General features: G+C 39.3%; 5 protein-coding genes across 9 annotated transcripts; 3 read left to right on the forward strand and 2 right to left on the reverse strand.

The window, feature by feature from the left end:
* The first annotated feature begins 24,838 nt into the window (after positions 1-24,838).
* aqp4 (aquaporin 4) lies at positions 24,839-32,942 on the forward strand. 3 transcript variants are annotated; one of them, XM_017687744.2, is made up of 5 exons: positions 24,839-25,084; positions 27,020-27,461; positions 29,826-29,990; positions 30,560-30,640; positions 32,235-32,942. In XM_017687744.2, the coding sequence occupies exons 1-5, from the start codon at positions 25,038-25,040 to the stop codon at positions 32,505-32,507; spliced, it is 1,008 nt and encodes a 335-aa protein (XP_017543233.1). In that variant the 5' UTR covers positions 24,839-25,037; the 3' UTR covers positions 32,508-32,942. The 3 variants fall into 3 exon arrangements, with proteins under 3 accessions (XP_017543233.1, XP_037393543.1, XP_017543242.1); XM_037537646.1 differs by having other exon boundaries at positions 27,041-27,461; XM_017687753.2 differs by having other exon boundaries at positions 27,038-27,461; positions 32,235-32,941.
* Positions 32,943-41,955: 9,013 nt separating this feature from the next.
* kctd1 (potassium channel tetramerization domain containing 1) lies at positions 41,956-69,760 on the forward strand. Of its 3 annotated transcripts, XM_037537378.1 has the most exons (6): positions 41,956-42,335; positions 57,665-57,709; positions 60,776-60,966; positions 64,835-64,979; positions 65,512-65,817; positions 68,753-69,760. In XM_037537378.1, exons 3-6 carry the CDS (start codon positions 60,800-60,802, stop codon positions 68,915-68,917), a joined length of 783 nt encoding a protein of 260 aa, XP_037393275.1. In that variant the 5' UTR covers positions 41,956-42,335; positions 57,665-57,709; positions 60,776-60,799; the 3' UTR covers positions 68,918-69,760. The 3 variants fall into 3 exon arrangements, with proteins under 3 accessions (XP_037393275.1, XP_037393274.1, XP_017542969.1); XM_037537377.1 differs by lacking the exon at positions 57,665-57,709; XM_017687480.2 differs by lacking the exons at positions 41,956-42,335; positions 57,665-57,709 and adding an exon at positions 55,291-56,798.
* Positions 69,761-72,377: 2,617 nt separating this feature from the next.
* Positions 72,378-85,905, forward strand: taf4b (TAF4B RNA polymerase II, TATA box binding protein (TBP)-associated factor). Its single transcript, XM_017687763.2, has 15 exons — positions 72,378-73,182; positions 73,308-73,438; positions 73,759-74,097; positions 74,193-74,330; positions 74,426-74,548; positions 74,775-74,864; positions 74,964-75,146; positions 76,373-76,490; positions 76,649-76,757; positions 77,788-77,957; positions 81,083-81,213; positions 81,869-81,994; positions 82,077-82,133; positions 83,643-83,759; positions 85,524-85,905. The coding sequence occupies exons 1-15, from the start codon at positions 72,528-72,530 to the stop codon at positions 85,656-85,658; spliced, it is 2,622 nt and encodes an 873-aa protein (XP_017543252.1). The 5' UTR covers positions 72,378-72,527; the 3' UTR covers positions 85,659-85,905.
* A 10,397-nt stretch (positions 85,906-96,302) lies between these two features.
* On the reverse strand, positions 96,303-105,456 carry psma8 (proteasome 20S subunit alpha 8). Its single transcript, XM_017689299.2, has 7 exons — positions 105,255-105,456; positions 104,390-104,516; positions 104,042-104,166; positions 99,510-99,632; positions 99,268-99,387; positions 99,086-99,148; positions 96,303-96,817 (listed from the first exon to the last, which is right to left on the reverse strand). Exons 1-7 carry the CDS (start codon positions 105,354-105,356, stop codon positions 96,722-96,724), a joined length of 756 nt encoding a protein of 251 aa, XP_017544788.1. The 5' UTR covers positions 105,357-105,456; the 3' UTR covers positions 96,303-96,721.
* A 2,274-nt stretch (positions 105,457-107,730) lies between these two features.
* On the reverse strand, positions 107,731-114,887 carry LOC108414863 (vacuolar protein 8-like). The gene is made up of 13 exons (XM_017687774.1): positions 114,521-114,887; positions 113,271-113,390; positions 112,951-113,070; positions 112,448-112,570; positions 112,218-112,300; positions 111,554-111,679; positions 111,401-111,446; positions 110,786-110,919; positions 110,419-110,550; positions 108,675-108,789; positions 108,283-108,417; positions 108,073-108,189; positions 107,731-107,898 (listed from the first exon to the last, which is right to left on the reverse strand). The coding sequence occupies exons 1-13, from the start codon at positions 114,732-114,734 to the stop codon at positions 107,765-107,767; spliced, it is 1,599 nt and encodes a 532-aa protein (XP_017543263.1). The 5' UTR covers positions 114,735-114,887; the 3' UTR covers positions 107,731-107,764.
* Between the last annotated feature and the right edge of the window lie 5,130 nt (positions 114,888-120,017).

Below are 120,017 nucleotides of genomic sequence, written 5' to 3' on the forward strand. Positions count from 1 at the left end.
ATTCACTAATAACTGTATAAAACATTTCTAATATTGAAATAATTAGCAACAACAGCCACTTACCCAGAGCTGATTTCTGTACTGTTATCTATTCCTCTGATAATCATAGTAATTACTTCATACATAGTGAGACATTTATTTAATTAGTTTGACAGTTAAACAGTTGTATAGCCTCTCACAAAGTTAATGACATGTGCAAACACAAAGGAGAGAAAGAACTGACGGAATAACAATCTGAATATTATGGCACAACACCTTCTTTTTAAGTGATGCTCTGATGTCTCTGATGGCTCTTTATTCAATGTGAGGTGAGGTGACGTGTGTGACAGCAGAGTTTAATTCTCCATCTGCAGTCTGATCAGATCACTGCTTGGGCCATTGAGGTTAAAAAATGAAAGTGTGAAAGAATTACTGTTCAATAGGAAGCTGATCGGATTTCCCAGGTCATGGCCGTTTAGGACTGTTTACCTCAAGAAGTGCGACAAAACTAGCTATACTTTAAAAGAGTAAACTACATGGGTTGACCATCAATTTAAGGGGTTGACTGAACTTTTTATTCTTGGTTTATGAGCTGAAACACTCATAATTTATTTTATTCGGTAACATTAAAAATATAAAATTAGGACAGTAATGGGACTAAATGTAATTTGTTACTTTACATCTCTGATCTTAGACAATGTAATGATAAAGAAATAATTCATAATTTTTTAAGGAAAACCTGGCAGCCACAGAGCAGCTGCTTATGTTGCTTATTAGTTAGAGCCAGTACTGAATATGTGAAAGTGGTGCCTGATTTGCTAAAATAGGATCCAACATGACATGATCCAGATTCACATCTGACTTGTTACGGCACAAATGAATTCCTGGCTTCTCCTTACTTTTCTCCTGTCACAGCGTGGCCATCCTTCAAGTTTTTCTATGTGGTAATTGATTTGTTCAGTGTGCGCTGCAGAAGCTATATCGCATCCTATATATCATGTAATGTACTGCAATCAGTCAGAATGATTGTGCATGTATGAACATTACAAAAAATTAAAGAAAGCTTTTTTTAAGTAAATTGTGTTAAAAAGTTAATACACTTTTATCACCTGTCCTTCAGGATTTTGGATTTGGATTGTTTTGAACTGTTAGCTGTATGTGTTGTGTGCATGTGTGTGTGTTTTCCTATTTCAGACTGAAATTGGAAGGTACTGGAGGCAAACAACTAACAGTCATGGTGTGAATGAAGGAATGTCACAGGGCAACCCTAACCTTCCCCTCAGTCTGGAAGACTCCTTGCTTCTTCTAATTTAATCATATTTAATGATGCCATTACTCAGGAAGCGTGCTGGGAAATGGTCCCCTTTTGTTAAGGCTTATGTAAGACCCCACACTGGTCCCACTGAGATTAGTTAGACTCACTGCTTCTTGTTACGTCTCTTAATGTCTCACTAAATCTCAGTCTGTCTCATTACGCGTCACATATGTTTCATTTATGTTTCTGAAGCGAGCTGGGGGTTCACACCCTTCGCACACCCACTCCCTCCTTCGCTTTTATCTTCATTCCTCTCACTTTTCCTCTCCCTTTAACTTAAGCTTACTATAGTTCTGTCAAATCTCTCTCTCTCTCTCTCGCTCTCCCCCTCTGTTTCCTTCCCTCCCTCTGTCTCTCGTTATCTCTGGATCCCTAGGCCTCCTACAGACTTCCTCTTCCTCTCTTATTAGTGTCGCTCTGTAGCCTAGCAACGGACAGGCTAACTAATCAGCAAACAGATTGAGCGATGATGGGGCAGGGATAGCAGGGCATCAGCTTCACTCACAGTCACCCTCCCAGCCTCATGGTAAAGCAGCGAGTTCTGACAGTGCTGGATCTTTTTGATTATGACTTGTGTCAAACTGCACAGGTCCAGCTAGAGACTGAGGGGGGTAAGCAGGCAGCAGGCATCAGAAAGTTGGACAGGAAACAGAAGTTGGTAAGCAAACTTAAACAAAGTTTATGATTTAGTGAGACAATTTGCTGCTTTGGTAGGAGGGCGAGGTTTGATGAATGCGTTTGGCGTGAATGTTGAACGCATATATCAAAACACTTTCCTGTAAAGCAGAAAATCAATTAGGGAGTGGTTAGAGAGGTCCTCCTTCATGACTACACAGACAAACAAGCTCACATGCTTGTAGGGCTACTTCTCCATAGTGAAAGCCTGTAAATTTCTGATCTTCCACCAAAATAATCCTCTGCACATATTTCCTTCAATTATTCCCTTTCCTTCAATTAGTCCCCCCCCCCCCCGCCCTCTCTCTCTCTCTCTCTCTCTCTCTCTCTATCTCTCTCTGTGGGAGGACTGAAGAGAAGAGGGCATAAGTGGTTATCATTTAATTGAGGTTACATGGTATTTCTTTATTTTTCCTCTGCTCTCACCACGTCTATCATCCTCACCAAGCCCTCTGCGCTTCACTGCACAAATCTAGGCCAAGGAAACATCAGGCTGTACATTCTCTCTCTCTCTTTCTCTCTCTCTCTCTCTCTCTCTCTCTCTCTCTGTCTGCTTTTTCCAGCCCAGCCTGTTGTGTGATTGGGATTTGCTTAAGCTGTTCTTCATTTGAAGCAGTCCTTGATTCAAGTGATGTATTACAGTAGAATGAGACTTGTGAGATGACTGCAAATTATTAAAATATTGTAAATATTCTCGTGTAAGTATAAGGTACTAATGTGTAAATATTCACTATAATTACACTGTACAAATGAACCAATCAGTGCAACTATACTTGCAAGTCTTAAGCATAAGCATTTTCTCCTTTAGTATCAAGCATAAATAATACTCAGTAAATATCACATTTAAGTATTTCCCCAAGTATTCCTCCATAACATTTAAGCTTAAGTAATTCCTTGTAAGTATTAAGCTTAAAAATTCCTCTGTACCTTCTTGTATTTCACTGTAAATATTAAGCTTAAGTATTAAGCTTAAGTATTCCACTGTATGTATTAAGCTAAAGTATTCCACTGTATGTATTAAGCTAAAGTATTCCACTGTAAATATTAAGCGTAAGTATTCCTCTGTAAGTATTAAGCTTAAGTATTCCACTGTAAATATTAAGCGTAAGTATTCCTCTGTAAGTATTAAGCTTAAGTATTCCACTGTAAATATTAAGCGTAAGTATTCCTCTGTAAGTATTAAGCTTAAGTATTCCACTGTAAGTATTAAGCTTAAGTATTACTCTGTAAGTATTAAGCTTAAGTATTCCTCTGTAAATATTAAGCATAAGTATTCCTCTGTAAGTATTAAGCTAAAGTATTCCTCTGTAAGTATTAAGCTAAAGTATTCCACTGTAAATATTAAGCATAAGTATTCCTCTGTAAGTATTAAGCTAAAGTATTCCACTGTAAATATTAAGCTAAAGTATTCCTCTGTAAGTATTAAGCTTAAGTATTCCTCTGTAAGTATTAAGCTAAAGTATTCCACTGTAAGTATTAAGCGTAAGTATTCCACCATAAGTATTAAGCATAAGTATTCCTCCGTAAGTATTAAGCTAAAGTATTCCACCGTAAGTATTAAGCTAAAGTATTCCACTGTAAATATTAAGCGTAAGTATTCCACCGTAAGTATTAAGCTAAAGTATTCCACCGTAAGTATTAAGCTAAAGTATTCCACTGTAAATATTAAGCGTAAGTATTCCACTGTAAGTATTAAGCTAAAGTATTCCACTGTAAGTATTAAGCGTAAGTATTCCTCTGTAAGTATTAAGCGAAAGTATTCCACCGTAAGTATTAAGCTAAAGTATTCCACTGTAAATATTAAGCGTAAGTATTCCACTGTAAGTATTAAGCTAAAGTATTCCACTGTAAGTATTAAGCGTAAGTATTCCTCTGTAAGTATTAAGCTAAAGTATTCCACTGTAAGTCTTAAGCTAAAGTATTCCACTGTAAATATTAAGCATAAGTATTCCTCTGTAAGTATTAAGCTAAAGTGTTCCACTGTAAGTATTAAGCGTAAGTATTCCACCGTAAGTATTAAGCTAAAGTATTCCACTGTATGTATTAAGCTAAAGTATTCCTCTGTAAGTTATAAATGCAAGTATTCCACTCTAAGTATTAAGCTTAAGTATTCCACTGTAAATATTAAGCGTAAGTATTCCTCTGTAAGTATTAAGCTTAAGTATTACTCTGTAAGTATTAAGCTTAAGTATTCCTCTGTAAATATTAAGCTAAAGTATTCCTCTGTAAGTATTAAGCTAAAGTATTCCACTGTAAATATTAAGCATAAGTATTCCTCTGTAAGTATTAAGCTAAAGTATTCCACTGTAAATATTAAGCTAAAGTATTCCTCTGTAAGTATTAAGCTAAAGTATTCCACTGTATGTATTAAGCTAAAGTATTCCTCTGTAAGTTATAAATGCAAGTATTCCACTCTAAGTATTAAGCTTAAGTATTCCACTGTAAATATTAAGCGTAAGTATTCCTCTGTAAGTATTAAGCTTAAGTATTACTCTGTAAGTATTAAGCTTAAGTATTCCTCTGTAAGTATTAAGCTAAAGTATTCCACTGTAAGTTTTAAACTAAAGTATTCCACTGTAAAAATTAAGCATAAGTATTCCTCTGTAAGTATTAAGCTAAAGTATTCCACTGTAAGTATTAAGCGTAATTATTCCACCGTAAGTATTAAGCTAAAGTATTCCACTGTAAGTATTAAGCTAAAGTATTCCACTCTAAATATTAAGCATAAGTATTCCTCTGTAAGTATTAAGATAAAGTATTCCACTGTAAGTATTAAGCGTAAGTATTCCACCGTAAGTATTAAGCTAAAGTATTCCACTGTAAGTCTTAAGCTAAAGTATTCCACTGTAAATATTAAGCATAAGTATTTCTCTGTAAGTATTAAGCTAAAGTGTTCCACTGTAAGTATTAAGCGTAAGTATTCCACCGTAAGTATTAAGCTAAAGTATTCCACTGTATGTATTAAGCTAAAGTATTCCTCTGTAAGTTATAAATGCAAGTATTCCACTCTAAGTATTAAGCTTAAGTATTCCACTGTAAATATTAAGCGTAAGTATTCCTCTGTAAATATTAAGCTAAAGTATTCCTCTGTAAGTATTAAGCTAAAGTATTCCACTGTAAATATTAAGCATAAGTATTCCTCTGTAAGTATTAAGCTAAAGTATTCCACTGTAAATATTAAGCTAAAGTATTCCTCTGTAAGTATTAAGCTTAAGTATTCCTCTGTAAGTATTAAGCTAAAGTATTCCACTGTAAGTTTTAAACTAAAGTATTCCACTGTAAAAATTAAGCATAAGTATTCCTCTGTAAGTATTAAGCTAAAGTATTCCACTGTAAGTATTAAGCTAAAGTATTCCACTGTAAGTCTTAAGCTAAAGTATTCCACTGTAAATATTAAGCATAAGTATTCCTCTGTAAGTATTAAGCTAAAGTGTTCCACTGTAAGTATTAAGCGTAAGTATTCCACCGTAAGTATTAAGCTAAAGTATTCCACTGTAAATATTAAGCGTAAGTATTCCACCGTAAGTATTAACCTAAAGTATTCCACCGTAAGTATTAAGCTAAAGTATTCCACTGTAAATATTAAGCGTAAGTATTCCACTGTAAGTATTAAGCTAAAGTATTCCACTGTAAGTATTAAGCATAAGTATTCCTCTGTAAGTATTAAGCGAAAGTATTCCACCGTAAGTATTAAGCTAAAGTATTCCACTGTAAATATTAAGCGTAAGTATTCCACTGTAAGTATTAAGCTAAAGTATTCCACTGTAAGTATTAAGCGTAAGTATTCCTCTGTAAGTATTAAGCTAAAGTATTCCACTGTAAGTATTAAGCGTAAGTATTCCTCTGTAAGTATTAAGCGAAAGTATTCCACCGTAAATATTAAGCTAAAGTATTCCACTGTAAGTATTAAACATAAGTATTCCACCGTAAGTATTAAGCTAAAGTATTCCACTGTAAATATTAAGCGTAAGTATTCCACTGTAAGTATTAAGCATAAGTATTCATCTGTAAGTATTAAGCTAAAGTATTCCACTGTAAATATTAAGCTAAAGTATTCCACTGTAAATATTAAGCTAAAGTATTCCTCTGTAAGTATTAAGCTTAAGTATTCCTCTGTAAGTATTAAGCTAAAGTATTCCACTGTAAGTTTTAAACTAAAGTATTCCACTGTAAATATTAAGCATAAGTATTCCTCTGTAAGTATTAAGATAAAGTATTCCACTGTAAGTATTAAGCGTAAGTATTCCACCGTAAGTATTAAGCTAAAGTATTCCACTGTAAGTCTTAAGCTAAAGTATTCCACTGTAAATATTAAGCATAAGTATTCCTCTGTAAGTATTAAGCTAAAGTGTTCCACTGTAAGTATTAAGCGTAAGTATTCCACCGTAAGTATTAAGCTAAAGTATTCCACTGTATGTATTAAGCTAAAGTATTCCTCTGTAAGTTATAAATGCAAGTATTCCACTCTAAGTATTAAGCTTAAGTATTCCACTGTAAATATTAAGCGTAAGTATTCCTCTGTAAGTATTAAGCTTAAGTATTACTCTGTAAGTATTAAGCTAAAGTATTCCACTGTAAGTATTAAGCGTAATTATTCCACCGTAAGTATTAAGCTAAAGTATTCCACTGTAAGTATTAAGCTAAAGTATTCCACTCTAAATATTAAGCATAAGTATTCCTCTGTAAGTATTAAGCTAAAGTGTTCCACTGTAAGTATTAAGCGTAAGTATTCCTCTGTAAGTATTAAGCTAAAGTATTCCACTGTAAATATTAAGCTAAAGTATTCCTCTGTAAGTATTAAGCTAAAGTATTCCACTGTAAATATTAAGCTAAAGTATTCCTCTGTAAGTATTAAGCTTAAGTATTCCTCTGTAAGTATTAAGCTAAAGTATTCCACTGTAAGTATTAAGCGTAAGTATTCCACCGTAAGTATTAAGCTAAAGTATTCCACTGTAAGTATTAAGCTAAAGTATTCCACTGTAAATATTAAGCATAAGTATTCCTCTGAAAGTATTAAGCTAAAGTATTCCACTGTAAGTATTAAGCTAAAGTATTCCACTGTAAATATTAAGCTAAAGTATTCCACCGTAAGTATTAAGCTAAAGTATTCCACTGTAAGTATTAAGCTAAAGTATTCCACTGTAAATATTAAGCATAAGTATTCCTCTGTAAGTATTAAGCTAAAGTATTCCTCTGTAAGTATTAAGCTAAAGTATTCCACTGTAAATATTAAGCATAAGTATTCCACCGTAAGTATTAAGCTAAAGTATTCCACTGTAAATATTAAGCATACGTATTCCTGTGTAAGTATTAAGTGAAAGTATTCCTCTGTAAGTATTAAGCTAAAGTATTCCACTGTAAGTATTAAGCGTAAGTATTCCACCATAAGTATTAAGTGAAAGTATTCCACCATAAGTATTAAGCTAAAGTATTCCACTGTAAGTATTAAGCATAAGTATTCCACCGTAAGTATTAAGCGTAAGTATTCCTCTGTAAGTATTAAGCGTAAGTGTTCCACTGTAAGTATTAAGTGTAAGTATTCCACCGTAAGTATTAAGCGTAAGTATTCCACCGTAAGTATTAAGCGTAAGTATTCCACCGTAAGTATTAAGCATAAGTATTCCTCTGTAAGTATTAAGCGTAAGTATTCCTCTGTAAGTATTAAGCATAAGTATTCCACCGTAAGTATTAAGCATAAGTATTCCACCGTAAGTATTAAGTGTAAGTATTCCTCTGTAAGTATTAAGCGTAAGTATTCCACCGTAAGTATTAAGCGTAAGTATTCCACCATAAGTATTAAGTGTAAGTATTCCACCGTAAGTATTAAGTATAAGTATTCCTCTGTAAGTATTAAGCGTAAGTATTCCACCATAAGTATTAAGTGTAAGTATTCCACCGTAAGTATTAAGCATAAGTATTCCACCGTAAGTATTAAGTGTAAGTATTCCTCTGTAAGTATTAAGCGTAAGTATTCCTCTGTAAGTATTAAGCGTAAGTATTCCACCATAAGTATTAAGTGTAAGTATTCCACCGTAAGTATTAAGTGTAAGTATTCCTCTGTAAGTATTAAGTGTAAGTATTCCACTGTAAGTATTAAGCGTAAGTATTCCACCATAAGTATTAAGTGAAAGTATTCCACCATAAGTATTAAGCTAAAGTATTCCACTGTAAGTATTAAGCATAAGTATTCCACCGTAAGTATTAAGCGTAAGTATTCCACTGTAAGTATTAAGCGTAAGTGTTCCACTGTAAGTATTAAGCGTAAGTATTCCACCGTAAGTATTAAGCGTAAGTATTCCACCGTAAGTATTAAGCATAAGTATTCCTCTGTAAGTATTAAGCGTAAGTATTCCTCTGTAAGTATTAAGCATAAGTATTCCACCGTAAGTATTAAGCATAAGTATTCCACCGTAAGTATTAAGTGTAAGTATTCCTCTGTAAGTATTAAGCGTAAGTATTCCACCGTAAGTATTAAGCGTAAGTATTCCACCATAAGTATTAAGCGTAAGTATTCCTCTGTAAGTATTAAGCGTAAGTATTCCACCATAAGTATTAAGTGTAAGTATTCCACCGTAAGTATTAAGTATAAGTATTCCTCTGTAAGTATTAAGTGTAAGTATTCCTCTGTAAGTATTAAGGTAAAGTATTCCACCGTAAGTATTAAGCGTAAGTATTCCACTGTAAGTATTAAGCGTAAGTATTCCTAAAGTATTCCTCTGTAAGCATTTCTTTGCAAGAACAAAGCATCAGTATTTCAATTCATATACTAAGCATAAGTATTCTTCTGTACATATTAAATGTACATTTTTTCTGCATAAGTATCCAGATTAAGTGCTCCTTTGTAAGCATTACATTTTCCTTTGTCAGGGTTAAATAATTATGTCCTCACATCACCACTTAGAAAAACTATGGAGCACCTACTTCAGAAAACCTTTTATTTCAGGTAAGTGAGTATGGGGATCCCATGCTGTTTGCTTATTGAGTTAATCATGGGGTTGACGATGCCATGCTCCGTCTTTTGGACAAAGTTGACAAATATTTCGACAAAGCAAATTGACACGTTCAGATTGTTTTTATGGATTTTTCCAGAGCTTTTAGCACTTCTTTTAAGGCACCAGCATAACTTGAATGTCAGCAGTAATTTGGTCTATTGGATCAGAGAGTTCTTGAGTGAATGGCACCAGCGAGTCGTCAGTAATAATATATTTTCTGACTGCCTCGTCCTGAAAACTGAGCATCAGAGCTGTGTTTTGTCCCCTCTGTTGTTGATCTCTAAGAATGGTTTATTTGGCCCTTATTCCCTGTCAATAGGATGTAGATGTTCCTCTTTATTTTCAGTACATCAACCATCATTGAATTAAGCATATTCTTTCATCTTACAGAAAAAAGTATTTACAGCGATCCAACTCTTGAAGGCTGAAAGTAGCAGGAAAAATGTTTATAAAGTATTTGGTATTACTTTCCTGTAGGTCATGTTCATAAGGCTACATGACATAAACCTATGTGTACATTTATTCCAATAAGCAACACTTAAATAAATAAAGGCTATTTTTGTCAATCTTAATGTCAATCAATGTTTTTCTTAACATTAGGTTGTGTCATAAAATTTCCTTGAGTGAAGTGAAATAGCATATCTTAACAGTTGATATTTTAGTGGCACTGTTTCAGTTTGTATCCTGTTCCTACTGGTGTCCATTTCGTATGAAATTCTTAAAATACTACACTGAGAATACTTCCAACCCAGTCATTCCCAAACACAACATAGAATGGCCTATGCTACATAAAGATAGTCAATATTGTGCATGGGAAAGCAATTTCTTATACACCACCAACAACAGAAAAAACTAAAGGAAAAGGACAGATGTGACTTCATAAAGCAGGCATTTTAAATGCCAGAACATTCAGCAAAAAAAAGACTGTATAAACAATTTTTTTTACTCAAGTAAAGTAAAATATCTAAAATGCAATGATTTGGCATTAACATTGAGATTCATTACATAAATAGCTAAATAAAACTCACTTAATTTAAAGGTCAGCAAAAATATTAATGACTTGAAGTACAGTTTCATAACATCACCATGGTTCTTTATTAAGATCTTATATGCAGAAATATGATACCAGCTTTACTTAAGGGGCGGAGATAATTTACATATCTCTGACATAACAGAGGTGGCACAGAGGAGGGCCTGGGTTCGATTCCCTGGCTGTGTCCCTGTGTGGGGACTTAGAAGGTGTGTGTGTGATAACAATGTATTGATATCAAAACCTTCCAATAATTATAATACAGTAGATTTTCAGTTCAGTTGTACCACACTTTGTATCTTTGTTAGCATCTTTTTACCTTTGTTTGGTCAAATGATGTAACACAACTGCCATTATATGTTTTGCATACCATATAGTGGGGTCTAAAAGTTTGGGACCACATTGAAAAACTGGGATTTTATTTTATTTAATCCCAGAAATAACCAATAAAAGTTTAAGAAATAAAATGAAAAATACATTTAGAAAATTCTGCATTATTTCTAGATCACAGTACAAATTGAAGCAAACCTGTGATATTGACTATGTTGAGACCTTTGTACAAAAAGGGCAGATTTTTTTTAGCCTTATACCTTTCCATTGAAACCCATGTTTAGGAAACTCTCAGGTGGATTTTATCCAATCTTCAGAGGCTTTTGCACAAATTTATGGAGTTGCCAGCTCGATGCACATGATCATTAAAGCACAAGGAGGGCGTGCATTCATGGAAATATTTATCAGATTCTGTTTCTGTTTACTGACAATATAATCTCTAATGACAATAACTGTATTAAAGTTAAAAAATGCAAAATAGAAGCATTTTTTGCATTTTTTCATTTGTGGTCTTAGACTTTTGGACCTCACTGTACAAAGTCAGTTGTCATAAGGTGCCATAACACCTCTGACAGTATTATGACCTAATGTAAGCAAACACCTGTCATCACATAGGTGTTATGTTACTCTGACACTGAAGAGAACAAAAGTAACCATTACAACTATCAATGGTCAATCAGTGCTCAATCATAAATCACATATACCTTTAATGTGTTCTGTGTGTATAGTGTCTTATATGCCAGTGTTAAAGAAAAATTCCATAGACAATAAATTCTATTCTATTCTATTCTATTCTATTCTATTCTATTCTATACTATGCTGAAGGTGCACACAAGTCTACTCATATTTTCATTTGATTAGTTGTTATACAAAAAATCCTACATTCTTGCAGTATAGCGGTATAAAGTAATAATTTGAATATACTCCTCCTGATCTTTCATTAATAGTTTATATAAATGTGGTCTTTTCAGACTAAATGTGTGTTTCGTCTACCCAGAGGAAATATCTCTGATTTGTATTCTTTTAGCTAACTGTGCTGATCTCCCACTCAGATATGTTCTATAATTTATGATGGCATTTTTTAATTATTCAAAGTTTGGGCTTCCTTCCATGATCATTCAAGAAGTGTTTTAGCCTCTCCCAGGAAAGGTCCCTCTAGTTCTAAAGGTCAACTGGAGAACATTACCTGTGTGTTGAGAATGTTCTCTCTCTCTCTCTCTCTCTCTCTCTCTCTCTCTCTCTGTCTCTCTCTCTCTCTCTCTGTCTCTCTCTCTCTCTCTCTCTCTCTCTCTCTCTCTCTCTCTCTCTCTCTCTCTGTCTCTCTCTCTCTGTCTCTCTGTCTCTCTGTCTCTCTCTCTCCTCTAGTTAAAGTGTGCTGCTTCCCCCTGCAGGTGTGTCTGTATAACTGCACTGTAAGACAGTAAGACAGAATTATAACATTTACTCTCTGCAGTCTGCAGGTTTCTCACTGCAGGACTCTTCTTTACATCACTAATGTGTTAAAATCATCAGAAACTTTCTGCCAATATGCCACCAATGTCCTTGAAGCATACGCAGCTTATAGAGATTGATATGAATAAAAGACATTCAGTCACTGTGTGACTGTCACTGCTAGATTTAGAAACAGATTGTGTCATTAAAACAGACATTGTCATTACAAATGCTTTTAGTCTAGAACTGAAGTAGGCTTGATCTGTGTTTGCAAAACAAGCCCAAGGTTTTCACTTACAAATGGTTTTTGATGGCTTTATTTTTCAAAATTACCACTAGAGGCCACTGTAGAAATCTTAATGTACATTTAATGAACTTCATCATTTATGAATAAGAGTAATAGTTAACAGCTTAACTGCCTTACTATGAGTGAACTGATCATGTAAAATTCATTCTTTGCAATAGGCCTCTGAGATTGTGTGTATTGTAGTTGGTGACATGCTGAAATAAATTCATACTAAATGAATGTTTTTAAAAAATCAACTACACACAAATGCCACCCTGTCATTAAGTAGTTATTAAGAGGTTACTAAGTATTTATTAAGAGGTCATTAAGTTGTCAAACTATGACTAGAATAGAAAAATATAGAATAGAATAGAATAGAATAGAATAGAATAGAATAGAATAGAATAGAATAGAATAGAATAGAATAGAACTTTATTGTCCCACCAAAGCAGGAAAATTACGGTGTAAAAAAATTGCTCATCCGATCTATTTAAAAGATCTTATTTCATGTGGTAATAATTGAACTATTTTTATTCAACTTAAAATACTACATTGATTGAAAGAATCTTTCATTCAAAGCATTCATTTAGGTTGAATAAAACTAGTTAATTTATTTGTTACTACATGAAGTAATTGTTTTTAAGTAGGCCACTTTTTACAGTGTATCATTACCAGTTTAAACATACACTATATACAACACATGACTGCATACAATAACAGAAAACACTCACCACTAATATGTACATTATTGTGAATTAATGTACACACACACACACACTCACACACACACACACACACACACATTTTCTAAGCCACTTATCCTTCTGGATCACGGGGGAGCTGGAGCCTATCCCAGCAGTCATTGGGTGGAGGGCATTAATTAATACAGTTCGATGACAGATTAAATTGATGTCACTCAGTTATGTGAAAGTAAGGCAAACACTTTTATGTAACACCACCAACTATTCATATTAGTGGCTACTACTGCCAAAGCCACTTACCTACCATAATTGACAAACCTTGGTGGTTTACTCAAGGTATTTTATAAAGGTTGCCAGTATTTTGATGCTAATTAAATGCACCTGTAAATATTAGTTTGTATCTGCATGTGTCATGTACACAGAACTAGAGTTACTACTAGAGTAGTAACTCATTGCATTTACACAGACACATGTTCTTAAGTAAAATATTGATGGATTTGTACTTAACTGAGCATTCCTAAATCATAACACTTTTACTTCTACTCAAGTATACAAGTAAAAGTAAATCTACTTGTTACCCAGTTACATTTAAACCATTCATATTTATTTACTAATTTGTTTTTTGAGATTTATATCATTCCGTTTTGTTGGGGACAATGTCTGTACTGCTTTGAGACTGGTCGCATCTCTGACTTTGGAGCTTAACTTTTTATTTTAGACCAAAAGAATCCCAAAAGAGAACAATAAAGCCATTTAAATGGCAGTTTCTTTGATGTTTAAGATTTACTAAAAAGTTTCACTGCAGTTCTATAAGTTACTCAGAACTGATACTTTTGTATTAAGTTTTTGGGGTGGTAATTTTTTAATTTTTAAACCAAAGCATAATTTTACTCAAGTTGTAATACTTTTACTTGAGATGGGCTAATATACTCTATCCACCTGTGTATAAAATATGTATTGATATTCCTATTTTAAGTACAACTTTGTAATTGACACAGAAACATTTGGGGGAAAATGTACCCAGGACAAAGTGCACAGGCTTTGGAATGCATTGATTACATTTAATCTTTCCCGCAGTCTCCTATGGATAAAGAATAAATTACTGTCGCCATGTTGACTGATTGGTCTCCCACTTTTTGGACAGCATTTTAAACATTATCATCATATTTCAAAGTGTTACCTTCAATAACACTGACACACAGACACACACTTAGTGAAGATGAAACCTGATGAGCTAGCGGTCAACACTATATTTGTCTCTGGATGACAGATGGGCATAGTTTTTCATGATAAATGGTGACTCTGCAGCCTCCCATTGACCTCCTCAAACAGCTCTGAAGTGTCTGAATGGGTTTGAGTGATATTAGAGCTGTGTATTCACCTCCTCTATTTATTGCACCTTTGGAGGAAGGTTCAGCAGAACCTGTATTGTAGAAAGTTTAGATTAATATACTAATCCAACACTAAATAATCCTTAATTTGACGATGCCTACTAGACACAGACAATGAAATTCAGTTTTACATACACTCTGTCTTGAATTTGCTATATATTCTGTCTGTAGTTTTTGAGTAGTCTTGATGCTGCGTATGAGTTATTCTCACAAGCATGACAAGTAGTAAAACCTATTTTCCAAGGTTTCTTGGATACACAGTTATGTCTGCCTAAATAACTTCAAATTTGAATGACTGAATTGATTTTAAATACAGGGAGAGTCAAAAGTCACAGGACACTGTTCTGTTTTATTTTTTATTTTATTATCAACTTTTATCTCTGGGATCATCTCAAACAAATTGTGTATGCTGAGAAAATCTGCAACAAACACCACCTTCAGCACCGCATCATGGAGGCATGATTCCCCAGAGATTCCTTTGCGGGTTCATAACAATTGGATCCTGCGCCTTCAGCTCTGTGTTCAGCACCAGGGACAGCACATTGAATAAGTTTTGAACCACAAAAGATATTGCAAGTCTGATTGTGGCAATCGATTTCTGAGACACTTCTGGTCTTCTTTGATCTGCTACATGACCACCTTCCCATTGGAAAAACTTGCCGTTGATCCAACATCGTGGCTTTTAAGATGGCAGCCATGTTCTGGACATAGCCTAAAAGATAGGCCCCCTCACCCATTACTTGCTGGGGTATTCAGATATGGCAATTTCCCTTTCGTTTCTGAAATAAAACGGTGTCCTTTGACTTTTGACTCACCCTGTAGATTTCTTGTAACATTTTCTTTTTTAGTGACCAAATTTTCATAAACACAGTAAGATTTGCAGCTGCATGAGCAAATTATATTTTCTCTTCATAATCTTTATACTGTAAGTATTTTATGGCTACTAATTAAAACACATTTTACAAAACATAGTATTTGCAAGTATATCCTATTACCACAACACATTGACAGCCACTCAGATTTTTCTATTCATTTAATGTTAAATAACATTTTGTTCTTCAGGTTTTCAATGAAAACAAATGGGACTCAACAATTAAAAGATAACACATTCTCTTTCATGTAATTAATAAAAGCATAAAAGCAATATATAGGTATGTGGGCACATGCTAATAAGAATTCATGAGAATTAAAGCGCTTTTTGTCGCACACAGACCTCCAACTGATGTCCTAAATCATATGAACATTGTTTATCTGCGTGATGATTATGACACTCAAATATTTATGAACATGGTGCAAGGCTTTTTTGTGAGAATGAGTCATATAAATATGTAATGCAATTTTCCCCAATCCCAGCCTCGAAGCAGCCCTGCACTAGCACATCCATTTTAACCTCATGACTGACCACCTATAGAGAGCTTTTTGCACTTAAAAGCTGTTTAACTTTTAACACTTAAGTCTTTCATGGCATTCATAAACCATAAGCCACAATCCACCTCAAATGCAATAATCTCCATGACGCTTGAATTTCATGCTTAGTTTACACTCAGTCTCCTCCATTAAGGCACTGTATTTCATATAGTCATAATTATGCGACAGCACAGAGGACACCGAGGACGGCTTAAGCCAAACATGTCTTTCACGCTCCGAGAACAAAGTGTTGTAAAGTCATTTATTCACAAGGGCACATTCATTCTGGAACCTGCACCAGGCTGTGGAATCCTCCCATCTCGTTTTCGAGCCACTGGAGGAGACAAGTAACTAAAATCTCATTGTTATTTTAACATCAACCAAAAAAAAAAACCCTTAAATTACTTACGCAGGCCTGTACTGTGCTCCCTCAATCACTATAAATATGGACTTGTTCAAGGCTGTGTCTTCATTATAGTTGTACCATAAGCTATAATCAATGTAGAGCCAGGTTGTATCTCCTGATTAGAATGACAGTCTCAGTGCTGGAGACTGATTGGTTGAAGATAAAGTTTAATTGGTAAGAAGTGTCCTAATTCTATCCTTGGCTTTTTTCTTTTTCCTTTTCTTTGTGTAGTGTAGATGTATTTTTCCATGCTGTGACTGAGGGGAGGTATTGTTCTGCTTCCATTTTATATTCTTTATCAGATGACGTTCCATAGAAGCAGGCTTCAAACGTCAGAGATAAGAGCACAGTGCTGACACGGTTTGTGTTCTCTGAATATAAGAACATATTAACATGCACCAAAGTGTCTTAACCAATATGGTGCTTTTGGTTCAAGTCTGTCAAACATTTCAAATGTACCTACTGCAATACTACTTGCTTAAGTCCTCCCTATGTGTAACCACACACACACACACACACACACACACACACACACACACTCTCACGTTCTATTCTCAAAGGAGAGCAGTAGATCTGGTACCAGAACACTGTGTTATCCAGACTATTCTTCAGTGGCATGTCGGAGTCCAGGGGTAACCAGAGATTTGCAACAGTGTACTAAAAAGTTCATAACAGCTTCGACAGGCACCAAAATGAGTCATTTTGCCTCCAGCAGCAGCAAATGCATTGCTTCTACAGTGCAGAAATGAGCTGGTGCTTTTAGCTCTGGGACCCAAGTTCAAGTCCCAGTGGTGTCATACGCTGTCTTGGGCCAGGGGTCTATGACAGTAGAATTGACTCTGCACAGTACAGAAATCTCCTGCATTTTTATATACCAACTGTTAAAGAAAATCAACTCAGTAGCCAGTAATTTATTGTAACTTATGAAAAAAAGACTTTAAAACATGAAACACTGACATCTGGCAGTAGTAGTGAACAATATTTTTTAACACCTCAGTCTTGCAGCATTTAAACAATGACAAAAAAAACTCCAGTGTTTTCCACTGACTGAAAGCTTTAAAACACCAAAACCTGTTCAAAAATACAAATGTTTGTCCTTTTAACTCTCTATGCCATCATTTCCCACAATGCTCAACTCAGTGTCGACCTCATAGTAATTTGCTGTGTTATTACAGAAAATATCTTAAAAGGAGTCGTTTCACAGTAAAATGCCAATTATAAAACAGACAGTCCTGGCCTTAAAATCTGAAGCCGTTGCAAAATCCACAGTATATGCACATCTATGACTGCCTTACAACAACTGAATTGTATATTACTGTGCCACAGCATGATAAAAGCCCTTATGCTAATAATGCATGAATGTTTGACACTCATGCTGCTTACATGGACCTCAGAGTGCAATGATAAAGTAAGAGCTCATTTTTTGCTTAAATTGATGGGCTGGCGACTTATTTTCTTAACTAAATCTAGGCTAGTTAGCTAACTAAGAGGCTAAACTACTCCATCACTAGAATCACAGGCTTGAATTAAAGTACCTACGATATGATTAACTGTAAAATAGCAGCATGAAAATGTCACTTAAATTGATTATATGCTTCAAATGTCCAAGTTTCTGTCAGAAGTAGCATCTGCTTCACGTTGTGCCTAAGAACACCTTTAAGTGTTAAGGCAAAGCCTCTCGTGGCTTATTGCTTTAATACAGACTGTGGAAAAATTAGTGTTAAATGTTGGCAATAATTAACAGTGTACTAGTGCTGATGCTAATAATAATAATGAAAAGAAGAAGAAGAAGAAAATGAAACTTAAAAATCTTTACAATGGCTGGAGGCATTGAAGAAATCTGGAACTAAACCTGTGATCAACTAACTAGCTCATTTGTTTATCTTTTTGATAAACAAAATTTTCTTTTTACTTTTTATTAATTTTATTAATTTGTTTGCATTCATTCTAATGCTACACAGTTACTGCCCAGATATAGTGCAGTTCACACTACTGCACAGCCATATGTGCTCATATATAACAAATGATATACAAACATGACAGTCTGCCTCTTTTCATGTGTCTCTCCCTCATCAATACTGATGGACTGTCACTGCCTTTGAGGACATGAAGTTTTATATAATGATTACATAACACTCCTGCCTTCCAGGAGAGGACACTGTGTGGTGGGGGGCTGGGGGTGGTTGGTTTTAATTTATGGAGTTGAACAGTGGTGTCAGAAGATAGTTGGTGTTTATCTTTTTTTTTTTTATTTCAGAGGGAGAGAGAAAGAGGGGGATGGGTGTTAGAACACTGTCAGCATTGTTGGTTAAGGAGTTCATCATTAGGACAGAACAAATATTCAGATTGACTAAGCCTGCATGAAGATTTGGATTTGTCTGCACACACAGGACACACAAAGACAGATTTGTTCGTGAGCCTCCTGCTAATGAGAACATCAAAGCATAGGGCTGCTGAAAACATGCTGATACATCCACATCCACACACACACACACACACACACGCACACACACACACACACACACACACACACACACACACAGTGAATGGACTGTGCATGACAGCAGGGATGCTGGTAGACTGTCACAAAAATGTGTAAATTCAAAATGCCCAACCTCCACATTCCTCCTCTTCCCTATCTGTGACTAACACCCCAGCACACACACCCACACACACATCAGCCATGCGGCCTGTGCTCGTCCAAACCGGTTAGCATTTAAGTTTTTGCTGTGCCTGTGATTGATGGACCAAATAGCACCAGCTGAAGCAACACCACAGTCTGCACATATAAGATTAGACAGCAGGCATTACACGGGGACGCCTCAGACCGGAGCATGTTAGGGGAGTGAATAAAACTTTTAAAATATAGTCCGCCGCACACAAACACACTTCACAGTCACATTATGTTATGTGCCTCTGTGGAGTTTCTCAGAAGGGTTTTTATCTGAGCTCTCCCTTCTGTGTCTAAGAACAGCCTGCAATCACATTCAAAGATCTGAGCAGAGTTTAGAGCTGCCAAGCAGAAACTCTGGCTTTATATTCCACCCGTCTTTGTGGTGAACGCGGCCTGATTTGTCAAGTTATGTCTCTCTGTCTCTTATGGAGAGAACTTTGCATCGCCTATCTCCCCTATCTGCTTTGCTACTGAATGTTTGTGTATGGTTGAACTCTAGCTCTACCCATTAAAGTTAGACTTTTTATTCGCCACAAGATGTTTTTGGAATTCACATCTATGAGGTTAGAGGCAGAGCTGTCACGTCCTATGGTTTTTTTGTGAAAAAGTTTTGTGCCTATGCTATGGTCTGACAGCTGTGAATGTAAATCTCACTCTGTCACACCCTCAAAACAAGCAACTAATTCTGTTGGAGAGTTTTTCAACTGATAGAAAAACAACTATTTCATGGGACATTTCAAGCCCAATTACCAAAATCTGCTTTTAAATGTCAGTTTGTCAGGAACTTTTAGGGGGCCCATTGTTTTTTAAGATGCATTTTGATTCTGAAGCTCCAAAAATGTATTTAGTTTGTAGCTTATAATCACTTGTAACACTAATAATAATATAAATAACAATAAAGATAATAGACACATTTTAACTGTAAAATTGCAGCAAATTACTGGCTACTGGTTTCATTACTTTCACAGTAATTTACTATACCATATTAACAGTAATTAACAATAGCAACTGTACACAGTGACTTTGCAGTTAGCTGAAGCAAAAGATTACTGTAATGTAGCTGCATTCCCCTGTACAGTAATAAGCTGTAATCAAAACACAGTAATCTCCTGTATTTTTACATATGAACTGTAAATGTAATGCAATTCAGAATGCAATATTTTACTGTAACGTACAAAAACATGACCTCAAACTGACAGCTAGCCAATACAGAAAAACATTTTTTTTTCATATTTCAGCATTTAAACATTCCCCTTCTATAAGGTTAGAGGCTGAGTCATCAATATGTATAGTTCATGTGTGAAATTCACAGTTTTGTACATTTGCAATGGTCTGACAGCTGTAAATGTAAATCTCACACTTTCACACTCTCAAAATAAACAAAAGTTTGTTTTACAACATGTTGGCATGCAGCAGAGTTTCATCACAGCCAACAGCCAACAGCTTGGTCTTGTATTAGAATTCTACCACACAGCGTTATGGGCCGAACTACCCCTCAAATTAAAGCTTAAAGTGTTTTAACATGTAGATGTTTGAACTGGAAACCAACATTGATGCTAATCAAAATCCACCAGCATCTACTCTGCCTACAAATCGTAGGTGTTGCACACAAAAAAAGTCTTGTAACTCCATTTTCGTCATCTTTTAATTTTTGACATGATTTGAAAGCTACCCTTTGCATTGTGTTAGAATTTCTTGATTAATGGATCAACACAAATGGTACAAATTTGCTTGGGAAGAAAAATCAAAAACAAGATGAAGTTAAGGTATTTTTTTTCGTTACCTTTGAGTGGAATTATCATGTAGACGTTTAAACTGACTCCAATGTTGATGCTAAGCATCACATATAAAACATTTGTGTTTAGTTTGATTGCATTAAGAAGTCAAAAGGGGACATTTTGGAACATGTGTAGGTGCGATATAAAGATTGCAAAATTTGTGTTTCTTCATAATCTTTAGCCAGAATGTAATGATTTTTGCTCACCTCTAAAACATTGTCTGATTTTTGATTATGTGGAAAAAATCATTTTAAACAATAACTAATTTTTAACACATCTATCATCAATCAAAAATGCTCAGCTTGGAAATACGGAATATGACATACAGAATATGGAAACATGTCATGGTACAGAGGGAGAACGCATTATGATTTTCTAGTCACATTGACTTTCAGCATTGAAAGATGCTGTATTCGAGACACACACTCATACACAGAGATTAGTACTGAGATTAGTATTTGTGGCTTTATATCAATGTCTGCCCAACAGAAGCCCTGTTTTCTAAGGAAAAGAGGTCGAGTATTTTGTTACTTTGCTCAGACCAAAATAGAGGAGGAGGTAAGGGGCCAGAGGACTGGCCTCAAAGGGCTTATGCACTGCCTATCTGTGGGCGTTAACATGTACTGACAAATATAATGAGAAATCAAATTTTATGAAATAATACAATTCATGATACACAATTATACCTTGATGAACAGTGAACATTAAACAAATACAATGCACGCAATCCAGGTTTCTAAATGTCAGCTATGACAAAAACGCATAGCCTTGAACTTCAACCCAGTGCCAACATTAGCTAGACAGCAGTCTATATATATTTCAGTAATGTCGTCTGTCATGGCATTTACATCTTGTGTGTCACTGTGTGATGATCTGTAATGATAATGTTCTTAGGGTTTATGAAGTTTTGTAGGTTAGCTGATGTCTCAACATGTCCTAATTCCTGAGAGATTTGAAGGAACCCACTGTTTGCTTTGGAAGAAGAACAGACAGAATAAAACCTGCCTGTTGCTGTATTAAAGATGAGTGGCACAGGGAGCTGCATTGACTGAGGTGAGCTGAAAGGGGAATATCAGGTTAAGACATACTGTGAGGTGTTTCATTGTCTGCTGAATGATGAGCTGGCTGAATGTTTTCTGTAGATCAGAAACCCTGATATTTACAATATTAGTGACCTTTAAAGTCTTTACTAATTTTATTCAGGATAAAATTAGTTAGAAAGAGGTTTTAATAGACTTAACTGGGATAATGACAAGCTTTTATGTCTTTAGTGTACAATTTTGTAAAATCTTTTGATATTAGGCTATACTAATATTTCTCTGTCAACAATATATGAGATAAATATACAGTCTATAGTCAGAATTCTTGCTTGTGAGCTACCATTTCTTAGCTATGAGGATGACTGGTAAATCCAATTACCTGAACTCTTTACAGATCCTTACAAACAGGCAGAAATGTATGAATAATTGTATATTTAATAGAATGATGTAAGCAGAGGCTTTTTGATGGTACATTTTATATGTATGTGGGCTACAATAGGCCTAATGACAAAGTAAAGAATATCTAATACAACAATTAATATCTTGGTCTTCTTGGTAGTTTGCCTTTTTGTAAACTCTATGTGTGCAGCATGTGTCTTAATAAATTGTTTATGAAACTAATACTATACCTATACTTAGAATAACTTTATCTTGGATATTTGAGTGCACAATGTAAGTTTTTTTTACCTGAGAGCTTTACCAGAGTCCAATGAAGCTTCCTCCTTCACTGGACCCACTGCAATTTGCATATCGCCCCATCCGCTCAATCTCCACCACACAATACCTGGCTGTCACCCACCTGGACAGTGAAGATACCTATGTCAGAATGCTGTTCATAGACTTCAGTTCAGCATTCAACGCCATCATCCCTCAGCAGCTGACTGGTAAACTGAGCCTGCTGGGCCTGAACACCTCCCTCTGTAACTGGGTCCTGGATATCCTTTCTGAGAGACCTGTTAGTCAGGATAAGTAATAACATGGCCAGCACCACCATATGAGCACCAGTGCCCCTCAGGGCTTACTCTGCTGACTCATGACTGTATTGCAAAGTACAGCTCAAACCGCATCATCAAGTTTGCTGATGACACGACTGTGGTGGGTCTGATCAGCAAGAATGATGAGTGAGCATGCAGAGAGGAGGTGCAGCGGCTAATGGACTGGTGCAGAACCAACAACCTGTCTCTGAATGTGAACAAAACTAAAGAGATGGTTGTTGACTTCCGAAGAGTGTGAGGTGACCCCTCCCCCCCAACTTAATTGACCCTTATTAGTCCCACAACGAGGAAATTTCACCTCCACATTTAACCCAAAGCACAAACACTAGGGGCAGTGAGCACACTTGCCCGGAGTGGTGGGCAGCCCTATCCGCAGCGCCCGGGGCTAAGTGCCTTGCTCAAGAACACCTCAGTCATGCACTGTCAGCTCTGAGGATCGAACCAGCAAGATTCCAATCACAGGGCCGGTTCTATAACCTCCAGCCCATGACTGCCCTATCACTGGCTCTGCTGTGGAAATCGTCAGGAGCACCAAGTTCCTTGGTGTCCACATCACAGAGAACCTCACCTGGTCCCTCAACACCAACTCCATAGCCAAGAGAGCCCAGCAGTGCCTCTACTTCCTGCGGAGACTGGAAAAGGCTCATCTCCCCCCATGTTCTACAGGGGGACTGTGGAGAGCATCCTGAGCAGCTGCGTCATCGGCTGGTTTGGGAATTGCACCGCCTCCGAGCGCAAGACCCTACAGCATATAGTGAGGACAGCTGAGAAGATCACTAGGGTCTCTCTCCCCTCCATCATGGACATCTACACCACACGCTGCATCCGCAAAGCCACCAGCATTGTAGACAACCCCATCCATCTCTCACACAGACTTTTTTCACTGCTGCCGTCTGGCAGAAGGTATCAGAGCATCCATGCCATCACTGTCAGACTCTGCAGCAGCTTTTTTCCTCAAGCAATCTGGTTTTTAAACTCACAAGGACTGATCTGAAAGCCCCCTTCACACACGTAGTCTACACTCACTCTCTCTCTCACACACACACACACACACACACACACACACACACACACACACACACCTCTTTTGATGCTCTACGAGCACTATCTGGAACATTGCTGCTAACTCTGTGTTCACACTATTTACTCAAGTTCTGCTACCTCAGCAACTGCTGTGTTTATGTATGTTATCTGACTGCATAAACTCACTGATCACAGCATGTTTAAAATCTTTGCACCTTATTCTCACTACCTCATGTCCAGAAATGTGTGTTGTGTCAGTGCTGCATTGTACTGTCTGTTTACTGTGTCTAATGTCTGTTTAATTTATCATATTTATTGTATTGTTTCTAACTTATATTTTTGTTTGCACACTATGTCTGCACATTCGCACTTTGTACTTTTTGTTCCTTGTTGTACCGTGTTGTTTCTGGAGGAACGTAATTTTACTCCACTGTGTACATAGATGGAATGACAATAAAAGCCTCTTGACTTGACTTGACTTGAAATGAGGAGACCTGTCACTGGTTAAAACATAAGGATAGCTCTTAACACTCAACATGGGATCTGTTCACAGAACGCCCCACCCTTCAGTAAAAAGTTTGCTGGTTCCGGCACTGGATCAACAACATTGTGCTATGAGCAAGGGATCTTTCACTAAACACACCAGCAGACAGGGCACATACAGAGCACTGAAACTGTGGGGGAGGTCACCACTAGCCACTAGCCTGACAGTAACTGACCCTCACACACAAAACTGTCACATAACTTAAACTAACAGCAATATTAACAACAACAGCAAGTCTCATTTACCATGAGCCTTTGTCCATGATAATCTGCATAGCCACACCTCCTTGTGTCCTGGAGCCAGTGCCTGCCAATAGTGGAATTGCTACAACTTATTACTTCCTAGGAAGCAAATGAAATTGAAAAAAATCTTTACTTTTATTTTACTCTGTGCCAAATTATCTCACTTTTGGAAGATGGTTTAGCTTTTTCAAGCTTATTGCGTAAAACAGGCAAAAGTTCCCTGCTAATATAGTGAGATAATGTCACTTAATAAATGTCTGTTTTTTGCATTGTAGGCCTGGAGGCCCAGAATCACTAAATCCGCCTGGGGTAAGGAGCAGGTGCGCATGCACATTCGCGTGCCTGGAAATACGAAATAAATAGTTGTTTAGAGAATTAGGAAGTTAAGATGCTTTTCAGCGGCATTTAAAAGCGGCATTATCCTTTAGTCTACTTTGGGGGCCACGGGGGGGCGTTAATGCTGTCCGCCATCACCCCCGCCTGGCACACCGTATTCCGGAAAATCCCGCCTCCTGTACTGGGATTGGCTGTTAGTATCACGACTCCTGAGCGAGTATTGACTAGTAGTTCGTTCACACACACACACACACACAAGCAGTGGTCAACAAGCAGGCAGTGCTTGTCGGAAAACAGGTGGAAAGAAATAACGCTGCTGGAAGGCGCGAGAACCGCTGCCAAACTTCCCTCACGACTGAGCGCATCGCTGCAGGAGCCACTGAATCCCAGACTTCTGCTCTGTGATCGGAGTAAACAAGTTTTACTTTCACATGTTGTTAGTGAGACGATGCTCACAAAGTGATGAGAGAAGAGTTTTCTGGTCGAAATAAATTTTGTGGTTGTCTTCGGTAAGTTTATACGACGACTTTCTGAGAAAAAAACAATATTATAATGAACTGAATTATTATAGTGATCTGTATTATTCTAGTGATCTGTATTACTATAGTGAACTATATTATTATAGTGATCTGTATTATTATAGTGATCTGCCTTACTATAGTGAACTATATTATTATAGTGATCTGCATTACTGTATTGAAATATATTATTATAGTGATCTGCATTACTGTACTGAAATATATTATTATAGTGATCTGCATTACTATAGTGAACTATATTATTATAGTGATCTGTATTATTATAGTGATCTGCATTACTATAGTGAACTATATTATTATAGTGATCTGTATTACTGTACTGAAATATATTATTATAGTGATTTGCCTTACTATAGTGAACTGTATTATTATAGTGATCTGTATTATTATAGTGATCTGCATTACTACAGTGAACTATATTATTATAGTGATCTGTATTATTATAGTGATATGCATTACTATAGTGAACTATATTATTATAGTGATTTGTATTACTGTACTGAAATATATTATTATAGTGATCTACATTACTACAGTGAACTATATTATTATAGTGATCTGTATTATTATAGTGATCTGCATTACTATAGTGAACTATATTATTACAGTGATATGCATTACTGTACTGAACTATATTATTATATTGATCTGCATTACTATAGAGAACTATATTATTATAGTGATCTGTATTATTATAGTGATCTGCATTACTATAGTGAACTATATTATTATAGTGATCTGCATTACTGTACTGCACTATATTATTATAGTGATCTGCCTTACTATAGTGAACTGTATTATTATAGTGATCTGCCTTACTATAGTGAATTGCATTACTATAGTGAACTATATTATTATAGTGATCTGCCTTACTATAGTGAACTGTATTATTATAGTGATCTGCATTACTGTACTGAACTATATTATTATAGTGATTTGCCTTACTATAGTGAACTGTATTATTATAGTGATCTGCCTTACTATAGTGAACTGTATTATTATAGTGATCTGCCTTACTATAGTGAACTGTATTATTGTAGTGATCTGCATTACTATAGTGAACTGTATTATTATAGTGATCTGCATTACTATAGTGATCTGTATTATTATAGTGATCTGTATTATTATAGTGATCTGCATTATTATAGTGAACTGTATTATTATAGTGATCTATATTATAGTGATCTGCATTACTATAGTTCACAGTAGCTGCATTATTGTAGTTCAGTATCTGCATGGTTATCAGATGTTGGCTGCACCTGTTATTTATGATTGCTCAGAAAATGTAGTGCTATTTCCTTTCATAACATGTCAGTGTAGACAATGTAGCAGCATCTAAAAATATTATCCTTCATAAACAGCCACGTTTAGTCCGCACAGTAAAGGCGTATTCTGTGTCTAAGCCATCCAACAGTGCGGAAATGTTTACTAGCGTAAAATGATTAAATAGGATTTATGAATGCGATGATGGAAACACAGTTTGTTCGAGTATTTCAGTAATTATTTATTTTACTCAATGCTTTATCAGTTTACAACAGTTTGTTTACAACCTTTTTTTCTGGACTGGCAGCATGCATGCGCACGTATGAGCGCTCTCTTTATTGAGGAGATGAATGTTGGTTATTTGTTTTGTTAAAACCTCTTAAAAATGCTGATTTCTGACCAACTTTATGCAAAACTTGATGCAACATATTTTAAAGCTCTAATTGGTTGTGCTTCTAAACAAAAGATGCAATATTCTCATATTCTCATAGTGTAACAAAGGACTAAGAAAGTTATTTCAGACATCAGAAACACATTTGGTTCCATTATAAATGTCCTTCATAAAACTAATTTAAAATATCCAGTTTTAAAATGAATCTTTTGACTTTGCTTAAATGTGTTATGAGCAGTTCATTTTGTTAGGACAATCTTCCCCCTCAGGAGGTGTCTTCCTTCATGCTCCTGCCATTGTGAGTGTGCCATGGCTGCCTTTAAGGGTGTGTGGACGCAGGATTTCTGGCGCGCAGTTTGCGGAGAGTTCCTGGCCATGTTGATCTTCGTGCTCCTCGGCCTGGGCTCTACCATCAACTGGTCGGCGGCGCAGGAAAGCCCCCCTCCCCCCGACCTCGTCCTCATCTCTCTCTGCTTTGGGCTGTCTATAGCCACGCTGGTCCAGTGCTTCGGCCACATCAGTGGGGCCCACATCAACCCGGCCGTCACTGTGGCGATGGTGGCCACGCGAAAGCTGAGCCTGGCGAAGGGCGTGTTCTACCTGGGGGCGCAGTGCCTGGGGGCAGTGGCAGGGGCTGCCATTTTGTATGGTGTGACCCCACCTGCTGTGAGAGGGAGCCTGGGGGTCACCTCGGTCAGTTGGATAGCAATATGGTACCTAAGGCTGCGTTCACATCACAAACCTTATCGCTTAGTTCAGATTTTTGCTCATGTCCAGTCTTTCTACCTTCAACTTTCACAACTGTGTTAGTAAGTGAGCCATTTTTGTCATCAGTGTTAACAATCCACAATTGATTTCAAAATCAATTACATCACTGGGATGACCTACATGCATCATGCACATCAACACAAAAACAACTGTGCTGTACCCAACTCAGTATAATTAGGTTTCGCAGATGCCTCACTGCCACTGCTGATACACTCCTGACACTAGACGATAAAGATGGTTCTTTAAAGATAGTGGTTCTACGTGCAAACATTGAAAAATCTAAAAACATTTACACACTTAAAGTGTTCTTTGCGAGATAAAATAGTTATTTAGATTGATGAAAATTGTGTTGTGTAGGGTTCTATAAAAAACTTTTTAAAAGGTTTCTATATTTTACGCCGAAAATGGTTCTTCTGTTGTTACAAGCCTGACATTTTAACAGTAGAGGAAACCTTTTTGAGCTACGTACATGTCTGAAAAAGCTTCTATATAGAATCATATACAACACCTTCTCCACCAATGTGAACAACCATTTCACCACACAAAGAACCTTTTAAACCCTTAAAATCTTATTATATACTAGGGCTTATTATTTTGTAACTACAGGGTCTTCTATGCAAACTGATTGATTCATTCTTGATCTATAGCGGTGTCTAATAAAACTTTGGGCCTGCACATAGGCCTTGGCCATTTACAGGATTAAGTATCAAAATTGTTCTTTGAATTTTCATGGTTCTATATAGAACCACACTTTAATCAAAGTTCTTTAAGTACAGGCGACATCCATATGCTCAGAAAAGCATGACATTGTGACCACTTATTGTCATATTGCCCACTCTTTCTATAGGATGCACCGATTGCTTTCACAAACATTCAACTGCCCACACATAGCTTGAATAATCTCCATAGAAAAGCATAGCCAATATAATGTGATGCTGTGAGCTAAGGCAGGGATGAGGAACTCTGATCCTGGAGTTTCTTACACAGTTTGGTAATTTTCCTACACAAGCACACCTATTTCAACTCACCAGTTTTGGTTGGTGTGCAAGAGCAGAATAATCAGCAAAATGTGTTGGACTCTTGCTCTCAGTTCCCCACCCCTGGTCTAATGTCACAATGTCCAAAGCCAAGCTTTAGCTAGAGGGGTATAAAGCCCACTAGAACTGGACTGTGAAACAGTGGAACTGCATTCTCTGGAGTGATGGAGCACTATTCAATAACTTTGGAATTTAGTTGGAGGGTCTTTGTAATCATTCAACATCAGTACCTGACCTCACTAATGCTGCTCTGGCTGAATGCAATCAAATCCTCACAACAATTTTCCAACATCTAATGTAAAGCCTTCTCAGAAAAAGCTGTTACTGCAACAAAGGAGGACAAACTCCCTATTATTACCCCTGATTTCAGAAGAAATGTAGGATGAGCAGGTGTCTACAAACTGTTCAGCATATAGTGAAAAAGCCTGACTTTTGATCAGACCATTCCCACTATGATGTGAGGCCATTTATAAGTATGTATATTATGGTAGGTCCACATACGAAAGGATATGTTCACATTACAAGGCTGAATTGGCACAAATCAGATTTTTTTTGTCTTATATAGCATATCTGATGTTTTCAGATCTTTTCAAATCAGACCTGGGCCACTTTCATGTGGTGCCAGTGAACACTGCAAAAGCAATGCTCACTCTTGTTCCCTTCATCTTGCTCTAATAATGAATTAAGAGCTGTTCAGAACTGATTATCTTTTGCAATGAAGCCTTGTTCTGCAGGTCAGTTTGTTTGTTGCTCATGGTGCATGTGGTTCATTCACATGACATGTGGGATTAGGATGTGTGCATGCAGGTCATTTCAGCACACAAGTTCATTCACATTAATGAAAGATTTGAGTCACATACCTACACAAATGTGAACCATTCAAGTTAGAAAGTTCAGATATGCGCAAAAAAAAAATAATAATAACTGAGCAGTGAGGTTTATAATGTGAGTGTAGCCAAAGTAGGTCAAATCTGATTTTAAAAAATCTGGTTTGTGCTCACACTGCTCAGATCTCTGACAAAGTTTTATGCCAAAAAATAAGTTCTGCCCCTGTGATGTGATTGTGACTTAATCTGTTGCATAATTTGTTGACTGAGTAGTGTTTATACAGCCTTCTACTATATACACTTTGCAGGTAATGTCTTTGTTAAGCCAGAAAAGATAAGCACTTAATATTCTCTCAACTATTCAGTGTTTTCTCATTGCAGTATAACTCTTGGTTCCGTTCCAATCTCTCTACTGCCCCCTGCAGGTCAACGCTGGTATCTCCACTGGCCATGCCCTGGTGATTGAACTCCTTATTACCTTTGAGCTGGTCTTCACTGTCTGTGCCACCTGTGACCCTAAGCGCAGTGACCTGAAGGGTTCAGCAGCGCTGGCTATTGGCTTGTCTGTGTGCATCGGTCACCTTTTCGCAGTGAGTCGCTTTCCCAGTTAACAGGATCAGCAAACACAGAGAGAATTACAATTAATAATCTAATGAATTACAGTCCCAGCAACTCCAGACATAGCCAACACTGCAGAACATGGCTGGATTCTTGAGTCTAATCACTTTAGAAAGATTTGTTATGTAAAACTTTTGTGTGAACGAATGGTTTGATTAAAGCATGGCAGGTGGATTAGCTGCCATATCACTTCATCCAATTACATTAAGACATTCCAGACACAGGGGAATGAGCCTCAGCAGGTGTGATATTCAGGTCTTGGAGAATGGTGACCTAGCTATGGTGCCAAGTGATGATGTCAGGTTTATGCCAGCAGTATGCAGGGTGTTTTTGGAGCTGCTCTCCTGTTGCTAAGGAAGTAATGTGTCCTCATTTTGTCCTTCATGCTGTTTAGACAGCATTAGAGCATTCACAAAAGACTATTCTCTTCTCTTCACATTCCATCACATTTTGCTTATGCATGTGTCCTCGAGCTTTAAAGAAGCTCTATGTTAATGAAAAATTTTAACATTTAGCTTTTGGTATGTGTGTCACCTAACAGATCCCATACACTGGAGCCAGCATGAATCCTGCTCGCTCGTTTGGGCCTGCGGTCATCATGGGACATTGGGAAAACCACTGGGTCTGTCAAATATTTGCATTTCTTATTCCTGTCAGCATGAGACCATTCACAACATCAGGAAGTAATCAGAAAAGAATGACTTGAGTTCATTTTGAGCACAAATGTTTATAGCCATTTGTGCTTGGACGTTTTTATGTATGATTATAGTGGCAGAATGGAAGCTTTGTGGAAGTGGAAATGAAGCTTTGAGTGTTTAAAGAACAACCATTTGACCACTATTATGTAAGGATGTCTACAGCAGCAGTAGCCTTTCATGACCACTCTTTTGATGCTGAAGATCAGTAATACAAAAAAATTCATGACTCACTTCCCCAAACCGATTAATGCTTTGTAAATGCTCTAGAACATGGATAGTCCTGGATAGTCCTGCAGAATTTGATTTCTCTGCTTTAACTTACTTAAACCTTAAGTTGCAGGCAAATACGTCTGCTCACACACCTAGTTTGTTGGCTAAAGACCACACTGGAGTTTGATTTTTTGCTGACATTGGGCCTAAAATTTTTGTCCCGCGCCAAGCTTGAGAAGTTTCAGTCCTGAAATGTCCGAAAATATAAAGTGAGAGGCAGTTCATAGTTTTTTTTCTTACATACACGAACATTCCTTTTCCTGTGTTAGATCTCTTATCAGCACACTTGTTCAGAATATTTCATAGTGAGTGATATACGGTCACATGAAGAAAAATGTTTCATTTTAAATATTTGTTTTTTACATATGGATGTTGATATATAAGTATTTCAAATTTCCCCACAGCATTTCAATGGAATTCAGACCTGGGCTTTGACTTGCCCATTCCATTCCATAACCCTCCCTTTCTTCCTTTTGAGCCATTTCTTGGTGGATTTCTTTGTGTGTTTGGGATCATCATCCTTGTGGAAAGGTTCATATCTTCAGCTTCAGCTTTTTTACAGATGGTCCCAAATTCACCTCAGTACCTTATAGCTCTTTGGAATACAGGGAATTTATAGTCAATTCTATAGTTACAAGTTGGCCAGGCCCTGAGGCAGCAATGCAGCCCCAGGAGATTCTTCTGATTAAATGCAGTCTCTTGGTTTTCGCTCTAATGGTAGATACATGCATCCATCATTGGAACTTGATCAGGTGCACCTGTTTTCAATTTGACATAGTTTGAAGTAGTGAGCTAAATATATATATATATATATATATATATATATATATATATATAGGGGTGTACTTACTTTTTCCACATAAAAAATATTGAATGGCTGTTTATTTCAATTAAATGATGACAAAGTTGTTAATGTTACTTGTTAAATTACATCACCTTTATCTATCAACACTGTTTAGATTGTTAACTACACATAGGACGTAATGCTAGTATGGCCACAACCCGTGTGTGACTTTTTATAACAGAATGTGTGTGTGTGTGTGTGTGTGTGTGTGTGTGTGTGTGTGTGTGTGTGTGTGTGTGTGTGTGTGTGTGTGTGTGTGAAGGTGGGTGTGGGACAAATTTTACCGCAAAAAATGTCAGGATCAGTTTGTGAGCACAAGTTACCTTTTCAGTGCATCACTTAACACTCGAAACTCTACACTCTCAATAAAAAAGTCTCTCTCTCTCTCTCTCTCTCTCTCTCAGGTGTACTGGGTGGGTCCTCTAATAGGCGCTGTTATAGCTGCAGCTCTGTATGAGTACCTGTTCTGTCCCGACATTGAGCTGAAGAGACGCTACACCAGCGTTCTATCCAAAAGCTCCTTCCCCCGAGGCCAGTACGAAGGCATGGAGCCGGCCGCTTTCCCCAGTGAACAAGCTCAGCTGGTGGTCAAGCAGCCGGCCTTTACTGTGCTGGATGTGGAGCGGGCAGAGAGGAAGGAGAGGGAGGCGGCTGGTGAGGTGCTGTCCTCTGTATGACTAGTGAGGAGCACTGAGGAGGAAGAACAAAGAGCTGGACACTACACCAGAGCCCAGCTTAAAGAGACTGACCTGATCTAGAGGTGTGGTTTGGGTGTTTGTGTGTCTGTAAGGGCTCCATGTGTGATTTCGGTATCACCTGTCTAGGACATAAACTGACTTTACATTCAGACAAATCTAGAAGGTTGTAGGTTGCAGACTGGGACAATGCTTTAACCTTTAGAAGTTGAGAGTTGTTACTATCGTTTTTCAATATTATTAAAAAAAAGAACTAACTACATACTTCACTACACACTTGCATGTTGTAAAGGGTGTATTCACAATAATAACTTTTCATCTAAATATCAGAATTTTCTATTTGCTTATGAGAACAAATATGGTGTTGATTGAAAGGTCTGAACTCACACAGAATTTCCACATGATTTTTTCACTTGTTTTCACTAGTGAGTAATATATTACAAGAAGTAATAATATATATTACATAATCATAATAAATTAATATAACTTAATTATATTTACAGCATTTGGCAGACACTCTTATCCAGAGTGACTTACAATTTTATATTTCACACACTGAGGCGAAGGTAGTGTTAGGAGTCTTGCCCAAGGACTCTTATTGATATAGTGTAGGGTGCTTGCCCAGGTGGTGAATTGAACCCCAGTCTACACTGTAGAAGGCAGAGGTGTTAACCACTACACTACACCAACCACTACCTAATAATAATACAACACAATAATAATATATTACAATATTACAACAAGCTGACACTCTTTACCTACAGCTAAACAGAACTTCTCAAATGACATCATAACAGACATACAAAACCAACAACAAATTTCACTGTCTGCAGATATATAGGATTTGCTCATCAAGGTTATAAAACCCCATTTCCAAAAAATTTGGGATGCTGTAAAGAATGTAAATAATAATAATAATAGAATGCAATCATGTAAACCATATTTTTAATGGAAAATAGTACAAAGATGACAAATCAATGTTGAAATTGAGAAATATTCTTGTTGTTTTTTTTTTTAATATATGCCCATTTTGAATTTGATGCCTACAACACATTCCAAAAAAGCTGGGACATGGGCATGTTTACCACTGTTTTTCATCATCTCCTCTTATTAACAAAACATATGGGAACTGAGGAGACACTGCTGTAGTTTTGAAACTGAAATGTTTTCCTTTTCTTCTTTAATATAGGATTTCAGCTGCTCAACAGTTCAGGGACTTATTTGTCTTATTTTTCAGTAGGTCGTTTAGCACCCAGACTTTTTGGATATGCAGCACTGCTATTGTAATACATGCAGAATGTGATTTGATATTGTCTTGCTAAAATAAGCAAGAATTTCCGTGAAAAAGACGTTGTCTGAATGGTAGCATATGTTGCCAAATCATGTATATATCATTCAGTATTAAAGGTGCCTTCACAGATATACATATAGATCTTTACAGAGTGGTGAACCCCTCACCATCTTTACTTCTGAAAGACTCTAGGATGTTCTTTTAGTTCCAAATCATGTTGTTGACCTGTTGCCAAGTAACCACCATCATTGTTGGGGTTTTTTTCCAGCATTATACAACTTTTTTTTTTTTTTTGGCTTTTGTTGCCCCATCCCAACTTTTTTGAAATGTGTTGTTGGCCTCAAATTCAAAATATGCATATATTTTTCAATCAGATTTCTCAGTTTCAACATTTGATATGTTGTCTTTGTACTATTGTCAATTAAATATAAGGTTTAAATGATCTTCTGTTTTCATTTACATTTTGCACAGCATCCCAACTTGGATGGGATCTCCCAAATCTCCCAAAATGGAGGTGCAAGGTTTTCGATATGTATATATATATATATATATATTTATATATATATATATATATATATATATATATATATATATATATATATATATACGTATATATACATATCGAAAACCTTGCACCTCCATTTTTGTAACCTCATATCTACAAAATGAATGGAATGGAGGTTAATGTAACATGATTTCTTTACAAGCAATTCTGAACCATTTCTATTGGTCCATTCACCCATTCATCATATAAAAGCCTACACAAACGAAGACACATAGTTTTGCGCTGACAGTGACGATATGTACTATGCTCCCTTTCCACTCAGATTTAGATTCACCTTAGAGTCAGTGCTAGGAAAGGCAGACTGATGTTGACTTATAAGCTGGGACAGACTTGCAGAGTAGACAACCAGAAATCACACACATACCCACACACACACACACATACAGACCAAACACTCTGTAGAATAACAGATCTTTATACCAGTATCTGACCATTGAGAGCACATGTTAAACAGCTCCTGTGCTCTTTTTTATACAGTATTACACTGTACTGTAACATTCCACCACTGAGCAACTGTGTAAAAGACAGTTTTTTAATTTGAGGAATTAAATTTACAGGAATTTAATTAGATTTTCCAATGGACTACTCCTTTTTGGTGAACATGAAATAATCATTAGAGTTACATCAAGTAAGAGAAAATAATGTGCCATGTATGTTTTAAAAACATTCGTGTTACAGGAAAGTGTTTAAAACCTAAATATTTGGATTTCCATTTTTGGACAAATCTGTTCAGTCTCTCACTGGTGAATACATATGATCGTGGGGTCAAAAGGTCACACGGATATTACTGGTAGTGAATTCACGCTTATAACTTGATTTTCTTCCTCAGTGCACCATCTCTGAAACACCTCCTACCTCTCTTTCCCTCTTTACCTCTTTATCTCTTTCTGACTCCCCCACCTCTCTGTGGTAGAGATTTTAAGTTGTTGATGTTAACACTGTGTGTAGCTTTGTTTGAGAAGTTTACAGAAACTCCAGATCGTTGTCTCTGCTGGTTTGTGATGGCTGGTAACTGAAAGCAGGTGAAGGTCAGGAGAGCTGTGTTAGTGAAGAGCTGGCACATGTATACATCACAGCTGTGTAACTGTACATCAACAGCTCCATTTGGACCAAAATGTCAAGTGTACGGAAGATAACATTATAACCTTGAAATCTTTAAAGTACACATAAACAATGATTCATTGTACTATTTATTAGTGTAATGCTTAAATCTATATTTAATATGTATACAAATGAAATAACTTGCATAAGCTTACATTGTTTTTACTGTTCACATGCTCCCAGTTCATAGATATTATCTTTAATTTGTTTTTTTTATTTCTTTCTTTTAAGATATTATCTTTTAATTCTTGTTTTCGTTTCCTATTTTTCTTTTCTTTCTTTTTTGAACATAAGCTATTGATATCAATGTGGTTAGTACCTCACAACCTAATATATTTCTCAGTTAAAATGAATAAACCTATGAAACCTTGTCTTTAACTCCTTGTCAGATACCTTCATTTTTGTCATATCTGGATAATTCCAAATGTGTGTGTGTGTGTGTGTGTGTGTGTGTGTGTGTGTGTGTGTGTGTGTGTGTGTGCACGTGTGTGTGTGTGTGTGTGTGTGTGTGTGTGTGTGTGTGTGTGTGTGTGTGTGTATGTGTGTGTGTGTGTGTGTGTGTGTGTGCGTGTGTGTGTGTGTGTGCATGCGTGCTGGTCTTGCTATCTTGCTATCCATAATAATAGGATGTTGTATTCCCCATAAATATATTTTTAAAGAGCACAAAAATAGCTTTTTGGATACTGAGGTTAAGGTTAGGGTTAGTTTTAGGTGTAGGTGTAAGTGTAGTATTACAGTAATACAAAAATCAATAGAAATCAATGAAGGTCCTCACTTATACTATAAAATAAACTTGAATGTGTGTGTGTGTGTGTGTGTGTGTGTGTGTGAGAGAGAGAGAGAGAGAGCTGGTTCTTTTCCCTGCATTGCTGTTGCAATTTACCATGTTTACCAGCAGATGGCAGACATTACTAACCCATGCATTATCATGGTGCCATATTTCCTCCCCCACAAAAAATACATGCGAAATGCAGCCTAATCACATTTATCTTTTTTTCTTTCCTTTATTAACAAATCTTTTTTTTCTACATGTCATTTTCACCTTTCAGGCCTGACTGCCTGTTTGTGTATGTGTGTGTTTGTGTGTGTTTAGTCCCAAGGCCCTCCTCAGCCATGGTGGTGGCCTCCACTCTTCATTCTCTCCCTCAGCTACTTATTAAAATTTAAATCTTAATTGCTCCATTTAAATTAATTGGAAAGAAAAAAACTCAGCAGTTAGTCTGCTGAAATATTAATTTTCCCTCTTGACTACAGAAGAAATTCTTCACTGCACTGCACAAAGGAAGCTGTCCAGCTGTCCAAGAGAAGCTGTTCAAACTACAGACAGAATATCTGTGTGTGAGTGTATACAGATAGTGACACACACACACACACACACACACACACACACACACACACACACACACATATATATATATATATATATATATATATATATATATATATATAGAGAGAGAGAGAGAGAGAGAGAGAGAGAGAGAGAGACGGAGAGAGTTATAGTGATAGTTGGAGGCACAGCCTGAAGCAAAGCCTCTGAGCAAAGCCACTATGAACAATCGTATTCAGGTGAAATGAATATTCATACAAGCTCATACTGTGGTTTTATTTAATATTAAGCAGCTCAATGAATATTCACTGAGACAAATCAAAGTGAGCGTGTGGGAGAAAGGCTTGCATATGCCTATTCACAATACAGTTCTCAAGGACTCTTGAAAATTGCAGTTATTTCAAGTTCCAGCACACCTGACCAAGCTAATCACCTTTTGAGTCAGTAGAGACAATAAATAACTAATTGAGAAAAGCATTGCAAGGCCTGGAATCTTTGTTCTGTGGTGATGAGTCACTTAGCATACAAAGTGAAAAAAAATTCTGTTTTCTTAAATTAAATTATGTGCTATGAATGTGTGTTTTGCTTTGAATGCTGGATGCCAATATATTCTATATTCTCTCCATCAATCAACCTTTATTTACAGCACATTGTATCCATCAATCAACCTTTATTTACAGTACATTGTATCCATCAATCAACCTTTATTTACAGTACATTGTACACTGCATTGTAAGTAATATTTATATTCAAGGGTCTCCCATTTGCAATGCAGTCAAGCACTACAATACAAAGCAATGGAAAAATTGCTGTTGAACAACAAATGAAACAAACTAATGCACACTTTTCTAAAATGTCTAAAATGTAAAAGTAAAATGGGAAAACTATAGACTTTGTTTTAAATTCTACAACATTAACACAAATATGCAACATTTAACGAAAAGATTTAATGTACAAGTAAATGCATTAGGCATAACAGAAATGTGTGATAGTAACCCAGAAGTAGGATTGTATGGTTTTAATGGTCAATACATTACACAGAGCCTGATTCAGTGAGTCTAGCAGGTTGCTGTTGTGAGATGTGCCAGTATTTTAGGATCTTTGAAGTGTTCATAGTACAGTGTAACCCTACAAGTCAGGGTTAGTGATGCACAGGCCAAAGTAGTTCTTCCTCCAATGAGTATATGTGACCTGTAGCTGTGTACACTGACTTCAGTGATTACTATAATATGTTGTATTTACAGTCATGTATACAGTTTACTACAGCTTCACACTTTCTGTATTGTCTAGCTATCAAAAAGATACACAGGAGCACAGGTCTGACACTAAAAACTTTGTCTTAAGCCTGACATTGTGGCATGTGGCATGTTAATTCATCAGTAGCATTGCAATTATGTCCAATACTAGACTTGACTGTGAAATACGTTGTAATCTGTCATTTGTGACAGACAGCCCAACATACCATATAAATGTTACTTTTTTAAGATCAACTTCTTATTTGAGGTGAAAGCACATTAAAAGCTCAGCTATTCAGAGGAGCATGTCCCATACTAACTGGCAGAAAAGAAGCTGGGAGGCTATTATTTTTAGGAAAGTTCTTGTGCCACTGGGCTACATGTACTGCATACTTTATGTACACAACTGTTTCATTGTATCACATCTGAAGTGTTCAACCCCTTACCAAGCCATAGGCCCCAAAGTTTTATCACACACTTCTATAACCTATGAATAGCTCCATTAGTTTGCACTGATGTCCATGTAGTTACTAAATAATAAACCTTTGTATAAAACAAACTTGGAGTATTAATAGAAATAGAAAACTGGTACATGAAATGGCTATGACAGCGCATGGCTATATTGTTGTTGATAAGGTTTTAAGATAAGATTTAGCTTAGAACATTAAGTTTTACAGTTCCATTCACCACAGAGACACAGACAGGGCATATGATCAAAAAAAGGTTATTTTTAACCATTATTTTACAGTATCACCATTATATACAAAGAACCGAGTAGGCTGACTGAAAATAAATATATATGTGTGTGTGTGTGTGTGTGTGTGTGTGTGTGTGTGCACATATATATATATATATATATATATATATTTATTTATTTATTTTATTTATTTATTTTTTTTTTTCTACATAAATCTGAACACAGCAACCTTACATTACCTTACATTACAGATTAAGAATGTTTTGGCTTTCTCATGTAAAGTTACTCTTCTGGAGACACATGTTTCAGCAATGACATATTATTTTTAACTGGCAATACTGATACCATTAATACTCAATGTTTTTCCTCAGTTTTTGGTAGGTAAGGCATTTGGTTTTGAATGATCACAGAGTGAACCACTATGCTGGCGGTGTACTGAGAGCAGTCAGTGTCTCATCAACACTTGTGATTTCTCTAACATAAATTATTTTGACCTCATGATTCTAAAATTTCTCACTTGATAGCCTCCAAGCAATTAGCTTATACCACGGTTTTCAATAAGAACATTCAAGTATTACAGACTTGAGTATTACAGAGCTAGAATAGATATGGACTAGTTTAGAGTCTGTTAGGATTGAATTGAAATGTCTACCAAGAAATGTGTTACATCAATGCTGATTAGTCTTTCAGTACACTTTCTGTTGGCAATGATGGTGTCAATGTAAAATATTTCACTATTGTGGGAATCATTTTAAATGTGACATGTAAATCAAGTCAGTCCAATGGAATACTTGTTCTTATCAGTGCACACATATATTCATACATATACATATATAGGGAATTGTGTATATCTAAAGAGGAACGTGAGCATTTAATACTATTACCCCTCCAATAATTTATACAATAAACAGGAGCCTAAGTCACTTCCTTAATAATTTAGATGTAAGCTAATGTTGATTTATTCAGGAGGGCTATGGCCGGTGGGCAGCCCCACGGAGCTGAAATGTGTATTAAAGTAGGACAGAGGCAGCCGGCGCCGTAATAACATTTGGATAATTTTATTATGGCTCACGGCTCAGTTCATTTCCTCCTCCACTCGCTGCATGAAATTGTTTGATTCTCAGAGTGCCTTGAGTGAGCCGAGAAGGTGACACAAACACACGTGCACACAAACTTGCAGCAGACACACACTATGCATGTTCACATACAAGCATGCAAATTCACCCTCTCCTCACACTTTCTGTCTGTTACACGTGCCAACACACATATACAGTAAGATGTCAGTTTAAAACATGCACAAACACTCAAAGCAACACTCAACGCATCGCACACAGGAGGAGGTGATGCATCTCATTATTGATGAATGTTTTAAATATGACACTCAGAATGGAGCCTGACTGTGATTAATGCCCTCAATCATTCCTTCTAATGTCTGACCAACAGAGGGAGAGAGAGGGAGAGGGAGAGAGAGAGAGAGAGAGAGAGAGAGAGAGAGAGAGAGAGAGAGAGAGAGAGAGAGAGAGAGAGAGAGATGTAAGACTGAAAAGTTTTTTGGCTTGTTTAAATGCGAGTAAAATGACAATGGTGGATCATTCTATCACCACCGTGGCAAATGGTGTCCAATTACAATAATATTAAATTAATGTAATGTTTGGTGGAGGAGGAATAATAGTCTGTGATCATTTTTCATGGTTTGGACTAGATGTTTAGTTCCAATGGAGGGAAATCTTGACACTTTAGCGTACTGTTACATTTTAGAGAACTGTGTGTAAGCTCCATAAAGAAATGCGTTGCTGAGATTGGTGGGGAAGAACTTGACTTAACTGCACAGAGCTCTGACCATCAACCCCATAAGACACATTTGAGATGAAGGCCTCAGTAATGCTCTTGTGGCTGAACATAAACGAATCCCTGCAGCCATGTTGTATATCCTTCATATTTCAGAGGCTGTTTTAATTCTTAGCATTACATACAGTCACTGATTATAACTGTATGTCTATGCTGACGAGGTAAGTCAAGCATATTGACTAAAAGGGGGACTTTTATTCTCGTGCGTTCTTCACGTTGCAGCAGTAGCCTGTACAGCAGTTAGAGATTAAGTGAGTTTATATCTTGTATTTAAGCTATTAATGCGGGAGGTAAAGTTAAACATTCAAGGCAGAGCCAGTCCTGACCTCCTGTGGGCCCTAAGCAAAATTCTGCAAAGAGGCCCTCCTACCTGACCCATGAGCCATGGAAACTATTTGCAATTCACAAAGTCACACCTGACACCTCAGTGCTCCCATTAGATAATCACTGTCTTGCTTTAAAATTATGTATTTTAAAATGATGGACACTGAAGAGTTTGCCATCACAGCCATATATTGTCTGGACTGGGCTGGTCTCCACAGAATTTGCTGGTGCAAAGTGTGAGTTTCATTCCTTGTACGCACATTTGGACATGTTTATGCTTGACATGGACAGAGCAGAGAGAGAGAGATGCACTGTTCAGATAGCACATCAAGTTTTATTTATGAAACATTATTATTCTTTGCTCGCTCTCACAGTGTTTTTTTTTTTCTTTTCATGAGCAGATGGATTGTTCTAATTTATCATTATATCATTTGCAGGGCCCTACGAAATGTGCCGAATGAACATATAGAGCCGACCAGCTTTGCTTTGAGGCTGCAGTTAATGGAGACAGTTAAATGGCATGAGTGTCTTTTTGAGGGTTCTTTTGAATGGAAACATTTTTGCACACGTTGGGCAGTGAGCTAATCTACTAAGTGTAATAATAAGGTTTAGCTGACTAGTTTCTAGTCCTGCAGCAGCCATTAGTACCATTGGTCAAACCAAAACAAGTCAAAATCTACCAAAAAGCCTTTAGAGAAGAGAGTGGAGGCTGTTCTAGCAGCAAAGAGGGCCCAAGTCCAAGGCTGATACCCATGGTAGAATGAGATGTTTGACAAGCATATACATGTGATGTCCACATACTTTTGGCCAAGTCAATTGAAAGGAATACAAACTCGACTATGTGTGTGTGTGTTTGTGTGTGTGTACTGTAATATCTTAGTGAATCATACACAATCAACCATCTCTGTTTATTCATTTATTTTATTCGCTAATAATGTACATAAATCACACCAAACTCCCGGCACAGCGACATGCGGAGTGTGTGCGTGTGAGGAATAAAAGCCTCCCTCTCTATGCCTCCCTTTCGCTGTGCGCGCTCCCTCCCGCGCGCCCCCGGTCCATCCATTTGCAGGAAGCGCCCGGGGCAGCGCTCCATTCGCGCGCTAAAATCACAGCGATCATCAGCGGCTCCACAGCAGCTCAGAGCCAGCGGAGCCTCACCGGAGCCTCAACGGAGCCTCAGCGGAAAGAGAGCGCGCTCAGGCTGGCCGCACGAGCAGGCAGCTGCAGCTTCGCCGCTCTCATCGCTTCGTTCCGCGGCGCGTGTGCTGACAGCCGAGCGCGACGGAGGCGGCAGGGCGCGCGGATACCCGGCGGCCCACACACACATACACACAAACCCCGGAGCTGAAGCACTAAGCGCTGGAGCGGAGCGAGGAGAAGAAGAAAGAGGAGAGAGGAGAGAGGGGGCGCGCGGTCCAGGTGAGGGGTGCGAGATTTGGGAGCGCGCGTTTGTGTGCGTGTCTGTGTGTATGTGTTTACTCCTATCACCCCCCCCCCCCTCCCCCAAACAAGCAGGCAGTGACTTGGACAGCTGCGTTTGCGCATGTTCCTGAAAACGGGTGGGTTTTTATGGAACAAACATCGATTCGGTCCGTGCTGGTGTGTGTTTAAGGGCAGGACACAACTAGGAGAGAGAGAGAGAGAGAGAGAGAGAGAGAGAGAGAGAGAGATTGTCCTCTATCCATAAATAATACTATGTCACTGTAGCCCGGTCAGCCATCTCTTCCAAAAGTAATGGCACTCCAGCACTCGACCTCGAGACTGAAGAGCAGAACAGAAACGCGGTCAATGAACTGGACGCTTGAGCGGGCTGCTCTGCTGGAATTGCTGTGATAGACTAGCTCCTGAGCTGCCGCTAGGGCTTTTTATACCCGAGATAGAATAACATTTCTTTATGTCGTTCAGCGTTTTCCTCGTGGTTACGCTGTATTGTTTGAGCTTGGAGTCCGGTTAATGCGCTTTATTGACTGGACCTCTATCTCTCAGCACTCTGTGCTATCTATCTATCTCTCAAAGATATCTTTTTTATTGTATTATTTGTTTTATGTTAATTAACATATTATTTTTTAGGAGTGTTATGTGCACCTATTGATCTGGTAAATATAATTTAAATCAACATGAGCCAAAATTCATTTGCAAAGCCCCACACTGGCCAAGGTCAGCACCTGGAATCTAAACCAGAACGATGGATTTGTGGTTTCTGCTGCAGAACAATTCATACTGAAAAACAAAGATGTGCTAATGGTTGTGGTTTTTTTTAGTTGGATGTGTTGTTCTTGTCACCAACCCTTAATCCTCAGTCTTGTGATTCAAAGGGTGCACATTTTTGTAGGGTGTAATGGTGCCACACTAGTGTGAGTGGGTCACACATGTGTTGTAGTCTTCTGGCATCTCTGACCAAGGCCCTGGTCACCATGCCAGCTGGCTGAGTGCGAGCCACTGTAGTGAAGCAGAGTGCTCACCAGAGGCTGCTTTTCCAGCTCTGTGAATAGCACTCATGTTGTAGCATATTGTTCTCTGGCGTGGTGCTCAGCCTGATGGGCGCTGTTATCTGGCCTGAACATCAAGCTCAGATGTGTTTAGCAGCTTTACACTCTTACAAATAAACATGCCACAAACGCTTCTTTGGAGTGATGCCATGGAAGAACCCATTTTGGTTATTTTGGTTAAAGAGCCTTTCAAAGAATGGTTCTTTAAAGAGACTTTTTTTACCTTAATGGTTCTATTTCAGTTGAAATGAAGGTTTCTGAAGAACCATTACATTGCCTGGTCACATCTGATTTACAGAAACCGCTCTTTAAGTACCAGAGGTTATTTTAGAGAACCAATGGTTGTTATTATATCACTCCAAAAATATAAGGGTGATAAGAAACCTCCTACTCTTAAATAAATCAGGTGTTTAATAATTAATTTTACATGTGCTCAATATGAACCTCCTCCAACTGTATGGACAACATCAACACAATGTTGATCCCATACTCAACTGAGCATGTCAGGCATCACTGTACTCAGATATCTTTCAGTGCGAGTTTGGAGATCATCCAGTTTCATGGAACCAGCAAAGAATGCTCTGAGCCTTTGCACTGGAGAACGCAAAACGTTTTCTGCTCAGAGGTTGCCATCTCCTCACAGACTGAAGGGAGCCATCCTCCAGGGACAGTCAGAAACTCTATGACCCCCTCTTACAATTGGTATGTGATTGGTTCCTAGGCACCTCACAGTTGTAAAAATGTGGTGCTTTGAATTTGGATGAATCTTTTTGAATCACACTGTACATGGTCATGAAATGTTAAGAAGAAGCATCATAGTCCTACAAATAGGATGATTTTTATTCAACTAAACTAACATTTTCAGGTGGTAAAATTTAGACCACTGGTTTAGTGGTTCCCAAACAGGTCCTGGAGACCCACTGCCTTGCACATCTAAGAGCTTTTTTACTTCTCTAACTGAGTGCATTGTGGGAGGAGCTTGTTAATAAGTAGATCAGTTGAATTAGGTGTATGGAGGTATGGCTTCTGCAGGACCAGGGTTAGAAAACACTGCATCAGTTCATTATTTAATGTGCTCATCACGCTGTCCTTTGTAAAACTTCCATTGCAGTAAAAATGTTAGTCACAGTTCTTACCAGAGCAGCCAGTGGGGCAGTGACCTGGCTAAGCTGACATGCACGGGTTAGTGGCTGTGTGGGATAGGATGAAGGAGAAAAAGCTAAAGCTCACCCACCGTCTCCTCTTGAGGCCAGTGCATAACAACACTGCACGGTCTTGTTAGGTAGGTGTTCACGATAATGTATGTTCATTTGGATACAAAGTTTGAAAATCCTTGGTCAAAATGTTTTGTTGATTTTACAAGAGCAAATAAGTTAACACATCCTTTAAATGAAATATGCAATTTCTCAGCAAATGTTGAAAACATACAATGTAAATTGTGCCATAACTTTTAATGTTTCACAGTATATTACATTTAACAAATAAACAGTAATTGTGTGTTAAAATGTGCAGACATGTGCTTTCTGTAGAGGATATGTTAAATTAATTCACTTAGAAAATCAACAAAAAGTGTAATTTGACCACAAACTTTTACATTAAACTGTGTGTGTGTGTGTGTGTGTGTGTGTGTGTGTGTGTGTGTGTGTGTGTGTGTGTGTGTGTGTGGTTGTGTTCATGACTGCAGCCTGTGGCTGATGATCCATTTGTTTGATGTGTTATCAATATTGTATCATACACTCACTAAGGAAAGCATGACAGGCTGTTCCTTACCTGAGGAAACAAACTTCTATTGAGATGGGCATCAATCTGTATCCTGTTTTAAAGTGAGTGAGTGAGTGAGTGAGTGAGTGAGTGAGTGAGTGAGTGTGTGTGTGTGTGTGTGTGTGTGTGTGTGTGTGTGTGTGTGTGTGGTAGGGGACGATGCGACAGAGTATCAACTCAGTTTTCTTTTTCTATTAGGAGGTATAAAATTCTCTTTACTAAACTATAAAGGAAAACTCCAGCATTTTCAACCACATCTCTATCTGCTGCATCTGCAGTGCAGTCGATTACCACAGAGGATAATCGCCCATTTACAAAATTCTTACACGCCGCGTCTCCCTTAGTTATTGTTGCTACGTCCATCAAACATCCAGCTTAGGTTGCCTTGATTTGCAGCAATCAGGAATGTCAATAGCTGATTGCAATTTCTTTACAGCCAGTTTCTTTACACTGTTTGACGTAAATGAGCACATGAAAAACACCAGTGCTTTTTATTCGCCAAACTTTCAATATAAACATTAGTTGCTCTATAATGTGCCAAATTGAATCAAATGAAGCCACTTAGCATTAAAGTGGTAAGTGCTCATGTTTAATAAGGAGAGGTTTGAGTGAAGCAAGCTACCTATTCAGTTAAGCTAAGACTAATGCTGGAGATTTTTGTCAGCAGCTAAAGAAAGAAAACATAACTTAGCTAGCTAACTAGCTTCACATTGTTCTGTAACATCATTTGATATGATAAAATTATGGTTAGCAACCTACAGTAACCTAGATATATTATATATATGTATATATATATATATATATATATATATATATATATATATATATATATATATACACATACACACACACACACACACACACACACACATATACACACTAACATGTCACCACCATGTCAGTGTCACTGTGGTGCTGAGAATGATACCTGCTCTGGGGGTCCTGACTATTAAAGAACAGGGTAAAAGGGGGCAGAGAAACAGATGGACTACAGTCTGTAATTGTAGAACTACAGAGTGCATCTATATGGTAAGTGGAGCTGATAAAATGGACAAAGAGTGTAGAAACAAGGAGGTTTACTTAATGAAGTGGCCAGGCAGTGTATAGTTTGATCCAAAACTTTTCACCTTCAATAATGTATTAAAACATTACAACCATGCAGATGATCAGGATAGTATCTGTCTGAAAGATACACTATCATTTTTTTAAAAAGAATTATGAAAAAGCTTAATAATTCTGACTTATTTGCTGGCACCGCTGTTCTTACTGCAGGTTTGTTCCTTTTAATTTTTTCCTTCGCTTGAAAGAAGAAGTAGTGCTTAATGACAGATGTGACTGTTCGAGAGGCATGTCAAACATTATTTTGCAAACAGTCAACTTTGATGTGCTTCTCTCTACTATAAAATAACAGAAAGAGTATTCATTCAAGACTATTAAAGTGCCACTGAGACATTGGGTTCTATCCTTTTCTGCTGTGTATCGATGTCATTGCCTATGGTAGTCGACCATGTACTACAGATGTGCTAAATGCTGAAGAATTCCTTTAACTGAAATAGAATTCTCTTAGCTGAACTGTAAATCTGCTTTAAATCTTCTTGCAGAGCGCATACGCTTACCTGCTCAATTAAAACCAACCACCCACACACACACACACACACACGTTTTCTAGAGTCAGCTCCTCATCCTCCGTACACACTGTTTTAAGTATCGTTCAGTGAGGAGTAGTTGTTGAAGTGCTGCCCACAGTCTGGGCTTTAGTTGCTGAGTTTTCTGACTCACGCATCTAGAATATTCAACGTGTTGATATGAGCTTGGAAACATCTCAGACCCAGGTTACTAATCTCTCTCTCTCTCTCTCTCTCTCTCTCTCTCTCTCTCACTCTCTCTCTCTCTCTCTCTCGCTCTCTCTCTACCATTTTTTACACTAGCACTCATGCATATGCATCGATATGAATATGTATTAGATTAAGTTTTAGAAAGCATAAGATGTCAAGAGTGCTCTTTTATGTTCCTATCTTCTTTAACTCTTTATGGCTTGTAAGTGGGAATGCGTAGTTATGGCAGGTTTAAGCGAGCAGGTCAGATATCCATGTCGAGTGAAGCCGAATGAAGCGCAAGACAGCTGTGGCAGTGTGTGTTATATTCCTTAAAGTGCTGTGAAGTTGCTCATTAGAGCTCAAAAGCCTGAGAAAGCCTGGCGCCATCAGTAATGAGATGGGATCATGAGCTGTGGGCAGTTACAGTGGACGGCGATACAGCAGAAGCAAGAGGTCAACATTATCCTCTTTCATCAATTATAATGTTGCTGTTGTAAGAAACTCCAAATTGCTAACTTTATAGTAGAAGGAAATAACTTTAAAACTTTATTGTAGACTATAGTGCAAAAGTCAGAGACCTCACTTCATTAATTTAACTTCCAGTCAAGAAGGCTATTAAGTTTTTAATTTTACATTGTCAGAAAAAAAGAACACATATTTAACAGAAAAGCACAGAAATGCCTGAACAAGTACATATAATATTAAGTTATTCAGTATTTAGTGCATCAACCCATTGCCTTTTTACAGCTTTCTTTCACTTCAGGCCAGATATTTCAAAGAAATCTACAGGGATATTTTTAGACTTTCAGTCCAATCTTAGGAGTTGGTTGCCTTTTCAGCTTTTACCATTTATTTTCCTTTGACATTCCCCTTTCTTATCTCATATCTAGAAACACCTCCTGAAAAACAAATAACTCGTACTTATTGGCAATTTTGACTGGAAATTAAATAAATGAAATATGGCCTCTTACTGTACTGAATGTAATAATTTTGGATCATTTCTATCATCCATCATAAAATGTTCTTACTTCTTCTGTCAACATGCAGAGATTTACACACTTTTGTGATGATTACTATCATCTACCCTTCTTTCTTCTTTGGTTTGCAGTAATGACTGACTAATGACTAATCAGGTTCAGTCTGAGCAAAACAAATATCAGATGTGTAAAAACTATTTGACAGTATTTCTGAAAGTGCTAACTTTGGGATAATGGCAAACATCTGAAGTCCTTGTTTTGTTGTCAGCACCCAAACCGTTCAAGTGTTTAAATCACCATTGGGCCAATAGATTTCAAATATGTTATTTTAACCATATTTGGTAAGTGAAAAACTGTCAAATAATGATTTATACCACTATGAAGACTGTAAAGCTGATGGTGCATTCAGTCCTCCTCATCAGATTGTAAAGTCAGAAACGTGTCTTGTAACTACCAATTGATTGTGTTTGAGTGATCATCAGGACGTAGGTCCAAAAATTGTGCAAGAAAAAAGAAAAAGATATGTGATGGAGCCTGGCAATGCACTACAGGTAGACTTAACATTATAATAATTTAAAACTTTTTATGATGTTGGTATTTATGATTGTGGTTTGAAAGAATACTTAAGAGAATTGAAAAATATGGAGTGGGCTAGATGAAGAAAGACCTGTCATGTTTTTAACTCACCAGTGTCAGTGTCTTATTCATTACTTGTTCTGTTATGATGACGTTAATATAGCACTGAAACCAACCCACTGCTTAGACTTGGACTGAGGGCAAAGTCAAAATCTGGGTTGCCAGTGCTCACTTCAGTTCCCCACTAGTGCCAGCGCTGTATTTACAATTAACTTGGCAAGACACATTGTTTGGCAGCTTGCTTGAAAATGAGTTTACAATGGCAGTCTGAATGCACTATGAATGCTGCCTGAAGAATCTGCAAATGTTTTTTGCAACCAAAAGCTTTGCTGCTAATTTTGTTTCACTTAAAATAAAAATGAAAAAATAACAGTGAAAAAAGTCTAGCAAGGTGTCCCTAAACTTTCGTCAAGCCGTGTAGGCCTCTGTTTTTTCATGCGTGTCCTCTACAGTCTCTCTGTCGCCTTTTTCCACACACTTACACGTACACATACACATTTAAGTGTTACCCTTTCGTGATAGCCCAGGGCTCTGGCAGTGGCTGCAGCTCTATCGCACCTTGGTGCTCATTTCCGCAGTGCTCGGCGCCGGGCCTCGGAGGGAGAGGCGATTTGTGACGCTGCGCTCTGCTATGTGCTTTTTTTTTTTTAAGTGCTTCTTCTGAACTTCTCTATCACTGCAGATTAGTCAGGGAACACATTACCTGCCTGGGCATAAAAAAAAGCCTCCTCCAATCCTCCACACAGCCATGTAACGAGCCTGATGTGCCTTTTGAAGAGCGGGCATGTTATTTTCCCTCATGCCCGCGGGCCACCCTGCCATGCAAATGATTATGAAATTAAATTTAAAACTATACATGTATTCTGCCTCTCTCCCTTATCACCATCTGCACAAAGCGCATACAAATCAGGCCCGGATCAGGGCCCCGGCTCAGGACTGCACTTTAAAGCTCAGCTAATTGCTAATTGGGTATCTAGGTGTGAAATGGGCTCCACTAACGAGAATTTCTAATGTGAAGAAGAGGAGTTCTTTTTTTTCCCCTTTTCCCTCTGCCTCTCTGTCTTCTCTTTCCTTTGAGAGATGTCATAGCCGTTTCTGGTGACATGCCTGCAGGCAGAAACGATAGAACGAGACAAAAGAAAAGAGGTTTCTCGTTTTAAAATGGAAGCTCATCCACACAGGAAGATCTCTGTATTACAGAGGAGTCAAATGAGAGTCTACTGCTACTGCGCTTAAGGTGCAAGAGGAAGAGAGAGTGACTGAGGGAGACATAAACAAGAACCTCGCATGTATGTGCTTCATAAACACAGTGCCTTGTGGAAGCTTTCAGAAATCTTCAAAGTTGTCAGCTTTTCTGGATCATGAATGATAACTTGGATGTATTTCTCCAATCAGTGCTTGATTGTGAATTGATACATTGTAACACAGAAGCCAAAATGTGCTACTTGTCTTCAAAAATTGAAGGTTGAGGGGCCAGAAAATGTGCATATTGTTTATGGGCTATAGTCACTAACTGTACACCTACAAGGTAACAGCAAAGCCAGATATGCCTGGCACACTCATATCAGCACAATCAGTGTCACTGCAGCACTTAGTATAGTCACTGCCAAAAAATACCTGCTCAGTGGAAGTCCTGTGGTGATCTTTTCCTCTTATGGATAGGGTAAGAGGTGGCAATTAACTATGCAGCAAACAGAGTACAGTACCTGATAAAATGGCCAATAAGTTCGGTCCAAATGGCAATGCAGTTTACTTTAAAGCAGCACTATGTAAGATTTGAAAGAAAAAATTACTAAATAGGAGGGGAAAATGCTAAAATATGGGCTTTGTGTACTTCTGCAAATTACCCGTTATTGTTTAAATGAATAAAAAAAGAACTTCACAGCAGTTTTTCGGACCATGTCCAGGGGCATAGCCAAGAGGTGGCCAGTGTCACCCTAGCAAGACATGTGGTCATGTGGTCATTCTGGCGCTATCAGGACAGTTACCAATAAGTTATGAGTCGAATGAAGGTGCCTGCAATAATTGGCTTGTTATTGCTCCGATAGGCTACTTTACTGAGCAAATAGATCAGTGAACACTGGTCAAAACCTTAACATTAGCCTTGTTCATTTTGCTTGAAGAAGCAGTTAATAGTGGACACATTATGGAAACACAGCTGAAGGCACCTAAATAAATTTCAACATCAATACAGTGCAGTATTTTTGGTTTTGCTATATGATATGCTGTGGATCACAGTTTTAACCAGTGATACAGCATCAGGCAGTAAACAAAAACAAACCAATATTTTTCCACTGAATCTGGCCAAAAATAGGAATAAAATCAGTTTCTAAAGTTTCCAGTTTTTAAAAATGTTAAGCAGTTCATAAAAAAGCTATTTTAGTAATGTAGCCCTAACGTAACTGCGAAAGAATGTTATTAACTGCAGTTTCATTTTATTTTTTCCAAGTAGTTTGCCACCCCAATAAAAAACTGGATCTGACACACTGTAAACACTGGCTACGCCCCTGACCACATCATACATCTTTATGTAATAAGATCACACACAGAGTTTCAAAAAGAAGGACAGATTTCTATTACTCACAAATGTCAGATTCATCCCCTCACTGTGGTTGGAAGCACAGCCAACACTGCAAAATGCTCTTCCACCCATTGCATGCATTTACAAATTTTCAACAGAGAGGTCTCCAAATCCCTAAATCTTACATAACGCAGCTTTAAGCCAAAAAGGAATAAGTTGTGCATTTTTCTTTTCTCCTCTATGAAGGAACTTCCATGGCAGTGCATGAGGATTGTAGTTGAGTGTCCAAAAGTACCCAGACATCACTTCTAAATAGTGAATTTAGCTACTTTTTTGGTTTTTCCTTAGGCAAACCTGGTACCTGATACTATTTTTGCTATCACCTCCTCCGATGTGGTTTCAAGCTGAGCTGATACCAAAAGGTGATGTGGAAAAACTGCAGATTATTGATTCATTAGAAAGAATTGTCACCATCACCCTCAGCACATATGCTAAAGTTAGCTACCAGATACCATCTTGCATCGCCTTTGAGCAAGCAGAATCATCTCGCCATCTGAACTCTGGTTTAGTATTTCCCAAACTTTTCTGTTTTGTCTTTTGTCTTGCTGCCGTCAGCCTATTCTGAACACAATTTGTCTCCTGCACATCACAGCAGTTTCATGTGGTGTTGCTATGACGACCAGCTACATTAAGGAAGTACTATATCTGCAAAGTAACTGGTACTAAAAGCAAGTAGAGTCAGGTTGAATTAAGCCGTACCATGTGGCATCATAAGATCACCATGCCCAATACCAAGCGTCAGCTAGAGGAGAATAAAGCTCCCCAGCACTGGGCTGTGAAAAGCAGTGGAACTTCGTTCTCTGGAGTCATGGATCATTTATGTGGCTGGATACAATCAAATAATCACTGATTATTTTATAAGAATCTGTTGTCCATCAGCAATAAACCATTCAAAAGAATTCCCTCTAACAACACTTTGAGAGAGACAGCGATTGACAGATTTTGAATAAATGTTCCCTTAATCAGTAATCAAACTAGAAATTGTAATCAATAATTAAATAGGTCGTATCGGCTAACAGAGAATATTAATTCTCTCACAAAAGGTCGGTCTTAGTCTGTCTGCATAGGAGATTCTAGACACTGGAAAGCCCCTGGGTTCATAGAGAGGCCTGTTTGTACCTACTGACCCAGTGAAGAGAGGGGCAAGTTGACCTTGAAAGGTAGAGCAGGCTGGTAAAAAACCTATTGAAACCAGTTTTTATGAGTGAGCTCATCATGTGATGGCCAAATTGTTGGACAAATACATGCACCTAATAGAGAATGAACTAATATCAAAATTTGAGAAGTAAGGTTGGGGATATCAAATTATCCCAGATAAATGGTATAAAACTGTTGTCTGGAACACTGTATTTGCACAGCTGGGTCTCTCGAGATCCTGCCACCTGATGCTGAAATAAAGAAGAAGCCTTTTTGCCTCTTCCACAAACTCAGCGTCTGAATACTCTTTACTTTTTAACATCTTTTGAGAACTTAGACTTAAAACAGTTATTAGTGAAAGTGTTTAGCCAGTATTAAAATGTCTTTTTTATTAATAATATTTTATAAAAACATAATATGTATTTATGGCCTGGGGTTGAAGGAGATAGCCTTTTGTCCCAACAAGAGCAAGAAAGATCAATTTGTAGATACGTCTTACTCATAAGTTACTGGCACTCTACCCGTTGTAATCTGACTGCAGTAATCTTCAGAGCACTTAAAGAGGATTATTTCAAAATTTCTGCATAATTCAATGGGTGAGAAGTACACAGAGTCATTCAGAGTGGTTTAATGTGAAATGCGCCATTCTAGAGAAACTTACCAACTCAGATTTTCTTTACAGTGGTGGCGATTTTTGTTTTTGTATGTAGCGGTGATAATGGTGTAATAGCGGTAAATTTGGATAAATATTTTAAGGCCAGGCCACAAAACCCGTTCTCAGAACTATCATAAAGCAGTATATCAGACACCAGACAGCATGATCAAAGCCATTTCATATGATAACTCCATGAGGGAGCTCTTAGAGGCATTAAATCAATCAGACATTTGGTTCCCATCACAACCACTATGAACTATTCTGCCTTAGTAAGTTCCTCTAGAACGAAGCATTACAATTCAAACCACTCTGAATAACTTTATTTCATGTCAATGACTGAATTCTACAGAAATTTAGAAAAAGTCCCCTTTAGCAGAAAGCAATGCCTTGCTACAGTGGGTCACAGCAGGACAATTCAGCCCCAATACATTCTTCTATTGGGCAACATGAATAATAGCAGAAGAGAGTAAGTTTTATTTCCAGGTGTAAGCCATCTGAACAGGTCACTACTGAACACAATACAGAATGATGAATCATGATGTTTTTATGCTCAGTAGAAAGAGAAAGCAAGCATTAATAACAGAGCCCAAGTCATATAAACATACACATGGAAGACTGATGTAGAGTCTGAGCAACACGTTTACCATGATCGCTACTGCTGCTGGAACCCTCTGATCTACTCAGGCTCCATGAGATAAGAGTGCTTTAGTAATAAACAGCCATGTTTGTGTGTACGTTTTTGTTCACTCATAAGATTGAAATGATTGATTTACCTAAAAGTTTTACGCCAGGTGGTTCCATGCAACTGTGGCCCAACCCCGTTTCTTCTTTTTACCCCTACCCCTTGTTTTCAAATGTCACCCTAACCCCTTAGAACTGAGTTACAAGGGGTAGTGGTTGAAATCTTGCCCCACGAAAAAGCTCATTAAAAGCTACTAGCGCTGCTCTGTAGGCGACCCAGCCCGTCTTCAGTGATGGGAGAGAAGGAAAATGTTCAGCTCCTCACTGCTGGGCTTTAGTTACATGTAGGGCATCTTATGCTTTCAAAGAAGGGGTTGAAGACAATTATTTATTATCACCCACCACTAATTCTTTGGTGATACGGAGCTGAAGACGGCTATTTGCCAGCTTCTTGTCCGAACTTTCCCGTTCCACCTTAAATAGTGCAGCAGTGACATTCTGGCGCTTCAGGCATCAGAACTGCTTGACTATTTAAAGTGGAATGGGCAAGTTAGCTAGCTAGCTACCAGGACATTAGCATGCTATTAGCAATTGTTTTGTGCTCGTTATGAAGAAAACGACCATAATACACTGAAACGATAGAAGAGAATATGGTAGTTATTGTAATTGTTTTAATGGAGAATATATTCACATTTGTGTGTTTCTTTGGTTGCTCATGCCTTTTTTCATGACACTCCGTTTGGAGGGCCATAAAGCCCCAAAACTTCATTACACCCATCTATCTCAGCTAAAACTGGGACACCCTTGCCCTAGACGTGAACGCACAAAACAGAGGCCTAAGTTCTAAGTGGTAGGGGCAAGGGGTGAAATAGGATTGGGCCTGTGTTAGATTGCTTTTAACAGGCTCAGTTTAGTATTGTGTTCTAATTAAAGTAGAAAACAGAACAAAACTTAAACTTATAAGTTAGACTTGTATAGTTTCATTATTACTGTGATACTGATCTGTTACAAAACTATATTTCACAGCAAGTTAAATGGTAATTTACGTTTGCAGTCAACTTTGAATTGTATGAATTATTAAGCATAATTATTGAACTGTTAAGTATGAGACGAGTACATGCAAAACAAAAGGTAGGGAAAGACAACAGGAAGAGTGTGAGTAAAACAAGTAAAACAGTATGCAAATAGAGGATGCCAGGAGCCAATGGGAAAGATGTTGAGTTTTAGAAGATTACACTGATCAGACAAACACACGAAGTAAATCTCTTCATTTCGTTGTAACAGTACAACTGTCTCGGTGTGGCTGACTTACACGCATTTGTCAAGGAATATCAAGAGAAAATTGATAAAAATGTTCGTACTCATTTTTGAGTATCGGTTTCCGTCAGTGCGTGTGCGTGTGTGTGTGTGTGTGTGTGTGTGTGTGTAGTGCTTGCTGCCTAAATATGAAGCGGTCGCATACAGATGCGAGCCCCTGTTTCTTCGTCTCTCTGGCATTGTGTATTCAAGTGTTCGCGTGTGTGGGGGGAGGGGGGTGGGTTTAATTTTGGGAATACTCACTCACTTCTCTCTGCACCTTTAAGAGCGTGTGCCTGAGCTCGTAGCTGAAGGTCACTAAAACACACACACACAAAAGCTCTCAGCTCTGCGGTCCAATATAGCGCATGCGCAGTGCCCCGGGACTCATACAGTCTCAGACTGCAATATGGCGAGAATGCCTGGCAGCGGGGAGCGCTGCTCGAGCGACGGGGAGAGAGAGAGGGACGGAGGCGACGGAGAGGAAGAAGAGGAGGAGGAGGGAGAGAAGGGGGAGATCCGGGCCATCCGCATCACAGCGGCGGGAGAGTGCGAGGAAGAGGAGGACGCCGAGGAGCTCGCGTGGGGGCAGCGCGCGGAGCCGCGGGACGCGCGGACCGAGCTGGAGCTCGAGCCGGACTCCGATCCCGAGGGGGAGGCGCGCTCCCGCTCCCGCTCCCCGTCCGCGCGCTGCAGGCTGAGCGAGAACACGCGCCTGGCCACGCGCTACGCCGTGCGCATCTTCCGCGAGTACCTGAGCGAGCGAGCGCAAAGCACAGACTTCGAGAGCATGGACAAGCACGCGCTGTGCCGCGCGCTGCGCTCCTTCTACGCCGAGGCGCGCTCCAAGAGCGGCCAGCTGTACAGCAAGTCGTCGCTCATCAGCATCCGCAGCTCGCTCAACCGCTACCTGAACGAGCCGCCCTTCTGCCGCGCGCTCGACCTCACCAAGGACCCGGAGCTGCGCGCTGCCAATCTGGCGCTCGCGGCCGCGCTGCGCCGCCTCGAGGAACAGGGTGCCGGGCCCGTGGTGCAGAAGCAGGCGATCGCGCGCGCCGACCTGCGGCGCCTGTACGCGTCGGCGGCGCTGAGCGCGAGTTCCCCGTTCGGCTTGCTCAACAAAGTGTGGTTCGAGACGTGCATGTACTTCTGCACGAGGGGCCGCGAGAATCAGCGCGAGCTCGAGGAGGACTCGTTCGGGCTGGCGGCGGACGAGGATGGCCGTCGCTTCGTTTACTTCAAGGCGCTTGGCGGCCCCTACCACAGGTCGCGTGGCACCGGCGGCGGCTGCGGCGGCACCACGTGGGTCAAGAGGCGCGCGGACGCGGACGACGAGGAGAGCGCGCCGCGCATGTACGAGACGGGCACGGCGCTCTGCCCATACGCGAGCTTCGTCAAGTACCTGGCCAAGCGCAACCCGGCGTGCCGCGCCTTCTTCCAGCGGCCGCGAGAGCACTGCGGCGAGGCGGACGCCACGTGGTACGAGAACAAGGCCGTGGGTAAGAACCTGCTGGGCACGCGCATGCAGATGCTATCGCGTGCCGCGCAGCTCTCCAAGACCTACACCAACCACTGCATCGGTGCCGTTTCCATAGCGACGCTAAACAGCGTCGCGGGCTTCGGCTCCAAAGCTCCCCCGCCGCAGCAGCAACCGCAGTCGCCGCCGCCAGCGCGCGACCGCGACCACGTGCAGCTAGAGACGCGCAAAGTGGGAAAACGGCCGCCGCGCGCTCCCATTCCATGCCCGGAGCTCGGCTCTCCCGCCAAAAAACTCTGCGCCGAGCCTCTGGCGATCATCGCTGTCAGCGCGCGCGAGCACAACGGAGAGGCCACGCACGTGCTACCATCGCAGGTAAAAAAAAAACCAAAAAACCTACAAACAAGCCAAAACCTCTTTAAATCTGACGGGCTGTTGATGTCACGTCACGTCTCTCTCACGGGTCGCTCGCGCCCACGTCCATCAGCAGTTTCTCAGCGTGGCCTTGCTCTCCATCAAACTCCGCGACACCAGTCGAGTCATCATAAATCCACTTTCTCACGCTCAATTCAATAAAGCAAGCACTTCTGCCGCTGTGTCCTGTTTGACTCATCTCTGCACATCATCCTAAATATTTGTCTGCTGGCAAATATTTTCAGGCCTCCATTTGTTTAGGGGCTTTACTGTGTGTGTTTGGACAGTGTTCAAGTCCTGCTTCAGATTAAACCCTGAGCTGGACTGGTCAGAGCTCACCTAGACCTACAGGTCATTACTCTTCTGTAGCCAAAGGTGGGTCTTGTCCCAAACCGCATACTACAGCACTAAATAATGTGTAAAAAATAGTGCATTCATTAGAGTATATAAAGTGCAGAAGCATGTGGTTTGGTACGCAGCCATGGTTTCTGATAGGTTAAGGTAGCTAATTTTGCTTGTATTCTCCTGAAATGAGGGAGCTCTGTGTGGCAGGGATAGGAGTGTTCATCATGCAGACATGAAAACGGTACCAACGGAGCCAACGGGATGTTCTGGATAAAACCAAAATTGAAAGTGTTGAAAGTTTATGAGGGGAAATGTGTAGTATTATCATTCTGTGTAATGTAATGGACCCCTCCACACACATTTCTCTCCATCACACACACACACACACACACACTCAGCTCAGCATGTGTGTCAGTCTGCACACTCTTACTCTGTGATGGTCAAACTCATGCACGTGCCTTACCAATGTGTTTTCATCTTAGGTGTTACCTCCTGAGGCTAGACCTAAAACCTGAACCCTTCCATTGGTATGTTGAATCTCAGCTGTGCCATATCATGCCTGTTCCATTAGAGTTCAGTCATCATTCCCTGCCCATTTTTTATTCAATGTTCATATCAACAGTTCTGTGCAAAAGTCAGAGACCCCCTACATTCAAGTTCCAGTCAAACTAACTAAATATGATTTTTTTTTGCCTTTATTACAGCTTCTGTTCTTTTCAGGACACTTGCTCTCGGTTATTTTAAAGAAATTTGGATTTCTGCTTCTCACAGTCCAAGTAATCCCAGACATATTCAGTTATGTTAATGTCTGAACTCTGGTGTGATCAGTCCATTGTTCTGAAAACACCAGCAGCTTCTTTTTTACACTTTCAGATTCATTTTTCTTAGTAGTGGTTTATTGGCAGCTACATGTGCTTTTAGACTCATAGCACTGAGTTGTCTTCTTAAAGTGGTAGGATGGACAGAAACACCTGCAGTTTTTTTTTCTGATCTGAAGCAAAAGTGATAAAATCTTAGAAGATAAAATCTTTAAGTACGGTTTATCTGGTGGTGACCGTTTTGGGGGTCTACTGGATCTTCCATGGTTGTTTGGAGTCCCATTTTCTCTACATCAAATTCTAATTTCAATTTTGAAAACACCACATACATATTTCTAAAAATGAATAACTTGAGCTGAATGGCAATTTTGACTGGAAATGAAGGGTGGTCTCGGACTTGTCCAGTAGTTCTTAATGATGGCCCTTAACTCATCCTGTCCTCTATGTGTCCCACTATGTTGTTTTCTTGCTTCAACAGTCTTGAATATGTTAGTCAGCTAAATGACTTATTCATGCTCCGCCTGCAAATGCTTGCCTTTGTAGTAACTGTTAAGGGGTTGGGCAAGCTTCATTTCAAGAACATTGAAAAAAACAACAATCGTTCAGATTTTGTCAAAATACATAAGAGGAATTCAACTGAATCTTTAACACTGAGGACAGTTTGATTGGTTTTATGTGAAACAGTGCACTACAGAGGAACAGTTTTCTTTGGGCACTAGTATTAGTCTTACAATACCCTGTATGGACCTGTCCATGTCACCATGAATGACATTTAAAGGGTCCATATCATTGACATTTTTTTTTTTTAATAAGAGTTTAATATAATATGTAAACACTGGTAAAGTCCCCTCCCCACTCCATACAATACATTTATGGAAGCCAAGATGCAAAAATATGTCACAAAAACCTAAACATTTACATAAGTACACCTATTCAGCCTATCCATTCTCACTGAAGTTATAAGGAATGTTTTGGCCTGGACCTCATGATTTAATTGTGCAGAAATGTAGAGTTTGTTGCTAATTTCAAATGATATTTATTTCATATGCAAATGCATTTTTTTCCTAATTTAACTATATATATTTAACTTAAATTTAAATATAACTTGAACATCACTGTGTGTAGCCCAAAGCTTTGAAGATAACTTGTGATTCCCAAAAGCCTGGAAATAAGGAATTGATTTTTTTTCTTTTTAATCAACAGCCAGTCCAAGTGCCAGTTAGAGCATGCTAAACTCTGCAGGGCCAGCACTGTACAAGCTACTTTAACTTCTCCACTGTCAGAAGCCTGCTGAAGCTGTGGAAGGTGCTACATGGTTAATGGTGTGGTTAAAAGAGGCTTTTATTTTGTGTGTTGGAGGAAGTGGGTGGACACCAGACTTTCACCCTCTCAGACAGGTGGCTCATTTCTATTGTGTCAGAAACAGGCAAAAGCAACAATTTTCTCACCCTGCAGATACAGAAGTAAACATAAAATGTCAAAGAAATATGATGCAAATGTCCTTAATTACTAGTTTGATTTGCTCACTAAGCATATTTCAGGGCTTCAAATGATGTCATTTTAAATACAATGCACCAAAAAACAGCAGAATAAACTGCTTCATTAAGGAAAAGTCTTTCAAAACCTTAAAAACATCCGTGGCCTGAGTCACTCCCACCAAAAGCTTTGAGCAAAGCCCTGCATACACCCTGTTGTGCTGTTCACTTATCAGTGCAGTACTGTGGCAGCCTGACTCGAGCACACAGTGTGCATGATTACAGAGGGTTAATGCTTGTTTTTTTCAGGTCAGTATATAAGCCAGCCCGTAGAATTCATCTTCTCCGCATGGCTCATCCTGCAAGACAGTCCGCCTCAGATAAGATTACTCTGCTCTCGGCTAAATGGGCACAGAGACAGGCTCGCACTAGCAACACTTATGCTTTGTTTTTTGTTTGCTTTCTTCATCTTTAAAAGAGCGAGAGTTTGCCGGTGGCTGTTGCAGTGCGCTTCGCTAAATGCTGACCACTGAGATTCGGCAAGCAGCTTTTTTTCACAGCACAAGCAGATGATATGATCTCTGAGAATGCCAGAGTAGCCTTGCAGATGCTAATGAGAACAATTATAGCACAAGCACAGTAATGACTGTAATTACCTGCTGACAGCAAAATTAGTGACAGCAAATTTATTGACCGTTCGGGTGGTCATTGCTATACTAGGAGTTTTTGTACGAATGCATGACTGTGCTATTGTCTGGCTCTTGACAGGATATGGTTTGAGTTGCTGAATTATTTTGTTTTACTTTGTTTTTAAAAATCATTTTCACCTCTCTTTTCTGTCAGTGCCATGGCCTAAATTCAGTACTGTCCTCTCATCACATGGTCACATGAGCCATTAAGGGGACTGGACATTCACTGCAGTCCCACAGGGACACATTTGCTGCCTCCAGGGTGTCTGTCCAACTGTTCTGCTCTCTCCGCTTGTCTCCTCTCTTTCGCTCACTCTCCCTGTCAGACACACATACATACCCACATGCTCAAGCTTCAGCTAGCACTGTGTGCAAGAAGGTGTGAGTCGTCTCCACTCAACTATCAGCCCATCTTCCTTCCCTTTTTTTGCTCTGGACTCTGCCCTGTCCGTTTAATTCTATTCCATAAGACAGCAGAAGCAAAGAAAAAGATGGCAAAGTTCTTCAATATTTTGTTTGCCAAATGACCCCAAATCTCTCATACAGATGATGACTTGTGCACGGTTCTCATAAAAATGGTCTTCACTAATGCACTGCTGTATGTGTGACAGGAGCATCGCAGCAGCAGTGTGGCAATGTCGACTCGGCCACTGTTGGCTCGCTCGCCGGCCTCCCCGCTGGGCACAGCTGGCATCCCCACGCCCGCCCAGCTCACCAAGGCCAATGCGCCAGTGCACATAGACGTGGGTGGACACATGTACACCAGCAGCCTCGCCACTCTCACCAAATACCCTGAATCCAGGTAAAACACAACATAGCATGCTATTAATAACGGGACAGAACCGTGAATTTAGCTGGCAAGCTCTAGGCCGATGTGTTCAGAGCTGTGTATTTTGGGTTTTAGGTTATGGCTGTTCCGTTGTGCTTTTTTTTGTGACTCAACCACAAATCCCATTTAGCTGTTTTTTCGTTCGTCATGATGCCACTGTTCTTTGTTCTTTCACCCTTTCTTTATCGTGACACCCCTGTCTTCCATAATTGCTTATTAGCCTAGCTTTTCTAAAACTGATGTCATGCTGTCTGTGTTCGTATGTGTGCTTCATGTATGAGTCGTTTGTCCTTTACATTGCTTATATGTCTGAGGGTGCTTGCCCCTTCTGTGGTAGTGTGTGTCTGTCTGTCTTGTCTATGCTCATTAGCTCGCTGACCGGTACATTTCTGCAGTGCCAGGGAGCATTAATGTCTTGTGGCTGCTGACTGAGTCAAACATCAGAGGGGAGGCAGAGAAGAGCCTGCAGCAATGAGTCTCTGGCCAGCACAGTGCCTGTCTTACTGCCATTTACTCAGTCTCTCTCAGTCTCGTACATTCTCATTAAATCTCACACAGATTCATATAGTCTCATAGAGTCTCAAATGCGCTCATATAATCTCACAGAGTCACATAAAAGCACATACAGTCTCACGCTCTCAAACAATCTCACAGTTTTAGAAACGCATATAAAAAAAGTCTCATGTAGTCTTACAGTGTAACATATCAGTCTCATACACTCATACTACACAGTCACCTTAATGCCTCAACACAACCACAAACAGTCTTACAGACTTACACCCTCACACAATCTCATACAGTCTCACACAGACTCAAAATCTCTGTATCACAGACTCACACAAATCTCATGCAGTCTCACACAGATTTACAGACTCACACAATCCCATACGGTCTCACAGTCTCAGTCTCACACTCTTACAGTCTTGCACAATCTCATACAGTCTCAGTTTCACACTCACTCAGTCTTGCACAATCTCATACAGTCTCACACAGACTTAGTTTCACACAGTCTCATGGTCTCGCTCAGATTCAAAATCTGTCTCACAGACTTACACGAATCTCATGCAGTCTCACATAGTCTCATGCTTGTACAGTCTCATACACTCTCACTCAGTCTCACATAGTCTCATGTTTGTACAGTCTCACAATCAGTCTCATAAAATCTCAAACAGATTAGTTAGCCAGGCATTCTTTGTCTCACACGTTCTCATACTCCTCGTCTCATAAAATCTCACCCATTCTCACAGTCTCATAAAATCTCAGTGTCAGTTTTAGTCTTACACATTCTCACACTCATATAGTCTCATAAAATCTCAGTCTCACACAACCTTATACAGTCTCACACAGTCGCACAAAGTCTCACAAACCTTCACAAACCTTCACACAGACGTGCACAGTCTAAATCATTAAATCTTTTTTTACCAAAAACAATTTAATTAATTAATTAATTAATTAAGGCAACTTTTTACTAACTGCTCAGTCATAAATAGGGTCCTTTTTGTTTACACTTGCTTTGTAAAGTTCCTTTTCTAATGGTGGAATATATTCATACTTTATGGTATTTATTGCAAACTCTAGCTTAACAACATTCATCTGAAACTTGTAATGGCCATTTAGGTTGCATATTCTTCAACTTGCATGTTTGTAGTTTTGCATGTGGCTCTTTTAATAAAAACTAAAAATTAAAGCTTGTTTCTACATACAGTATTATTGGTGGAGTCTGCTTGTCTATTAGCTACGTGCTAAGCTGTTCAACCTGTTTCAGTCCGACATAGGCAGAATGTATACAGAGAGCCTGTTATCAGGATCTAGTAATCTTACATTACCTTAAAATATGTCTTTTTGGTAGGACTGGGAAATAAACACACTATTTAACATGAGAGGAAGTATGTCAAATGATCCATCCATCCATCCATTTTCTAAGCCGCTTCTCCATCAGGGTCGCGGGGGGGTGCTGAAGCCTGTCCCAGCAGTCTTCGGGCAGGGAACACACTGGACAGGTCGCCAGTCCATCGCAGGGCAGATAGACAGACACAGACAGTCACTCTAGGGGAAATTTAACATGTCCAATTGGCCTGACTGCATGTCTTTGGACTGTGGGAGGAAACCGGAGAACCTGGAGGAAACCCACGCAGACACGGGGAGAACATGCAAACTCCACACAGAGAGGACCCCGGTCACCCGGCCGGGGAATCAAACCCAGGCCCTCCTCGCTGTGAGGCGACAGTGCTACCCACCACGCCACCGTGCCACCCATGTCAAATGATGAAAAATTAAATGCTGATGATAACCAAGGGGCTTACATATGTTTTATATGCTTAAACATTTTCATTATTACAGTTTATCACTCATACATTGATTACATTTAATTATGTTTTATTCCTTTTAAAATTTCCACATATATATTATTAAAGCCAATTTCTCTCTTAAACAGTTGCACCAAAGTGTTATACAGTCTCAGTCTCACAGAGTTTGGCAAGCTTGAGATCTCACAGACACTAATGCACTTCCAGTCTCTCCAGTCTTTCAGACAGTTTCATAATGTTAATCATACTCTCTCAGACAGTCTTACACGTGTCCAGTTTTGGCTAAAGGATTAGGAGAAAATATCTAATAGTGATTTTTCTTACCAGTATTGTGATTGTGACTTAAATTGTGATTACTCTCTATAAAATAAGTTCAAGGCTTGTTATATTTGGATAAGAACACCTGCAAATCCAGTTTATCTGGCTTGAAACTTGAACACTAAATGTAGCGTGCCAGACTGACAGTTAGTTGCAGTTGTGATGTCACATTTGGTTGCTTCTGATTGGTCTAAAGACTGATTGAGCTCTAGGTTATTGGGCTCTATTTTCCTACTTAAAATTTGTTACAACACTGATAATAATATAAGCTATATAAAAAAAATACACTCTTTCAAATTGCGATTTCAATATACAAATGATTAATCTTTCAGCCATACCTCTAGTCTCAATATGCAGCAGTCTCAAGGATTCACTTAAGTCAATATCATGGTGTCCCAAGAGAATCTCATATTTAAGTTAAACAAAAAGCAAAAAAAGATTTTTTTGTAAAATTTACTGCCAATCTGTCAAATCATCTTAGATATATAATCATAATAGCATTCACATAATAATCCTCAGCTTCCCCAAATCCACAGAGCAAACAATGTTTTACCCACAGTGCTTCACTACATCTGTGTTCTGTCTTCATACTTACACTCCATGTCTTGGGTGTGGTCTACAGAGGTGTGGTTAGAGGTAATGAGTGATACATGCAGCTGTGGTCCATTTCACCACTGGCTATGGCCACATCTTAGTTATGACGGTGTCATCAGAGCATTGTACATGACTGTGACATCTGCATCAGCAGACGCAAAGTTGCCTCCAGTCATGCCCATTCTGACGTTGATCTCTGATAATGATGCTGGTGCATATGTGTGTGTGTGTGTCCATAGAGTCTGTGATGAACTAGAATCACTATCAAACTGGCATATAGTTCATAGACATGCGGCATACATAAGGACACAGATGCACTCGAACATACAGCAGCTCCCTCATGTGGCATGCTCCCTCATGTGGCATGCTCCTGTGTCTATCCTCTCAAAGTTCTCAACTCTCAAAATTCTGAATATTACACAAGTTCTCAAATTTTTATTGTGCTGAATCCCTCCTATACATCACTCTGTACTCACGTTATTTTTAGAATGCCTCTAACAACAGTTATGGTTGCAAAGTACCTACTGAGCAAGCCAAAAGCAACAGTGGCAATGAAAAAAGCCTCTAACAGCATGAAGTAGAGACCTTGAGCGGAACCAAGACTTTCTGTAATTCCCTCTCAGGATTGGCCGCTTGTTTGACGGAACAGAGCCCATAGTGCTAGACAGTCTGAAGCAGCACTATTTCATCGATCGTGATGGTCATATGTTCCGCTACATCCTCAACTTCCTCAGGACATCCAAGCTACTCATCCCAGATGACTTTAAGGTGAGTCTGGCCCCCTTCCCCATATCTTAAACTTATCCAGTCAATACACTTTTTTCCTGGCATATCAAAAGTACTAGACAAAACTGAAGGCTGTTAATGGCTGCTTGGTTGCATTTTGTCTTGCAATGCCCTTCCTGACTTAAAAATATGTTTCAGGCCTCAACTTTATCTCAATTAAACTACTGTAAAACAATGTCTAGGGCACCAAGCAGCATGTCAGTAATCATTTTATGTATCAACTTTGTGAGGTAGCTTTTAGGGGTATTAAACTCTTCAGATGGTTTCTGGTTCCTATCACTACCACTGTGGAAGCTGGTCAAGAATGAAACATTTCATGTTAAACCACTCTGAATGATTTTGTTCATATCATCGTGCAAACTTTCTGAAAAACATTAAAATACCTCTACATTGCTCGTCTGACTATTATCCAGCATGCACCCTCACACATGGACACTAACACACAAACATCAGTCAGACTTATTGTTCTCTAAGTTTACATATCTGACTTGTATGTGTGCTTGTACATGTGCAGGACTATTCTCTGCTGTATGAGGAGGCACGGTATTTCCAGCTGCAGCCGCTGCAGACTGAGCTGGAGCGATGGCGTTCAGAGCGAGACTCGGGGAGTGTGTCGCGGCTGTGTGAGTGTGTAGTAGTTCGAGTGGCCCCCGAGTTGGGTGAAAGGATCACGCTGAGCGGGGATAAGGCCCTCATCGAGGACATCTTCCCTGAAATTGGAGATGTCATGTGTAATTCAGTGAACGCAGGATGGAACCATGACTCCACTCACGTCATCCGCTTTCCTCTAAATGGGTACTGCCATCTCAACTCTGTGCAGGTAGGTCTCTGCTCCACCAGGTGATAGTATTGTTTTGGAACATATTACACTAGTACTGGCTTCTCTACACTGGTTGCCTGTAAGCTATAGAATAGATTTTAAAATGTTAATGCTTACTTATCAGGCTGTTCATAATGAGGCTCCAGCATACCTCACTGAGTTCTTGCGTCCTCTTCATAGTGTGAGAACTTTTAGGGTCTTCTAATCAGGGGTTATTAACTGTTCCTTGTACTAACTTAAAATCAAAGGAGGACCAGGCTGTTGCAGTCTATGCCCCAAAATTGGGGAATAATCTTCCTACTGATGTCAGACTCTCTGATTCAGTCCAGGTTTTTAAAAAACATTTAAAGACTTTTTATTCTCTTGCTTTTAACAGCTTTTGATCAATGTGCTTTATGAGTTGGTGTGCATTTGAGTATTTAATTGTGTGTATTACTTATTTGAGTATATGATTATAATGATCTTAAATGTCTTGTATTGTATTTTATTTGTAAGTATTTTGTAAAGCACTTTGCAATCACTCTGGAAAAGTGCTATATAAATAAAGTTTTACTTACTTACTTACTTACTTACTTATTGGTGGGGGAACAAACATGCTGTGCTGCCAAGCCTAACAAGGAGCGTCCCAAAGCAACAATCAACATTAGAAGCCCTTTCCAAAATGAAGAGAATTATTACATGAGAAGGGGATGAAGTTTAGTGAAGTTTAGCCAGGACGGGTATGTAAAACACAATATGTATAAAGTATGTAGCTGTTTGATTGGATGACTTAACATGAGATTTATATGTTTGATTTATTAACACTTAGAGATCCTGGTGAAGTAACAATTTGGATCAACCACCTTCTTACAGATGCAGTATGCAAGTCAACTGCACCAAACACGCATCACGAAGCAAACTATACAAGAAACTGGCCTCTGGCCTGACAGTCTTTGTTCATGCTGGCAAACTCTAAATTAAATCTGCTGGGCATAATTCTAGGGATGTGCTTTGTGTTAGTGAGAGGGAATATGAGGCATAAAGAAAGAGTAAAAATAGGTTGCATATCTACAATTTTGACTAATGCAGCTTTAAAGATGGTGTAACTTGCAACACTACAGCAGACCTTAATAGCACATTCAGCACAGGAACTTAAGAGCAGGATGTTTGTTGGGCACGATTCTTCTCTATTTGGTGCACTTTTGGGGTAAAATGTACCTCAAAAGTCAGAAAGGTGACCAGTGGCCAAGCAATACAGATGCTGTCAATGTCAATCATAGCATTCAACATAACATAATAAAATTAGTAACTAGTAACTAAATGTTGTTGACTAACAGAGTAAAAGACAGATTCCTTTCCTCACAAACATGCTGAGCAGAAGTAAACATACCATTTGAAAATAATCACACCCATCAAAATTTTATTTGAGTACATGTAACTGCTTATTACTACAGCATTTAGCAGATACGTTTACCAAGACTGACTCTCCGAACAGGCTCTCAGCAAATGGTGAATAAAAGTACACAGAAACCAGGCTTACTCAATACAAGTGCAATTTGAGTGTTTGCCACAGGGCTTTTACAGTTTTGAAATTTTCATTTTCTTTGTAAATTGGTTTTTAATTTCCATTTAGTTTCAGTTATTTTATGACTCCATAATAAATTTTGTTGGCATGGAAGCGACAGGCCTACTTTTAGTTTAGCTTTCATATAGTTTCATGCATTTCAGCATTGCTCCAGAAATGGTGGCATTGACAAGATGCTTATCAGAAACGAGGTCAAACTCTGAGTAATCCCCCGACTGGACTTGAGTGTTTTGTTCTAATTAGTTTCACAATTTTGTAATTACAGTAGGTCACGGCACAAGTAAAAGCAGCATCACTTAGGTCATTGCCCAAAGCCTTTATGGTTTAGTCCATTCATCATGAACTGAAATTCATTTATTTTCACTATAAATTTATCTCATTTGGTCAATTTTTTTTATTTCATTTTTGTTTCATTTATTTCTACTTGGTTTGCTAGATAAAGAGCTGTTATTGTGTACAGCCACAGTGTGTGTGTTTGTGGAGGGTGTCTAATCCCATTCGGGTATTAAATCTTTTGGCCCCTGGCACCTGCGGTCACACTAATGGAATATGGAGGAAGGTAAGAGGACAGAAACAAAAAGAGAAGAACAGAAAGACAAGAGGTTATAAGATAAATGGACAAAAATGAACAGAGACAGAAAAGACAAGGAGGAAAAGGGATAGTCTTAGAGAAGCATATAGAGTTGTAACAAAGGAGGAAGATACAGAGAGAGAGAAAGAGAGCTGGAGAAAAGAGAAGGGGGTGGGGTGAGGGAAGAGAGGGGCCCTGGGGGCGCTCTAATGGAATATGATCTCACAGCCCTGTGGAGCGAATATCTGGAGGACTGAGAAATGAACGTGTATGTGTGTGTTCATATGAGAAAAAGGGTTTCGAATTTATTGGGTCAGTACAATCTGCTCAGACACATTTTATTACTTCCACTGTGCATGCAGTGCTTTTATTCATAGCTGAATTGTTGTGTAATTCTAAGATGTCACCAGCTATTTTTTTATCAACTTTCTGCATAAAATGAAAATGCTGGGCAGTAAAAATTGTAATTTTGTCTACCCAGCCGCTCATTTCCTTTAACTAGCGATTAAATTGCTTAAGTTTTGGTTTATTGATAAAAAAAAAAGTTGTTTGACATGTTTCTATCTCTGATTTCATTGGTGTCAAGAGTGGTGTACCTTTAGCTTCCCTGACTTCCCCATAACCTAGTGATAAATGTTGTAAATGTATTTTTTTACATGAGGGACCTCTTTTCTCTGTGATATAGAGTTGTTTGTACAGAGCTCTTTATTTTGCTATATAGAGCTCTTTACTTTTTTGAAATTTTTTGTATATTCCTGTCAAAACGAGATTAACCATGTATGTGCGTATGTGTGTGCCAGGTACTGGAGCGTCTCCAGCAGAGGGGCTTCGAGATTGCAGGCTCGTGTGGAGGTGGCGTGGATTCGTCTCAGTTCAGTGAATACGTTCTGCGGAGGGAGGTCAAGCGAGGTCAGCGTGGAGTCACAACCTCCGTGATCCGAATAAAACAGGAGCCACTGGACTAGAGGCCAACATGATGCAGTGAAAGGAACGACTTTTTAACAGGACAAGCAAGACAACAGGATGTTCCTGCTACAGCCCTTCAAGTATATACAATGGGTATATACTCAACAAGCAACATTTAAAATTTAAAAGTGCAAAGATGTTAGAAAAGCTTTTTTCTGGTATTTTGGATGGCCATGTCCCTAACTTCATCAGTTTACTACAACAAGGCAAAGGTTTGTTTTAAAACTTTTTGACTTGGGCTCATCTTTATTGGTGAAATCAATAGAAAAAAAGTGATCCAATCAAGGGCCCTGTATCCTGTACACAATCATGGACCAGCAGACATTGATCTGTTGCACTGACGGTGAGCATAAACATAATACGGACAATTCAGAAATGTGAGGATAGGAGAGAAAGAGACATGTTTAGTGAGTATGATTTCTAGTTAAACGATTATTCAGCTAGAAATACCATCTGTCTCTTTCACTCCTAGTCTCTCTCTCTCTCGCTGGGAGATCTTGCTCATACTAAGTGAAACAGAAGAAAACAGGTGTTTTGTCTTATTTTCCCCTCATTGTATGGAGTGTACAACAATCTTTATGAACAATATGGCTTTTTTTAACTTGAGCAGCATTCTAACCCAACTGAATGAAAAACTAAAATGTTAGCTTTCACAGCCCATCATCATCATATGAGAACTAGAAGTCATTTACATTCTGGATTTAAATATGATGAATTCTGTCACTGCAATGGAGATGATTATAAAATAAGCCCAGGTTATATTTCTATTATGGAGTTAAAAAACAAGGGCATAGTCAGGATTTTTATACATGTTGGTCTTAAAAATAAAGATGGAAACTACATCTGGATATTCTCATTTCCTGAGAATCTACTGAGCAATATTTCTGAAGAGTAATGTGCTATCATTAAAGGAGCACTGGGTATTTTTTTTAACAGAAAGAACTAGTGTTATGGAATATGGAAAAATAACACACTAAAATACAGTGTGGATGTGCTGCTGTGAGTCACCCTGTACAGTCAGAAATAATCATTTAAAGTATGAGGGACTGGGACAGCGTTTTTTTTGGACCATGTAATGTGTTAACGTCACATGCACAGGCTCATAAATCAGATCTGATTTGATGTTTAGGTCTCAAGTGAACATTACACTGATGAAGATATAACAATAGTAGATCATTCACATCCTCGGAAGACACATCCTTCACCAACTTTTGAACAAGCTCTCTTCCAATACTCTTTCAAGTCAGACTCGTCCACTTGTGGTGGTCCGAAGCACAACCGACGTTACAAAACGTTCTCCCTCATGTTGTGTGCAATTACAACTTTCCATCTGAGAGGTCTCCAAACTGCCAGATCCTACAAAGAATCACATAAAATACAGTATCTTCATACAGCTACTCTTCATGTTCACGTTTAACAAGTGAATACTGTGCATTGTCTGTGGAGAATCTTCATTCTGCTTAACACGGGTGAGTGTGTAAGTTACACGGCAGGAGGTGCTTTGCATATCAAAATAAAACAACAAATGTATTCATATGGAAATTGTTTTGTGGACGTTATGCATTCAAAGCAGAATGGGAAAAACACACGAAGAATGACAAAAAAGCTGGGCAGCATGTATTATCAGCAGCAAGTAGCCTACATCAAAATAGAGATAAATAGCCCAGCAAGTCCAATTGAACCCAATCATAAACAATCTGTTCAACATCACAATCATCTCAGCACTTCATATAACTGCGCACATGAAATCTCCAAAAACAAAAGGTAATGAAAGCGTAGAACAGATATAGTAGTCCATCTGTTTCTATCCATACATTTTAGCCCTCTTTTACACTGTTATTTAATGATCAGGACCTCCACAGGACCACAACAGAGAAGGTATTGCTTGGACGGTGGATCATTCTCAGCACTGCAGTGACAGTGACGTAAGTGTTGCAGTGGATGAGACACAGCAGTTCTGCTGTAGGTTTTAAACACTTCACTGTCACAGCTGGAATGAGAATAGTCCACCAACCAAAAATATCCAGCCTACAGCGTTCCCGTCACCACTGATGAAGGACTAGAGGATGATTCACACAAACTGCGCAACAACAGATGTCTCTGACTTTACATCTACAAGGTGAACCAACAGGGTAGGAGTGTCTAATAAAGTGTACAGACAGTGGACAAAGTGTTTAACATCTCCAGCAGCACTGCTGCGTCTGATCCACGCATACCAGCACAACACACACTGGACAACATGGCACCACCACCACCATCTGCTGACAATGATCCACCACCGAAATAATACCAATACCTGGTCTGTGATGGTCCTGTGGAGGTCCTGACCATTGAAGGAAAGGGTAAAAGGGGACTAATTAAGTATGCACAGAAACAGATGGAGTACAGTCTGCAAGTAAGTGGAGCTGATAAAATGGACAATGAATGTAGATAGAAGGAGGTTAATGAAGTATATATATATATATATATATATATATATATATATATATATATATATATATATAAATGAGCACATAAACCTACAGCTAAAGAGCTTAAAAGTCACATCGTGCAACACTGACAGTAAAATACATTAAAGCGGATAAAATAGACTAGCAAAGCCAAACGGCTACAAGTGAAATGGCCATGCAAAAATACATATAATACAATTGTAAAACACATCTCTGGGCTATCAATACATTTATTTTGCCAGCGTAACTTTTAACTACTCAAAAAGAGTCGCTTCAAATGGATATTAAATTGGTTTCTCAACGGCTATGGCTGCTTAACATGGTGCCAGAAGCTTTTGATTGGAGAAAATGTGACCGTCGTTTTAAGCGAACGTGTTAAATTTGCCTAGCAACAGCTATTCGATTGGCCGAGGCAGTGACATTTGTAACTGTTGTAAATTCCTATTAGAAGCTGTGCTTCATTTTTTTCCTCCCCAAATCCACAGATAGCATTTGTTTATGTTATGTATTTAGCGTCCTATATACTCGGCCCGGATTTAGGAGCTGTCCTAAAGCGGAGAGACGGAAACTTTTGGAGAGTGACTTTTTAATTTAGCTGTTTCATGCATCGAACTGCTTAAACCAAATAGCAGACATTTTCGAGAAAAGGTAAAAAAAAAAACAAAGCCAAAAAAAAAAAAAAAAAAGAAAAAGTGCTAGCCATGAATGTTAGCAGGCGCTGCACTGTTCAGACTGAAATTTGACCTGAGCAACTAAGAAACTGAAAATAAGTGAATATACAACATCATTAGGCTGTTATATTTATACCCGTATTAACAGGGAAAAATGCAGCTAGGTGAAAGGACGCAAGGCGTTATTGGCGTTCATGTGAAAACTTTGGTTGAGTTTGAGTATGTCTCTGCCATGAATCGCCATTATAACATCCAGCAGGTGGGAACTTATTTTGCACCTGTTGTGTAAGCGGCGTGGTTTCGAGAGCAGCTGACACTGAAGAGGTGGTGCCTGTTTGAAACGCCACGTCTGACTCGATGCACAGGTAACGTTAGTTAGCTTAAACTGCACGTGACACGTCTGTTCCTGTATGCTTGTGATATTGGCACCGTGTAGCGGATTGCTAAACCATACAGCTCATGTTCTCAGCACAACATAAAGTGCTACCATGTCTGGAAACGAAACTGCAAAAGACTTCAGTAAAGTACAGGATGAGTCTGAAGTGTCCAGTAACGAAGCCGCTGCGGCTGGAGGGAAAACAGCAAAGCCACAAACATCTCGGGTATCAGATGAACGCTGTGTAGGGTCAGAGTGCACAGCTAACATTTCAACCAAAGCGTCAGCACTTCCATGTGAAAACAAAAATCCATCACCAGAGCCACGCGAGGCACTTAAAAAGGAACCTGCCAAAGCCGATTTACTCTCCATGCCCTCCAGTATGCTCTCAAAGTCAGCTGTAGCCGTGGCACCTGTGAGCTCCATTGTGTCCTCTTCCTCTCTGCCTATGCCTTCTGCTCCAAAGATCATAGTGAGCACTGCAGCTGTCAGGTCCAGCACGCCACTGATGGTTGGGGCAAGAGTCTTGACATCGGTTACCACACCAGCCGTAACCAGTGTGCAGGGGTTGGGGGCACTGGCTGCACGTCCTGGAGGAGTTGCTGTAACCCCAAACCAGACTGGAGCCCCAAGCATGACTCCACCTCCAGTCCAAGGGGCAATAATGGCATTTCCAAGGACATCTACTCCACAGCAGACTGGACCAGTGGCACGTGGCCTTCAGACCACCTCTATCCAACTGCCTGCCAACTTCCACATCCCGCAAGGTTTCTGTTCTTGCCATCTCACACATGCAAACTGTATTGTCGGTCTCTATCCTAGAAGCCTCTCATTTGTTTTCCAAATGTTTTGTCTTGCCCTTTATCAAATGTCCAAATATGGCTTTGTCTAGGTATGGTTTTAATTCGCAGTGACAGTGGGCAGTTGATGTTGGTTTCCCAGCAGGCTTTGGCTCAAGTGCAGGCTCAGGGATTAGTGCCCAGACAGCCTGGTGTCACAACTGTAAGACCACAATCCTCTCAGGTGTGTGTGTGTGTGTGTGTGTGTGTGTATATGTACAGTGCATTAGAAGTATTATTAATTTTTCCCATAATTAAAGACTTAAAAAAAAAAAAAAAAAAAAAATATATATATATATAATATGCTAATATTCACGAAAACATCATAAAAAAGAAATATCTGTGGGTGTATGGTAATTTTTTGTTCATGTTCATTATGAACATACAATCACTATCACTTCTTAATAAAGTTAGTATGAGAATAGCCACAGAAGCATCACTCATACTTTTTGTTAGGTATGCTGAATTCTGAAGTCATGCAAGAACACCTTCTCTTATTCACAGGCAGCTGCGACAGCCACATCAATCATTAGAGTCTCTATCCCACCTTCATCTACAAATGTGGCCACCATAATAAATCCAGCCCCCACTACAGGAACAGCTGTTCTGAAACCCACCTCCACCCCAGGGACTACCATTATCAAAGCCACGTCCATGCCAGGGAGCACCGTCATTAAACCAACCACTGTCTTAGGCACTACTGGTCTTAAGCCAAGCTCCACCACAGCGACCACCGTCATTAAAGCAACTGCTGCTCACAAGCTTCCAAGCAGCACCTCATCAGGAAGCATAAATCAGAGCACCATGAGTGGAACCACTGTTAGCAGTACATCAGTGGTGAAGGTAGGATTGGGTCTGCGCAAGTCACAATAGCCACTGATATATGAGAAGCTTAAATCTTCAAATCTTTTTTTTTTTGCTTTTTTTCTTCTTCATAGTCTATTGGCAAGGCATCTCTTTCCCCATCAGTGACTCAAATCATTCGGCCAGGTGGCAGTGCCCCTCGAAATATCTCTCCGAATATTCCTACTAGACACAGCACCACCAAATCCTGCGTCCCCATCCCTGTCACAGCTGTGAGTGATGGCCCATTGAGGCACATTATACTACTGCTCATGTTTAAATGGTTTAAACGTTCTTATGCAAGAGTAATGTTTTGCATTCACCACAGGAGACGCTGGAGAATGTTAAGAAATGCAAGAACTTCCTGGTCACTCTCATGAAGCTGGCATCCAGTGGTACCCGCTCAGCCAACATGGCACAGAACGTTCGTGCTCTTGTCAAGGACCTCCTGGTGTGACATTGCATCATGTACAAGTGATCCTTCTGTAAAATGCAGCAATTTTATTAATAATAACTTCTCAGTTTATTTATTTTTTTATTTTAGTCATACAATGTCAACAATTTTGCATAGGAGGCAAATCAAAGGGAAGATGCATTACAGTTTAAGTGAACTTATTACAGTTGAGCATGCTTAACTGCAATGTGTGTTCTTTTTTTTTTTTTTTAATTCTTATAAGGATGGGCAACTAGAGGCGGAAGAGTTCACAGAAAAACTCTACATGGAGCTGAAATCGTCCCCTCAGCCATACCTGGTGCCTTTTCTTAAGGTAAGAACTGTTGGCCTGAGCATTAAAATGATGTTGATATTGACACTAAAATGCACAGAGAATACAGCATTTAGGCTGTGAGCTTCTTGTGTTCTCCAGAGGAGTCTACCTGCTGTGCGTCAGCTCACGCCCAACTCACAGCTCTTCATCCAGCAGTGTGACCAGCCTAAACCCCCATCTTCTTCTTCTGGACTTGGCAGCACCAGCCAGAAACATAACGTGACTTCCTCTAACAGCTCTCAGCCTCTCAGGAGAAGTCTGCCAGTGAGACCCTCTCAACCGGTAAGCCCAGGTTACGTCAGAGTTTAGAGGTATACGGTGCTTTGTTTTCCAAGCAGATCCTATGTTAGAATGTGCCTATAAACTGTTAATTCCGAGGTATTCTTGATTCCAGCAAGTCTCTGGTTCAGTCTGTGTTTGAGTGTTTATTATATTGTCACTTTACACTACTGCCCACTCATGGCTCCTTTCAGTGTTTCTCCCTTCTACCTTTTTAAGGAGAACCTTTACATTATGTGGAGGTTCTTTAAACTTTAAAAGGCTTTAAACTCAAACATCATCTACAAAAAAAGTTTTATTGTATTTGAAACATGCTCCCTTGCCCCCAAAATGACGAGGTTGATTTCTAGTACACTCTCAGCAAAAGGTTTTATATATATAGTATAAGCAAAAGGTTTTATGACTTGTGTAAACCTGTTTGGTTTTAAAACCTTCTTTAAAGAACAGTATACATCAGTATCTTTGTTATAGAGAGGAACCATTTATGTGTGCGAAGAAACATTTATGCATTCAGCAGATCTTGGAGTTGTCATGGGCCTATATCTAACCATTGCCTTTATTAAAGAACCCTTTGAGAACCCCTTTTAAGAGTGTATGGTGGTCAAAAGTATCCAGAAATCAAAACTCAATAAAACATTCTCACATAAATACATAAATAAGAGATTACCACATATTTGGGGCATTAATGCCTTGTGAGTATAGATGTGCATCAGCTAGATATGCCAATGAATTTATCTCACTGTGTTGGTGGGGGTGGGGGGGGGGGGGTAGAATGAAAGCCCCCTTCCTGAAGTATGACTCATTTTTTATGACATTTTTTCTTCAATTTGTCTTCATTGTCTGGTTAAGTCCCTGCCACCCATGCTTCACTCTAATTCACTTAAAGCACACCACTATCCCATCAGCTTCCTTTTTCTCGCACACTTCATGTGTCATTTTTACATAATGTCATTTGTCTTCTCATAATCTAATATCCAAATTGTGTTTGAATGTATTGAAGGATCTCTGCAGGAATATCGCAGCTCATTTTTCTTATACCTGAGAATCACTCAAAAGTTTTAGGCTGCTTCTGAGTCGACATACGCATCAAGCCTTTCCCTCCAGGCTCCTGAATTTGTAATGAAGTATGACTGTCTTTGATATCCTCTTCAGCTGTCTCATTCTATATTTTCTGGGCATGCTGTAATTGGTATTACAACTTATAGGTTTAAGTATTTCTGCTTGGTTAGGTGATCCAGCAGTCAAAAGGAATGACTGTCAAACACCCTGTGACAACCTCGTCCTGTGTTGATGCGCCTGTGCAGAAGCCTAAGCAGCTGATCATTCAGACCAATACTCAACCTGGAGGTAAAAGTTCTCTACATTTATTTTCACCCATGACATGTGCAGTCATCTGTTCAGAGGTATTCAGTGTTAGCCTATTTACAGACTAAGTTAGATTTTATTGCATGGAGCTAAACGTACACACTGACCTCTCTATCACAGTGTTTGTGTGTTTGTCATAGGAGCTTTGGGGATGCAGTACTCCCTTCAGGCATCTAAAGGCCCCACTACTGTGCCATCTCCAGCAATGCGCACACACAGCTTCAAGGACAGCACTTCAGGCTCTTTCCGGTAATGACTGACACACTGCTATCCTCTGCACCACTGAGGATGTGCATACAATCGCATGTGTCTCTCTTTAGGTCAAGATGAGTATAAGAAGCAGTGCATTGGAGGCTAAATGGCATTTACTCTTAACTTAAGTATTTACCCACTATTTTATATTTTACTAAATTATGTTTAGAGTTTACTCACTTATTGGGATTTCTGGAAAAATCATGAGTTTGACGCCTGGCCACTCCAAAGCCGTCCATGGCTGGACGTTCGAGGAAGCATAATTAACCTCTCACTCTCTGGGTGGGTAGGATAGCCCTTGTTCTCCCCTCATCACTGGTCATGATGCTAGCCATTGCAAGTGTCTGTTAGCTGATGTAATGGGATTAACAGAAGTGTTCTCTTCCAAGCATGGTGAGCTGTGCAGTGATGCTGCAGTTTAAAAAGATGCAGTGGTGCTTCAAATGTGTCAGAGGAAGTACATGTTGACCTTTACAGTAGCTTGGTAGCATCGTGTGATCAGGAGAGAATTTATCCATGACTAATTTGGGGAGAAAAATTGGGTTAAACCCCCCCCTACAAAAATAAAATAAATAAGTGTATGTCATCATAGATTTTATGGTATAGGCTTGGGTTATACACTTCACAACCTCCACTAAGGACACTTAGTGTCAAACCCATAGATGAGTATGTTCTTTAATGCCAGCCCTATGCAGCGCAATTTATTCTTTCTTGTTCAAGTATTGTGCAGCTGGAAAGATGCGCTAAATACAATAATGTGCACTGTGCTGCTTTCAGTGTTAGGAAAAGTTGTACAACTTGGAACTATACACATGCAGAGAATGAAAATGCGGCATCGGAATTTGTGACAATTTGGTTCTTGTAGGATAGAAAATGCTCTGTCAGTTCCTATTGATTCATTTTACCACAGCGTCTCTGAGTATAAGCCCACCTCTAAATGGCTCTTCATAAATGCGGTCACTTATAAATATTTGAATAGTCTTTTTAATTCTGTTTTTGTTTTCACATTCATGTTTTTGTCGATTAGGGACGATGATGACATTAACGATGTGGCCTCCATGGCAGGGGTCAACGTGAATGAAGAAAATGCTCGCATTCTCGCCTCCAGTGCAGAGCTGGTGGGCTCAGTTGTCCACTCGTGCAGGGATGAGCCCTTCCTACAAACCTCAGCACTGCAAGAGAGGGTGCAACATATTGGTAACTGTGCCATCACATTTAGTCATACTCAAATACACACAAGACCACCATGAGGAGGGCTGAACAGATGCTTACTGAAATTTGCTTCCTATCAGTTGTATACGTGAACCTTATTCCTTATTGAGTCTTGCCCCCCCTTCATTGATTTCCTCTAGGTATTCATTTTCTCTCTCTCTCTCTCTCTCTCTCTCTCTCTCTCTCTCTCTCTCTCTCTCTCTCTCTCTCTCTCTCTCTCTCTCTCTCTCTCTCTCTCTCTCTCTCTCTCTCTCTCTCTCTCTCTCTCTCTCCCTCCCTCCCTCCCATCATTTTTGGCACATGTTGAGGAGCTGCTCTGAGAGACAGAGGGGAGAGGCTCTCTCTTTGATCAGCAGTATCTCTGACGAGGCTGTTCTGCTTAATCAGTATGCTAATGACTGTGGAGCGGTGCAAAGTTGCCAGAGTGGCAGGAATCCACTCTGCTGTGCTGATCAAAATAAGCATCAGAACAAGGGAAAGTGCGAAAGATGGAGGGGGGTTGGGGGGGGGGTGCTGAGCGAGGTAGCCGGGAGGTAGAGGAGCCGTGAGGAGGAGGAGGCGGAGGAGACAGAACGAGAGAATGTGGAAATGAAAGAGACAGGCTTGGCCTCGCAGGAACTCGGCCTGCATCAGCAGAAAAGGCCAAACGAGATGATCACAGAGTGTTTGCAGATGTCTGTCTACTCAGCAAGCATAACAAAAAGCAACAGCAACGCTTAACGTCTGGCCCTGTGGAAAAAATTGAGCACAGCAAACACATGCAAATATCACTGTAGAAAAACAGTAAGAGGTAAATGACTAGGTTCCTGTTATTATTATGGAGTTATGAGGTTAAACTTGGGTAGTTGGATATCCTTATGCAGTCATGTGAAGTGAGTACATCCAATGTTATGTTTCCTTTTTTGACTTGTGGACATGTCAATATTTGATCCTGAGTTAAACTGTATGTATAGGTAAATGTCGTATAACAAACAATGTAGATTTAATTTCACAATAATTTATGAAAAAAAAAAATAACTAAGATGTGCTTGTTGTCAGTAACTGGTCATGCCCTTTTGGCAGAAGAAACTTAATGTAGGCATTTCCTGTAATTGTCTATCAATTTGAAATCTAATGAGGGAATTGTTTGCCCATTCCTCTATGCAGAACTCTTTCAACTAAATACTGTTTGAGGGGTTTTTGCATATACAGCCTCCAGTCCCCTCCACAGCAATTCGGATCATTCTATAACCCTCCATATCTTCCTTTTGAGCCATTCCTTGGTCATTTTTTTTAATTGTATGTTTGGGATCATTGTTCAGTTGGAAAGTCAACTGGTACAATGCCAAGTTCTTGACAGATGTCCTCATAGTCTCCCCAAGCACTCTCTGGTATTAAAGAGAACTCACAGTCAACTCTATGATTGCAAGTTGGCCAGACCCTAAACTAGCAAAACCATAACATTTCCACCATTATGCTTTGCAGTTGAGTTATGAGGTTCTGCCGTCTTCGGCTTTTGCTAAACATGGTGTTGCGGCCAGACAACACTGTGACTGACTCGTCTGTCCATAGCACACTGTTTCAGAAGTCTTGGTCCTTGATTAGAGATTAATTTGCAAACTTCAGTCTTGAACTAATGTTCTTTTGACAGCAAAGGCTTCTTCCTGGCACACGTCCCATGTAGGTCAAGTTTGTTCAGTCTCCTTCTGAAGGTAGATGCATATTCTTTAACATCAACAGTGGCAAGAGAAACCTGCAGATTAGGTAATGATGTTTTGGGGTTATTAGAGACTTTGTTTAGCACCTTACAGTCAGATTTTGGGTTAAAATATCTGGAGTGGCCTGGCTTGGACAAACTGACAGTGGTTTCACAATTTATATACTTGTAGATGATATTCTGGACAGTGGAAAGATTGATTTCCAGTATTTTGGAAATCTTCTTAAACCCATTCCCAGACTCGTCCTCATCTGCAACCTTCTTTCTGGAGGCCTCAGAGAGCTCTTTTGATATAGACATCATCACACCACACACCCCAAAAACAAAGAGCAAACCACACCAGTTCCTTTAAGATATTCTCAAACAGCGATTTAATCATTAATAACTAAAGCGTACACCTAATTTCAGTTTGGCACATTTAAAGCAGTGATCTATGTAGAAGAATCATTACTTTTCCTATTAAAAATACATTTCTGTTGATTTGTGTGTATATATATATATATGTGAAAAAAATGTTCATTTTAATTGCGATTTGCTAAATTATATCACATTTATCTGCCACCATTATTTAAATTAAGACTGGATACCTTTATGTCCAAAATGTTGCAAAAGTCTAAACCTTTCCTAGGGAGTTCTTACCTCTTCACGTGACTATTTCAGCATTTCAAAATGTATTGAAAATCTTTTTCAGATTCAGATGAAATGCAAAATGGTCTTGTACAACTGGAAACATATATAAAAACAGCTTGAGTCCTTGGGTTATAACGTGAATTACAAACGAGTAAATTAACATTGAACAAATACGTTTCACTGGTATGTAACAATACAATGCAGTGCATTGCATCGCAACATATTGCATTGCATTTTAAAGCATGTTAGTTTGTGGTTAGTGTATTAGTTTGTGGCTACATATTATCCTCTGGCTTGAGCGCTAAATGGTTTCAAATATTGTACTTTCATGATGTCGAATGCTCTAAAAAATGAAAACCTTCACCTTAATGTAAGGCAGTTTATTAAACACTCCTTTTTTCACTGTGTCAAAAAGACAAATTTAGACACCACTGTTTCAAATCTAATTCTGAGTTTTATGACCTGCTACTCCCCTAGATTTAATATTAAATTATTTTCCTGTTAGCGTGATGCTCAATATTCTTATCATAGTAGTTGGTTACCCGTTTCTCTACACTTTAGGATGATACATTTTGTTCTTTATCAGATTTGACCATAATATGGAAATAATTGCTTTAAGAGTTTTGCTTATCTGCATTGCTAAAAGCAATGTTGCTGTCTCTTTCTGTCCAGTAGAAAGTCATTTTTATGCAGTTTTACAAAAAAGAAAAAACTCACTAATATGATTTTAAGACTCCATGTCAAAAGAAGCATATATCTATAATAAACTAATGTGTTTGTGTAGGTAGTTCCCTGGGTGTCATAGAGGTGAGCCCAGATGTGCTTGGGTTGCTTTCTCATGCCACACAGGAGAGACTCCGAGGTCTGCTGGAGAAGCTCACTGCTGTAGCACAACATCGCAGTATCTCATATAAGGTACATGCCAAAATACGCAAAGCACAGCGTACAGTAATCTTGGTTAGTTTCATACATTCATAAACATTTGAACACCACCAGCCTTTCTCTAAATCACATCAAGCTGATGCTCTAAATCTTTAATTTGGTTTAGAAGATTCAAGAAGATTCAAGAGTTTTATGGTGCACAGCAGAACAGGCAGTTGCACTGTACAATGAAATTCTTACTTTGCTGTTCCTCCATTCACCATATATACTCTTAAGCGAATAAAAAAAAAAAAAAAATATATATATATATATATATATATATATATATATATATATATATATATATATATATATATATATATATATATATAAGAATAACTCTAAAAAAACAGTAGTAAAAGGTAAAAGCAAAAAAGTGTACAGTATGTGAAAAGTTGAAATAAAATTAAAGTTACACGTGCATATGTACAAGTAAGTGGAGCAGCTGTTCATAAAGTGCATCAAGTGACAGATGAAAACAGATGTAAACAGTATTACTCTGTGCGGTAATAGATGTAAACAGTATTGTTCTAACAAGTTTGTTCATGTAGCTTAAACAATGGCTGTACAAATGACACAAGACAAAATGTTTCTAGCTCCTAAATAATGCTAATTATTGTACTCACTGCTACATGCTTTTTGTGGTTAGGATGACTGGCGACACATTCAGACCAACGACACACGCTCTCAGCTGAAGTTTCTGGAGCAGCTGGAGAAAGTGGAGAAGCGAAAGAGAGAAGAAGAGGAGAGAGAGACACTTCTGCGCATTGCTAAAGTGACGTGTGTGTGTGTATGTGAGAGAGAGTGAGAGAGTGAGCAAACAAGTCATCCTTTGTGTCTTTCTTTTTTGCCTTTAGACTCGCTCCAGCAGTGAAGACCCTGAGCAGCTTAGGCTCAAACAGAGAGCAAAAGAGGTCAGTTATATTTGTATCTTTCTCTCTGTGTTAATGTTCCTTTTCTACCTGTGTTTGAGATGTTGGGTTCCCCTAAGACAGTTGTAACATGTCTAACCATATGTGTGCCACACACACACACACACACACACACACACACACACACACACACACACACACACACCACAGACCCTAGAGACAAGTTTTTTTTTTTTCCTGATTGGGGGCTAATTTTAATTGAGTTTAATTGGAGCAGAAATTGAGGCCTGAGGCAGTACAGGGAGCAGAATGTAATGAAAGGCCCCTAGACCTGTGTGGGGGTGTGTGTGTGTGTGTGTGTGTGTGTGGGTGGGTGGACCTGTATGGTTGGGATTTGGTTTGCTCTGCTCATGGAGGACAAAATGCAAAGTCACAATGTTTCATGGGTTCCATGATTCTTTAATTTGAGCTACTGCAGATAAAACCCAATACAAAAGCACAGATTTTTGGCTATTAGAGTTTTGTTACTTTAGCTTTGTAGATCAGCACATAGGGATTGAAATAAAATAGCGATAATGAGGTTAAAGTGAAGACTGACCTTTTCTGGGTGTGATGCAAGAACTATGGCTGTTTTTGTACACAGTCCTTCCGTTTTAGAAGAACAAAAGTCTTGGACAATTTGGCCAAGAGTGTCATTATATGGCATGTACAAAAAAAGCTAACAAAAGATCCACATTTGATTCTAGATGGGGCATTTACACATGCTTTTAGCATGTAAATCAAATAAATGTTTTTGTCTCACAGCTGTCCAGCATGGCTAAAGAAATGTGAATAATTCAACCAGAGAAATTGTCAAAACATGTTAATATCAAGATGGTGATCCAGATTTTTCATTCATCACTATGTTTCAAGCTGGGTTGGAGCAAAAATGTGGACATCTTGGGATTCCTGAGGACTGTGTTTAGAACCACTGCTCCACAGCTAACATCTTGTGTCTGAAACATTGTGGAGGTTGTGTCATTGCTTGGGATGTAGGGCTGCCAGTAGAACTCAATTCCAAACCCTAATCTATCATATCTGAACCAGATGAAGAGGGCCTTCAGGGGCATCTGAATTATCGACCTAGGTGTGTTGGATCTGAACTCACGAGGGTGATACATTTCCAGGACCAGTGTCTAAACTATTCAAATTCAAACAAATGGCTAAAAACTCATGGGCCAGTCTTGCAGCAGGAAATGGACCTGAAACATACTATTAAAGCAACTGTGAATGGGCCAAAAAGTGGAACATTTGTCCAATTACTTTTAGTCCCTTGTAACAAGCAGAGCAAATATTAAAAATAGGCTGTGACTTCTGTATGGTTCAGTTTCCAGAAATTGAATGTTTGTCTAAATTTTGCCCTCAGCTGAGTAGTCATCGTTTTAGATCCAGTATATCACTTTGTGCTTATGGACTGCACTTTATTTAACCTACTGTATTGTTTGTTATAAATAGACGAGTGTTTTCTTAGTGCTTATCAAACATCTCTCTCTATCTGTTTCTCTTGCTCAGATGCAGCAGCTGGAACTGGCTCAGATGCAGCACAGAGAAGCTAACTTGGCAGCACTAGCAGCTCTGGGGCCCCGTAAGAGGAAACCTCTGGAGGCTTCTGGCCTTGGGGCTAACCAGGTACTGACATGTTTACACAACCACCTCTCTAAGAAAAGCATGTTTGTAAGAGGGAAAGAGAGTGGAGAGGGTGTTTAGTTTGTTGAGTATGACTTTGGGAATGTTCAGATCTTTCATTGCATCTAAAAACCAGTACCATTATTTACAAAGGGGTATGGTAATGAATGAAGGAAAGAATGTGTGTGTGTGTGTTTCACAGGGGTTCAGTGTCTCTCTTATCTAATATAAAATGTCCATGTGTCCACCCAAAATTGTATTCCAAGTTATAAAGGGAATAATGGGTTCTGTAGTCTTAACATACCTGTTTGAAGCTGTCATTTACCCACAATGGCTATGGACTCATAGATGACCAAGGATCCTTTTGTGCTGGACAAAAGTGGCTATATGCAGTGTATAGTGCCACTCTCGCTCCTTATCACCATTTGTGTCTTTTAATGATGAATTTGCAGTACTGTGCAAAAGTCAGAGACTATCCTTCATTTATTTCATTTCCAGTCAAAAACATATATTTAACAAAATATTACACAGAAGCCTCGACAAGTAAATACTATGTCTAGTTTTATGTGGTGTGTCCACCCTTTAAGTTTAATACACCATTCTTTTCGGGAGACTGGCTTTCAGTTTTTCAAAGAAATCTGCAAGTAGATTTTTTCAGCCCTAGACATTGGTTGCATTTACTGCTCTGATCTAAATAGTCTAAAAGACATTCATTGATGTTGAATCATTCTCTGGTGACAGTTGCATGGTTGTTTGGGGTTCCATTTTCTCTGTATCTTTTTAATAATTTTTGAACTCCAGTTTTGAAATGGTTGCCAGACCTAGAGTGGCAATTTTATTCAAACTTGTTAACTTGTCCAATTACTTTTAGTCCCTTGTAACAAGCAGACCAAATATTTTAAAAAGGCTGTGATTTCTGTATTGTTCAGTTAACATGAATTAAATTTCTGTATAGCCTAAATTCTGCCCTCAGCTCAGTAGTCATCATTTTAGATCCAGTATATCACTCCGTACTTATGGACTGCACGGATCATGGTTCTTTGGGGTTCCATTTTCTCTCTTTTAATAATTTTTTTTCACTTGTTTTAATCATTTTTGTTCACTGGTTTCCCTCTGACTTTCCCCTTTCTTATGCAAAGGGCTCTTCTGTATAATCATTGTATTTAATAGCCTATTTCACTGGAAATAAAATGTATGGTCTCTGACTTGTGCGCGCATATATATATATATATATATATATATATATATATATATATATATATATATATAAAATTTCTGCAGGTAGGGAAGTAGATTGTTTATCTACATAATATCAGTATCTCTTTTTCAGGGAAAGAAAGTTGTAATGAAGGAGTGACTTAACAAAATAGTAAAGGATTGTGTATTTAGTTCAGTTTAATTCGTTTTTAATTTGTGGTTTAATTCTGCTTCCCTCAGGCAAAGGGGTATGGTAATGAGTGAAGGAAAGTGTGTGTGTGTGTGTGTGTGTGTGTGTGTGTGTGTGTGTGTGTGTGTGTGTGTGTGTGTGTGTTTTCATTGCAGATAATACCCATAAGCCTTTGAACAAGATTACCCAAATGGCCTTGAATCTTCTCTGCCTGGGGAGTTTTTACTTTATCTTCAGTAGAATATGCATCTCTCTCTTTAGAGCTACCAGCACAACCCAGCAGCAAGTGGAGAAGAGACCATTTCTTTAATGCAAGACATTTGGTTGGTACTGGTTATGTTCAGTAGTGTCTCCATTCTTCATCTCTCTTTGTCTTTCAGGTGCTGGGTTCATATGCACAGAGAACTGGTCAGAGGATTCCAACACGTGTGACTTTCAGAGATCTGATCTACTGCATGGAACAGGACCTGACACTTAGACACTCCCTTATACTTTATAATGCTTTCCTACGATAGACCCACAAACACCACATCCACCAAATCTATTATATGTTATCTAAAGAGGTCAATTTATGTTGTGTATTATTCTATGAAATATTTTTTCTTCCTTTTACTTGTTTTAGTTGTGAAGGCACAATTTCAGAATCCTTATTTTGTCTTTAGAAATATTCTTTGACTATTTAAATGACACTTTGTCTCACATTAACTTGCAAAGTGGATTTGTAAAGGAAACGAAATGGCATCACTAAAAAAGACTGCAACAGAAAAAGTGTATGGTGTTTCTATTGAAAGGTTTGCCTGGAATGGGCCCTGTTTGAGGAAAATAACTGCACTCTGGTTGCATCTGCAAAAGTTTATTTATTAAAACAATATCCTTAATTTCCTAAAATAACCTTTACTCCTTTCTGGTTATACAACCATGTTAATTAAAATAATATTAAGTCCTTTAATGACATTTATGATAACTTCATTTATTAAATAGGTGAGGAGTGGGGACTGGGGTTTTAGAATAAGCCCTAAGGGCAGTGCATCCCCTTAGGGACCAAGTCTAACCGTCCAGAACAGGAAACTGCCTCAGGGGCTTGGACCGCCCAATCGGAGTAGGCCACTGCTGCAGGCAAAAAGGCTGACCAATCAGGGCATGATACAGCCTGGGGGTGCAGGAACAACCAATCAGAGCAGGATGTTGCTTCAGGGGCTAGAGCTAACCAATCAGAACTGTATGCAGCCACAGGATCCAGAGGGGGCAATCAGGGCAACATCACCTGAAGGAGTTAAGCAATCACCATCAAGACCAAACCACCTGAGGAGGAAAATCAAGCAGCGTGAGGCAAGGCATCAAATCACCTCTAAGAACACAGCTGTTCAACAGGGTTTGACAACGGAAGGTTGTCCCTGTCTTGTGATGTAAGCAGACTGTATCCTAGACATGTAACAACTTTATCAGTTGTGAATCCTTGAGTACTGGCCGGTACCAATACTGTCCCATATTTTACTAAGCTTTAAATGACGTTTTTTAACTGTAGCACCCCACTCAAACTGGCCATGCGAGAGTCCCATACAAAAGTAAAATGCTCACTCTACTACCCTAGATTATATACATTCCTGGGCAAAAGTTACTCTTGATTCTTCGATTTATTTAATTTTCAGTCAAAACAGCTGTTAAAACTAAATTATTCATATTCTACAACTCCTGGCAAAAAGTATGGAATCACCAGTCTAGGATGAGCACTCATTCAGACATTTTATTCTGTAGAACAAACTCAGATCAAAAACATGATGCAATAATAAGGTCATTCCAAAGTGCAACTTGTTGGCTTTCAGAAACACAAAGTAATAAAAAAAAAAAAAAAAAAAGTGTGGAAACAAAGTAAAGTTACTTTTATTGAGCAAGCACAGGGAAAAAAAAATATGGAATCACTCAATTCTGAGGAAAAAAAAAAAATATGGAATCATGAAAAACAGATAAACAAAAGAACATTTAAAATAAATCACTAGTATTTAGTTGCACCACCTTTGGCTTTTATAACGGCTTGCAGTCTCTGAGGCATGGACTTGAGTGACAAACAGTATTCATCAATTTGGTGCCAACTCTCTGATAGCAGTTACCAGATCAGAGCCTTCTTGTGGACCATTTTTTTCAATTTCCACCACAGGTTTTCAATTGGGTTGAGATCTGGACTATTTGCAGGCCATGACATCGACTGAATGTGTCGTTCTCCAAGGAATGCCTTCACTGTTTTTGCCCTATGGCACGATGCATTGTCATCTTGGAAAATTATTTCATCATCTCCAAACATCTGTTCAATTGAAGGGATGAGAAAACTGTCCAAAATGTCAATGTAAACTTGTGCATTGATAGAAGAATTAACCACAGTCATCTCCCCAGTGCCTTTGCCTGACATGCAGCCCCATATCATCAAGGACTGTGGAAATTTGGTTTTCTTCAGACAGTCCTCTTCATAAATCTCACTGGAACGGCACCAAACAAAAGTTCCAGCATCATCACCTTGTCCAATGCAGATTCTTGACTCATCACTGAAGATAACTTTCATCCAGTCATCTACAGTCCATGATTGCCTCTCCTTAGCCCATTGCAGTCTTGTTCTTTTCTGTTTAGGTGTCAATGATGGTTTTCTTTTAGCTTTCCTGTATTGAAATCCCATTTCCTTTAGGCGATTTCTTACGGTTCGGTCACATACATTGGCTCCAGCTTCCTCCCATTTATGCTTCATCTGTTTAGTTGAACTTTTTCGGTTTTCAAGACAAATGGCCTTAAGTTCTTTGTCTTGACGCTTTGAGGTCTTTCTTGGTCTACCAGTATGCTTGGCTTTAACAACCATTCCATGCTGTTTGTATTTGGTCCATATCTTGGATACAGCTGACTGTGAACAGCCCACATCTTTAGCAACCATGCGTGAAGAGTTACCTTCAAGAAGTTTCACAATCCTCTCTTTTGTTTCAAGAGACATTTCTCTTGTTGGAGCCATGGTTCTTGCCACTCCACTTCGTCCAGCAGCCCTCCAAGGTGTCATGACTGCAGGTGTTTTTAACTGCAGACTAACGAGCAGATCTAATCTGAGGTAGGTGTCCATTTAGGGAAAGGAAATTGACTGGGTGTGTCCTTATTTTCTATCTCCAATTTGAGTGATTCCATATTTTTTTCCTCAGAATTGAGTGATTCCATATTTTTTTCCCTGTGCTTGCTCAATAAAAGTAACATTTACTTTGTTTCCACAATGTTTATTTCTTTTAGTGTTTCTGAAAGCCAACAAGTTGCACTTTGGAATGACCTTATTATTGCATCATGTTTTTGATCTGAGTATGTTCTACAGAATAAAATGTCTGAATGAGTGCTCATCCCAGACTGGTGATTCCATACTTTTTGCCAGTGGTTGTATTTTTTTCAGCAATAGCTTCTTGACAGCTACACATCTTTACAGACTCAGCATTGAGTTGTCTTATTGTGGAAAGATGGACAGAAACACCTGTGAATTTTCTTCAGATCTGAAGCAAGAATAGAGCTTTTCACCCATCACTCAAAGACTAAAGCTTTGAGTGCTGTTCATCTGATGGTGACAGTTTTAATGCTTTTCCAGGTCTTGCATGGTTATGAGAAGTCCCATGTTCTCTATGCACTATATTGACAAAAGTCTTGGGACACGCCTCTTAATCATTGAAGTTGGGTGTTGCATTCAGTCCCTTTGCGACTGAGCTTCATGAGATGGGTTTCCACGACCAAGCAGCTGCAATGCAAGCCATACGTTACCAAGCACAATACTATCTTTGACAAATGTATGCTTCCAATTTTGTGGGAACAGTTTGGCAAAGACCCTTTTCTGCTCCAGCATGACTGTGCTCCAGTGTCCAAATCGAACACCTTTGGGGTGAACCACAATGGAGATTGTGAGCCAGGCCCTCTTGTCCAACATCTGTGTCAGACCTCACAAATGTTCTTCTGGTTGAATGGGCAAAAATTCCCACAGACACATTCAAAAATCTTGTAGAAAGCTTCCCAGAAGATTGGAGGCTTTTATAGCTGAAAAAGGGGACCAACTCCATTTTAATTTCTATGAACTTAGAATGGGATGTCATAAGAGCTCCTGTAGGTGTAATTTGTCCCAATACTTTTGTCCATATAAAGTTTTGGAACCTCCAGTTTTTGTGACCTTACCCTTCCCTATGTAACTGGACTATATTGAATCTCCTCAGAAATACTGTGCTTAACGTTAATAATTTGTACCTTTTTTTTTTTATTGAAAGTTAGACTTAGAGGGTTGTCTCTTAACCTTTGCACAGTACTGTACATAGCCAACAACATGAGTTACATTCATTAGTTGCCAATCAGAATGAATTGAAATGAAATATCACAGTATCAATGCTTGCAAAAAAATGAACATGAAAGAACTGTTATTCTAGTATAATACTTATATATGTCAAACACTATTTTATTCCTCTAATATCTGACCTAGCATTTACTGTTAGTATAGGCCTGGTACCAATACTGGATATCAAATCCCTGCTATCTCTATATCTATATCTGTGTAGCATTTTCTTCATTGAAGATGATCATAATGTGCATTTTAGGCCACAATGAATTAGGCAGAGTCCATATATACACTCACTGGACACTTTATTAGGTACTATAAAGGTATTAATAAATATACAAATGTACACCTGTTCAACTGCTTGTTAACACAAATAGCTAATCAGCCAATCACATGGCCTCAATGCAATGCATTTAGGCATGTAGAGGTGGTCAAGACAACTTGCTGAAGTGCAGACCGAGCATCAGAATGGGGAAGAAAGGTGATTTAAGTGACTTTGAATGTGGCATGGTTGATGGTGCGAGACAGGCTGGTCTGAGTATTTCAGAAAATATGCTGATCTACTGGGATTTTCACGCACAACCATCTCTAGGGTTTACAGAGAATGGCCGAAAAAGAGAAAAGATCCAGTGAGCGGCAGTTGTGTGAACGAAAATGCCTTGAGAGGTCAGAGGAGAATGGGCAGACTGGTTCGAGATAATAGAAAGGCAACAGTAACTCAAATAACCACTTGTTACAACCAAGGAACGCAAAATACCATCTCTGAACGCACATGTCAAAACATGAAGAAGATGGGCTACAGCAGCTGAAGACCAAAACCAGGTGCCATGCCTGTCAGCTAAGAACAGGAAACTGAGATTCAATTCGCACAGGCTCACCAAAATTGGACAATAGAAGATTGGAAAAATGTTGCCTGGTCTGACGAGTCTCGATTCCAGCTGCGACATTCAGATGGTAGGGTCAGAATTTGGCGTAAACAACATGAAAGCATGGATCCATCCTGCGTTGTATCAACGGTTCAGGCTGGTGGTGGTGGTGTAATGGTGTGGGGAATATTTTCTTGGCACACTTCGGGGCCCCTTAGTACCAAGTGAGCATCATTTATATACCACAGCCTACCTGAGTATTGTTGCTGACCATATCCATCCTTTATGACCACAGTGTACCCATCTTCTGATGGCTACTTCCATCAGGACAATGCACCATGTCACAAAGCTCATCTCATCTCAAGCTGGTTTCTTGAACATGACAATGAGTTCACTGTACTCCAACAGCCTCCACAGTCACCAGATCTCAATCCAGTACAGCACCTTTGGGGTGTGGTGGAACGGGAGATTCACATAATAGATGTGCAGCTGACAAATCTGCAGCAACTGCGTGATGCACATCATGTCCATATGAACCAAAATCTCTGAGAAATGTTTCCAACACCTTGTTGAAAGTATTTCATGAAGAATTAAGGCAGTTCTGAAGGCAAAAGGGGGTCCAACCTTTTACTAGCAAGGTGTACTTAATAAAGTGGCCGGTGAGTGTATATTTCAATGCAGATAACTCAGTTACACAGTTACACAGCTCTGCATTGAAGACTGTTTCATAGAAATGCTCTCTGTTTGCCTTTCCTCAGCTACAGAAACTTCAATTCTCAATGTACCTTGCCTGAGGCCCAGGATTCTAAAATATTCTATTAGCTCTGAATAAGCAGAAATGAGCTGCTGGAAGCTATGTACAGCAAATGCCTGCAGCACCTCCAGCCCCAGCAACATCTACAGTGTGTGTGTGTGTGTGTTGGTGAAAAGTACAGAATGGCACACAGCTGAGCCATAACTTCTTTAAAGCTTTTGACCTGCAGTAACCCGTGTGCCCTCTAAACACATTCCTTCACTAATGAATATCATTTAATCAGCATGCAGTAGCTCGATTAATCAATACTTTGTCCCATTATTGACATGATGTGTACAAGCTTTGTTACATTACATCAACATATTGTGGAAAATACTTGCTTTAACTGAGTTCAGGTTGGCATAATCACTAATGTGGTTCTTCAGGCTTTCTTGTTTAAAGGTGAATTCCACAGATTTTTCTAAACTTTTACACAAATCTGCACTCTGGAAGATTTTGTGGTTAAAATCAAAAGAATTAAGTTTTACCAAGTCAGAAAATAATAACATGGTAAAACATGGTGTGCGTGTGCTGCTGTAAAGCCTGAAATAATCATTTTAAAGTTATAGGTGTTAAGTGATGCTTTTTTTAATCCCACAACCAAATTCCACCTCCGCAATTAACCCATCCGTGAAGTGAAACACCACATAAACCATTAGGTGTGTACTTTGTGTACTTCTGGTGCCGGTCCCAAGCCCTGATAAATGGTGAGGGTTGCGTCAGGAAGGGCATCCGGCGTAAAACCTGTGCTAAGCTATCATGCGGATCACAAATATGATTGCCATACCAGATCGGACGACGACTGCCTCCGATGCTGTTGACCAGCAGGGTGCCGGTGGAAATTGGACTACTGTAGGTCGAAGACCATCAAGGAGGAGAGGAGGAAGGCGGGTTAGAAGGCAGCGAGAGAGAAGGAAAGGCGGGAGTGTGGAGGGTAGAGTAGGGACTCTGAACATAGGGACAATGACTGGTAAAGGCAGAGAGCTTGCAGACATGATGGAGAGAAGGAAGGTAGATATTCTGTGTGTCCAGATGGATAGGAAGCAAGGCCAGGAACATTGGAGGTGGATTCAAACTGTTCTATCATGGTGTAGAGAGGAAGAGAAATGGAGTAAGGATAATCCTAAAGGAACAGTTTGTGAAAAGTGTTCTGGATGTAAAGAGAGTGTCAGAGAGGATCATGTTCACATGATCAAGTTGGAGGTTGATGGTGTAATTTTGAATGTGGTCAGTTCATATGCACCACAGGTTGGTTGTCAGTTAGAGGAGAAAGAGGAATTTTGGAGTAAGATGGATGAAGTGGTAGATGGTGTCCCTAAAGAGGAGAGATTGGTGATTGGTACAGACTTCAATGGACATGTTGGTGAAGGGTACAGGGGGGATGAAGAGGTGCTGGGTATGTATGGTGTGAAAGACATAAATGCGGAAGGTCAGATGGTTGTAGATTTTGCAAAGAAAATGGAAATGGCTATGGTGAACACATTTTCAGAAGAGGGAAGAACACAGGGTGACATACAAGAGTGGAGGAAGGTGCACACAGGTGGATTATATCCTTAGCAGGAGATGCCACCTACAGGAGATTGGAGATTGTAAAGTGGTACCAGGGGAAAGTGTAGCAAGGCAGCATAGGGTGGTTGTCTGTAGAATGAGATTAGAAACAAAGACGAGGAAGAGAGTGAAGACAGAGCCAAAGATTAGATGGTGGAAGCTGAAGGAGGAGGATGGTTGCAGGCAGTTCAGGGAAAAATTGCAACAGGCCCTTGGGGGCAGTGAGGAGCTGCCTGAGGACTGGGAAACTACAGCTAAGGTGGTGAGAGAAACTGGCAAAAATGTGTTGGGTGTTTCGTCTGGTCAGAGGAAAGAAGACAAGGAAAGTTGGTGGTGGAATGAGGAAGTCCAGGAGAGTACTCAGAAGAAGAAGGCAGCTAAGAAAAAGTGGGATAACCAGAGAAATGAAGGAAGTAGGCAGGAGTACTGTGAGGCTAGTCGCATAGCGAAAAGAATGGTGGCAAAGGCTAAGGCTCAGGCCTATGATGAGCTGTATGAGAGGCTGGACAGTAAAGAAGGAGTAAAGGACTTGTATCATTTGGCTAAACAGAGAGATGGAGCTGGAAAGGATGTACAGCAGGTTAAGCTGATAAAGGATAGAAAGGGAAATGTACTAGTGAGTGAACAGAGAGTGTTGAATAGATGGAAGGAGTACTTTGAAGAACTAATGAATGAGGAAAACGAGAGAGAGGAGGGGACGGGGGAGAGATAGTGGATCAGGAAGTGCAGAGAATTGGTAAGGTGGAAGTGAGGGCAGCTTTAAAAAGGATGAAGAACGCAAAGGCAGTTGGGTCCAGATGACATACCTGTGGAGGTATGGAGATGTTTAGGAGAGAAGGCAGTGGACTTTTTAACCAGGTTGTTTAACAAAATCCTGGAGAGTGAGAGGATGCCTGATGAGTGGAGAAGTAGTATACTGGTCCCCATTTTTAAGAACAAAGGTGATGTGCAGAGCTGCAGTAACTACAGAGGTATAAAGTTGATGAGCCACACCATGAAGGTATGGGAAAGAGTTGTTGAAGCAAGGCTAAGGCGAGAGGTTCAGATCAGTGAGCAGCAGTTTGGTTTCATGCCCAGAAAGAGTACCACAGATGCAATTTTTGTGTTGAGAGTGTTGGTAGAGAAGTACAGAGAGGGTCAGAAGGAGCTGCATTGTGTCTTTGTGGATCTAGAGAAGGCATATGATAGGGTGCCAAGAGAGGAACTGTGGTACTGTATGAGGAAGTCAGGTGTAGCTGAAAAGTATGTTACGGTGGTGCAGGACATATATGAGGATAGTGAGACAGTGGTGAGGTGTGCAGTTGGAGTGACAAATGGTTTCAAGGTTAAGGTAGGGTTACATCAGGGATCAGCTTTGAGCCCCTTCTTGTTTGCAATGGTGATGGAAAGGTTGACAGATGAGGTCAGGCAGGAGGCTCCATGGACCATGATGTTTGCAGATGACATTGTAATCTGTGGTCAGAGTAGAGAGCAGGTGGAAGAGAATCTGGAGAGGTGGAGGTTTGCACTGGAGAGGAGAGGAATGAAGGTCAGTAGAGACAAGATGGAATACATGTGGGTGAATGAGAGGGAGGCAGGTGGAAAGGTGAAGATGCAAGGAGTAGAGGTCGTAAAGGTGGATGACTTCAAATATCTTGGGTCAACCATCCAGAGCAATGGACAGTGTAGAAAAGAGGTGAAGAGGGTGCAGGCAGGATGGAGTGGGTGGAGACGGGTGTCAGGGCTGATGTGTGACAGAAGGATAGCAGCAAGAGTGAAAGGGAAGGTTTACAAGACAGTAGTGCGTCCTGCTATGATGTATGGTTTGGAGACTAAAAGACAGGAGGCTGAGCTGGAGGTGGCGGAGATGAAGATGCTGAGATTTTTTCGTTGGGAGTGACAAGGATGGACAAGAGTAGAAATGAGCAGATCAGAGGGACAATGAAGGTGGAGCAGTTTGGAGATAAAGCCAGAGAGGCCAAGTTGAGATGGTTTGGACATGTGTTGAGGAGGAATAGTGGATATATTGGTCAAAGAATGGTGGAGATGGAGCTGCCGGGTAGAAGGAGAAGAGGTAGACCTCAGACAAGGTTTATGGATGGACATGGAGATGGTTGGTGTAAAAGTAGAGGAGGCAGTGGATAGGGGAAGATGGAGGCAGATGATCCGCTGTGGCATCTTGCTGGGGATCGAACCAGCAACCTTCTGGTCACAGGGCCAGCTCCCTAACCTCCAGCCCATGACTACCCCTAATCTGTCAGGCCAGATTAAGCAGGACCTTTTTTTAAATGTCATTATGTATTGACTCCATACGCACAGGCTCACAAATAAGGTCCAGCTGGAGTTTTAGGTTTCAAATGCAAAATCAACATTACTGATGAAGATGGCAATAGTAGACAATTCACTTCTTCAGAAGATAAGTTGTTCATGTTTTGGCTAAACTCTCTTTTGATACATTTTTAATATGCCTGCAAACATCAGATTCATCTGCTCAGGGAAGGGGTCCAAAGCAATCCATGTTACAATCCTAAATCAAGCACAGTGTTGTTGGAATGCTTGGTTCTACCTACGGAGTTAGAATGTTTTTAGTGGTGCAGATAGGAACCATTCCCAATCTCTCACAATATTTCTTGACAATGTTGTGTGTGCTACCTGATATCTGAGACAATGGGTTTGAGAAGCTTTTTGCCTAAATCTTATTTTTTAAATCCATTCATAGTGGAGAGGTATAGGGAGGATGTACAAACAAAAAGGCAAAACAGGCCCCAAAGAATACTTTTTTTTTTCACTATTATTAACATGACGTAAGAAAAATGATGAACATGTAGGTTCACTGGTGGTTTTGGATAGTTGATAAAATGGCTATGTTTGCATTGTAGACATTGTGCCTCCTGATTCCAATCTGAATGTGGGTAAATTTATCTCCACTAATTCAATATCAACTGTTGAAACATTCCTCTTGCACTGCAGATATCAAGCTGTTGGACCACAAACTGAAAAAGCTGAATCTCCATCAAACTGCTGCAATAGCTCAGACTGATAAATTTACAGTATATTAAAATCAGGTGCACAAGCAAAACATAAGTTGAAGGTTCTTGTAACATCCCACTCTAAAAATAGTTTTAAAAAAAGTTAAATTATTCTTTTTAATTCCTATCTAAAAAAACCTCTCGGAACCTTCCCACCCACACTTCTTGTTGACTACCGCATAAACACCCAATGAAAATTTTACTCAATGAGGGGGGTGTCAAAATTGTTTTGGACTAGAATGCTTAAATTTAATTAATTATTGATCGTATCTTCAGCCTGGCTTGAGAGTTTCTTGTCGGCTGTGTGTTTCAGTTCCCTGCACAGATCAAAGGCAAAGGGAATGAGAGCGCTCTAGGTTTCCGGCCCACTGACGAGACGTCAAATGGAGGAAGACAAAGGCAATTTATCCCATATAAATATTCATCAGCGCAATCATGAATACAAAGACAAACTTTTAACATCATCAGTGGCCTATTCTCTATTCACTCACAGAGACACACGTTTTACAAAGTCCTTTCCTGTGACAATCATGGCAAAAGAAGCAAGCCATGAAAGCAACGCTTCCGAAATTCAGATTTTTTTCTAAACAACAAGCAAGTATGATCCAGCCAGAGAATACAAACAACAATACTTTATTTCCGTATGTCAGTTTGAGCACATCCTCACAAAATCCTCTACTGCAGTAGAGACAGTGCATCTAACCAGGTTTTTAAAAAAGGGGGAATGCTTTCCATGCTGTAGTCACTGCATTATATCCAATTCCATTGTTGAGTCCTCCAAAAACATGCTTTACATACACAGGAAACATTTGAGGAAGAACATTTTTAAAAAAGGGCTTGTCAAAAAAAATCAGTGATTAAATATTGCATTTAAAGTTGAACTTGATGAAATACTCTAAGTGAGGTTCATAGGAAATAGAGATGTGCTCCTAACTAACAGAGGGTGGGAAAGGAGGCCTGGGTCTGAGCCAAGTGCTTCTGCCCATATAAACAAAACAGAACAGCGTAAAGGACTTAGTGAGAGCGTGCTTAGAACCTATGAGGATTTCTTCTGCTTCTTCTTCTCAGCTTCCTCCTCTTTCTCTTTCTCAATTTCAGCAACCAGAGTCTCGATCTCCTTGGACTCCAGAATCTGATGAACAGAGAGAAGAGTGGTCACTTTCACCAATAACGTAACTGAAAGAGCCGAGATGGTACGCTCTTGAAACAAACAACAGTAGTTACCCCTTATGTACAGTACACCTGAATGCTATGCACATCTACATCACATTTCATTTCGTACACATGTGCATTACATGTAATTATAACTTTAAAATGCCACCTACTTAAGACAGCAGAGAATTTAGAGAACAGTAACTGCCCAAATCTAATATTTCACATTCAGCTGAGTGGCATGTCCCATGGAAATGGGTTTCAAACTCAGCTACACCTCTACAATTTAAAAATGGAGCTTCAAACAAATGAGGCTCTCTTTAAAAGATAGAGGTGGAACGAAATATGAAAAAAATATTATAGTACTATATTAACAACATAACATATAACTCACTATTCCTTTACTTCAAAAGGTCACCAACCGTCCCCCTGAAGATCTACTTTCCTGTAGATATTTACTACAATTTAAACCTGACAAACATCACTTAGCTAATCAAGTACTTCCGAATGCAGTAATTAGAAGACCTAAGTAGGATGATGAGGGTTGGAGCTAAATGTGCAGGAAGGTAGATTTCCAGGATGAGTGTTGACAATTACACTTTAAAAATAACATTTTCTACAAATGTTAATGCACCGTTATATTCTATTTGATTTCTTGAAATAAAAAGAAACGTGACTGTGGCAAATGTAAAATTTTGGAAAGCCGACTAATTTAGTCCCCAGTAACATAGCATTGGGTAAATATCACAGTTTGCAAATGCTTTTTGCAGCTGGCAAGGTGTTTTTCTATCCGTTCTGTGGAACTTTTCTCCCATTCATCCTTGCAGAACACTTCCCATTCTGTGATATTATTGGGTGCGTCTTGCATACACTGATCTACGCACACATTATAATGTTTAAGTCAGGAGACTATGAGCGCCAACCTTCAGATTGCATTTTAAGTAGTTGGTGATGGTTTCTGAGAAACGTTATGAATCACTCTTGTAGAAACCAGCATCCTTTCAGCTTCAATTTCTTGATTTGTCATGTACGTTTAGTGAAATCCATTCTTCTATCTATCTGTGCAATGTTTCCTGTACCACTGGCCGCCACTGAAACCCAATGCACAACAGATCCACCCCATATATAAACTGTCAAGGCATTTTTTTCATCAAATGCTGCTCCCTTTTCCTCCAAAATGTACTTCTGGCAATTGTGGTCAAATTCTGTTCTGTTTTTACTTCACTAGTCCACAGTACTTCCAAAAACGCCTCTGGCTTACCTCGATGATGACTTTTGTGATAGTCATAGGCGAGGTTTCTTTCTGATGACTTATACACAGATCATGTTTCGGCAAGTAATGCTGCACAGTAGAACCATGTACCACCACTACTGTGTCAGCTAAACCTTCCCTCATGGCCTCTGCAGTCATATAGGGGTTTTATCTTGCTTTTCTGGCCAGCATTCGAGCAGTTCCATCAGAGTTTTCTTGGTCTTCCAGATTTCGCCTTGACTATCACAGTTCACTCTAACTGCTGTTTTTTTTTTCAGTTTGAACAGGGGAAGTTACAAACTAGCAGCGCTTTTATAAATGTATAGGCCCCCCCCTGTTTTGTAGGCATCAGTCAGGTTCACTTTCAGATCTTTAGCCAGTTTAGAGAAGCCAGCGGCTGACTGTCATTCCAAATGACAATACTTAACCTGCCTTTCCATTCCTAGAGTCAATTAAGGCCTAACAAGTTAATTAAGTTTGAGGACTTTACTAAACTTCTGCATGTCACATTAATATTTTATTATTATTATTTAAGTTTATCAAATTGATGCTACTGTGCATTTACACTTGCTGCAGTGTTCAAGAAAATATTTCTAAGGAAGCTAAAAAATGTCCATACAACTGAAAAGCGCAAGTTTTTGAGAATGAAACGTGACAATGGTCAAAAACTTGAAACATGCACAAGGCAGAAGTTGTCAAAACAGTCTCACAGTCCATTTAACAGGCAAGAGCTCCAGAGGTTCATATGACTACAAGAGATGTTATGATGGAAAACTGTGTATTGCTCACAATTCAGTCATTTTGATTAAAGCACACATAATTATCCAAATTAATTAATTTATAAGCACAATTAAAAACAACAAAATAGTACACATATGAATGATAAACAATCAATGCAAATAAATAAATAAATACATACATACATACATACATATCAGAAAATAAAATTATTGAAACACCCAATACTAGGAAACTAATGGATGGACAGATTATTACCTTGAGGGGCTGGTTTCTCCTGATCACAGCCAGCTCAATGTTCTTTCCACCAGACTGGACAACCTAAGTTCAGAGAATTTATAAAAAAAATAAAATAAAATAAAGACACATTTGATCATGTTTGAAAAATCTGTGTTTTGACCAGGTTTGTTGATAAACTGCCACATGCTCAATATCTATACCTCTAGCAGGGCTTTAATAGCCAGTTTGATGGCATCATTGTCACTAGCAATGGCTTCATCTGTGTAGTTCTTTTCCAGAAACTCCCTCACAGTCTTAGCACTGCGCCCAATTGCATTTGCCTGGTAACAAACGAGGAAAGGGTGGAAAGTGATCAACAATCATAACTGAGATATTTATACAGATGAACACATGAGTAGTGTGTTTATAATACAGTTCTGCTTACAGACCTGCTCTCCCTTACCTTCCATGCGTGGTATGTTCCTGAAGGGTCTGTCTGATACAGCCGTGGAGTCCCATCATAGTCAAAACCCACAATCAAGGCAGAGATGCCAAAGGGACGCCGTCCATTGCTTTGTGTGTAACGCTAACAAAAGAATTTTAACAATATTATGAATGAACAAAACCAGAGTAACATTGGCAGGCCTCCAGTAAAAAAAACAGCTTAAGGAGCCACTGACACCTAAATGAAAAAAAGCCACTGGCGCCTGATTTTTTTTTTTAAATGCCAAATAATAATATTCAGAAAAATAAAGCTTTTCAACACACCTCAGGCCAGCTCTGTGACTTGAAGTGGAACTGCATTGATTTTTCAAATTTTTTTCATAATTAAATGGTTAACATGTCAACAAAATCATACTGAGTAGTTTGGAAAGACTTTGTTCCAGAGAGACTTGCAGAAAAGTATTACATGGAATGGTTATGAATGCACTACCTGAGGTCTGAGACACTGTTACACAATAACTTTGCGACAATGTTTTGGTTTAAATTTCAGTCAATGAATTTTAATCCATTCATGGTGAAGGTGTGGCATTTTAATAAGTGTTTCCTCAAAAATGAATACTAAAAAATTGTTGAAATAAAGTTATAGTCATATAGCTGAGACAGACAGACAGACAATCTCCTCAGTAGAAAACAGGCTTAGCGCTGTATGTATGGGACAGAATGAACTTCTGACCCAGACACAGGCAGCGCGTTGTATTGTGAGCAAAATTAATAAGGAAAGTGCCCAACCAATGGACTTGCGGAGGGGAAGATGACTCAATACAGAAAGGCTGAGAAAATATTTAAAAATATGTTAAGAGTGGTTAGAAATAAGGATTTCCAGAAGACTTGTTAAACTAATACATAATGGGAACCAAAAGGTGATTCCAGGACATATTTTAAGGGATAGACAGGGTAATGAGCTCACCCTGAAATTGGATATAAAGAAGGATGCTTTGTGATGATCTTTGCATTTGGTTGTCCAGGAACTATCTTGCCACCTGAAGCTCAATAAATGAACTGAGGACCTTTTCCTTCCTTCTAAAAGAACTCATCAACTGAAGTTTGTTTTTTCTTTTACGTTTTGCAGAATACTTTTTAATTTTATGACCCTTTTTGCATAAGAGACCAGAATAAGTTTAGAATGAAAACCTAACTTAGAATAATTAGTTGTAATATAACATACAGTGGTGTGAAAAAGTGTTTGCCCCCTTCCTCATTTCCTGTTTTTTTGCATGTTTGTCACACTTAAGTGTTTCGGAACATCAAACCAATTTAAACAATAGTCAAGGGCAACACAAGTAAACACAATTTGTAAATGCAATTTGTAAATGAAGGTGTTTATTATTAAAGGAGAAAAAAAATCCAAACCATCATGGCCCTGTGTGAAAAAGTGATTGCCCCCCTCGTTAAAACATACTATAACTGTGGTTTTTAACACCTGAGTTCAATTTCTCTAGCCACACCCAGGCCTGATTATTGCCACACCTGTTCTCAATCAAGACATCATTTAAATAGGAGCTGCCTGACACAGTAAAGTCCACCAAAAGATCCTTAAAAGCTACACATCATGCCGAGATCCAAAGAAATTCAGGAACAATTGAGAAAGAAAGTAATTGAGATCTATCAGTCTGGAAAGGGTTATAAAGCCATTTCCAAAGCTTAGGGAATCCAGCGAACCACAGTGAGAGCCATTATCCACAAATGGCGAAGACATGGAACAGTGGTGAACCTTCCCAGGAGTGGCCGGCCGCCCAAAATTACCCCAAGAGCGCAGCGACGACTCATCCAAGAGGTCACAAAAGACCCCACAACAACGTCCAAAGAACTGCAGGCCTCACTTGCCTCAGTTAAGGTCAGCGTTCATGCCTCCACCATCAGAAAAAGACTGGGCAAAAATGGCCTGCATGGCAGAGTTCCAAGAAGAAAACCACTGCTGAGCAAAAAGAACATTAAAGCTCGTCTCAATTTTTCCAAAACACATCTTGATGATCCCCAACACTTTTGGGAAAACATTCTGTGGACCGATGAGACAAAAGTGGAACTCTTTGGAAGGTGTGTGTCCCATTACATCTGGTGTAAAAGGAACACTGCATTTCAGAAAAAGATCATTATACCAACAGTAAAATATGGTGGTGGTAGTGTGATGGTCTGGGGCTGTTTTGCTGCGTCAGGACCTGGAAGACTTGCTGTGATAAATGGAACTATGAATTCTGCTGTCTACCAAAAGATCCTGAAGGAGAATGTCCGACCATCTGTTCGTGAACTCAAGCTGAAACGAACTTGGGTTCTGCAGCAGGACAATGATCCTAAACACACCAGCAAGTCCACCACTGAATGGCTGAAGAAGAACAAAATGAATACTTTGGAGTGGCCTAGCCAAAGTCCTGACCTGAATCCTATTGAGATGTTGTGGTATGACCTTAAAAAGGCCGTTCATGCTCGAAAACCCTCTAATGTAACTGAATTAGAACAATTCTGCAAAGATGAGTGGGCCAAAATTCCTCCAGAACGCTGTAAAAGTCTCATTGCAAGTTATCGCAAACGCTTGGTTGCAGTTGTTGCTGCTAAGGGTGGCCCAACCAGTTATTAGGTTTAGGGGGCAATCACTTTTTCACACAGGGCCATGATGGTTTGGATTTTTTTTCTCCTTTAATAATAAACACCTTCATTTACAAATTGCATTTTGTGTTTACCTGTGTTGTCCTTGACTATTGTTTAAATTGGTTTGATGTTCCGAAACACTTAAGTGTGACAAACATGCAAAAAAACAGGAAATGAGGAAGGGGGCAAACACTTTTTCACACCACTGTATGTCCGGACTTGAGGCGGAGGCCAAATCGCTCTTAGTACCGACAGAGGGATACATGAAGGGTGTTCTAAGGCAAAAAAGTCTCAAAGAAATTTACCATCATCAACGTTGCATAAAAACTCAGACGACACGTGTAGGTTCACTGGTGGTTTTGGATAGTAAATAAAACGGCTACATTGGCATTGTAGACATCTGCAAATGAACCATTTCACATCAAAGCAATCTTGACTTAACCACTGAATTTTAAAGACATTTTGAAAAATCTGTGGAATTCCTCTTTAACTATCTCTGCCTTCCACCATGCCTGATTCTCGACACATCCAGTCTGCTTTTTTTCATTAAGAAGATTTGGGAGGTGCATTTGTTGATGGGTAACTAGTTCTTTATGTGCTATAATATAGGCTGAGGTGAATTTAATTTGAAGCTCTTTGAATGCTTTCTTGGCTGTTTCTTTGCTTACACAAGACACTACGCGAGCTAAGGGAGTTTCTGTAGGAGCACACTTTGCAATAATGAAAGCGCATGCGTTTTCATGTGTTAGCTTTTTGCTGTGCTATTTCAGTCTTTTTGTAAAAGATTCATTCCTGTTAATGAATCATTTAAAAATGATTCATAAACAGGAACAAAAATTTCCCGCTGTATCTTGGCTTGTATCTTGGCAAGTAGATCTTTGTGAGCATCTTTTACCAGTTCACTGGTCCTGAGTGAGACTGAGGTTCAGCAGATGACCTCTTAAGGTCTGACAGAGACATGGACTGTGTGAGAAATCTTATCTTTTTGCTTAGCAATTGTCTACACGCCACCGTTAATGGCAGCTTGACTCAGCTAGGCTCATCTGCTTTGTTAGTCAGGTTTTGCCCCTCTAGTTAAAATCCTGTGAGCATGCAGGTGAACAAAAAGTAATAAATACATAACTATAGTAATAAATAGTTACCATAAATAATAACAATCCAAAATTGCTACCTGTCGCCACTGGCGGGTTAATTAATTTTAATACTCCTAAAATTAATCATTTTAGTTGCAGTCTGGAGCCCTGATTAGCAGCACTGGAAAATGACAGATGATAAAATAGCTTACTGGGGGAGAGGATATACACTCAAAGTAGTTAAGAAAGAAAAAAAGTGTTACAATTTTTTTCAATTTTTCAAAAGAAAAAAAATCTTCAAAACAGTGCATCACAGGTACTCCTGTCTCAGTCTCTTCTAAAGATCTCTTATTTGCTAGTTGTCATGAAAACCACAGTCAGCAATCAAAACTAGGCAACTGTGTACCTCCTAACAGAGTAAAGTGGAAGTGGAGTATGGAGAGGCTTATAATATCCACACTCAAATGACTGCACATTTTTCTGAAGTTGCCTATAACTTCTCAATGTTGTGATTTTGGGGGCTTAGGTGGGTGGCTGGTATGACAGGAATTAAAAAAAAAAAAAAACAACAACAACACACACACACACACACACACACACACAAAAAAAAAAAAACATTTAAAAAGTATTTGGGAACATTTATCAGAACCCTGTCAATATGTGTAGAACATAACTAGAGAATCTAATCATATCATATTGAATTTTAACTTTTAAACACTTTGGTTGGTTGTTTACATTTGATGGGAACTAAATAAAATCTAATTTCATTAATTAATAAAAAAAATTCCTTGTATTGCGTAATGTGCAAACGATTGAGTTTTGTAAGGACTGGTACCTGTTTAAGGGTTGCAATGTATCGAGTGATGTATTCTACAGTAACAGGGTCCTCCACTGTAAGTCTGTGGCTTTGGCACTCTACCCTTGCTCTGTTAATGACGATCCTTGCATCAGCCGTGAGACCTGTAAAGGAACAATGTATACACGTCGTTCTTACTACTATGACAGTAAAGCTTTATTGTTCATGCTGATAAAAACAGTAGATTGATTTGGCTTCCCTATCAGAGCTCAATCTAACAACAAGCATCATATTAATTACACATACAGACTCAAATAGCTCAATTTGACAAAGTGAGTCTGACCATGCAAAAAGCTTCGCTTGGATTTTGAGAAAGTAAAAGATTACCTGCAAAGGCCATACAAACGTGTTCATCAAGGGCACAGATCTTCCTAACAGTTCTCTCTTCCTGCAGCTTTGCCACAGACTTCTTCTCTACACCTAGCACAACAATGTCTTTCCCACGGATTCCAACCTTAAGGAAAAAGAAAACAAAATAAAGGAAAACATCAAGACAATTTCTATCCGTAGCTCGGGAGTTTGTTCTGTTGACAAGTGAGGGCTCAACGCAACTACCGGTCCCACTGCTTACATGATCTGCAAAACTCGTATCTGACTTGTAAACAACGGCAAATTTTCCGTTCAAACAAAATGCTGCTAAAGTACAAAAAAATCCCAAAGCTAAAACGCAAGTTATAATCCTACGTTGCCCTCCACAGGTGCACTGCTATATCACACCTAATTCAGCCTTGTGTCCCGTCTCATAATTAATCGACAAGAATAATAACTAGTGGTACCGTAAACGCCATCACAGTGCAGACTTGTTTATTCTGAACTAGTCCTAGTATTTTTAGTTCATTATGCAATCTCTAAATACAGTTAAACCTTTAATGCGCCTACCTACGTTAGCCTGCTAGCACCAAAGCTAGCACAGGGCTCCACAACATGCAAGTCACGCTTAGCGGACTTCTCATTCAAAAGGTGCTAACGCTAGGCTAACAGTTAGCACGGCTAGCGGCGACGCGGTTAGTCGGCTTCTTGGCTAAACGTTTTGATAAATTAGTCAACCAATTTCAGCAATTCGACATTTAACAGTTATCAGTGAGACATCCGCTCGTCAGGTGCCCTGTCATTTTAACCACAGTAAGTAGCTAGATAGCTGGAGTAGAAGGTAGCTTTCTTGTTAGCCGAAGCTGTAGGGCAGCATACTCACAGCTGTAGAACCCTTCTTTACTGCTTCTTGAGCATATTCTACTTGAAACAGATGTCCATCAGGAGAGAAGACAGTGATAGCTCTATCGTATCGAGCAGCCATATTTCCAAAGTAGATCTCAAACGGACATACACATTAGCTAAACACAAGGAACCAACTTTCACTAGCCTCTCCAATTCAAGGCTTTCAATGCGCATGCGTGGAGATGTGTAACAATTGCATTCTGGGACCTGTAGTGTTTGGGCTCGTTTGGCGGAAAACCGCTACAGCGAATTCTCCATAACCTGCGTTACATAGAGGTATAATTTTGTTTAAAACATCGATATAAAAGAAAAAACTGCACTACGGATAAAACTGTAGAGTTTTTGTAGAAGGCCACACCAGGGCCGCCAGAACCACGGTGGCGAGCGGGCATTTGACCCACCACTTTTCAAAGTAGCGTTACTGTGGCGATGCCCCGCTATTTTTTTAGTTCAGGATGCGACATAAAAACATCGGCTTTCCCTAAACTGCCTGAAGTGCTGATCAGCACGAACAGACAGAGAAAGAATCCGCAGAGCCAATCGTAATCTACATCGCCTTCAGACCGGCCTTGGATGGTGCGGAACTGTCTCTGGTTCGGTTCTGAACCGCGCTAATTCACGAGAGACCCGCCCCTCTCCTGTCCCTGCGTCTGTGCCGTCCACTGCAGCCAGATGTATACATACATATGAATGGCTCTCAGACACAAATAGAATTATTTTTTTCTTTAGCTTTCATTTCATAGTTAGCCGTTGTAATACTTTCACAATACAAATAACGCTGTAATGTAAACTTGAACCTGAGAGAAATATCTAGTCAGATATGTGTACATGCGAGTGGTATTCACTCAGGGACAGTGGGCGCAACCACAACCTTTATTTTTACTCACTGTCATATATGTATATATGTAATGTACGTTATTATATATAATTGCAATGCTTTCACAATATAAATGTAATTTTGTCATGGGAATTTTTGTCCCCTCCCAAAAAAAATGCCCCCCCCCACACCTGGTGTGGGCAGGACGCTCCTCCCATCACCCCACCCTTCCCCACTGATGAGCTACCACCTGGAAAATTATAAAAGTAGCAATAAATTTATATAAAATGAGTAATGTATGATTTTTTCTTTAAATATATACACACACATTTTTATATACTGGCAATTTTAAATACAAGCACTGCTATCTGAGGTTGCAGCTACTGTAGCAGCATCCAGACAAACACTGACACCGTTCATGATCAGGTTCAGAGGTGGGTATGTTAGTCTAAATCAACACTCAAGTAAAAGTATTGATACTTGCATAAAATCATTACACCAGTAAAAGAACGTTCCTCAAAATAAGTAGTAGTAGAAAAACAAAAGACGCATGTTGAAAATCTATTTTAAGTTATGAGTACTGCAGTGGAGCTTCCTGCTACATCCAGCATTTATCAGCACAGGAACTGAAGATTGTGCAAGTCTTTTCTTCTCCTTTTGGGATTATTTTGGTCTAAAATACAAAGATTCAAAGTCAGAGCTGTAACCAATCGCCAAGCAGTACAAATATTGCCACCATCAAAACATATTGAAATTAAACACAAAAAGGAATTAAAAACTAATACGAATGGCTAAATTGTAGCTAAGTAAACAGATTCCTTAACTCACTAATATACTTTAGCAGAGGTAAAGGTTCTCAAATATACAGCACTAAGTACTAAAAGCAATACTCAGAGAGTAAAAATACATTTTACTGAAGTACATGTACTTGAATAAATGTAACTAGTTACTACGCACCTCTGAATAGGTTTATAAAGGCATTTCATTACCAAGACATGAAAGGCAATTTTAGTCAATGGCCTAATTGCATTTTGTAACTTAGCTGGCCGCTTTTGTTTTAACAATATGTTTTACCCCACCACGTTTGGAAGTGTGGTGCCACCCCTGGGACACACATCTCCTGCTCCAGTGTTATGCTTTATTTAAGGCTGTCTCTGTAACTTGTGATAATACTTTTATTAGAATACATTTCTGTTTGAAATGTAGCACATGTAGCACTTTACCACACAGTCAGCTTTCCCTTAACCTGGTTTGCTAATAACTCATCATCATTCATTTGTTCCATATTTTGTCTGTCAATCTTGCTGTCATTTAGACTGTCTATAATTGACCTGGCCAAGGAATTAAGCTTATGCAGAACTGATATGAATATGGAGTGTAAGCTTCCTTTATCAGATCGCAAATAACCTTCTCATGTAAACACAATGTCTTCTCAGTGTCCTTTTTATTGCCTTTTAAGGCATTTTCCATCACATACGTAAAAAGTATTGTCAAGTCATCCAGGATTTTGATCATCAGAGTACATCATTATACATTTATAAGCATATAAAAAGATGTATTTTCAAAGTTCTGAAAACAGAGATAAACAGAAAATACTGTCAAAAAAATAAATCAATAAAAACTGATATAAATTGAACATTAGTTTGTGGTTCTTGGTAAACACATCAGGTTCAGGACTTGTCCTTGGTGCAGGTGTCTTGCTGGAGCATCTGGAGCAGCTGTCTGGTGTGTTCAGTCTGCTGCTGAACTCTGTTTAGCTCCCGCTCCAGCTCCAACAGACACGTCATTCCATCCAGCCCTCCACCTGCACAGCCGCAATCTTATCACTCAGCTGCCAACCGACATTCAAAAAGCTTCACCTGGGCTCCAAGGTATTTCTGCACTCACTACTCATTTGACTGAGAATGAGCGAGTTTGTGTACTTATAGGCTGAAACATTGTGGAAAACACACGGTCATTTGAAAAAGTGCCGACTCACCTTTTTTTAGATTACACACACTGGCAATTGCAAGTTGTTGAAATCTCACTTCTTGATTACGCAGGAATCTCATCAAGTATCCTACAATGGCTCTGTGGTGAGGTTTAAGCAGTTTATCTGTATAAAGTACCACAACATGAGCAAGGCAGCAATGTGTAAACAAGTAAACAATTACACAATAAAGCAATATCTTTAAAGTCAAGCATTTACCGTTCATGTCTAATTTGCTGATTACAGAACCAGCAGCAAAGGACAAGTCAGGGTTTTCACTTTCACTGCAGATGCTCACGAGTCTGCCAACATGAGAAGCAGTCATTTTCTCAACAAGACGTGATCTGAGGGAGTCTGAAAATAACATGACAAAAACTGATTATCGGACAAAGAATGAGGCAATCAAATGAGTCTGCGTGCAGGAAAATATTTTTGGTAGCGTGAAGCATTAAGATCTTTAAAACCAATCCACTGGAAATCAATACATTGTTTCTCAGTGACAGCCAGACACTGGCACTAACTCTCTTTCAAGTGCATAAAGCAATTAAATAAAATCAATGCTTCCTAAAATATAGCTGTAAATGCTTCTTATAACAGTGAGATATTCTTACCAAAAGAAGCCAGTGAATGGACGCAGGCTAGTACACTTAAAAGAGTGTCATCTTCATTCCAATCAAACCCAAGAGCCAGAAGAAGCCCAATTAGACACTCTGTCTCCAGTATAGTCTGAACAATGGCAAATAATATACCATTAGAAACATTTTAGTACATTTAGTACTTAGAATATACAGAGACCAATAAACTGTCGCTGAGCCTTATGGATATAGTCAGATAAATAGAGGTGTAATGATACAGTTTTATGCAAAAGTTTGGACACCCCTGGTCTAATTACATGTGTCATTCATTCTCCAAGTGAAAAAAGTACACATCCTTTACAGATAACACACAGCTAACATTTCAATGCACTGATAACTACCAAATTTAACATTATGGGAAAAAAAACATAAAATGTTACTTTTGCGCTATGTTAAAACATAAAATGTTACTTTTGCTCCACATTACGTTATGGCACATTTTACATTTTTTTCCCTCCAATATGTTAAACTCAGTAAATAAATTTTAAAAATATAAATAAATATAAATAAATATAAATATAAATAAATATATCTTATTTTCACAGAAAATCAACAAAATGTAATTTTCTCTTTTACGCATGGCTACATACATTTTCAGGTTTAATGTGATTTTAAAATCTGTTTATGTGTAATATCATGATTCTACAGAGCTCTAATAGTATATACTGCTCAACTTGGCTCAGATATAAAAGATCTCAAGTAGAACTTGAATTCCTCCTACCCCCAACAAAATAAGCCAAAAAACGCACACACCCAAGTCATTCAAACTGTTGTGAGTGAATAGCATAAGCCCTCTAACTTTACTCCGATAGAATGCATCTAATGCATGGATTTGATCACTGACAGTGGTTTCCATAAAATATAGCAGATCACAGACTCTTAAAAGACAGAGATACAATATAAATTTTACTACATGGTTTAAAAAGCTGCTTTTTTTCGTGCTGTATTAGAAGTTACTACTACTTAGAAATGTCATTTTTTACACAAAGGCAAATTAGGTACTTGAATTTAAATAAGAGCCCTTCAAGGATAATTCCACCAATCTCTTTAAATATCTAATTTAATAGTCATTCAGCTGATGTGAGCATTGTAGAGAGACTTAGCCAGTCAGATTTCTTCACAGTGACGATGAGCTAGGGCTTGCAATGTCTACAACTCAAATAAAGCCATTTTATTTACTATTAAAAGTGATTAGTGAACCTACTTGTGTCTTTTGAATTTTTATATCAAATGTTTATAATGGTAAAATTGGTCCAAAAAAGTTCCCTTTAGGACCTACTTTGCCTTACAACACCTTTCGTATACCTCTCCACTATGAAAGTTTTAAGCCAAAAGCTGGCTTCGGAAATATTGTAAAACAACGTCTTACAACAGGCAACATATTCATAACCATTCTGTGTTATACCGTGACGTGAGGAAGCTTATAGACATGAAACTCTTCAGTTGTCTGGTTCCTATCAACACAAGTGTGATTCTTTTTCAGATTTTTCCCTATATGGAGCAATTCATAACGGACCACTCTGACCCTCTTTGTATACATCACCCATCCATACATCCATTTTCTAAGCCGCTTCTCCGTCAGGGTCGCGGGTGTATACATCATAATAATTGAATTATGAAGATGATATAAATTGTGCAGGTAATCACACTAGCATTTCAAATGTTTCAAAACCGGTTTTAAACCTCAGTGGTGATTGAGAGCTAGTATAAGTATTTGTACCTCCTGGCTCGCCACGATGTCACAGAGGTGTGTGAGGGTGATGACACAGTGCGATACTACTTTAGAGTTTGGCAGATACATTAGAAGTAGCTCCCCTAACACAGGCATCACACCCAGATTCACCAGAGACTCCTGCAATGCAAAAAATGATTAATTAGAGAAAGTGAAAAAAAATTCTGCACATATTAATCATTCCACTTATTTTCATTCAGAAAATCAACAGAACTGGGTGTGTTCAAATATGTGCACATGACTGCATATACGTACTGTTTGGGTCAGTTTCAAGGATGAACTGAGTTCCTGAGCTAACAAATCAAGGACAAAAGAACCCCAGCACTAGAGTAGAGGTAAGTGAAAGTGTTCTTACTCTGTTAAGTGGATGGGCAGAGAGCTCAGAGAGCAACATTACAGCAGCCTCAGAGGAGCTGAGCTCTGGGGCCCTCAGCAGGGTCAGCAGTGGGTACACCCAGTCCAGCCCAACCAGCTGCTGCTGTGCCTCACCTGTAACCAAGAAGTATAATAAATCCAATGGTTGAGGAACACACATGGTTTCCAAATCATCAATCACCAGACACTGCCTGAGAAAATATTTTTACTCAAAGGCATCCAGTAGTTAAGCACTGAATAGTAGAGGATCAGCATCTTAAGAGTCAAGATGTTCAGACAATCCGTTTTGGGGAGTGGCTTTGAGGACCAGACTGTTAAAGCTTAGCAATTCTCAGAGTAGACTGACTGAAGATAAGAAATCTCATCTCTAAGTTGCTGCTACAACAAGCTTTGAGAGGAATGATAAAAATATATCATATGTCCCATATTGTTAACTGTAGACTGCTACAATACCACCAATGGTTTTGTATAACCATCCACATTTTGCATGTCGTGTCTTGGAGCAGGTTTACATACAGTAGCCTTAAAACTCTTCTGACATGCTGATTTGGCTTCAAATAATCTATCTTTTTAAAAGTAATTAAACACAAATTACCATTTCCAGTGAGGCTCCTGAGACACTGGCAGGCCTGAGTGGAATTCTGAGAGAACATGAAAATATGATCATCACCAAACATGGAAGACCAATCACAGAATACCTTATTGCATCACTGTAGAGAGATTTCTACCCTGACCGTTTTCTCCCTACCTTGAGTACGGATGAGCCCATGAGTGATACCAAGGATTTCAGCAGGAAACGGTCACCAAGTTGGAGTAATTTTGCGTGATATTTTGGAGCCGCAGCAATATTACTCACAGCAGAACAGCTGTAGAACTGAGAAAAGAGCTTAATGTAAGGTTGCATGTGGAGCTTGGTTTCATGTTAGCGGGTCATCACCATGCATGCACTTAAGGGTATTTTTTAAAGTCCTAAAGAATATACACTATGGGCCAGTTTCCCATACATAGATTAACTCTAGCATCATTGGAAATTCTTTTTAGTCAAGACTTAGACTAATCTGGGTCTGGAAAACTGTAAAAGTGTCCATACAGCCCTTCTATTTAGTGAATTCAGCTATTTTAAGGTGCTCCAATTTCTGGCACAGCCATTCAATTGTGCATACATACAGCTTGTGTAATTGTTATGGAAAAGCATGTCAATAGTCTGAGTAAGAAGCTGGGTATAAAGCTCCCCAGCATTGCATTCTTGAGAATGATGATGCACAACTGAATACCTCTGGAATGAGTTGGAGAAGTGTTTGTGATCCAGACCTAAGCATCTAGCGTAAGTACCTGACCTCACTTATACTCTTGTGGCTAAATGCAATGAAGCAGGTGTCTACAAACATGACAAAATAGCATGATGGGAGTACCTGGATGTTAGAATCAGCTGACTGTAACAAAAGAGCCAGCACAGGTATAACTCCCTCCTCACACAGCACACACATTGTTCTCTCTAGAGAAGAATAACAGCACAATCAATTCTCAAACTCTGCACGAGACCCAATGAGTGCATTACATTATTGATTTGGATGTCTCGATTGGTTCAGAGGCATGCAACCACTGCAGATTCACTTGGCGACAAGGCCTGTTGAAACCTTACCAGATTTTGTGAGATTATGAAGGGCTCTGACAGCATTTTGTTGAACTTTTGGATCAAAGGTCCTTGCCAAAACAAGCAGAGGTAGCACAGCATCAGAGCACACAATAGCATCTCGGTTTGAATCTGAATGAATGACGAAATCACAGAATTTCTGTTAGAATATGTAGTGGGTATGGTTGGAGCATTTGTCCATGGCACCGGTCTATAAGCATGAACTACAATCTGAGCAAAATGAGTTCTATATACGACAACACAGAGAAAAACCATTTGACCATGCGAAAAACGTATGCGTTCAAAAGGTTCTTTGAGAGCGTTTATGATGTTATATAGAGCCATTGCCTTTACTAAAGAACCTTTGATTGACTTTTTGACAGGGTAAAAAGTCCTGTAGGACAAAAGTCATAAAGTCAAAGGTCAGAAGTCATTTTGCAGGAAACAACTTTGAACATTGGTCCAAGAATCAAAAACCACTCAAAACTGTAAATAAATGGGAAAAAACACACCTGAAGAGGCTAACAAAGCAATACAGGCACTGGAGTTACACTGAACTATATGATCACCCGACTGCAGCAGATCAACAAGTGGCTCCAGAATGCCCATCTCAATGACATGTTCTTCTTTTACTGAGAAAAATAAAAACAGACATAAACAGCTCTGGACATGTGACATAGCATACTTTCTGTAGTTACAAAACTTGTAGGGCAGGCCAATCATATCCAAATGTATCACATTATATTGTCACAATAAAGCTTGAGTGGCACTGCACAGAACCAACTGTGAGCATTCTACTGGGATTTTGGTTGTTTGGTTAGGGCTCACTTACTTTTGCTGTCTGTGAGAAGCCTGAGCATGGATAGAGAGACTGTCCTCTGAACCTCCATGTCCTCAGACTGCAGGAGAGTACAGCATGTCTCCAGAAATGCAGTGGGGACACGACTCTGTGCTGTGAAAGTAACACAGCATAAAGATCCAGGACATATTTATAATATTGGCAACCACTGGTCTGATATGTCACTGTAGTTAACTGCTGTACCAAATGCTGAAAGGTCCTTCCACACAATAGACACAGACTATAAATAACCAGAGTCTTTTGTGTTTATGCAAATGAGACATTTTCATATTACTGGTCTCTTAACTGTGAACTGACCAATCACTGTAACTAAAAAAAACAAATGGTGATCCAAACAGTGATCAGTTTAAAGCAAGGTGTAGAAGATGTTTTCTTGGTTATATTCAGGACACAACGATAAGAACAATAAAAAAGAAACAAGGGTATCCATGCTGCAGACAACAATACATGTAATACGTGTAAATTAAATTAATGTAATTAAAGCATAAAGTAGGTAGCTGTTTCGTTTAGTTAAAGTCAGAAATGACAAAAAAGAAAGCAGCTCTGTTCTGCCCTGGAATTGTTTTTATTTGTTTAATTGTTGACTAACATCATAACAGTTATTAATAGTCCATCCTTTTTCTGCTTAATTTTCATCATATTTATCATTATTAGGGTATTATGCATACACTGTACTAGACAAATTATGCATTTAATATTTTATGTGGACAATATATATTATTCCTGTTAACAATATTAGGCTTATCTGTTTTGTACCTTAATACTGACATAGAAAACCTATCATATATAATTATGGTACGTGTGATTGTAGACATACAGTGATAACCAGTTTTACATTTGAACTGCTGTAAGTGGGCTATAGTCCCTTGACGGCCTCTCCCCGACGTATTAGACCAAACTTGCATGGCCATGCTGTATTAACGTGTGGGAACGAGATCCTAATACAAGGCCACGACGTTGTAAAGCGATTATTCTGTATTAAACTGTGGACAATCATCTCGTTCCCACCGCTTACTAAGCTTACCAGTACTCTCGTTCCCAAGCGTTAATACGGCGTGGCCGCGCATTATTTTTAATTTTACAGGTGTCATCAGCGGGGCTTTGTAATGCCCTGTAGTAAACTCTGTATCTGTAAGATTATCAGAGTCCTGCAGAAAATGTCTGCAGTTTTACTGTCGACTGTAAATAATACAAACCTGTAATCTGAGGTTCTGAGTACTGACCTGTGGTCAAGTAAGAAATCCGTTTACTCTCCACACCGTGTCGACGGAGGAGCTCATAAGGTTTTTCTTGAGATGCCAGAGCTTTTTCCGAACAGCAGCATTCCGAGATCTTGTTTACGACATCCTTGAGTTTCTGCACAAAGATCGCCGCCTTCGCTTTCGCCAAACTTCTGAAATCGTTCAGAAGTCGCGCGCATCTGTCACACAACCCCATCTGAAAGATTGGAGCGGTTTTATGCCAATATTTTAAGATTTCGGGGAACAAATTACTACAGAAAATATCTATTTTAGGCTTTCCAGTACATCTGCACCCAGCTGATCGGGTTGTTCCTAGACTCTCCAACAGCCGGTAAAAGCAGTGGACTGATAACTGAACTTATCCTCGTGCACGACTCGCAGGTCTTGAGCTCCTCCTCCTCTCTCCGATGACTTCGAGAAAGGGACATATATCCACGTGGAACCTGTGAGCACACTTGGAACAGCTCCACTCAACGTACTTTTCATTTTATCTCCAGGATTTTTACTCTAAATGTCTTTATAGTCCAACACAGAAAACCACTTTATTGACTACTGTGTCAGTAATGAACTCTCAGTCACTCGAAAACGCGACTATTGGCTTTAACTTAACCGCTTGAAGTGCTTACTGGCTTAAATCCACCGATCAAAAAATATTATAAACAGTTCAGATGTAAACACGGTCATTCAGAGCGGTTTGGTGTGAGATGCTCTGCTCTAGAGTAACTTGCATTGTTCACGGTGGTGGTGAAAGGTACCAGACGTAGCTGGAGCTGGAGCCTATCCCAGCAGTTAGTAGGCGGAAGGCAAACACCCTGGAGAGGTCGCCAGTCCACCTCAGGGCAAATACACATACATATACAATCACACCTGGGGCAGTTCAGCATCTCGAGTTGGCCTAACTGCATGTCCCGGGAGGAAACCCACGCAGACACGTGGAGAACATGCAAACTCACTGACTGTAGCAGTCAATGACGTACAAAAAAGGTACGAGGCCTGAATCACTGGATCGGTAGCTTAGTATCCAGAGTCACGACTGGATTTCCTGTTTACCAAGACTGAGGCCAACTTACCCCTGTCTAGTAATAGTTTAACATTTTTCAGTTCTACAGGAGGTTTGACATTTATTGAACGATGGCTTGAAAATCACGCTGTATGCACTTATTTGCTAACCGCCTAAAACGCTGGATAAGATGATAAAATGTACTGGAAGTGACTTCTATCACCATTAGCTCATCAGTTGTTTTTATGGGAGGCAAATGTAGCCAAAAAGGAAATGAAAATGAAAACAATAAAATGTAAATGCAAACCTCTTTTTGCCATTTCTTTTTCCAAACATCTGCGCTAATATCCTGCCAAAATTTAAAATGAAACAAAATACCTTCATTTGCAATTTCATTTTTCACATGAGCGCAAGCCGTTTGTGACAAAAATAAAAATAAATTGTAAACCTCTATTTGTCATTTCATTTTAGTCGTTATTCTGTTTTTTCATGGCCAAATCTAAAATGAAAACGCTAACAGACAAAGGAAAATACAAACTTCACTTAGGCTTTGGCTTTTCTTCGTGAAACGCAGAATACGTGTCAAAACTAAAATCAAAATGCAAAGTTTACTTTCTTATGTCTTTTTCATAGTGATCGGCTGCAAATCTGACAAAATTAAAATGAAAATGCAAAATGAATAAATCAACAGCAAAGTGACAGTTCGAGATTCCGTTTTCTTCGTGGACGCGTTTTAAGTGTCAGAATGAAAAGGCAAATGAAAACGAACATCAGCGCCACCTGCTGGAGATTCCCTTTTCCATCCATCCATCATCTTCCGCTTCTCCGGGGTTTGGGTCACGGGGGCAGCATCCTAAGCCACTTCCACTAGCTCCCCGGGGGGGATTCCCGAGGCGCTCCCAGGCCAGCTGGGCAATATAGTCATGAAAGCATGTCCTGGGTCTTCCCTGGGGTCTTCTCCCGGGTGGACTTGCCTGTGACACCTCCTGAGGGAGGCGTCCAGGAGGCATCCTAACCAGATGCCCGAACCACCTCAGCTGGTGCTCTTGACGTGGAAAAGCAGCGGCTCTACTCCGAGTCCCTCCTGGATGACCTACATGATCTACATTTACGCCATTATCCAGAGCGACTTCCAATTTGATCATTTTACACAGGCAGGCCAAGGTGGTGTTAGGAGTCTTGCCCAAGGACCCTTGGTGGTATAGTGTAGGGTGCTTGCCCTGGTGGAGGATTGAACCCCAGTCTACAGCATAGAAGGCAAAGGTGTTAACCACTACACTAACCAACCTCACGCTCTCTAAGGGAGAGTCCAGACACCCTGTGGAGGAAACTCACTCAGCCGCTTGTATTCGCGATCTTATTCTTTCGGTCATTACCCAAAGCTCATGACCATAGGTGAGGGTGGGAACGTAGATCGACCGGTAAATCGAGAGCCTTGCCTTATGGCTCAGCTCTTTCTTTACCACAACAGACCGGTAAAGAGCCCGCATCACTGCTGACCCAGCACCAATCCGCCTGTCAATCTCCCGCTCCCTTTTACCATCACTCGTGAACAAGACCCCGAGATACTTAAACTCCTCCACTTGAGGCAAGAGCCTATCCCCGACCCAGAGAGGGCTCTCCGACCTTTTCCGCCTGAGAACCATGGCCTCAGATTTGGAGGTACTGATTCTCATCCCGGCCACTTCACACTCGGCTGCAAACCGATCCAGCGAAAGCTGAAGTTCACGGCCTGATGTCCCCAGTAGGACCACATCATCTGCAAACAGCAGCAATGCACCAAACCGGACACCCTCCATCCCCTGACTGCGCCTAGAAATTCTATCCATAAAAATTATGAATAGAATTGGTGACAAAGGGCAGTGACGTCCAACTCTCACTGGGAACGAGTCTGACTTACTCCCGGCCATGCAGATTCACTTTTCATTGTCCAGTTTTCTATTTCTTTTTTTAACTCACCGACATGCAAATGGGTCATTATCATTATAAAGTGCCTTTCAAGGTCCCAGTCAGAATCACACATTTATTTTCAATTTAATGTAAAATAATGATGTTTTGAGTTTTTATTACAAATGTATAATCATTAACACATATATCTATACTATATTTACCATCTTGGAGTTATTTTTTATTAATTTGTACTATTTTCTTTAAGTGTGTGTAGGCGATTTTGCCATGTCCCTCTCACAATAGTGGGAGCAACTATGAGTATAATAAGTCATTAAATTAAACAAAATTAAAATTATTTTTTGTGGTCTTATTATTATTGACAAGAACTTTCATAAATGGGTAATTCTAGTAGTTTCCAACAGATATTTAATATAAATATTAAGTATTTAATACATGTCCCTCAAATCAGTGTCCACCCTGTCATTATGTTGTAACTGGCCCTTTAATGCAGTAGCTGATGTCATCTGTGACATCACGACCACCACTTTGATGATCTTCAGTGATGGCTGACACATATGACCCCTTATCAGTAAGTATTTACACCTTAATTTCACAATTTTCTTCATATTGTCTTTCTTGTTGCATGGTGTCGAGCTTAACATGTCCACCCTATCATGGGGAAATATTAAAAAATATTATTTTTCAAAATTTTAAAATATTGTCATATTTATTTTGAGGTCACCTTCACTACTGCTAACTCTGCTAGCTGAGGGGCCCCCATATGCTTAGCAATTGCTAATTTTAGCTGAAAATGTCCACCCTATCGTTGTCCACCCTGTCATTAATACTTCCCTGATAGGGTGGACATGATGCATGACAGGGGGGACAGGTGGATAGTTTTTTGACAATAATAACATAATAAAATAACATTATACACACCTCTTGTTAACAATAACAATTGAAGTCAGACTGCTGGTTTAAGGGTGTCCTGCATCTGTTTTAGTTATGAGTCAAAGAGGAGCTGAAATAGCAAAACGCTACAGGGAGCGCCGTGATGCTGACCCTGACAGAAGAAGACAGTATCTTGAAAAAGAGAGGGCCAGGTGGAAGAAGGACAGAGACACTAGAAAGAAAAAGGGGATTGATGAGCTGAGTGAGCGAGAGAAGAGGGCAAAAAGAAAGAAGTGGAGAGAGGCAAAAAAAGCAGCCAGAGCAAAGTCCAGGGCCATAGTTTTGCTTTTGTCAGAGACACCACCCAGCACTCCTAAAACTCAGCCCGAGCCAGGGCCCTCCAAGTTAGAAGTTGTTAAGTTAGTAAGAGATTAAGGATTTTTCATTACATCTCAAATATAATGAGAGGAAGGTGGGAGGGGAGAGTACAGAAGGGAACAGGTGCAGAGATTTAACCACTATAGCACTTTAAATCACCCCCCCCTCCCAAAAAAAAACTGAAAGGTAATGAAATGAGAACAGGGAATGAAAGTGAGAATAGAGGAGGGAGAAAGGTAAAGTCATGATATAAAAAATTGATATGTTTAAAGAAAATCATTATAATTATCTTTTTGTTTTCCAGACAAAGACGCAGAGGGGAAAGTATGCGAAGGAGTGCAAAGAAGAAACTGGAAATTAAGATCGCTGAATTGGAGGCAATCCTGGCAAAGGAGAGAGCAAAAGCGCAGAAATACAAAAAGAGATATCAGAGGGCTAAGAAAGAAGGAGCTTCCACTACGTAATATTCTGTTGAGTAGGCCTACGCTAGATGTTTTTTGATGTTCTGTTTTGATGTTCTGTTGAGAAGCATATGTGTTCTGATGTTGGTGTATGAATTAACTGAGTACAGTTTGTACCTAACTCATCCTTTTTAATGTTTTTCTGTACTTAATGAATTGCATTTGTCCACCCTGTCATGTAATTTTCCACCCTATCGTGCCAATGTCCACCCTGTCAAATTTAAGTTTAATGAAAAAAACTAAATATGTATTGAATATAAAGTAACCCTGTGTGTGATTTCCTGATGTCCAAATGATGACCAAACAAAACCATTAAAAAGTTTTGCTAGTTACATTTGTTTTTGTCATTTTATTTTAAAAACAACGAAGACCTATGGCCATCGCTGTAGATGAGCTGTAATTTTATTCTAATTTTAGTATTTCCCAAAGACTTTTCCCATTATCTGAAATGTATTAACTAGAAGGGCACAAAAGACCTTTCTGAAAAGGTATGTTTTATTATAATTATTTAATAAAAAACATATAGCTGAAGCTTACATTTGTCCCTGACAGGGTGGACATATTTTGCAATATGCCCATATTTTGACATTCTGTATTTAATTCATAAAAAGTGTTTAAGCTTGACCAATATGTATTTTTAACACCCAAGGGGCAGCTTAATAACATGATTATAAAGTGAAAGGGGAAATCTTACCTTTTTCTTATCGAAATTACAATGTCTCAAAGGCACTTTATAATGATAATGACCCAAATATATGTTAATTAGCACTAGGCGGGGCTACAGGGTACATTTTAGGACTGCCCCAGCCGTCTGAGGAAAAACACGTTATGTCTCAAATCTGGTGACCAAATGGCCCCA

The sequence above is a fragment of the Pygocentrus nattereri genome, chromosome 4 (assembly GCF_015220715.1).
Source record: "Pygocentrus nattereri isolate fPygNat1 chromosome 4, fPygNat1.pri, whole genome shotgun sequence".
NCBI classification, from domain to species: domain Eukaryota; kingdom Metazoa; phylum Chordata; class Actinopteri; order Characiformes; family Serrasalmidae; genus Pygocentrus; species Pygocentrus nattereri.

Excerpts from the sequence above, each read along its gene's own strand:
- psma8 (XM_017689299.2), bottom strand. The coding sequence starts at position 105,356 with ATGGCTGCTCGATACGATAGAGCTATCACTGTCTTCTCTCCTGATGGA. Across the intron at positions 104,517-105,254 it reads TAAAGAAGGGTTCTACAGCT|GTTGGAATCCGTGGGAAAGA; the intron begins GTGAGTATGCTG and ends TTTTTCCTTAAG. Across the intron at positions 99,388-99,509 it reads GAACATACCACGCATGGAAG|GCAAATGCAATTGGGCGCAG; the intron begins GTAAGGGAGAGC and ends GTTTGTTACCAG.
- kctd1 (XM_017687480.2), top strand. The coding sequence starts at position 55,356 with ATGGCGAGAATGCCTGGCAGCGGGGAGCGCTGCTCGAGCGACGGGGAG. Across the intron at positions 56,799-60,775 it reads CGCACGTGCTACCATCGCAG|GAGCATCGCAGCAGCAGTGT; the intron begins GTAAAAAAAAAA and ends TATGTGTGACAG. Across the intron at positions 60,967-64,834 it reads ACCAAATACCCTGAATCCAG|GATTGGCCGCTTGTTTGACG; the intron begins GTAAAACACAAC and ends ATTCCCTCTCAG.
- aqp4 (XM_017687744.2), top strand. The coding sequence starts at position 25,038 with ATGAGAGAAGAGTTTTCTGGTCGAAATAAATTTTGTGGTTGTCTTCG. Across the intron at positions 27,462-29,825 it reads GGAGCCTGGGGGTCACCTCG|GTCAACGCTGGTATCTCCAC; the intron begins GTCAGTTGGATA and ends TGCCCCCTGCAG. Across the intron at positions 29,991-30,559 it reads GCATCGGTCACCTTTTCGCA|ATCCCATACACTGGAGCCAG; the intron begins GTGAGTCGCTTT and ends GTCACCTAACAG.
- taf4b (XM_017687763.2), top strand. The coding sequence starts at position 72,528 with ATGTCTGGAAACGAAACTGCAAAAGACTTCAGTAAAGTACAGGATGAG. Across the intron at positions 81,214-81,868 it reads ATCGCAGTATCTCATATAAG|GATGACTGGCGACACATTCA; the intron begins GTACATGCCAAA and ends TTTTGTGGTTAG. Across the intron at positions 82,134-83,642 it reads TCAAACAGAGAGCAAAAGAG|ATGCAGCAGCTGGAACTGGC; the intron begins GTCAGTTATATT and ends TCTCTTGCTCAG.
- LOC108414863 (XM_017687774.1), bottom strand. The coding sequence starts at position 114,734 with ATGGGGTTGTGTGACAGATGCGCGCGACTTCTGAACGATTTCAGAAGT. Across the intron at positions 111,680-112,217 it reads CAGCTGATTCTAACATCCAG|TTCTACAGCTGTTCTGCTGT; the intron begins GTACTCCCATCA and ends CTCTTTTCTCAG. Across the intron at positions 110,551-110,785 it reads CTGCCCATCCACTTAACAGA|GAGTCTCTGGTGAATCTGGG; the intron begins GTAAGAACACTT and ends TTTGCATTGCAG.